General features: G+C 40.3%; 1 protein-coding gene across 3 annotated transcripts; it reads left to right on the top strand.

Annotated features, from left to right (window-relative positions):
• Positions 1-27,647: 27,647 nt before the first annotated feature.
• Positions 27,648-93,167, top strand: LOC148024648 (Nucleotide-sugar transporter family protein). Of its 3 annotated transcripts, none has more exons than XM_087694283.1 (8): positions 27,648-27,865; positions 56,838-56,921; positions 57,019-57,233; positions 89,926-90,004; positions 90,124-90,293; positions 91,432-91,600; positions 91,689-91,766; positions 92,568-93,167. In XM_087694283.1, exons 1-8 carry the CDS (start codon positions 27,731-27,733, stop codon positions 92,751-92,753), a joined length of 1,116 nt encoding a protein of 371 aa, XP_087550409.1. In that variant the 5' UTR covers positions 27,648-27,730; the 3' UTR covers positions 92,754-93,167. The 3 variants fall into 3 exon arrangements, with proteins under 3 accessions (XP_087550409.1, XP_087550410.1, XP_087550411.1); XM_087694284.1 differs by lacking the exon at positions 92,568-93,167 and adding an exon at positions 91,846-92,299; XM_087694285.1 differs by lacking the exons at positions 91,432-91,600; positions 91,689-91,766; positions 92,568-93,167 and adding an exon at positions 90,583-91,425.
• The last annotated feature ends 51,012 nt before the right edge of the window (positions 93,168-144,179 follow it).

The raw sequence follows: 144,179 nt of genomic DNA, 5'->3' as shown, positions 1-144,179 counted from the left end.
GCCCACACAGGGTGGTGCTATATCAATTGAGAGAATCAACAGTTCATTGATTGGGAAGATTTTAAAATGTATATGGTCCAAGTTTTTGTCCCTTGTGGAAAAACAGTGGTTGGCAAGACGATGGTACACTCTTGACCAACATAACCTCATTGTACGTGAATACACAAATCAGTTCATGAACTTGACCATGTATGTGGAGAGCATTAGCGATGATGCTAAATTGCACAAGTATATCTATGGGTTGGAATCGAGCCTATCGGCAAATGTCATGGCCCAAAAACCTATCACACTATTTGATGCAATTGAACTAGCTGAGAGATATGCAAGAAAGTACTGCAAGAACGAATATTTTCAGTAAGGTGTTGGACAGCCCCACATTCCTTCACGATCAACCCCATACATAGGTGGTTTTTGAGACACTTCTATGCCCAATAACAACCCCAAAGTACCCACTTACCCCTTCTTCCAAGTGTGATGGTCCAACCCTCAGAGACCCTTCCGGGACCCTTTCGGGACCCCGTCTAGGCCCCGGGGCGGCACTAGACCCTTTCTGGAACTTTTGCATTTTGACCCCTCAACACGTCACGGGGCACCTCAACACGTCACGGAACGCGACACGGAGCGTGACACGGAACATAACACGATGCGAGTTTTGCGAAAGGGCCCATCTTGGGCGCTACAAGTCATATTCATAGATAGAAAGCATTTACAAGCTTGCACGGGCTCAGTAAGGGACCATGTCACGGAGGGTGGGTGGAGCTATCAATGCGCTTCAACACGACACCACAACCGTCGGTGAGGGAGATATGCTGAAAGAAAAATGGACACTTTTGGGACAACATTAGGCTCTAATACTGAGAATAAGTATGCTGAAAATAAACAGTCCACTACATCACCTTCCCATGGATCTAGTAGCCAATGGTTCATCTCCCCAGATGTTGTGAAGGAACGGAAGGAAAAGGGCCTATGCTTTAAGTGTGGAGATAAGTACATTGCGGATCATGCTTTCAAATGCCCGTACAAGACAGTCAAGGTTAAAGTTCATAGCATGTATGCCATGGGAGATCGGCACAATGAGGAGGATGACCTACCCATTGACCAGGTTGAGCCTACGGAGGATGTTGATCACGAGCAGTTCTATGACCCAGAGGATGGGTTTTCCTTCGACCCAGGTGGTGATCCATCACGGATACTTGATTTGACATCCCACCCACCTACCACTTCCCTTTGCTCGATCTCTTTGGATACTTAAACAGGTTCCCGAAGACCCAACACCCTTCGTATTCAAGCCAGTATCAATGGGAAGCGTGTCTTCATCCTTGTGGATAGTGGTAGCACTCATTGTCAATAAATCAGCCAAATCAACTGAAATGCACCCCTATGGCACTACACCACCCCTTGAAGGTCCAAGTAGCAAATGGAGAAGAAGAAATCAACACACATGTATGTCATGCAATTCCCTTATGCTTGGCTGAAAATTATGTGGGATTGGTTGATCTAATTGTCCTAGATATGGGCCCCATTGATGTTGTCTTGGGCTGTGACTAACTAAAGCAATTGGGGAAAATTGCTATGGACTTCTCTCAGCTCTACATGGAGCTTATGATGCATGGACAGCCTATCCACTTAGAGGGAGTTCAAAATCATGCTGATTTTCAGCTCATTACAGCAAAGCAACTCAAAAGGGAGTTTAATAAATGCTCACAAATCTTTGTCTTGCAATTGAATAAGGACAACTCCGATCAGCCCTCTGCAGTATCTAATGATTCGGCCTTACATGCCTTACTTGAGGAATACAATGATCTATTTCAGATGCCTATAACCCTCTCTCCTAAGAGACAAGTGGACCACCCACTTGACTTAGAGCCCCATTCCAAGCCAGTAAGCAAGCCCCCTTACAGACTCTCCAAGTGTGGATGTGAGGAGGTTGCAAAGCAAGTTAAGGAGTTATTAGAGATGGGCTTCATTGAACCGAGTTCTTCCCCCTATGCATCCATTGTCCTATTAGTCAAAAAGAAGTTGGCTCCTTTTGCATGTGCATTGACTACAGAGACTTGAACAAAATCACAGTGAAGAACTGCCACATTATCCCATGGATTGACGACTTGTTGGATGAGTTGAAAGGGGTGTACTTTTTCACTAAGATTGACTTGCGCTCTAGCTACCATCAGATTCATATGAGGGAAGGAGATGAGATCAAAATAGCCTTCAGGGCCGATCGTGGACTTTATCATTTTCTTGTGATGTCTTTTGGGTTGACTACCGCCCCCACCACATTTCAGAGCCTCATGAACAAAGTCCTACAACCCTTTCTATTCAAGTTTATGCTTGTTTTCTTTGATGACATCCTCATTTATAGCAAGCCATCCAAGGAGCACTTGACACATGTTAGAAGGGTGTTTGACATATTGAGAGAGCATCGACTCTTTGCTAAGGAAAGCAAATGCACCTTCATGCAGACATCCGTGGAGTACTTGGAACACATTGTGAGCAAAAATGGCATATAGGCTGACCTGAAGAAGGTGCAATGTGTTAGAGTTTCGCCCACTCCTTCCACCACCACTTCTTTGTGTGGCTTCCTTGGTCTCTCTTCATTCTATAGACACTTCATTAAGCACTATGCCACCTTTACAGCACCTTTGACTGATTGCTTAAACAATGAGTCATTCTTTTGGGATGCCACTATTGATCATAGCTTCAAACAGTTAAAGAACACGCTCACTTCAGCCCCCATCCTTGTTTGCCCTAACTTCTCTAAGCTATTTACCATTCATTGTGATGTCAGTGGACAGGGTATTGGTGCATTACTATTGCAAGAGCATGGTGTGATTGCATTTGAGAGCTACAAACTTGATGAGAAGGAGATGCAAATGAATGTACATGACCAAGAAATGTTGGCCATCCTCCATGCCATCAAGAAATGGCACTACTATTTGTATGGCAGTCGTTTCCAAGTGAAAAGCGACCACCGAGTCCTCCAATACTTCTTGACTCAATCCACTTTTACTCCCAAGCAAAGGCAATGGGTGGCAACCTTATAGAACTATGACTTTGACATCTCACACACTCAAGGCAAGGATAATATTGTGGCCGATTCACTCTCTCAAATGTGGGCATGCAAAGTATCCTCTATCTCTGAATTGCGCAATGATTGGGTTGAAGAGCTTCAAGAGGCGTACTTGTTTAGATGATCACTTCAGCCACATATTTTAGAAATTATAGCATGGGGTCATGGCTGAAAACTCCCAATATCAGCTCAAGGATGGCCTTATTTGGTCAAATGGCAAGATTGTCATCCCCCACACTTCCCCCTTCACACAGAAGATCATGGAAGAGATGCATTCTTGCCCCACTGTTAGTCACTTGGGTGTTTTCAAAACATATGACAGGATTGCGAAGAGCTTTCATTGGAAAGGCTTATGGAGGGATGTCAAGGACTTTGTAACCAAATGTGTTCCATGCCAAAACAGAACAAGGACAGTACACTTAGGCCCACTGGCCTCTTGCAGCCTCTCCCTATCCTTGAAGGGAAATGGACTCACATCACAATGGACTTTATCACTGGCCTTCCTGCAACCAAGAAAGGGTGGAATAGTATCCATGTGGTAGTTGATCGCCTCACCAAAGTTGCCCACTTTATCCCCACTAAGACCCAATACACTACCTCTCAAGTGGCCACTCAATTTATGGAAAATGTCTTCAAGTTGCATGGCTTGCCACAAGTCATAGTACATAATCAGGATGTAAAGTTTATGAGCAACTTCTGGCAGACAGTTTTCACCTCCACGGGGACCAAGCTTGCTCCATCCACTGCATACCACCCTTAGACTAATGGTCAGAATGAAAGAGTGAACAAATGGCTTGAGACATATTTGAGGCACTTTTGCCGTGATGTACAACACAATTGGGATACATGTCTCCACTTGACTGAGTTTGCATATAATAACTCCACACACTCTAGCATTGGAGTTTTCCCTTTTGAGGCCTTATATGGGTATAAGGTTCCCTCCCCACAGTCTTATGTAATGATAAGATCAATCCTCAGAGTCAAAGGCTGAGTTGGATCTCATGCAAGCCTTACTTCAACAATGTAAAATGAACCTTCAAAAGGCCCAAACACACATGAAACTCTATGCTAATGAGAAACAAAGGCATTTGGAATTCCAAGAAGGGGAATTGATTCTTTTGAAGGTGCCTAAGTCCTGCTACTCGACTCTCAAAGAGGGTAGCAGTAACAAGCTGGCCCACCACTTCTATGGTGGTCCATATCGGATCCTGAAGAGAGTTGGTGACTTGGCCTACCACTTAGAACTCCCCCTACCACCAAATCCCACAATGTGTTTCATGTGAGCTAGTTGAAACCCTTTGTGGGCTCCTCAGTGGACTATGTGGAAGAACTTCCCCCCATAGATGAAGAAGGCATCACTCAGTATATTCGTGAAGCAATCATCGGGTAGCAAGATAAGCACTTACGGTCTCGATCCATTAAAGAATACCTCATCAAATGGCAAGGCCTACATGGAAGAAGCCTCTTGGCACCCAACAACCATTGTCAGTGAATTCCCTTACCTCCATGAGGCCCCACGACTGGAAGACTAGCCGGTCATGCCCCATTTGAGCACCCTTTGCCTGTAGACTGCAAACTGTTTTAGAACAGTTTTGCACTTACTCAAATCTCAGGCATGTGCATCCTACATAGATTGAAAGTACTCGTCATAAGCTCTATTTTGACATATGGTACGCCCTATTTGGAGCAACCTATCAAAAGTTATGACCTATTTACTTTAGCAGCCTGGTCTTGGACATCATGCTGTCCCTACTCTCTACCCACCCAATTTTCATTGTCAAAGGGTTTTGAGTAGTACTCTGCAACCCTCCCTTAGCCCACTGATCACTCCCCTCTACTTCTCCTTATTTTTTAGGGCAAAAACCTTTAGGGTGGGGATGGATTGTAACAAGCGAGACACGCACCGACTAGGGTTTAAACACCCAGTCACATTGACCAGGGTATATAAGGTGTAAGAGCCCTAGATTAGGGCAACTGGTTATTATCAAGATCATACTCTTCACCTTCATCTCCTGCTTCCATGGCTTCCTCCTTCCTTTTCTCCTCTTTTCTCTCTTACTCTCTCTTCTTCTAGTCTTCTTCCTTCTTCTTCTTCTTGGTCTCTTTCTGTCTCTTCAGCTCTTCTCCTCTCTCCTCTTAGCTTCTTTCACTTCACAATGACCGGTCTAGATCCCACAAAGGGCATAAGATGTGCAAAAGAGGATGCAAACCTTGATTCACAGTGGTGGAAACCCTAGAGAACGCAAAAGGGCTTTCAATCATTTTGCATGTCTATGGAAAATCAACACGTGTATGCCTGCATATGAAACTTCGTCATTGTTTACATGGCATTATATTGTGACATTGTATTAAGCATGAAATCCTTTTTCATGCTAATAAAAATGACCAATGCCATGTTTGCATGTGATGTTGCATCATCATGTGCACATAGTTATGCTATGACAGTAGTACCAAAAAATAGCACATTACTAGGACATGAGTGGTTCCCTTAGTTCTTACTTCAAGCAGTCATTGATTTAAAAATGCTCTCTTCCCTCGTGGTTGTGCATTTCTACTAATTTTGACATGCTCTTTATTGACATATTGCAACAAAGTTTGTGAGTGCATCATAACCAACCAAAGCCTTGTTGTTTATCTTGCAAATTTGAGGGCCTACTAACTTGCTAAGTATGCATATTCTATTCTTCCTATTCAATTGTTTAATTCCTTTTGAAATTATGGAGGCTCCAATTGCGGTGTTTGTTCCAACAATGAATCTACAATATGGTTTTATTTGGGCCATTTGAGTAACAAAGTCCATTGAGTACTTTGGGACCAAAAGTAGGAACAATTACTGATGTTTGCTAGTGTCATCAACACATAAATAGATTGAATACCTATGCATGGTCCTCTTCATGAGCAATCTTAATTGTTAGTTTTGCATGTACATTATATGCTTGTGAGTATGTATATCTATCTTTATTCAAGCTATGGAATCAAAGTAAAATTGTTACATTATCTTTTTGCATAATAGTTTTACTCTTATGCATTGAAGACATACATGCAATGTCAATTTACACGATTCGTTACACATAGAAACAACCCAATTTGGTAGGATTGCTCACGTAGACATAGGGGATATGTAGCTTCATGGTTTTTAGTCCAACAAATGCTCTATGGTTTATGGTTTTTAGGAAGCTTAAAGAGACTATGTAAAGTTTGAACTTTGAGTGATGTTTGGTGTTGCTTTTCCATATATGTTATACAATCTTAGTTTCATTTTAGATTATGTATAACTTTGTCATTCTTTGTGCTCTATTAATGTAAAATGTTGCTCATGACTTCTACAATGTTTTTTTGGTTGAGGTTTCGAGTCCATTTGATTGTTTATGATTTGCCATTTTAGGTAGGGTTATAGAGACTATGTAAAGTCCCATGCATGTGCAATCTTACATGTTGCCTTTGCATGTTCCTAGTTTGATTTAAGATTTTCTCTACATGATGTAGGACTCTATCCATTTGGCTCTTTTAATCTAAAATGTTGTTCCCTATAGGACTATGTATGTGCTCATGACTTCTATAATGTTGATTTATTTGAATCATTTAGTCCATTGGATGGTTTATCATTTATTATTTTTGACAGGGTCAAAGTGACTATGTAAACTCTTGTGCATGCACAAACTTGAATGTTGTTTTTATATATATGTCGTTTGATTTGGATTTTTTTTTGCATGATGTAGGACTCTATCCACTCACCTCTTTTTATCTAAAATGTTTCTCCTTGTACAACTATATCAAATGTGCTCATGAATTCTACAATGTTGCTTCGTTTAAGGTCTTTAGTCCCTTTGATAGTTTGTCATGTGTCATTTTAGGCAGGGTTAAAGAGAATATGTAAACGCTTATGCCTGTGTAGTTTTCAATGTTGTTTGATTTGTGATTCATTTTAGATGATACAGGACTCTATCCATTCTACCCTTTTCATCTAAAATGTTGCTTCCATGTAACCATGTGAAATGTGCTCATGAGTTCTATAATATTTCTTTACTTTAGGTTTTTAGTCCGTTCAATGGTTTGTGGTTTGTGAATTTAGGTAGGGTTTAAGAAAGTATACAAAGTCTCAAGCATAAGCAATTTGAAATGATGACTCTACATGCATGTTCTACAAATTTGGCTTTGTTAAAGATGATGAAGAACTTTGTTATTTGTAGTCTTTCCATGTATAACATCACATTGTCTAGATTACCAATGTGCTAATTCAATCCAACATCGTTTTCATTTGAAGTTATTATCTCTATCTTATTCCATTATGCTCCTCTTTACTTATAAGTAGAAAACCATTTTAAAATAACTTCAAGAGGTTCCACCTTGAATCCTTTGTTTAGGTTTTGAAAGAGGAATTAGGAACTCGATGATTCCACTCATTTACATAAGTGACTTCTCATGTTGGAGGATTGTAGTCATTAGAATCTTTATTGTGGCTTCATGATATTGGTCCTTTTTCTGTGATATGAAATTTGTTGATGTTTGTGTGCCATATGTTATGTTGTTCACCTTTTGTGATTTATTTTTATGTGATCTATGCTTTATTTAATACTTCTAAGATATTTGCGTTTTGTCATCACTCTTGCTAAAGGGGTCTCACATTCAATAGTAAGGCTTTAGTTATGCTCATGATATGTACATCTTTAATATTGTTAAAGGGGTCTTGCTTTCAACACCAAGTCTTGAACATATAAATATTTAATAAATAGAGTTCCAATACCAGTACCTTGTATTGCTTTTCACATGTTGACAGCAATAGGGGGGTGAGCAAACTGGAAGGAAGCCAATGGGAGTATTCGCTATTTGAAAAGTATGTGCTTTCCTCCCAAGTTCATATGGGTGTTGGTTCATCCTTCAAATAAGTGTTAGGGGAAGCAATAAATTATATCCATGAAAACACATATAAACACAAGCAACCTTTTCCTAAAACTAATACACCTAGTAGAAAAAGAGGTATAGTGGAGAATCACAATATTTGTAATATGTCCCACGCTGAGAAACGTGCAAATAAATTGTCACAAGGATATAAAAGATTGGGAGAATCTAACATTTACATTAAATAAAAAGATCCAAGGGTCTAAGAATGTAGATGAAGTCCAAAACAAAATAGACACTCTAAAAAAACAATATAAGAAGGAGAAGAAATTGGTAGACAAACATGCTTAGTGCCATCCAACTAGCCCTTCTATGAGTCCATGGATACTATTATAGGTTCCACACCAAAGATGGTTGGAGTTCCAAATGCCATTGATATTGATATAGGGCAAACACATCCATGTGAGGATGAAGATGATGATCTAGTTATAGAGAATACCTTACAGAACCAAAGGGAAGGAGTACACACATGAAGACTCTAGGTTGAAGGGCCAAAAGGTTAAGGAAATAACAAAATTACAAAAAGAAAATCCAAAGTTGGCTTTTTTGCATGTGGTGGCTGGCTAAAGGATGATGTGAAATGTGTAAAATGACACCATTAATCAGAATGAAGAACTTTTGAGAGACAAATTTTCAAGATAAAGCAAGACACGAAAACATAAAGATTATACATTCTTGTTGATGTGTATCTTAAGGTTCTAACTTGAACATGTGCATGCAAATGCTTCTGATGATGATGACAAGGGGGCATATAACAAGGGTGAGTCTATACTTCAGATTGTTTTTTGTGTACACCATTACAATCATCTTAGCAATCTTACTACTATATTATTTTCACTATGGGTTCTTAAAGGCCCAAACCTCCAGAGGGTTTCCCGAACTTACCCCCTCTTCCAAACCTCTATTTTTCAATCAAAACCCCCTCCCTTCCCCTCTTTCTCACATGTAATCTCTCACTTTCTCTTCCCCCTCCCTTTTTTCAAACCCCCTCCCCTCTCTCACACTTATAATCTCTCACTTTTTTTCCCCCTCCCCTTTTTAATTAAATTCCTCCCTCCTCCCACCTCTTTCTCTCATGTGTAGGGCCTAGATTCTCTCTCTCTCTCTCTCTCTCTCTCTCTCTCTCTCTCTCTCTCTCTCTCTCTCTTAGTTAGATAGATCCTCCCACCTCCCTCTTAGTTAGATAGATTTTTTAAATTAAATATTTTAAAAGTTTTACTAATTTAAAGTTTTTCAAACATAGTTTTTCACACACTTGAGAGGGAGATAGAAGAGAGAGAGAGAAGAAAATAAAAAGAAGAAGAAAGATAAAAAGAAATATGGAGAGAGGAGGAGGGAAAGAGAAAAGAGAATAGTCTTTTTTAAATTAAACATTTTTATTCTCCCCCTACCCCCCTCTCTCTCATGTGTAAGGCCTATGTTTTCTCTCTCTCTCTCTCAATTAGATTAAACTATTTAATTTAAACTTTCTTTTTAATTAAAATAAGGAGAGAGAGAGAGAGAGAGAGAGAGCAAAAAAGAAAAAAGAGGAGAGAGATAGGGGGAACATATAGAGAATTGTAGACAGAAAATATAAATTTTGAGAGAGAGAGAGAGAGAGGAAAAGAAAAAACAAAAAGAGAGGAGAGAGGGGGGAGAAGAAAAGGGGGGGGAGAGAAAATAAGAAGAAAAAGAGAGAATTATAAAGAGAGAAAATTTAAAATTTAAAAGAAAGAAAAAGGAAAAAAATTTAAAGAGAGAAGAAAAAAAAGTAAAAAAGAGGAGAGAGAAGTAAAAGAGAGGGGAGGGGGGAGAGAGAGAAAGAGAGAGAAAATAAGAAGAGAGGAGAGGGGAAGAGGAAAGAGAATAGTCTTTTTTAAATTAAACATTTTTCTTCTCCCCCTCCCCTCCCATCTCCCTTTTTAAAATTAAAACCCCCTCCTCTCTCTCTCACTTATAATCTCTCTCTTTCTTTTCCCCCTCCCCTTTTTAATTAAATTCCTCCCCCTCTCTCTCTCATGTGTAGGGCCTAGATTCTCTCTCTCTCTCTCTCTCTCAATTAAATCAAGCTTCTTCTTAAAGCAAAAGTTTTTTCTCTCTCTCTCAATTAGATTAAAACTTTTAATTTAAACTTTTCTTTTAATTAAAATTTTTTAAAAGCTTTTTTAAAATTAAACTTTTTTAAACATAGTTTTTTACACACTTTGAGAGGGAGATAGAAAGAGAGAGAGAGAGAGAGAGAGAATAATAATAATAATAATAAAGAGGAAAAGAGATGGGAAAAAAGAGAGGGAGGAGAAGAAAAGGGGACGGAGAGAGAGAGTAAATTAAAAAATTAGAAATAGAGAGGAAAAAGAGGAGAAAGAAATATGAGAAATGGATTGTTGAGCTTTGCTTGCCACTTCGAGGCAAGTTGTCGAGAGGCGGCCTAGCGTTCCGTGCTCCCAAAGTGTGTGTGGAACGCTAGTTGATATAATTGACCCACCTGAAAATAAGGCTCGCTGTGGTGGGGTTTTCGCATCTAAATGACAAGGAGGCAATGTGAGGAGGTCATAGAGGGAAACACACTCATGGACATGTTTATGAGGAGCTTCATTTAGAGATTTCACCATTAGATCCTTTGGGGGTTGTAGTGAGTGAAAATATTGTGAAAGAAAGCAAAGAAGGAGAGGACAATGGAGAAAGTAGTGACAACGAAGGAGAAAAAGAGGAAGAAATGGATGAAGAATGAATCTGATTACTTTGCTTAAGAACTATTTTGTCATTTATGTAAAGCTATGTGGGATTGACGATGTGTGTGAGTTCATTGCAGATACTTTAAAAAAGAAGAGTTGTTTACTTGTGTGGTTTGTTGCATTGCATAGCTTGTGATGTGTGTTTGTTTTCATTTTTTGCTCCTTGGTCATGTGTACGGTCCTATGTTGTGGGTGTGGGTTACTTAGGTTGTGTATTTGCAAGTTTGTGTGTTTGAGCATTTGTGTGACAATTAGGCAACATGTAGCTTAGGTAGGCAAGGTCTATTTGGTGGACTTACGGCGACTTCGAAATCCCAAAAGGTTGTAAGAAATGCATTTTGGTTTGTCTAATGGAAATAATAATGAATGTGTGCTCGTAATTCCATTAAGGTCTCCAACATTCGCGTGCCCGTATTTTTGTTACGAGCTTGATAGGTAGTCACGACTCTCTCTCTCTCTCTCTCTCTCTCTCTCTCTCTCTCTCTCTCTCTCTCTCTCTCTCTCTCTCTCTCTCTCTCTCTCTCTCTCTCTCTCTCTCTCTCTCTCTCTCTCTCTCTCTCTCTCTCTCGTCCATTATTTAAACTAGCGTTCCTGGCGCACTTCGCACGCAAGGAACGCTATGCAAAGCAGGGTGCGAGTGAAGTGAAGTTGCCGTGCTATCGCACGGCAGCTTCACATCCCTATCGCACAGTGGATAATGCTATCACAAAAACATCGCATGCTTTACTCTCCTCTATATTGCACGGCAGCTTCACTTCCCTATTGCACAGTGGATAATGCTATCACAAAAACATCGCATGCTTTACTCTCCTCTACTCACAACCCCTCTATCTCTCATCCCATTTACACCTCTGCCCTCTATCCACACTCACTCAATCACTCCCAAATCAATTGCATTCAATGGAGTCGAATGCACTATGTTTGGAACATCTCTCTCTCTCTCTCTCTCTCTCTCTCTCTCTCTCTCTCTCTCTCTCTCTCTCTCTCTCTCTCTCTCTCTCTCTCTCTCTCTCTCTCTCTCTCATGTATAAAAGGCCAAATATGCATTTGCATCAAGGAGTACATAGACTCATATATACATGCAATGACCATGCACCAAACTTATAGACTTGTATCTATACTTGCTCTGCAAAACAATTAGAAACAACTTGTATCCTTGGATGTTACAATGAGAAATAACATTCCTACAGTGAAACAAACCACAAATAAAAGATATATGAGCCACACCACAAATTTAAGTTTGTCCAAGCACTGCATGCAAACTCCTAGTATTAATAACCCACATAAGTGAAGCAAAGCCCGAAACCAAAGTTTCTTCTAGAGACTGCACCAATAACCTTGCACCACAATTTCAAGTATCAACAAACCACAAAGTGTCACTCCTTGATTGTGCCTATGCATCTACATCCAAATGTTACAAAAAAATTTACAATTCCCATAGGGTCTAACCAAAACGAAGCTTTTCTTTCTTTGAGAAATAATTGGAAAATTTTCCACTCTCCAACATAGCATGGCCAAGCAAAGCAAGTTCGATTGCCACTCTTCGTCTTGTTGATGGTACAGGGAACATAATAGTATTTCCGCTCTCCAATATAGTATGGCCAAGCAAAGCAAGTCCAATCGCCACTTAACATTAAAACAACAACACCTGCTATGTGCAATAGCTAGAAGTAGCTCTTCATGATCATTCAACGTTACAATCAGAAATAACATTGCTACGCTGAAATGAACCACAAAGTGTAAGCATATCCAAGCATCAAATACAGATAGGTGAAGTAAAGCCCAAAACCAAACCTTGCTTCAGAGTCGAAAACTTTATACCATAAATCCAAGTATCAACAAACCACGAAGTACCACTTCTTGATTACACTTATGATAAGTAGATATAGATACATATCTACATCCAAACACTACAAAGATGTTGAAACTTTTCATCGGGCCTAGCCAAAATGAAGCTTTCTTTTCTTTGAGGAATCACTGGGGAAAATTCCATTCTCCAACACAACATGCTTAGAAGAAGCAAGTCCCATTGCCACTCTTCGTCCCAGTGATGGTACAGGGGACATGATAGTCTTTCCTCTCTTTCTTGCACCTAAAATTTTAAAAGCTCACAACGTAAATATGAACATATCCAACAATTGACAAAGATCACTTAACATTGGAATAACAATACATGGCTTAACACTTGCAAACCCCTTGGTAGGCATCGTCACAGCTTGATGTAGAGTCACAAAACAATTAAGGTCCTTAAATTCATACACCGACCACCCCCTTGGTATTCTATCAGTGTGAGATCGCCAAAACCTCTTGTCCTGCTCAGCTTCACCCATATGCACTCGAAAGCATTGAGTATACCCACAATGCACCACCTCAATAAAGACTGGAAGTAAAATCTCTATGTTGACATCATCATACAAACGCTCAATGACCCTTGCAAGCGTTCTTCTTATAATATCATCCGTTGTCACTGCGGGCAAGTTACACTGCAGTTCCTTCTGATACTCAGAAACTGGATAATAACCCCAGCTTAGAGTAGGCATCTACAAAAGTCAAGCAAACACTTATATACAGTGCAGGGAATATATACTCAATTACCATCGAGTATATGCCAACGGAATACAGCTTTGAGGCTATCTCACCTACACACCAAGCAAGGACTACGAAGCTATCAAAATTCAATAGATACATCTCTAAAAAAATGCAAGCATATCTTCCACTCTCCAAAAAACTCATCTCCGTATGCATCTTTGCAAAAAAGCAATGCACCTCATTGCATCTTTTGAAGTATCTCCTTGTACACAATGTTCATCATGACATTCACAGTGCTTCCATCCTCATCTAATAACACCCTCACACCACATAAGGATTTCACCCTTGAAAATGCAACATAAAACTGTCCATGTGTAAATACTGGTGTCTTTAAGTAAAGACCAACAACAGACAATGTCTGGCCTTGCAACTTATTGATTGTCATAGCTAAGGCCAATCGAATAGGAAATTGCCTCCGCCTCATAGCAAACGGAAACTGCAAGGTGCTAGGAATAAAAGTGATCTTAGGAATAAAAACTCGCTCCCCTACATTTGTCCCTGTTATTATTTCAGCATCTATCACTTTTTTATTGAATGCCTTACATATCAACCGTGTACCATTACACAAACCTTTTGCTGGATTTAAGTTCCTAAGCAGAATAATAGGTGCATTCATCTTTAGCAACAATAGATGGGGAGGAAATCCACCTCCAAGATCCAGTGTATTTAAATACTCTACAGAGTATAAAAATGAGCTATCACCTGTCTCTACAATTGAATCCGCACTATAGTACTGTATAACTTCTCTTGGCATCGATTGCAATGCACAATGATTCAAAGAAGCTACCTCTGTATTCCGTGCTGCAAGTATAGCACGCTCACTAAAATATGCCCCAAAGTCTCTCACCACGGATACTTCACCGTACACACTATTAACCAAGGTTTCAATAGAGCACCCTTTCAATACCATGCTAGATGGAATATGTAACTTATCACAATTCTCCGTAATACCCACTCCATCCCCTATCCCTTGAATCCAACCAACAAATCCATTATCCATTACACCACCAACAGTTGACATCCTCATATTCCCAGACAACCTTAGCACCTTAACATACTACCATAAATGAGAACAACATAGTGCCGCATTAGCAATATCTTCACGGGAGCCCTTCATCACGACGGGCAAGATTTGCCTAAAATTACCCCCAAGCAAAGTAACCTTTCCACCGAATGGTTTATTACAGCTCATAATATCTCTTAAAGTTCTATCAACAGCTTCAAATGCAAACCTGTGCATCATGGGAGCCTCATCCCATAAAATAAGGCTCGATTGTCTGAAAAGTTGAGCAAGATCGCTCTGAACAGGAATATTATAGGTGGATCGATTACATAGATCCAATGGAATTTTAAATCTCGAGTGAGTAGTATGACCGCCCTACAGAAGCAAAGCAGCAATGCCAGATGATGTCATTGCCAATGCTATATGACCATCACTGCGCAACCTAGCAAGCAAACACTTGTAAAGAAACGTCTTTCCAGACCCACCGGGACCATCCAAAAAAAAACATCCCCAAAGTTTCCACCAATAGCACCTATAACTGCATTATATGCAACCCTCTGTCCATCACTCAACATTGCCTCCATACAAACACAAACTCTACGTTGCTCCAGTATATCATATGCATATTCATCTTCTGAAAGAGGGTTAGCACACAACTGAGAATCTGTTCGATGAGGTTCTGGCAATCCATCAAAGTCAGACAATCTTCGCCCATGCTATCGCAAAAGATCCTGAAGATGCAATAAAGCCCTCTTTGATGCCTCTTGTTGTAGAACTGCAGAAGATATATGCACATGCTCTAGCTGTAACTTATACAAAATATCCTCCACCATCGGTGATATAAACCTATCCCAGAGCTGACCAGGCTGTGTAGGCTCACAGAATACCAAAATTGCAGCAAACAAAGCACGCAACTGGGCACCAACTTGTACAGATGCAGTCTCTTCCAAGCACACAACACACTCATCATCACCCTCTAACATGCCCTTTGCAATGCAGGCTTCCTTAAAGGTGTTGTACACCACGTTGCCAACAGTACGTAAATCATCAAAAGACATACATCCTCGAGACACTGTCAAGAGCATTCGCAAGTAATAACGCTCACCAGATGTGGGCGGCACAAAGTATATTTGACCACACGTATTTCCACGCTTTCTCTTCGTCCATACCTTTCGTTGTGCATTCCACACCCAATACATCGGGAAGTCTTGATACCGTATAGCTCTAGCCTCTGGATGAACACTATTGCACACAAACCATTCTGTAAGAGTAGTTTTCCTGATATCTTCATTCTACATAACATGTGATATATTGTCTGTATCTTGAAACACCACATAATTCTCACCAGGCAAGTGCACCTGCAACCACTGTATATCAAGCTTCTCATTGTGCAATGCATAGTCATATATTTGCTAACACGCTTCCGAAGCAGAAACATACCGTGCATCTAAATAACTCTCGATCTCATCTACTTCACAAAAGGTCGTACCATTTAACCCTGAGTTTCCAACAGAAAATTTAATTGTTGCACGATCATGTCCCTTGTATATATACTTATACAAATACTTGACAGCTGCCACCGTTGAGCATACCTCAACATTTATATGTGCATTGTATTTTTTACTCAAGTACGGATTGTATGGAACAATCCATCAATTATCAATAGTATTACCCTTTATTGTGATTGTCTTTCCATCATCTCGTCTTCTATAAACAAGATAGCCAGAGCTATCAATAGTTGTTACATTCACAAACCTCCGAGGGAATTTTTTAGTGCATCGACCATTGCGCATGCAAGGGCTCTTGGGATTCATTACACCGCAGGGACCATGGACATTACATTTTGAGATAGTTTCAAACAAAGCTAAAAACTTTTCTCTATCAGGAAACTTAGCACAAACAAATCTATCATAATGGCATGCTTCAGAGGGTTTAAAAGGATGCTCCAAAATTAGCAAAGTATGAGAATGTGGTAGCCCCTGCTTTTGAAACTCAATCACACTAACATAGCCTGCAACATTTCCAAACAGATTCCTTTTCAACAATGTATGCATCATATCAGCATGTTTTTTATGAAATACTCGAGCAGTCAAATCCGGACGATCATAAGCAGTCTATCCAGGCAACAAAGCATTAGTTATCTCTAACCACTTTGGATTACATGTCATCGTTATAAACAGATCAGGTTTTCCCTTACTTTGCACTATAGCCATGGCATCTTGATACAACTGATACATGTGTCTTGGCCCACCAGTAAAAGAAGACGGCAAAACCACCCTTTTACCAATAGAGGCACCAATAATCCCCATCGGCCCATCATCCATCACTCCCACCATATCTGCTAAGCCATTATAAACTTTCGAGCGTAAAACTGATTGATTTTGACGACACCAAGCTAACCTACATTGCTTTATACTACAATAAGCATCAACAATAAATTGTTGCAACAATCGACCACCCCGCAACATGCACACCTCAGTGTCCTCACGCACTTGTAGTCGAAATGTATAAAATTGCATCTGAGTAACAGTCCTTATTAGATAATCCATGTATATTGGAACATTAACACCACTATAAGGTACCTTTACATGCCAACCATCATCACCCATAGGAAAAAGAAGGACGTATAGCATTGGCATATATGCCCTATGCAAGTTTGAAATAGCAATACATCGTCCATCCTGACTATAAACATGTATGTCTCGACGATCAAGAGTATTCTCATCACCTTGTCCTGGCATGATAGCCACAACCTCAGTTGCCACTGGAACTGAGTATTGTCTATTAGCATGTTGAACCCCAAAAATAGTCATTCTCAAATCATGCAAGGGATTATTTTGCAATTGCATACCCACGATCTAAAAACTTGTGCATATGCATTGTGTTGATGCATCATAGGCTGAAGCTCCCTAAGCAAGTTTGGCAATAAATTAGGCATAACATCCAACCGATTAGATAACTCATGCTCAGTATCATAAACATAAAATTGTGCAAATCTTGGCATTTCCTGTCGTTGCACATTAGGAATCAAAGAGCCTATACGATGATAAATGGAGCCATGCACTCTAAAGGTATAAGAATTTCCCACAACAGGCAAAAGCTCATCAACATTGGCACCAAGTGACACAAATGCAAGAGCACTATTATATGCTCGTATATTATTTTTAAATACTCTGCTTTGAGGATGCATACCATGCAACAAATCATGCAATAGTTGTGGTGGATATTGCAACTGTAGCAACATTACTTTTCCATTTCAACAACAATGTTTACCGAACAAAACTGACCCCTGCACTTGAGCCTCACATCTCCACAATTTAGCCGAACATCGCTCACACATCTCAGAAAGACTCCCCATGGAATGCACAATCGAGTCTTGAAATAGCAATATTGTAGTTGCAAGATGAATATCCATTGTAGGCAAAGAATGTAAAATGGAGCAAAAACCTCCATTTCGAGCACTAAAGATTGATACATTATTGACACGTGACTCATTAATCACAGCATTTCCTAAGTTTTGGTGATTTTCAACATCACAATTATAATCATTAGCAAATTGCTGCTCAATCAAGCTGTGAAGTCTCTCACGAATCAAGCTATCATGATTTAGAGCCCCTCCTTGCAAAACTTTCTAGCACTCAACTATAGTAGAACACATCTCTTTATACCCCCTCCGGTCATGTCTTGCCATTTGAGCCCTAAGCCTAGCAATTTGTCGTCGTCTATATCGTGTAGAGTTGAGTCTATGCCTATGAATACACAACACATAATCCCTGCTAGTTCGCTGATTATTTAATCCCATATTATTTGGATTCTCACAGAGCCTGCACATCAAGAGAAAACATGCATTATTTCAAGGAGAGACTTGATTGGGAATAGTATATTTTCAAAAAGACTTAAAAGCAAAATCAATCTAGAATCACATAATCCAAAAAATACCACGACAATTTAAATCATCACAATCCTCCTACGTGCAAGGAACAACAATAGTCAAAATTAGAATCATCATATATTTTTATATATTCTATACAATTAGATATATCTAACCCAAAGAAAAAAAAAAGCTATATACAACAGACGCATGATCCCCCAACCTATAACTCAAACCCAAACTTTACTCTTCAACATGAATGCGCAATAAACTATAAAGTGTTAGGATTTTTAAATCAATGAACTATTCTCTATAGATTGCAAGACATAATAAGTATTTCTATAGATCAAACCTCAAGAAATAGATAATATACTTTTAAAAAAAATGTACTTAATATTTACAAACTCTTGAAAAGAGAAAAAATACACAATCTTATTCAAATACATAGCAAGTTCCTAGACATTAAAACATATTTTTCAGAAAATATTACTCTTTGATATGTACTACATTGCAAAAATATTACTCTTTGATACGTACTACATAGCAAAAACCAATGAAGTTTTCTCTCTAGATTGCAAGACATAATAATTATATCTATAAATAAACTACTATAGATATAGATCAATAAATTGAACCAATAAATTAAACCAAATACTAAAGACAGAGAGAGAGAGAGAGAGAGAGAGAGAGAGAGAGAGAATATTACAATTAGACCATAGAATTCTTACATTAAAACCATAGAGAGAGAGAGAGAGAGAGAGAGAATATCACATCGTTACATTAAAACCAATATGAGCTTCACAAAAAGGAAGCACACATCATTACAAAAAAAATATTGGTCCAAGCACTTCCAAGCAAGATATAAGCGAGACGATAATAGATCATAAGCCTCAGCCAAGCAAATCCTCCTCAATTGGGACCGTTCATTTGACGACTCAATTGTTGTAGCAAGGCATTGAACCTATTAACATTCATTTGGAACTGCAAAAACGGTAGTCAACAACCCCTCTGGCAAATCATAGGCTCGGATAATCTCCATGCCCCCAAAACGATGCCCACATATCATTCAACAACAAATTCATCAACCTACTTGTCTTAGAGACAATTGCTGAAAGTTCTCTTACTTCACCGCCCAAACCACTCGAGACTTGTTGAAGAACACTCTGGGTGTGCTTTGTCTCGCACACAACACCATATAAACCCTTAGCTTGTTCATGCAACTCTGCAGAGTAAATAGCAAGTGCATGATCGACACGTGTGGATAAACTCGTCTGCAATTCCATCAACTCATTCATCTTGGTCTCGAGGCGTTTAAACTCCAAAGAACTTGAAGCAGCCTTTGTGTTTCTTTGGATCATTGATCTCCTTGTGGATTTACTAACATGCCCTCCCTATTGCCTCGCCACTTCTTTCATCTTTCGCACATTAACTTTATTCACTCTATTAAACTCCACATTTTGGGTGCAACAAAATACACAAATGACTATCTTCAAAAAAAGAACAAAATAGCTTGGTGAAAATACAATTATTAGAATAACTATCTCCCATACCCATGCGAACGGCTCCAAGCAGGCAAGCGTTGAAGAGATGATGTTGTCGTTGTTTTCTTTGATTCAACCAAATCAATTGCATTCAATGGAGTCAAATGCACTATGTCTGGAACATCATCCATAGCTTTGCTTTGTTCCATGACGACTGCACGAAACTTTCAATAGAGTATAAGAGTCCCAACAGAGAAATCTCAAATCTCAAATCTCAAAGCCATTGAAGACAAACACATTTCCAACTGAAAACCCTAAATCGAAAGTGTGTTGGACTCCAAGACAAAAGAACAGTCATACACGAATACGTGTAAATAATCATGCATGGGCACACACATACACAGTGCTCACCAAAATCCAATTAATGATTCCCCTCTTCAATGGATGTCCATTCATCCACATGTACACATGACACTCACCAAATATATAGCCATGCCTTACCTCCTCTCCTCTCTCTCTCTCTCTCTCTCTCTCTCTCTCTGTGCAAGGCCTACTAATGGATGTTCATTCGTTTAGATCCATACATAGATCTTGGCAAAGGCTCGAACGTGTTAAAGATCCAAAGATGAATACCAAGGTGAAAATATGAAAATCTAAACTATCAAAATGAGATCAAAAATAAAAAAATCTTAATAATTTAGAAGAGATAGACAATGTTTATTAAAATGGAGATTTTCATCAATTTAAAAAGTATTACAAAGATTATATATATCAAGTATGTAGCGATTTTCAATTTGGAAGAGATAGACAATGTTTTTCAAAATGGAGATTTTCAAGGATGTGCTTATGCAGCGGCGACTCATCCAAGTTAACATTGCCAAAAACCTATCCAGATAAACTTTGAAAGAAGCAAATTGCATATCAAGGGCAATGCTCTCGAGTGAAAGGGAATGAACCCACACAGTGATTCATCTGGGTTAACATTGCCGAAAACCTATTAAGGGAAACTTTAAAAGAAGTAAGTTGCACATCAAGGGAAACATTTTCATTCTTGTGAGCAATTAACTCACATACGCCATCCTCTATACGACCAGCACTGTCAATAAGATCTTTCATCTTCTCATCATGATCATCCAAGGATCCAATACGTGGCCAATACTTTCGGACATGCTCATATATCTCGCCCATGTAACCCTTGATTTCTTCCAACTCATCATGTATCCTCACCCCATCACAAAGGTTCCCTTCGTATTTCTCCTCCAAAATTCTCTCAATCCTCTATAGACGGCTATCAATGCTTTCACCAAGAGAAATCGAAGCCCTTTGACGTCGAAACAGTGCCTTTACTTGCTTCTCAAGCCCATCCAAGCGATGAATGAATCTCAAAAAACTAACAGAACTTTCATATCCTCCAACATGCCTAAGTGCACGACGAATTGCCTTCCTCCTTACAACCTCTTTTCCTTTGCACACATTCATTTGTACACTGGGAGCACACTGCACAACATTTGCTACAGACGCATTTTTTTCCTCCATGCTGCACAAAACACATACGTTAACATCCAAGTGCATATCAACTATTCTTATCTTATCTTAAAAATTAGAAACAGTGGAAGATCCTAGATGACATTAGATTAACTTCCAATGCATTAAATTTAAACATACGTGCATTAACTTCCAATGCTCAAACTGTGGAAGATCCTAGATGACATTAGATTGACTATAAAATAGAATTTGCTATAGTAAGTAGCATCTAAAGTGAGGTTTCAATTTGTTTATCCCACACAGGACTCAAGTGGGTCTTCAAGATGCACTTGGATTAGATTTCAAGCAAATTTTTCTCATGGCTTCCTAATTGAGAGATTAAGCTTTTTGTCACAATGGATGTATCCATTTTATAATGAGACGCATTTTTTTCCTCCATGCTGCGCAAAACACATACGTCAACATCCAAGTGCATATCAACTATTCTTATCTTATCTTAAAAATTAAAAACAATGGAAGATCCTAGATGACATTAGATTAACTTCCAATGCATTCAATTTAAACATACGTGCATTAACTTCCAATGCTCAAATAGTGGAAGATCTTAGATGGCATTAGATTGACTATAAAATAGAATTTGCTATAGTAAGTAACATCTAAAGTGAAGTTTGAATTTGTTTATCCCAAATAGGACTCAAGGGGGTCTTCAAGATGCATTTGGATTAGATTTCAAGCAAATTCTCATGGCTTTCTAATTGAGAGATTAGGCTTTTTGTCACAATGGATGTATCCATTTTATAATGAGAAAAGTCAAGGATCAAAGCCAATGCCACAATGACCAGTGAGTTGGTATTTTAGGTGGTGCACCTAACATTGCATGGTGCACACCAACTAATATCCTTTCTTAGAAAATCATACCCCACCCCTGCCAATGAAACTATAATTCACACACTAAACAATCTCCTAAGTTTAAAAATGTCAATAACGAATTTTTAATGCCATGAAGGGCTACCACATCCATGCCAACCCCACAGATCGCAATGAGTTGATCTGAAGGATAGTTGTATCTCTCAACAATGAAAGTCACGACCACGAATAAGTTAATAGTAATATAATTAACAATAGCATCTAAAGTGAGGTTTCAATTTGTTTATCCCACACAGGACTCAAGTGGGTCTTCAAGATGCACTTGGATTAGATTTCAAGCAAATTTTTCTCATGGCTTCCTAATTGAGAGATTAAGCTTTTTGTCACAATGGATGTATCCATTTTATAATGAGACGCATTTTTTTCCTCCATGCTGTGCAAAACACATACGTCAACATCCAAGTGCATATCAACTATTCTTATCTTATCTTAAAAATTAAAAACAATGGAAGATCCTAGATGACATTAGATTAACTTCCAATGCATTAAATTTAAACATACGTGCATTAACTTCCAATGCTCAAACAGTGGAAGATCCTAGATGACATTAGATTGACTATAAAATAGAATTTGCTATAGTAAGTAGCATCTAAAGTGAGGTTTGAATTTGTTTATCCCACATAGGACTCAAGTGGGTCTTCAAGATGCATTTGGATTAGATTTCAAGCAAATTCTCATGGCTTCCTAATTGAGAGATTAGGCTTTTTGTCACAATGGATGTATCCATTTTATAATGAGAAAAGTCAAGGATCAAAGCCAATGCCACAATGACCAGTGAGTTGGTATTTTAGGTGGTGCATCTAACATTGCATGGTGCACACCAACTAATATCCTTTCTTAGAAAATCATACCCCACCCCTGCCAATGAAACTATAATTCACACACTAAACAATCTCTTAAGTTTAAAAACGTCAATAATGAATTTTTAATGCCATGAAGGGCTACCACATCCATGCCAACCCCACAAATCGCAATGAGTTGATCTGAAGGATAGTTGTATCTCTCAACAATGAAAGTCACGACCACGAATAAGTAAATAGTAATATAATTAACAATAGCTTTCTAAGTTGAATAATGCCCTACAAATTGCAATCAATGAGGCAAAGGATAGTTTTACCCACATATCCTGAAACGTTTATCTTATCTAATCTAAATAAAATAAGACCACAATAAATTACAAATTATAAACTAACAATAAATAAACTAATAAACAATACAACAGTAATCATCATCATCATCATTATCGTTATTATTATTATTAGATATAGGTATTATTTTATTATTTATATTATTATTTAGATTAGTTTTATTAGTTTATCTATCTAATCTAATATCTAATTCTTTCTAATAGTAGTTTATTAGTTTATCTAATCTAATATCTATCTAATATTTAGTAATCTATCTATCTATCTAATAAACAAACAAACAAACTAATTAGATTAGATAGATAACAATAAAATAATAAAACTAATTAGTTAGATAACAATAATCTAATTAGATAACAATAAACTGATAAAACTAATTAGTTAGATTAGATAAAGATAACAATAAACTAATTAGATAACAATAAATAAACCAATAAACTAATTATCAAACTAATAAACTAATTAGTAAACTAATAAATAAGGTAAGATATTATTTTATTATTTAGATTAGTTTTATTAGTTTATCTATCTAATCTAATATCTAATAGTAGTTTATTATTTTATCTAATCTAATATCTATCTATCTATCTAATATTTAGTAATCTATCTATCTATCTAATAAACAAATAAACAAACTAATTAGATTAGATAGATAACAATAAACTAATCTATCTATCTATCTAATAAACAAACAAACTAACTAATTAAATTAGATAGATAGATAGATAACAATAAACTTATAAAACTAATTAGTTAGATAACAATAAACTGATAAAACTAATTAGTTAGTTAGATAGTTAGATTAGATAAAGATAACAATAAACTAATTAGATAACAATAAATAAACCAATAAACTAATTATCAAACTAATAAACTAATTAGCAAACTAATAAATCAACTAAGATATTATTTTATTATTTAGATTAATTTTATTAGTTTATCTATCTAATCTAATATCTAATAGTAGTTTATTAGTTTATCTAATCTAATATCTATCTATCTATCTAATATTTAGTAATCTATTTATCTATCTAATAAACAAATAAACAAACTAATTAGATTAGATAGATAACACTAAACTAATAAAACTAATTAGTTAGATAACAATAAACTAATTAGATAACAATAAACTGATAAAACTAATTAGTTAGTTAGATAGTTAGATAGATAAAGATAACAATAAACTAATTAGATAACAATAAATAAACCAATAAACTAATTAGTAAACTAATAAACTAATTATGTTAATGTTATGTTATGTTATTGTTGTTATGTTGTTATTAATTAACACATTAAAATTATTATTATTAATTATTAATTAACACATAAACATTAACATTAAACTAATATCTAAAAATCTAAAAAAAAAACTAATCAGATAAACTAATAAAACTATAATTAGTTAGTTAGATAACAATAAACATAATAAAATAGTCATAATCATAATCATCATATTCATAAACTTAAACTTATAAACATTATTAAACATTAACTAATAACATCAACTCAATATCAACATTAACATAACATAACATACACATAAACATAACATAACATTAACAATAATAACTAACATAAACATAACATAATAATTAGATAGATATTAACATAACTATTAACATTAACATAACATTAATAAACTAATAAACTAATCTAAAAAATAACAATAAACATAATAAAATAGTCAAAATCATAATCATCATATTCATAAACTTAAACTTATAAACATTAAACATTAACTAATAACATCAATCAACATCAACATTAACATAACATAACATAAACATAAACATAACATAATAATTAGATAGATATTAACATAACTCTTAACATTAACATAACATTAATAAACTAATTAGATAACAATAAATAAACTATAAACTAATAAACTGCTTAGTAAATAAACTAATAAACTAATTAGATAGATAACAATAAACTAATAAAACTAACTAATTAGTTAGTCAAACAACAATAAACAAATCTAAAAAATAAATTACTTACATAAACCAATAATAAAACTAATTAGCTAGTTAGATAATAATAAACATAATAAAATAAAATAGTCATAATCACAATCATATCATATCATAATAATCATCATTCATCATTCATAATTTCATTTCATTTCATAAATTTTTAGATAATTATTTAGATTTAGATTAGATAAACTAATATAATAAAATACTCATGTTATCTATCTATCTATCTAATATTCTAATCTAATAATAATCTAATCTTCTAACTTCTAATCTAACTAATCTATCCAATAATTAAAATAACTAATTAGTTAGTCAAACAACAATAAACAAATCTAAAAAATAAATTACTTAGATAAACCAATAATAAAACTAATTAGCTAGTTAGATAACAATAAACATAATAAAATAAAATAGTCATAATCACAATCATATCATATCATAATAATCATCATTCATCATTCATCATTCATAATTTCATTTCATTTCATAATTTTTCAGATAATTATTTAGATTTAGATTAGATAAACTAATATAATAAAATACTCATGTTATCTATCTATCTATCTAATCTTCTAATCTAATAATAATCTAATCTTCTAACTTCTAATCTAACTAATCTATCTAATAATAACTAATAATAATAATAATCATCATCATAATCATAATTTTAATTTCATTTCATTTAATAAATTTTCATAATTTTATTAATTATTTATTTAGATATAATCATAATCATAATCATAATTTTAAATTCATTTCATTTAATAAATTTTCATAATTTTATTAATTATTTATTTAGATTAGATTAGATAATTATAATAAAATACTCATGTTATCTATCTATCTATCTAATCTTCTAACTTCTAATCTAACTAACTAATCTATCTAATAACAACTAATAACTAACAATAAATAATAATAATAATAATAATAAGCATAATCTATCTAATAATAATAACTAATAAATAAATAACTAATAATCCAATAAATAGATAACATAACATTAAATCATCAAATAAACAAACATTAAACATATTAACATAACATCAACTAATAAAATTAACATTAACATAACATAACATTAATTAACATTAACAACAATAACATAACATAAACATAAACATAACATAACATTAACAATAATAACATAACATAAACATAAACATAACATAACACAACATAATAATTAGATAGAAGACATTAACATTAACATAACTATAAACATAACATTAACATATTCACAACTATCAATCAACATAACATTAACAACAATAACATTAACAATAACAACATAACAACAATAACATAAACAACATTATTAACATAACATTAACATTAACATAACAATTAATTAACAATAACAACAATAACATAACATAAAAAACATTAACATAACACAACTATTAACATAACATTCACAACTATCAATCAACATAACATAACATTAATAACATTAACAATAACAATATAACAACAATAACATAAACAACATTATTATTAACATTAACATAACATAAAACAACATAATAATAATAAAATTAACATTAACATCTACATATTAACATAACATAACATTAATAACAAAACTAATAATAACTAAATAAACTAATAATAACTAATATATAATAACTAAATAAACTACCGCGGGGGGGGGGGGGGGGGTGGAAACTAATAATAACTAAATAAACTAATAATAACAAATATATAATAACTAAATAAATTGCCGTCCAGGGGGGGGGCGGGGGAACTGGGCGGGCGGGCAAATCCGTCAGCGGCCGGGGGGGGGGGGGGGGCGCGGGGCGGGCGGGCAGATTTCGCCAGGGGGGGATGGGGCGGCGAATTTGGGGGGGGAGGGGGGCACAGATTTCGCTAAGGGTGGGGGGGGGGGGGGGGCCAGATTTCGCCAAGGCGGGGGGGGGGGTTCAAAGGCGAAGGCAAAGGGGTGGGGGTTCGAAGACGAAGGGGGCGAAGGCGAAGGCGAATGGCGAAGGGAGCGAAGGCGAAGGCAAACGACAGCGACTTGGTGGGGGGCAGCCAACAACTTGGGGAGAGAGAGAGAGAGAGAGAGAGAGAGAGAGAGAGAGAGAGAGAGAGTACTTTCTCCTTGTGCGCGATCTCCCAAAGCTTCAACGCCTCAATACACGATCTAACCAAGCTTACCTGCATAAACAATTGAACAATGAACAATCGAAGGAAGCTTGTAAACCCTGGATATATGTATCATCTATCATCCTCATCATGAGAGAGGGAGGACGTGGGGACGTGGGGGGCATTAAAGCCACCATTGCATGCAATTCAAAATTTTCATGTAATTCAAATTTCAAGTTTGGAAGCTCGAGAGAAAAGTAGAGGCTTGGAAAAAAAGTGAAGGTTCGGGAGAAAAATGGAGGTTCGGGAAATACTCTAACCAAAATAATAATGTACCGAACCTCCAACCAAAATAATAATGTAGTATAGAAGTATAGATACTCAAAATCGAGAAAATCGAGGAAAACGTTTCGCTAGAGTTGGAGTACCGAAAAGTGGCAAACAATTTGTTCGCTACCTGCTGCAGATGACCAGCTCCAACAATGGCGAGGCCATCAGATATCACAGACAGCGGTAGCAGCGCTACAGAGCAGGAGTCTGCGAAACCTACATTTCATCCTCTCAGATGGCGGGCCTTTATAGTGGCTGCTGTGCTTACCGTCTTCACAAGCTCACAGGTACATCCATTTTGGTCCTTGCTTAAGTACCTTTGAATCGGCGACCTGAGCTTCCACAGGTCCAGTCTTCAGACCTCAAATGCCGAGTCTCAGAAACGGGAACCGGTTTAATGCTTTACTGTGGACACCGTCCGTTGCAGTGTGCACCACTAGGTGTGCGTGAATAATGGAGTTATTTCTGCGTGAAAAATGCTTAGAAATTTCGAATCATAAGACTTGGACTCTTAGAGATGATGGTGTGGTTTAAGCACCGCTTTTGTCAGCTGCGAATATTTCAAAATTGATCATTCCATCCCCTTGGATATAGCAGACAATGCAAATGCCATTTGAAACTTGCACAGGCCAATAAGATGTGGAAAGCGAACATGAACGATCAGTGAAATATGGTTAAGCATCCATTGTTGATGTTCCTGTAGGAAAGGCAGTGCTTGGTTGTGTAGAAGATGTGCTAGGAGTACTTATTCATGGTTTAGGTGGGGCAGCCTTTAAGTTATCTATGGCTAATAAAAATGCGAAGTTATAATTGTATACAAACATAAGGTAAAGAAATACTTGTCTATAGATAACAAACACAAACATATGACAAAGCATAGACTGATAAAAGAACTCAATAAACACAGTATGCAAGGAGAATACAAAATCTCGAACTCCTATGGCTCTAGGACCATGGTAGAGAGTGTGAGTTGGAGATTGTGTCGTTGTCATAGCAGCTAGAAACATCATAAACTTTTAGAAATGAAATGTTAGAAATGTGTTTCGTAAGTTTCTTTAAAGAGGGGGTAAAATAAGAAACGCGGGTTTTTTTATATATAGATTTTTAATAGTTTTGACTAGGGAAAGAGGTTCTAAACCTCTGTGGAACTCTCTCTTAAACAAAGAATGGCCAATTGAGCTTGAGTGATAATAGCAATTAAGAATAATACGTTATATATCCATGATCCATTATTGACTTGTCACTTATGTCAAAGTTAGTCTTTGGACAAGCTATACTATGGTTTAGAACTCAAATATTATGATTCATATATATTATAGAAAGAAAATTAAAATAAACATGTAAATAGTCTATCTATAATATGGACTGAGTCGAGTTGCAACATCATGATTTTCATTTCAAAACAAAGTGACAAATTGTCAAAATTGAGAATGAATCATAATATATCATAAATAACTCATAAATGAGACTAAAGTCGTATAATAATTAACTCTCTAGACAAGAATAGATACTAGATTGACAAAGTCCAACAACTAAACAAAATCACAAAAAAATTAGTCTCTCATAAAAAATCTTAAGCCCTCACGAGTCATTATACATCATCATGATCATTATGCTTAACATTCCCTAATAGTTTTTGTAAAAAAAACCATGTTTTGGAGTCCAACTTAGAAAAAGAAAAGAAAAGAAAAAAAACCCCATGTTTTTTACTCTAAAAACCGTTTTATACTTTAAGAAACGTTTCGTAAGTTTTAAACTGAAAGAAATGCGTTTCTTGGCTGCTATGGTTGTCGTCAATATGGATCTGGAAACCTAGTAGGTAGCTGCCAAAAGTATATGGCAAGCAACAAATGCAAATATGGAGGGTTCGGATGAGTGTTGGATAGGTCTAGGACAACTTTAATAGTAGGCAGAAGCACGAAAAGTGTCAAAATGATATGGGCGACTGCAATAGATTGAAAGTGCAGGAGTACATGATGATGTGGCAAGCTGGATACAGTAAATGCAAGTAGGAACTAGTTGTACAGCAGCAAATGCAGCTTGTGGTGTTAGAGTGAAGTTGTGCGGAAGTATATGACCAAGACAAGGAGAGAGAGAGAGAGAGAGAGAGAGAGAGAGAGAGAGAGAGAGAGAGAGTGGAACCTAGAAAATTTGCAGTGAAGAATGCTATATAAGAATGTAGATATGTACACGAGTAAAAAATGCCATAAATAATGCAAGTCGGCTGCATTAAATGCAAATTATTGTACAACAGTTGTTGACCTATAGAAAAACATGTTCGACCCGTCCTCTTGTGCCACCCATCGCCTATTGATGTTACTTGTATAGATTGTTTGCTATGTGGCCTGGTGCAACTGTAGAAAACTACTCAAAATTGGAACTGCTTGTCCAGGAAATGCCAGTCTCTAATACCCCCTCTTAGATCTTGGACAGGGGAGAAGGCTAAGGGATCTGAGTGCTGTCAAAGTAAAGCTTGAGGAAGTGCCTTTGTAAACAAGTCTGCAAGATTGTTCTTTGTCTTGCAGTAGACTAGGGCAATAGTCTCATCTAGAATCTTCTCCTGAATGAAATGATATTGGATCTCAATGTGCTTCGTCCAAGTATGGAACACAGGGTTCCAGGCCAAGGCAATGCAACTCTTATTGTCGCACTGAAGAATAGGAGGACCTGTCTATGGCCGAGCAGCCAAGATCCTCCAAGAGCTTGCAAAGCCACATTGTCTCACATGTGGTAGAAGATGCTGCCCGATTTTTCTCCTTAGTCGAAGATAAGTCAACTGTGGGTTGCTTCTTGCTGCTCCATGAAACAACACCAACACCCAAGGTAAAGCAATAACTGTGAAGAAAATCGCTAGGGTTTGCACTAAGGAAACACAAAGTGTACGACCATGACAGACACAAAGAGACAGACAAAGACACAAAAAGCAAAACCCAAAACTCAAATCCTTAATACAAAACTCAAAACTCAAACACAAACAGAAGAAGGGAAAGAAAAACACAACTCTGAAGTTGTTAGAGTGCAACGATGCGGAAGCGTGGGACCAAGACTGAGAGAGAGAGAACGCAGAGAGAAGAGAGAAAGAGACAGTGGAAGATGAAGATCTGCTGTATAAAGTGTGCTGTATACAAAGATATGCAGATATGTACACGGGCGCAGTGCATGGGACTGCGTGTCTCCACCTCGACGATGCAACGTGTTGTTCACCTCGAAGTCCGCTGCAATTTGCACAATCTCCAACCTGAAATCTGCAAACAGAGATGTAATCTGCACGAGCCTCCAGCCTAAAACCCGCGATCAGAGATGGGAGAGATTGGAGAAGATCGGCTATAAATAGCTAGAAAATGGGCGCCAAAAATAGGCAGGTCGGCTGCAGCCAACTGACTAGGTACAGGTCGGACTGCCACGTGGCAGTCCGACTGGTCAGTCCGACTGTACGGACAGGATCTGATCGCTATCACCTCCTCTCAGAGCCTAGACGGGGCAGAAGCCCGAGGGATCTGGCATGTCTCCGAAGTAGAGCCTGGGGAAGCGCCTTCGTAAACAAATCAGCAAGATTGTTCTCCGTCTTGCAGTACTCCATAGCGATGGTCTCATCCAAAAGCTTCTCTCTGATGAAGTGGTATTGGATTTCTATGTGCTTCGTCCGGGCATGGAAAATAGGATTCCGTGCCAAGGCAATGCAACTCTCATTGTCCCATTGCAGCAAAGTAGGACGAGTTTGGGGGTAGCCAAGCTCCTCCAACAATCTCCGAAGCCACATAGCCTCACATGTGGTGGAAGACGCGGCTCGATACTCCGCCTCAGTAGACGAAAGGGCTACCGTGGGCTGCTTCTTGCTACTCCATGAGATAACACTTGCACCCAAGGTAAAACAGTAACCTGTTGTAGACCGCTTGTGGTCCACATCACCAGCCCAATCCGAGTCGCTCCAATCGGCAAGTACAAGATCTGAACCACCTGTGCCTGCTGGATAATGAATCCCTAAATCAGATGTCCCCCTCAAATACTGAAGTCTAGATGAAGAAATGCAGTTGATGAGGGTGCAGCCACCGCTCCAGAATCCTTGGTGTCCTTCTTGTTGGTGTCGTTCTTGTCTTTGTCAGGGCACTCCTTCCAATGGCCAGTCTTTCCACAAATATGGCATGTGGAGTCTTTGTCCTTGTCCTTGTCCTTCTCCTTCTTGGACTTGTTATCCCCCTTCTTCTTCTTTTGGTCCTTCCCCTTCTTCTGAGAGGCTTGACCTGTCAGCTCCTCTGACTTGGAAGCATTCTGTCCCTTTAACTGTTCCTCTTGGTCCAAGACCATAGGAACCAACTCTTCCCACCGAAGAGTAGACTCTCGCCCCGAAGCAATAAGGGCAGAGTAAAATGTACCGAATCGTGGCGGCAACTGGGACAAAAGTGTGATCACCATGTCTTCGGAGGAAATCGGGTTCCTCGCATTCTGAACCTGCATCTAAAGCTGCCTTAGCTTGTTAATGTGCTCCCGCAGCGAAGAAGACTTGTTTACGGACAAGGTCCGTATCTGTACCTCCAAAGAAACCTGCTTCATAAGGGTCATCCGATTGTACATTTGATCAAGCTCAAGCCATATCTCTTGAGCCACCGTCAAGTGCTCGATGTGAGCGATCACGGTTGTAGTACATGATAGAAAAAGAAAGGAACGAATCCTGGCATTCAGTTTGTCCCAATGAGACCGAGCCTTGACCAACTCCGCACGAGCATCGGAAGAGAGTTTGGACTCATCTCTTACCGAGGGCTGGTCGATCTCCTGTACCAGCTCCGCCAAATCTTAGGACTCAAGGATGGCCAACATCATGACGCGCCAAATGCGGTAGTTGTCGCCGTCGAGCTTCTGATCTGCAGGAAGAGCCGGTAAGACAGGCACCTTCCGGTCCATAATTGACTGGAACTCCAAGTCAATCTCTGTAGACATCTTCACCTGTAATGCCTTCACAAACGCAAAAGCAGCCCCCTCTGACTGTGAAAACTCAGCTTGCTAAGGCTCTTCCGCATCCTGAAACTTCTTCACCCGCCGGAGGCAATGAAAAAGCAAAACCTGCACTTGTAGGCTGAAAACTCAAACTTCCTCCGCGTCAAACAGCAGCAAATCCACCACCTGGACTCCTTTCCTGCGCACCCATACTCGCTTCAGCCTTGTTCCAAGGCGTAGCCCTCCTGTCTGCCCTCAAATGCAAAAAACGCAAATTTGTGTCGCGATAGAAACACCTCTTCAGGTTGATTCTGCACTCAGTCAGCCCTCTAACACTGCTTTGATACCATGTCAGAGTGCAGCGGTGCGGAAGCGTAGGACAGAGAGAGAGAGAACGCAGAGAGGAGAGAGAAAGAGACAGTGGAAGATGAAGATCTGCTGTATAAAGTGTGCTGAATACAAAGATATGCAGATATATACACGGGTGCAGTGCGCTGGACTGCGTGTCTCCACCTCGACGATGCAACCTGCTGTTCACCTCGAAGTCCGCTGCAGTCTGCATTGTCTCCTGTCTGAAATCTGCGAACTGAGACGGAATCTGCGCGTCACCAGTCTGTAATCTGCGAGTAGAGAAGTGCAGGAGATTGCTGGAGATGTCGGCTATTAATAGCCAGAATCTGGACAAAATAGGGCGCAGAAAAATATCCTGTCGGCTGCATTAAATGCAGCTGACTGCCTGCACAGTCGGACTGCCACGTGAGGGCGCAGAAAAATATCCTGTCGGCTGCATTAAATGCAGCTGACTGCCTGCACAGGTCGGACTGCCACGTGGCAGTCCGACCGTGCAGTCCGACTGCCTGTCCGACTGCACTGGCCTAACCAGCCTGGCTATGGCAGTCCGATTGTGCAGTCCGACTGCACTGGCCTAACCAGCCTGGCTATGATCTCTAACACGACCAACCTCGGAAGTGTGCACATAAAGCTGCAGATCGGCCTTGGAGTGTTGATATTCCAACTTTAACTGAAGAAACGAGTCAATCTTCTCGTTCCATGCATGCGGAGCCTACTTGAGGCCATACAAGGCCTTCTTTAACCTGTAAACGTTTCCATCGGAGGATCCAAAGCCAGGAGGCTACTCAACATAGATCTCCTTCTGCAAGTTAGAAAGGCCGACTTCACATCCAACTGATAAACAGGCCATCTCCTATGGCCAACCAAGGCAAGAATAACTCGAATAGTTGCCATACGAGCAGTGGGGACAAAAGTATCATGGAAATCAATACTTGGGCGTTGAGTAAAACCTTTAGCAACAAGGCAAGCCTTGTGCTTGTCCAAAGAACCATCGCTAAGATACTTGGTCTTGAAGACCCACGTGACACCAATCACCTTCTTGTGAGAGGGATGAGGCACAAGAGACCAAGTGCCATTCCTCTCAATAGCCTCCAACTCGGCTTTTGTGGCTTTCCGCTAATGATCAGACTGCAAAGCCTCCTTCATTGAAGTGGGCTCTCGATCCTGCAAAACACGGATTAGCAAACAATAGTTGGAGCAAACAAGCTCCGAAGAATGTGCCTGGTGCCTCCATAACCTCTGCGGTCCATCGTGCGGTTCCCACTCCTCAGGGACCCCCTCGATCCCTGAATCTCAGAGGGTGTCACGGGCCCAACGAGGAAGAGGACAAACCTCTCCCGGTCACTCTCTATCTGCTGAAGACTCAGGAACATCCACCGGCGGAAGCTTCTCGAGGATGGCCGGTGGAAGAGAAGACTCTGAATCCGAAGAAGAATCTCCATCAAGAGGCTCTGGCTCCAAAGAAACTATCTCGGGAGTCCAACTCTCCCTAGATCTCCAAGGACGGGGTGCTCCTCATCCCCCACTGTGGCCGGTACTTCCACGAACCGCACATCTTGGCTCGTGTAGACATCCCGCTTAACGGGATCAAACAAACAATATCCTTGGGATTGGGAGCTATAGCCAGCAAAAACCTGTCGTCGAGAAGCTGCCTTGAACTTATCACGCTGCGTCTTTGGAATGTGCACATAAGTGTCACACCCAAAGATCCTGAAATAAGAGACATCAAGCTTTGTCCCGAAGTAAGCCTCAAAAGGTGTCATCCTGTTAACGGCCGAAGTGATAGATCGATTAAGGATGTGAACTGCGGTAGCCACTACCTTGGCCCACAGAAATTGATGTGTTTGTCTGTGCTCCATCATGGTGCGTGCCATCTCAATCACACTTCGGTTCTTCTGCTCCAAAATGCCATTCTCTTGGGGAGTGTTGGTGTTAGCAAACTCCTGGTGAATGCCCCTATTTGCACAAAAACGAGCAAACTCATTAGACATAAATTCACCTCCCTTGTTTGAATGCAAGGTCTTCAGTTGCCGGCCGTTCTCCTCAAAGAGAAGCCAATCCTTGAAATGAGAGAAAGTGTCCGACTTCAAAGTTAAGAAATAGGCCCAAGTCATCCTGTTGTAGTCATCTACGATCAACATGAAGTACAAGCTCCCCTTCAGGGACTCGGTCCTCATCGGGCCACAAAGATCCGTAGATACAAGCTCCATGGGTGAAGTAGATTGCCTAGAAGCTGTGTTGGGAATCGCATCCCGATGCAGTTTCCCAAGAATGTAGGAGACACATGGCTGATGGCTCACCACTATGTCCGGCAAGCCTCGGACAAAGGACCCTTGCGACGCCTTCCGAAGGTACTCGTAGTTCAGGTGGCCAAACTGAGCATGCCATAGCTCGGATTGTGTTTGGGAAGTAAGAAGAAGAGAAGTAAGAGTTGAAGAAGACTTCAATTTGTAGACTCCATTCTCCTCATACCCTGTAGAGAGAACCTTCCTCGATCCACGATCAAGGACTCGAATAGTATCACTGTCAAACTCCACCAAGAGGCCAAGAGCACAAATCTTATGAACCGAAAGTAAATGATATCCCAATCCTGGGACATGCAACACCTTAGAGGTGTGGGTACCACCATGTTCATCTGGATTAAGCTGTATCTCACCCCGTGCAGCAATTGACATAGAAGAGCTGCCTCCAATGAGAATTTGCTCATGCGAAGGTCGCAAATGGGAAACACCAACAGAAGGAGTCATGTGCCGTGAGGCACCGCTGTCCACAATCCACTCTCGAGCCTGGGGAGCTGTCATCGCAGCATCATCAGTTGTCGGTGTAGAGTCCTCAATGATTGCTAAGTGTAGAAAAGCAGCTGATGAGGGTGCAACCACCGCTCCAGAGTCCTTCGTGTCCTTCTTGTTGGTATCCTTCTTGTCTTTGTCAGGGCAATCCTTCTTCTAGTGACCGGTCTTGCCACAAATATGGCAAGTTGATTCCTTCTCCTTGTCCTTCTTGGATTTGTTGTCCTCCTTCTTCTTCTTTTGGTCCTTCCCCTTCTTCTGAGAGGCTTGACCAACCAATGCCTCCGATTTTGAAGCATTCTGTCCCTTCAATTGTTTCTCCTGGTCCAAGACCATAGGAACCAACTCTTCCTACCAATGAGTCGACTCCCGCCTTGAAGTAATTAGAGCGGAATAAAAAGTACCGAATCGTAGCGGCAACTGGGATAGTAAAGTGATCGCCATGTCTTCGGAAGAAATAGGCTTCCCCGCATTTTGAATCTGCATCTGAAGCTGCCGAAGCTTGTTGATGTGTTCTCGAAGCGAAGAAGACTTATTTACGGACAAAGTCCGCATTTGCACCTCCAAAGAAACCCTCTTCATTAGGGTCATCCGGTTGTACATCTGGTCGAGCTCCAGCTATATTTCACGAGCCACCGTCAAGTGCTCGATGTGAGCTATCACGGCCGTGGTGCAAGATAGAAACAGAAAAGATCGAATCTTGACATTCAGTTTGTTCCAATGAGATTGGGCCTTGGTCAACTCCGCACAAGCATTGGAAGAGAGTTTGGACTCATCCCTCACCGAGGGCGTGTTAATCTCCTCCATCACTAGTTTCGCCAAATCATAAGACTCTAAAATGGCCAACATCATCACCCGCCAGATGCGGTAATTGTCACCATCAAGCTTTTGATCTGTTGGAAGAGCCGGTAGGACAGGCACCTTCTTGTCCATGATCTCCTGGAACTCCAAATTAGTCTCTGAAGACATGTTAACCTGTAATACCTGCACAAATGCACAAGCAGCTCCCTATGACTGTGAAAACATAGCCTTCTAGGACTGTTTCCTCCGCTGCCTAAACCTTCTTCACCCGCCGGAGGCGATGAAAAAGTAAAATCTGCAATGGAAGGCCTCAAACGCAGCCTTCCTCACTTACGAACAGCAATAACCTGCAGCAAATTCACCAATTAGACTCCTTTCCTGCACGCCCACGCTTGCTTCAGCCCTGATCCGATGCGCAGCCCTCCCACTCGCCCTCGAAACCTGGAAACGCAGCCTTGTGTCGCGCTGAAATCTCCTCTTCAGATAGGTTCAGCCCTCAGTCAGTCCATCTTCACCTCTTTGATACCATGTCAGAGTGCAGTCATGCGGAAGCGTAGAACAAAGGCTGAGAGAGAGAGAGAACACTGAGAGAAGAGAGAGAGAGAAAAGGAGACAGTGTAAACGCAGAAAATCTGTGGTATAGTATGCTGTATAAGAGTGCAGAAATACACAAGGGGGCAGAGGAAATATCTGTGTATGTCTCCTCCGACTTGATGACCTTGATCTCTGTCAGCCCGAGCACAGTCTGTCTCAGCCAACAAATCTTCAAGATCAGAATCTGAAATCACTGAAAAGTGAATGATAAAGTGTGCCACAAGAACCGGCTATTAAATAGCCAGGAAATAATAGAAAAACAGCATCAGGTCGGCTGCATTAAATGCAGCCGACAGCAGAAATCTGGCCAACTGTGCAGTCTGACTGCACTGCTGATGTGGCACTGATGACGTGGCACCTCCTCTGCCATACTGCATTGACTGTCCAGGAAATGACTGGCTAACACATGGTTCTTTGATTCCAAAGTCTACACTATTAGCTTGTGTAGTCTCCTTAATAGACAATACAGAGTTGTCTTGAGAGAAACATTGAGGGCTTTCTTCTCCATCAACAAAGCTAGTTGATTTTCCCTTCCAATTAGCTTGCTTCTTCCTGCAATCTTTCTCAAAATTACCATATTTTGAACAATAATGACATTGAATTGAGTTATGATAACCTTTGCCTCGGCCCTCTACCTCTGGAGGAGTAGTCTCTTCTAGGCTCTTCCATAAGAAAACCAATTACCTTCTTGATGTACCTGATTATTGTTGTGGTTGGACTTCCTCTTTGAGTGTTAAATCTTCCTCTTCCTCTTGCTAAAAAGAGGACTTTATCAGTTGTACTTGCTCAAGTACTTATAGAGCTACCATTATGAATGTTCTTCATAGGTGTTTGCCTTTAATTTTCATCTCTAAGAATCTACTCCATCTCATCAAGTGAGGATTTTTGCCTCAAAATGATGAGGCCTTGAACAAATCCTTCATATCATTTTATCTCCCACAACAATCAATTGCTGATATAGAACCTTGACTCTTTTGATGAACTCTATGGCAATCTCTTCTTTATTTCTCTTTGTGTTAGTCAGCTCGGCTCTCAAGGCTATTTGTCTTGATGTACTTTTTGATTCATGTATGTTCTTTAAGGTCTCCCAAGCTTTCTTAGGAGTTGTTACATCCATTAGATGTGTGAGAATGTCATCCTTGACACTTAGCTTCTTCATATGGACAGCAAACATGGCCTTTTAGTCCCATTTGGCCAATTCTTCTCAAGTAACCTCATTTGATTTTGGTCTATCCATAGAGACTAACTCTCAGCAATCTTGGAAAAAGAGGAGTGACTCCATCTTCACTTTCCAAGTGGCATAGTTGCTGCCACTGATCTTTTCAACTCCCTCCAAATGTAGACTAGGTTCCATTTCCAACTTCAAGAAAACACTACATTGAATCAAGATGTTCACATAGATACAACTCACACGAGGTATGATTCTAAAGAATCTACATTGACACCATTTTGTGCCATACATACAAATGGCATGTAACCAATTCACAATATCTCAGACTCCTTGGGATCCCATGGTGTCTTTTTAGGCTTCTATGGACTCAACAAGGAAGACGATGCTTCGCCTTCACCTTCACTTTATTCTCCTTTTCAAAGTTTCATGACTGATGAGAAGTTTAAAGGATTCATACGCATCAAGTATACTCCCAACTACATCCCTCCTACCAACTTTCCAGCTACTTCTGGATTGATTGGTAAGGCTAGCCACCTCTCTGATCAAGGACATAAGACATTTGGAATGACTAGCAAACCATCTTCTTCATCTCAGCCGGCCCAATGTCAAGTTTCTATAACCCCTTTCAGTCATATGAATCAAAACCCTCCCATGTTTCTCATTTTGGTGTGCAGGATCCAGATAATTTTTAGTATGTCAATTTTAATCAACAAGGTTCTAGATGCAGATATACATCTACAAGTATACCTAGAATTATATCTTTTGTTTCTTTTAAGCATGGAGTTGACACTTCTCTTTCACTCTTCCCTCTAGTCCCACCCTCCTCTCCCGAATCCCTCTCTTGCATTCAATAATTTAGGATTGCATTCCACTTCTACATCCAACACACTAGGAGTTGGATCTTCCATCTCTGCTCTTAGTTTCTTTTCTTTCTCTACACCCCATGCCACATATCCTTCACACATCCTTTTACCTTGGGACAACGGTGATGGGTATCCCTCTCGCTTCCCCTGGACACTCATCTCCTCATCTATTAGCCTCTCAGGCGCAAGAATTTCCATCCTCTACTTATGGTGCGCCATCATACACTCCATGAGTCACTCCCATGAAGGGATTTCCATTCTTTGACCCACATGTCCCTATCCCTCCTATCAAGCTAAAAATGCATTCCAAATTGATTAGCTCTTTACAACAACACCAAAATATGTAAATTACAAAAACTTTCAATAAACAGTGCGTGGTCCTAGAGAGTTTCTATGTCCCATTAAAAAACCCTAATTTGGGAGGATCCTTCTACATGTGTAAATGTATTGGCTGCCCACCATTCAATCTATCCTCGTCTTGCAAGTTTTGGCCATTAGCCCTCTTCCACTAGTTGTCCAATCCCTAGTGACTACTGCTACATGGTATACAGTTGTCACCTAGCCTCCCACTACTACTAATCAGTTGTCATCATCTTCACACAGTTACATTGCTGCGTTTACCAATTTCAGCCCTAGAGACTGCGGTATTTCAATTTCCAAACTCTTTAAAATCAAGCCCAATGGCAAGTTTGTACAATCCATTTTTATGTGTGTCTAATTTTGTCTATATTACTCCTTTGGTCATGTAGGAACCAACTGTAAGTCATCATGGAGCCCAAATTGGTACCAATATGGTTTTGAAGAAAACTCTTTGTTCAGAGATGTTCCACAATGTAATCCTTCAATCTCTATTTCATTTGAGTATGAGTTTGGTGCTTCCCACTCACTTTACAGTTTCCGCCCTTTCACATTTACTTCACATTTACATTCCCCTTCTTTCAATTTAGATCCTTACTTTAGACCGACAATAGGTTATCCAATCTTAGTACACATTGTCTTTGACCCATATCAAGGTTTTAGCCTCACTAGACACTAAGAAGTATATCACTCGGCATCTTTGTACATTTTTAGCAAAAATGCCACCCTTTAACACTGTGCCTTAGACAAACCCACACATGCATTGCTCTGACTTTTGGTCTTGCTCTATGGGGAATCCCACTCCAGCACACTGCATCATCATCCTCGGTTGCTCAAACATCTGAATCCCCATCTTGTGTTGATAAGTCACCTCCTTCTTTGGAGGAAACAAATAGTGGAAAGGAATCATCTCCATATTTTGACCCAATTCTACCTTCCCCAATCGACCCTAGACATCCACCACGTTTTGATGTTAATGACCAGTCTCCTTCTTTGAATGAAAAAGGATTGGTACACTCATGCCCTCACAAAAACTCTCCTGGCAACCAAGACATGAGGATGATAATTGTCACACTCAAAGGCCAAGGGTCTTAGACCCACACTCAAAATCACCTCATCCTGAGCTAAGGATCTTCTACCTACACCAAAGCCGAATCCAATTCCCATTCCTCAACCAGTCTCAGCCCCTTCCATCTCCTAATACTCCAAGGAGATTGAGAGGAGGTCTTTCCCCGAGAGGTAGCACAATTTCTCTACCCCAGGTATCTGTAGTCATGAGTGGCTGGCCACCGATGTGGTGGATCCTAGATCTCCCCCTCAGTCAATGCCTCATAGCATCTCTGACTTGTTTGGTCAATACCTTCCAAGTTCCCCTAGGCTAGTCTCTTAGGAGTCCTAGGTCATCCTTAGGACCCTTAGGCTAGTTTCCTTTAGGCTTACTTCTTAGCCACACTTTTTCAAGTCTTCTATTGCACACTTCCTTTTTTCATTCACTTCTGCTTCATCTCACGCTCACAGCATTCAAAGCGTCTCAATATGAAACATTCAATATGTAGGTTTCTTTCTTCATCTTTTCATGTCAAATTCTGTATTCCAATTAGGACTAACATTGCAAGTATATTACCAATTCTACTTGGGCTGAAGGTTTGTCTTTCGATTTTTGGCTTTGTGAGTATTGCCTCCATCAGCATGGAGAGAAAGACAACATCTTCTTTCTCGAGATCGGGTCATGGGCATCCTTCTTCTCTTGGCATCTTTCTTTCTTTCCTTTTAATTGAGGTGTTTTTATCATTTAACCATCGTTCTCTACACTTCTAGTTTATTATTACATGATAGGTGGATTACTACTTTAGTGGTTACGCCTTCATATTCTTTGCTAGCATTGGAGTCCTCTCCCAAGATCAAGTATAGGTACATCCCAACCGCCTTGGTGGCTGATTTTTCCCGCTCTTTCTATTGGGGTCAAGTCTTCTTCCTCCATCCATTAGATCCATTTGCATTGTGGTTTGCTCTCCTAGCACTTCTCAACTAGTATGGAGCCCTCTCCTGATGTTGAGATTTGGGCTTGTCTACATCAATTGGTCAGCAACAAGCCCTCTCCAAGGATTGAGTATGTGCATGTTCTACATACGAGATCATTGATTGTCCTTCAGCTATTTCTCCTAAAGGATGTCAGGTCTACCTTTGTCTTCATTATCAAATTCATCATGGTTCTCGACACCAGCATCAAGTTCCTCTCCTCCAACATCAATATCTAGGGTTGAGTGGGGGTTCCTACTTTTCATTGGTATTCTACAAGTGGATGATCATCATTATCTTTGTAAAAGGACACTTGGGCAAGTCAACAATTTTTCTACAAGGGACATTGTCCAAGTAACAGTCGCTGCATGCACATTCCCCTCACGTAGCATAGTCTATGCATCTCACTGTGCAGAGCACACCTAGGCCAATGCCTGGGCTATCTCCACTAGTGGTTCTTTACCACCACACCTTCCATACTTCATCACCCTTTCCCTCATCATTGACATCCACAAATGGTTGGGATAACTTGTCTGTTTTGTGATATGGTGGATCTGACCATTCCTTTTCACTCTCTCCATGGGACACAATTACTTAATAGGCCACAAATCATATCTTCACTCCAAAAAAAAAAAAGAGTTCATTGTGGTTTCATTTGCCTTTGCAAGTCCTTCTAGGCCACCAGGTAGTCAACAAGCTCCCTTTGCCTAATGCCTCTACCTCTCTAGGGTGATCACTTCGGCTCCCTCGGTAAGATTACCATCACCTCTAAAACCAACCTTTCTCCTTGGAAAGTGTAACCAGCCTTGTTTCTCGGATAGGGTGGTACTAACTTGATTTAATAGTAATTACAACAAGCATACAATTCACATAAATTGAAAATGCAAATGTTACCACTTTAATCTTGGACAATGGATAGCTTATTGACCCCAAAATTGGCTCCCCTTGCGGTATTTCTTTAACTTTTATTGCAATTGGATGGAGTACAATTTAGATTTTCTTATCTCCTCTGCTAATCCAAGTGCCTCTTGTTGTCAAAACTGACAACAACAAGCCTCCAAACCAATTCGCCCCTTGGTTTTCTCGGGGATTTAGCCTTTACTTTGCTCCTTGAAAGACAAATTTAGTCCTAAATCTAATACTGGTTGGCTAGCCTTTTGAATCTCCCTGAATTTTCTCAATTTTAGCTATTGGAATCCAAGTTCTAGGCCCTCAATTTTGAGCATGCATCTTGAGGTGGCTATTAAACCCTAATTTTTGCTACATATTAGGGTTTACAATAGAGATTTTCCAATATCTTCACCTCTGATGACTCAAATGACTAGATTCTACTAAGATAACTTGAGAGACGGCTAGGAGATGAGAGAGAATACTATAGAAAGAGAAATTTCAAAGTTTTATTCCAAAAATGGCTAAAAAATTGTTGTCTTACTTAAACAACCATGGGAATTGTCACCTATAGCTTAGGACTATCAAAAAGATTGCTATTCCCTCCCATATACTATCACTTGCACCAAAAGGACCTTGGGCTGCTATCACCTGCTCCTAGAGGGCTCCAAATTGCTATCACCCTATTGTAGGAATGATCCCTAGTGGCTACAAATCACATCAACAACATCTCTTTGCTCTCTAATAGCCCGCTTCTCTCTCACAATGGTTGGAATAGACTTCTACTAGCCCCAAAAACGTTTTTCCCCACTTATATGGGCAAGTTTTGCCAAGTGGGACCTTCTAATCCCATTTTCCAACATTATCTAGCTTATTAAATTGGTTTTAAGAATATTAATTTTAAAAATTAACTTAATAATTATTCTAGTACCCACAAAAATAACCCCACCAACCATTAATTAGATTGGCTAGATCAATTTGTCTCCCAAGTATTTTTAAGTAGTTATTGACCCCTAGACTTACATTAGTTAATTAATTAATGTCTAGTCTCTAATGTTACTCCCATTGATATTAGTAGCTAATAAATTGGTCTAGACCCAAATCTGACACCAATACCACCTAGTACCTGTCAGACATAACTTATTAGAACTTCTCTCTTTGGCACCAATTGGTATTTTGGTGTCCTGGGTTCCACACCGTGAAATAATTAACTTGTATCTCATATGTGCAAGTCACATTTGTACATTTGATTAACTTTTAATCAATGCTAAGCAAAGCAATGAAATTTGACATCCTCATAACAAACCACCCCTTTGAAATCCTTGCAATCGTCTTAGAGTGCATAGCAATGTGGCAAACCATCCATTGCCACTACTAGAAATACATGCTGGCATCGTAGTCAAACAGCATGTGCACCTATTACTTAACCATGCTCATGCCCTCTACATGTCTGAAATTATAGTCACTTAAACCAGTTACGTTCCACATACATGAATCGTAACCTCTATCTAAACCATAAGGGATACATCCACATACCAAAATCCAACATTGTTCTGACCACCAAGGCATTGTAATGCATAAAGTAAGCATAATCAATGCCTCATTGCAATGATGTACTACATTATACCATGTAAGGCATACATCAACTGCAAATCACACGTAACTTATGCACTTGTACTTCTCTTGTATCACCTGCAAATGTATATTGTATGTCATCCATGTATCCCATACATGCCTTGTAAATGCACGTCACATCCAAAAGTATATTCCATGTATTCTCTACATACTAGCAACATTGCAAATGTATAGTTTGAGAGCCTAGGTGTAAACCATAAACATTTGTATACCAACTCACCGTGACTAGTACACTCAATAGTGATCCCAATGGTAGAAAAATTGTCAACGTACGGTACATTGGATGCAAGCCAAGTACATTCGAGATCCACTACATAACCAAGTTGTCCATCACTAGAGAAGTGGAGATGTAATCTCCCCATTGAGCATTGGGTAATACTCTAAACCTTCCATGCTTTGTTGAGCCTGAAACAATCCGATTAAAAATCGGCTCTAATTCATGTTGGATGTAAAGTCCCTTCGTCTCCGTGTAAATAGACTTACGAGTGTGAACACACCCTTAATGTACCCTAACATATAAATACATTCTTTTATTCTTTGTGTACCTTCACAGACGGTACACCTATCTCTACGTTTACTAACACTCTCTCAGCTTTGCTCTTCAGCATGCCTTGACCTTGCACTCCATTGCGCACTCTCCCCTTCAAACTGGTATCAGAGCACGACGGTCCAAGCTCGTAGACAAGATAGGTGCAAGCAAACAACTACAGGAGAGAGGAAGCAGTCGTAAGTGAGGGGAAACAGTCGTAGGTGAGGGGAACAGTTGTAGGCGACAGCGACAGTCGGGCAGGACTACGGCAGGTCTAGCATGGACCAACGACAGTCAGGTAGCAGTGGGTGTGCCGGTGGGTGTGACAGTAGGAAGGGAATGGACTTCGCGTCCAGTCACGACTTGCCAGCGACTAGGCACAATGCGACAGCACAGTCGATGGTTTGATAGGCGCCACGTTGCTTGATAGGTCACGGACCTAAACGGCGGGTCAACAGACCCATATTCTGTTTTTTTCCCGGAAATATTTGAGCTATTTTTACCTCTTGTCTTACAAGTGTTCGCACGCACAAGCACAGTGCGCAGATTTGTGTAAATTTAGACCCAAAAAATTGGGCCTTTTCGAGGTTGAGTGTTGCTTATTCTAAATTGAGGCATCCGTGTTAGAAATTGCAGACATTGTGCTCGTTTGAATTGGGGATTTCGCTAAATTTACTGAAATTTTGCTCATTCGAGTGAAATTTCTCAACATTGGACCCATAAAATTTGGGGCTTTTGCTGTAATGGTGAAATTTTGTTCAGCTGAGTCAAATTGGCTGACATTGGTGCACAATTGGACCCGAGAAATTTGGGGCTTTTGCAAAATTTTGTGAAATTTTTACTAATTTTGCCCGTTTTATGCTTTTGGGAACATGTATTAATGCAATCAAGGCAGATCGGTCAGTGAAATTTTGGGGCTTTTGCCGAAATCTATGGATTTTGGCAAAGTTAATGCATGAAATGCACCTTGGGAATATTGTTGAAGCAATCTTGTGGTTATAAGCAAAGTGATTTGAAATTTTTTTATCTCTCACTTGTGTGACTTTGGAGAAATTGCAGATTTTTCTTGGTATTTTGGGTATTAGAAGATGATACGAGCACATACGTATTCAGTACACTTGTTGGACAGCTCCCAGTGAGTTGATGCATGATTATTCATGTTGCAGCAGTCTTAGTGATCATTTGCAGACTTGGGATTGGTGCAAATGTATTTTTGGTGATATTGCTGAAGTGGGGGTTACCTGGCAGATTTAATGTATGCTGAAATTGCAGTCATACTACTGAAAGTCATTCGTTCTACTGCTGTATATGTACTTGAACTGAATCTTGCTATTATTTGTTGAAAAATTGGGCTGAAATCAGCTGAATATTCAGCTCATTTTTGCTGTCATAAATTGCAGCATTGAATTTCTGATTTATTGCTGAAAAATGGCTGCAAATGCTTCTAGCAGCAATGACACTAAATCCCTCTTTGAAATCAAGAGGTTTGATGGCATTGGCTTTGACTTGTGGAAGGATAGGATGCAAGGCATTTTGTTCCTCAAGGACTGTGAAGATGCTCTCTTGGAGATTAAGCCTGTAGCTATGATAGATGTGGATTGGGCTAGGCCATTGCTTACATTAAGATGGCAATGTCTAATGATGTACTTACAGACATCAAGCGTCTTGATATAGGTTATGCTATATGGAAAAAGCTTAAGGACACCTATGAAAATACAACTCTTGTGAATCAAGTGCATCTTATGCGTAAACTTGTGAACATGGAGTTGGATGAGTCTAAGCCAGCATCTGAGCATTTGAATGCTTTCACAAGGGTTTTGAGTCAGTTGCAAGACTTTGGTTTGGCAGCTTTCGATGATAAATTGAAAGCTATTTTCTTATTGATGACTTTGCCTGATAGCTGGGAATCTTTGGTCGTGTCACTTAGCAACAACCCTGCTTTGACTTTTGATAGTGTAAGAGGTTCCATTCATAATGAAGAAATTAGAAGAAAGTCTAGTGGTGAAAGCAGTGGCTTAGCTTACCATGTGAGAGGTAGGTTTGAAAAGAGGGATAATACAGCTAGTAAAGGGAAAAGCAGAAGCAAAAGCAAGGGCAAACAACAAGATGTCACATGCTATCAGTGTGGGCGTAAAGGGCATAAAAGGCCCGATTGACGGTACTTCAAGAAAGAGCAAGCAAGAAAGAAATAGCAGGGTAAGAAAAAGAAAGATGATGTCAGCTCTTCCTCAAAAGAAGTCGCAAATGCAAATGTTGCATCTGGTGTGGTCATTGAAGAGTTTCCTGACATTGAAGAGATACTTGTTGTAGCCTCATGTAATGATGCAGATATTATGGCAGCAACAGGTGATATGCATATCACCAAAAAGGAGGTAATTGATGCCTTACTTTCAGCTCATGATGGGCTGTCACAATCATGGATAGTGGACAACGGTGCTTCTTTTCATGTTACCTCTTCTTTGGAGTCATTTTCTGAATACACTGCAGGTTGCCTAGGCAAGCTTTACTTGGGGTAGTAACTATGCATGTGAGATAGAGGGTGTTGGCATCATTCACTTGGCTCTTGAAAATGGCCAAGAGCTGATTTTGCAGGATGTCAAATTTGTACCTGGCATAAAGAAGAGTCTACTATCAGTTGGGCAGCTTGATGCTAAAGGGTATTTTACTACATTTAGTGGTGGATCTTGGAAGGTCCATAAGGGCTCTATGCTGATTGTTAAAGGCAACAAAAGGGGGACTTTATATTACTTGCATTGTAAAGCATTACCTGGCAAGTTCTTGGCTGTGGTTGAAGTCCATTCACAAATGGAGCTTTGGCACAAAAGACTTGGTCATGTGAGCTAGAAAGGCCTTCAGGTTCTCTCCTCTTTAGGGAGATTTAATGTAAAAGGCTCTGGTCTCGAATTTTGTAATGATTGCTTATATGGAAAAGAAGCGAAGTCTCCTTATTACTTTGGTGTCGTTAAGAAGTCTAATGTTCTTGACTTAGTACAATCTGATGTGTGCACTATGCCTGTTAATTCGTATGGGGGTGCACGGTACTTTGTTACTTTCATTGATGATTTCAATAGAAAGTCATGGGTGTATGTACTCAAGAGCAAAAGGAAGTGTTGGATTCTTTTAAAAAGTTTCATGCTTTTGTTACTACACAAAAAGGGTTTAAGTTGAAAGCCATAAGAACAGATAACGGGGGTGAGTATGTCTTAAAAGAATTTAACAAGTTTTGTGAGATGCATGGCATTAAGAGGGAGTTGACAGCCCCTCATAATCCTGCATCAAGTGGTGTGGCTGAAAGATTTAACTGCACACTTTGTGAGAGAGTCAGATGCATGTTGTCCATAGCTAATCTCCCGCAACAGTTTTGGAGAGAGGCTCTTAAAACTGCAGTTCATGTATACAATCGCTCTCCCAATCGTGCATTGGAAAATGACATTCCTAAAGAGGTTTGGTCTGGCAAACCTGCTTCATATGACCATTTGCGTGTCTTTGGTTGTGATGCCTTTGTGCATGTGCCTGTAGAACAAAGGACCAAACTAGACATGAAATCCATCAAGGGCATCTTCATGGGATATGGAGATGAGGGAGAGATGGGTTATAGAGTTTGGCTTCTTGAGGGCAGGAAGATAATACGTAGCCGAGATGCAGTATTTAATGAGGCAAAGTTGCTGAAAAATGTTACACATGGTGATCTTGACAAAAAGAAGGTCAAACTTCAGCATGAACAGCCAGCCATTCAGCAGCCATTAGCTGAAAATTCTGTCCCTTTTAATGCTGAAAATGAGCAGCAACCTATTGTGCTACAGCCAGAAAATCATGGACAGCAAATAGATGCATAGGATGGAACAGGACAACAAGAACATGTTGAAAACAAATTACAGAAGCAAGAAAATGCTGAAAATCAGCCACGTGGCGATGGTGTGCACATTCCTTAGGATGTAGGCCCACTGTGTGATAACACAGATCATTGGGTAAGAAGGTCTATACGTGTCAGAAGGCAGCCACAGAGGTTTCAGCCACTTTGGATTGCATTTTGTTTACTAATGAGGGTGAGCCTTTGACATTTAAAGAGGCACAGTCATGTGAAAACAAGAGAAAGTGGGAGCTTGCTATGCAGGAAGAGATGAAGTCTCCATATGCAAATAACACATGGGAGCATGTACCTTTGCCCAAGGATAGGAAAGCTATTCCTAATAAATGGGTTTACAAAGTGAAATGTATTGATGGGAAGTCCAAGTATAAGGAACGGTTGGTTGCTAATGGCTATACACAGAAGGAAGGCATAGACTTTTAGGAGGCCTTTTCACTAGTGGTGAAGATGACTACGCTCCGTGTTTTGTTTGCTCTCACTGCATCCTTGGATTTAGAGTTGGGTCAGATGGATGTGAAGGCTGCTTTTCTTCATGGTGACTTGGATGAAGAGTTGTACATGAAGCAGCTAGAAGGATTTGCTATTCCAAGAAAAGAGCATTTGGTTTGTAAGCTGAAATGTAGTTTATATGGGCTGAAACAAGCCCCTAGACAATGGTACCAAAAATTATTTACCTTTATGCTCAGCCATGGATTTAAACGCAGCCATGTAGATCACTGCTTATACACTAAAGAGGCTGATGATGGAAGCCTTATTGTGCTGGTTTTATATGTAGATGACATGTTGATTGTAGGATAGCATAAGAGTATTTTGAATGCTCTTAAAAGGCAGCTGAGTTCAGCCTTCTCCATGAAAGATTTGGGGGCAAGTGAACACATTTTGGGCATGCGCATTAAAAGAGACTGACGGCAACATTTGTTGTTTTTCTCATAGGACAAGTACATCAGCAAAGTACTTGACAGGTTTAATATGGCTGATGCTAAGCCTCTTGGTGTGCCTTTACTGCCACATACAAAGCTTAGCAAATTTGATTGCCCTAAGGATGATACAGGTGCTAGTACCATGAAGGGTATACCTTATGCATCAGCTTGTGGATCTTTGATGTATGCCATGGTTGCAACTCACCCTGACATTGCTCATGCACTGGGAGTTGTTAGCAGATTTATGTCTAACCTTGGCAATCCACATTGTGAAGGAATGAAATGTATCTTCAGATACTTGAAAGGTACATAAGAAAAGTGTATATGCTATGAAAAGGGTATACTAGAGTTGCAGGGATTTTGTGATTCAGACATAGCAGGAGATCTTGATACTAGGAAATCTACTAGTGGGTATGTTTTTACTTTGGCTGGTGGGGTTATCTCTTGGTGTTCAAGATTGTAGAAAATTGTGGCACTGAGTACTACAGAAGCTGAATATATTTCAGCCACTGAAGCTTCTAAGGAAGCTATTTGGCTTGGCCGTTTGGTTAAGGATTTTGGTCTTTCTTCACGTACTCCAGTGCTTGGTTGTGATAGCCAGAGTGCAGTATGTCTAGCTAAGAATGCCATGCTCCATGCATATACCAAACACATAGATGTTCGGTATCACTTTATTCGATAGGTCTTGGATGATGGCCTTGTCACACTGACTAAGGTTAAAACCCAAGATAACCCTGCAGATGTTCTCACTAAGTCTCTTGCAAAGGCTCAGCATGAGCATTGTATTCGTTTAGTGGGAGTTGGTTAGCTTAAAGGTACCACTTTGGGAACGGTACACCTATCTCTGCGTTTACTAACACTCTCTCAACTCTGCACTTGCAGCATGCCTTGACCTTGCACTCCATTGCGCTCTCTCCCCTTTAATTGAAACACATCGAGATAAAGTGCATCACTGAGAATGATCTACTGGGTCACCCTCCTCCATCCATTGTATTGTTTCATTGGTGAAAGAATGTTGAAGCTTCATGATGCAGCACATGGAAACTTGACCTCTAACTTGGTTTTAGGCTTTTTTTCATCTTGAGCATTGCGATGCTTTATACTTTCACATTGCTGCAATTCCAACTTAATTAATATATAGCATTGCATCCGATTGACTAGCCCTTGGTGTGCATCCGACATGCTGGGAGTACTAAATACATTAGGAAATATTTTTATTTGCATAATTTGGATTGTTCCAATATGACTGTGCATGGAAATTTGCAAACTATCAACTATACTAATATACATTTTCCCATACATTGCATGTATTAAAAGCCGTATTTTCCTCATGACCAAACTATATGGAGCATTTACATGACCAACATTAATACCATAAGTCCCAAACACAGTGGGCTACATACATGCAATGCCAAACTTGCCACTTTGTGCCCCAACTTCATGCCAACATTGCTATATATGGAGTTATGCATATTACGAGCTATACCCAGATACATTGGGTCTTGCACACTACACATTGATTGCTGCATACCATAAGGAGTTGTGCCATACATCTCCGTATGTGGTCCTTGACCCACCATAGCATGGAAACTAGTGCCACCATCAAAGTACCCTAGCTATCTCCTTATTGTATACATGCTCTGATGTCCAAAACCCATTGGATTGGCACTACCAAGTTGGCCTTGTATATGCATCAATTGCCCCATTGACATCATTTGCTTATGTTCACTACCCACATTTGGAACATCATGCCGATGTTGTTGCAGCTTGTCCTATTGAGACTGAGTGGGTTGAGGGTGAGAGTATCAGATATTGAAGAGAGAGCAAAGAGCAGTAGAGCAGTAGAGAGAAGTGTTAGCAGAGTATTTGTCAGCTCATGTGTGAGTCTGAGCTTGATCTGGGCTGGGCATTTTTATTAGGTATTTTAGGTATTTTTTTGGTGTGGCATTTTATACCATTGGAGCATTTTTTTGCACCAGCCGGCCAGCATTAATGCTGTCCGACCAGCATTATTGCTCCCCACTTTTTCAGCCTATTTATACTCAGTGGCTCCTCCTCAGTCAGTCACTTCATCTTCACCATCTGCAGACTCTGTGGAGAGAGGAGCCAGTGCCAGTGCCCACGCAGCCAGTGACTCACTGTTGTATGCGACTGTCTCGTGTTTAGATATATGGATTCCATTTCCCGTGCATACATCTGAGTTCTCACCTGTATCGTGTTCTTTTCTTCTCTTTTTGTCTTGTGTTTCAGCAGTTTATTTCAGCACATGTTTATGCTTCCACCGCTGCTCCACTTCTGACATGGTATCAGTTTTCAGGATTTGTGTTTTTGCTGTGTTTTCTTGCTGATTTCAGGACTGTTTTGTACCCCTGCTGATCAGACGACTGCTGTCGCAGCCAGGCGACCTGTTTTGGGGTTGTTTTCAGCCTGCGTTTTTTGCAGTTTTGCCATCGCCTGCTGCCTCCGCACCCTCTGCTGCCCACACACCTTTGCTGCCTGCGTTTTTCATCTGCAGCTACTGGCGACAGTTTTCTACCTGTTTTCTCCCGTTTACAGCCTGCGTTTTGCTGATTCAGCGTCTCTCGTGGCTGGGTGACTATTAATTCAGGCCGTTTTTGCTGTTTTTGGCAGTTTTTGACTGATTTTTAAACTTTCTGCAGCAGATTTTGTCTTCTATTGATCAGATTTTGGGTTATATTGCATGTGAAATCTCATTTTCTGCAGTCTGTGCTTGTGTTTTGGCTGTGTTTCCTCTCTAAATTCCATCTCTTCTCTACTTCTCTTCTTATCCTCTCCATATGGCTCCTCCGTGCACTTCCACTGATGATAAGTTACATATGATCTCGATGCTTCTTGAGCATGAGGCATCCTTGAGATTACAGGGGCGGCTTCTGGCACATTATGGAGGTGAGGCTTATGTAGCTTTAGAGAGGGGTGACGGGAAGAAGAAGTCGAAGGCCCAGTGTTACCACTGTGGCAAGAAGGGACATTTGCGGAAGGACTGCAAGAAGTTAGCGGCTTCCAGGAAGAAGGAGCAGAAGACGAAGCGGGATGTTGACTCTACCGATGAGTCCTCTCCTTCATCAGACTCCGACTCTGATCCTCCGACCAAGGTGAAGTCCAAGGTGCGGAAGGGATCCTCTTCTTCGGATCGCGGGAAGGGCTTGGTGGCCCCTTCCTCGGCTGCTTTCTAGTGGTGGTGATGAGGTCATCCCTCACGACTCTCTTGTGCCAGAGAGGGAGTGTGAGCGGGTGTTCAGATGGGGCAGCCGCGCCTCATCTATATTTTTATACAGGTGCACAGGTTCCAGAGAGGACGTCCCTGACGCATCGACTTCAGTCTGACGGAATCAAATCCTGGAGCTGGGATTGACATCCAGGTTCATGTTGAGCTGGTTATCTGACAGAGAGCGGGAGGCTTTCGTCTGGAGCTCACATGAGGGGACACTTTGGCGGTCTGGCCAAAGGCGGGGAATCCATGGTCACCTATGTTCAGGGGCATTTTTGACAGGATGGTCTTGTATGCTACTGCGAGACATTGGTGATGGACACAGAGACATGCTATGATCTTCTCTATTTTCAGGTGTTTGGTACGATCGACATCGACATCAGGTTCTCTCCGAGGCACCTTGGTGGTGGCTTGATCACCCACTGCTTGGGTATCCATGGTTCTACTTGCTGGTTCTATGTTGTATAGTTTCTGATCCCTTTTCATTGTACTATTGTATTGTATCGGATCACTCATGATCTGAGAGAGGGTGTTAGCAGAGTATTTGTCAGCTCATGTGTGAGTCTGAGCTTGATCTGGGCTGGGCATTTTTATTAGGTATTTTAGGTATTTTTCTGGTGTGGCATTTTATACCATTGGAGCATTTTTATGTACCAGTCGGCCAGCATTAATGCTGTCCGACCAGCATTATTGCTCCCCACTTTTTCAGCCTATTTATACTCAGTGGCTCCTCCTCAGTCAGTCACTTCATCTTCACCATCTGCAGACTCTGTGGAGAGAGGAGCCAGTGCCAGTGCCCACGCAGCCAGTGACTCACTGTTGTATGCGACTGTCTCGTGTTCAGATATATGGATTCCATTTCCCGTGCATACATCTGAGTTCTCACCTGTATCGCGTTCTTTTCTTTTCTCTTTTTGTCTTGTGTTTCAGCAGTTTATTTTAGCACATGTTTATGCTTCCACCGCTGCTCCACTTCTGACAAGAAGCAGTGTAAGCATGACTGAATGAGTGTATGGTACAATAACGAAGGTACCACTTTTTAGGTTTAGATAGTATATATAAAGTACAAGAGTGTAAGGGTGTGCTTACACCCAAACATAGAAGAAAGGCACAGTAAGCCTTTATTCCCAACAACCTCCCACCTAAAGGCAATGTGCTTGAGGAAAGAGAAAAGAATCAGCTAAGTTTATGTATGTACAAAGCTGAAATACACATATACTAGCCAACTTCCATTATTTGGCGGCAATTAGCAAACCGCTCTGCTAGAAGACCCTTTGTGAGAAGGTTTGCAGGGTTATCATCTGTATGTACCTTGACAAGCTCAATGCTCTTGCTGTCAAGTACATCCCTGATAAAGTGATGCTTCACCTGTATGTGCTTTGTCTTTGCGTGAAAGACTGGATTCCATGCTATCATGATAGCACTCTGACTGTCATAGTGGAGGATAGGAGCCTATGTAATACCAAGCTCCCTCACAAGACGTGAGAGCCATAAAGCCTCTTTGCATGCCTCAGTGGCAGCCACATACTTTGCCTCTGTAGTAGACAATGCAATACACTTTTGCAGCTTGGATATCCAAGAGACTGCTCCACCTGTGAATGTGAACACATATCTTGAAGTATACTTCCTGTTGTCAAGACGGCCAGTATAGTTTGCATTTGTGAATCCAACAATAGATGACTTCTACTTACCAAAGCAAATACACAAATCCTTTGTGTCCTTAAGGTATCTCATGATACCCTTCACTGCTTTCCAATGCTTTTTGCCAGGATATGCCATGTATCTTCTACCCACTTGCACCGCAAATGCAATGTCAGGATGTGTAGTAACCATACCATACATCAAGCTACCAACAATTGAAGGATAAGGTATCTTGGCCATTTTAGCCTTTCCATCATTAGATGTAGGGCTATCATTTGCACTAAGTTTCACATATGGAGGTAATGGTACGCTAATGGCTTCCCCCCCTCCATATTTTAATGCTGCAAAACCTTAATAACATACTCTTGCTGTAACAGATAAAGAAGGCCCTTTGATCTGTCCTTGAGTATACGCATGCCAAGAATGTGATTGGCCTCGCTAAGATCCTTCATATCAAAGCTATTGTGTAAACTTTACTTCGAGGAGTCCAAGGTATGAACATCCTTGCCTGCAATTAGTGTCATCCACATACAAGACCAAGAGAATTAGATCTGCAGCCTTCTTGGTGTATATAGTGATCAACTTGAGGATGATGAAATCTCTGAGATTGCATAAATGTATCAAATTTGTGACACCATTCTCGTGGTGCTTGCTTCAACCCATACAAACTCTTCTTGAGTTTACATACCATGTGCTCTTTCCCCTTTGTAACAAAACCTTCAAGCTATTGCATATAGATCTCCTCATGCAGATCACCATGTAAGAAAGCGGTTTTTACATACAGTCGTATGAGTTTCAATGTCTTTAGATGCAACCAAGCCCAAGACGGTCCGCAAAGTAGTCATTTTGACTACAAGAGAAAAGATTTCATCAAAATGAATTCCAGGTTTTTGCTTGTACCCTTAAGCAACCAGGCGTGCCTTGTACTTTGGCAAAGAACTAGAACAAGGCACGCCTCTAGATCTGCAATGCCATAGAGGTTTGGAAGAGATTGGCATCTCTCTATCGAATCCAAACATTAGGGCGATGGTCTATCTCTCGAGTTGAAGCGACCATGGCTCTCTATCACTAATTCCCCTACTATGAGGGATTGCATCGACAAGATGGAGGAGATTCAAAATGAGCTTGTATCGTAAGACCATTCCTTCTAAGGACCTAGCTGTGACACTCCTTTTGCATCTTCTGTAGACTATCACCAACATATGATGTATTCGACACCAATGTCCTCACGTCTTGTACGAGGGACACTATCACTTGGAAGAAGCTAGTCCCATTGATGCTGAGTAGGATACGCATCATATGGAGAGAGATTCTAATTGAGAAAGTGCACATAGTCATGCCTTTGCAACATCATCTAAAGGAAAAGGACAAGCCAAGCAAAAGAAAGGGAAGAAGAAGAAATAGGAGTCATCTTCAAACTTTGATACAGATTTCAAGGGGAAGTGCAAAGGATATTCCAAGTGTCCTCACTTTGAGAAGATCTCGCAGCTCAAAGGAGAGCACTAGAAGAAATACCCTCACCTTCATCTGGGAGCAAAGCATGGAGCTGCATTACCAGAGCCTCCCTCTACCTCTACTTCGAGAATCGACATTAGTTGTTACCACCAAGTCTGTTTCTTCACATCTGTCACAAGGAGGAGCCTTCTTTGGTTGTCTCATCTTCTAAGTGGCCTTGGCTCATATGACAATGGTGTATGGAGTCATATGACTCCTCAAGGAGAGTGGCTCCAAGATCTCCATTCATCAGAGGATATAGTCACAGTTTGGTGATATTTCTTTGGTACCTATTTACGGTGTTGGTACCTTGCCTCTATTGGCTGACTGTCCAGTGAACTCTATTTTAGAAGTCCCACATGTTCCAAACTTGGGCCTTCCTTTTCTCTTAGTTCATGGCATTACTAGAATCAGTATCCGGGTCGTCTTCACCAAATAGGTTGTCTTTATTGAGGACTCTCCATCAAGAGCCATTCTTGTGACATGTTGGCAGGAGAGGGGGCTATATAATGTTAGCCTATATTTTGTCAGTCTGTCATCTCCTAGTTGTAAGCTCCATCAAAGTCTAACAAGGACAATGCAAGCTTGCTGTTGCGGGCCTTCTATAAAGTGTACAAGACATCTACAACTTCTTCTAAAGAGTGATGAGGAGTGAAAGGAATGAATATTGTCACTGTGCAAGGAACAACTAGCTCCATATTGTGGAGACTACAGTGTGACTGCACCAGAGTTTGGGCGTGATGCGACATCCATCATTTAGGTCGACAATTTTGTCCATTTCAGGTCGCTATGTTGCATCTGGTATCACAGCCTGGGATCCTTGTTCATTTTAATTTTTTCCTGCATTCTTGTATTCATTTTTTCTTAGCCGTTCACTCAGCTCTTTACTCTATTTGCATAAGAAGCACCCAAGAAAATGGCATGGAGGACATGTCCTTTTTTAATACCTTTGACCAAGTGTTATGGCTCCCAAGCCAGAGATGATCATAGTGCTTAAATAATACTCTAAATCAAAGAAGTTGGTGGGGGATGACTGGATTTGGCACATAACAGAAGTGCTAACATATCTGTGCTCATGCCAACAAGACTGTCATTGTAGAATTTTTGAATTTACCATAATAATTCATATAGCAATTGAACTTTCTTGACTTGCTGTATATTACTGTCACTCTTTTCAGGGTATTTTGACAACTCTCTCACAGACAGGAGGAGGCTATAAGTATGATTATGCCACTATCCCCTTTTTGGCTGAATTTCTGAAGGTAGTCTTACATAAGTGCTGGCATTCTCTTTGTTTGGACACTGTTGTTTTCTGCTCTTGATACTGTGTTAGTTTTGTGATTTTTTTGTTCTTCACAGCTTGCAGTTAGTTCTTTTCTGCTTTGGAAAGAGAGGGCCAATGTTCCTGGCCTTCAAACCACAATAGATTGGAAAACCCTTCGACTATACCCCATCCCCTCTCTCATCTATCTAATTCACAACAATGTCCAGTTTGCAACACTGACTTATGTTGACACTTCAACCTATCAGATAATGGGAAATTTGAAGATTGTGACAACTGGTATACTTTTCAGGTGCTCTTTTACAAAAACATTGTTTTTTTAGCCATATACAATGAATAAGAAATTTAAAGGAAAAACATGCAAACACACAAAATATGACAACAAATCGGAAATGTGAAACTTTAGAATCCAGTGTCTGAGAGTGTTTCAACTGAAATAATTATTATCACAAAGGCTACTTATAAGCTGATGATACAGATGGCAAAAAGAGTTGTGTATCCATGGAGCTTGATAATTTAATAAACAAGTCATTTCTGTATTTGGAACGATCTCCATGGAGTTATAAAAGTCAAGGAAGGCCGGATGGACCAGAATACTTGACGAGTTCAACTATGAATTAAGATAAAAAAGAGAAATGCAATATAGTAGCTGATTCCTTAGCACAATGCTATGATTACTGAATTAAATTTACTCAATTCATCAGTGATCTATTTGAATCGATCAAGGTAAAATATTAAGTTGATGCTGCATATTCCATGGTTAATGAATTGTGTTTTTTTCAATTGATCAGTAAACCATTTGGATTAATTAAGTGATCTTGATATCCCAAAACAAGGGAGACCATTGAACACATGGATCCAAATGTATGGGCTTGCATTGGCGAACGAGCTTGAATGAACGTTCAAGCTTTGAGTCTTCATGTCATATGATCGAAATATGATTCATTACACGTATCACGACTCATGAGTGAAGAGTCAAGACTCTATAGTTAAAACTTAAGACAACTTAACATAATTAAGACTTAGTTTTCAAAACTTAAGATAACAAAATGAATTATAATTTATGACTCATGAATCATTTATGATCTGAAGAGCAATGAAGGTTAACATCAAGAATAGTGAAACAAGATACATAATAAGTAAAATCAAGATGTAATGATATATGTAACTGTGTTATGTGAATAATTTGTTCAAATTCCAAAGTCCAGTGAGCATTGAGCACTAGGTACTAGTCTCTAGACTCTAGTAACTACCGAGTAATAAGTAACAACATCAATGAGCAACTAGCACGTGCAGTCTGTAATGCTAAACTGACTCATAAGTATCTACTATCATGAGTCATAACTCATCCGGACTCTGAGGATCCATGCATCATCTCCTTGTTAGACTTTGAGAACCCTGATTAAGAAGATGATGAAGCAACCTCAAGCGCCTTAGACTTTGGCTTTAACTTTGTCTATGATGCATGACCACGTGTGGCTCTTGCTCTAGTGGCTCTAGCCCTCCTTTGTGCACGAGTCTTAAGCATTGGTGCCAATAGCTCCTCATAGAGCATAGAGTAGATATCCTGCTCCTCATATGATATTTTCAGGATGTCACGCATCTTCTCTATATCAATCTTGTTAATACTTACCTGTAAAGGTGAATGAGATAAAGATATGAGAGAAGATTCAACATGTTCAATATTCATATATATCACAATTTTATAGTCCAACTTTCAAGCGGTGTCAAGTGTTAAGGTTACAAAGTTAATTATAGACAATACTCTTCATTATTAATTTACATGTGAAGGCTTAGGGGACAGAGCGGTTCTCTCAAGAAGCTGGAGATTACAATGGCAAAATACTAAACGCTCTAGCTGGGCAGTTGTGAGCTTGTTCCTCTTTTTGGTGTGAAAGAGGGTCCATGTGCTCGAGTTCCTCTCTGTAATGTGCCCGCTTCTCAAATTGCAGGACACGTCTTAGCAGTCCATCGAGAGATATATCTAGAAGACGCCGCTCGGCACTTCCAAGGAATGACACAGGGTTTGCCAACTAGGGTCTCTCGAGTCTGCCCCGCAACAGAACTTATCCGGCCATTCCCACTAGGATCGTCGAGTTCCTTGTAATCGGGTCTTCCTAACAGTCTTTTAGCGTCGGCCTATAACTACTCCACTTTGCGTAGACACAACTGGGCCAAGGCAGGCTCATACCGTGCTTGGTTCAAAGAGAATGGAAAACGAGAGAGAGGCATCGCTCGATCTCTTTGCCCGTAGGGCATAGTCCCATTCCGGTCCCCTAAAACGGTATGAATCAGGGTTTCAACTTACAAGTTCTAAGGTCCTTGTCTAACTAACGTTTGCATCAAATAAATTCCATTGAGGAAAGCTCTCGGCTAACCGAGAACACCTAGCCGTAGGATGGACCCGACGGTCACATCCACCACACTTCCCTTGGGGGTTGTTTTAGTTATCTAATTACCTACCACATTATGTTTGACACATAAAAGCAGCTTCCTTAATTAACCCGTTAATCATAGGTTCCTTTACGTAATTTAGGGCACTGACACAAAGACAAGATAAAACAAGATCAGACACTTCCTTAACTTATCTTCAGATTAATATTTGTCTCCCGTCCATACATGAGAATTAAGTGTTCCTTTCTACCTCTGCAGAAAAATCCTTCGGTCTCCCGGCAATAAAACTCGAAGGTTTATCCTACCAAGATTTCGCCTTGCAACTAGTATCAAGGCCTCGAGATCCCATCTCGAGTTACGTAGAACACTTGTGTAGGGCCCGGAGGCATTGGGATTTACGGCCAGAGCCCCCACTAGCACCCAAGCGTCCTCCTACGCTAAGTAATTTCCACGGAGAGACCTCTCGCGGCGGGTTCAGTCCACATTCTTGGCGCGGATTCATAACCCCCTTGGTTAGGGTTTGGCGGTTTGCGGGGGGTAGCTAGCGCCATCCTTCTTTAATTATCCCTTTAGGAAATCAGCCACAGCTGAAGCAACCAGCTTAATAACATTTACTAGGGAAAACATCCCTTTTGTTTCCATGGCAATCAGTCATCTCAGACCCGGCCATGAAATCACATTAACAAACAGTTGAATGCACAACCTCTTGCTTCAAGGCATCGCAATCCCATTGCATGCACAACCAGAATTTAACTTGGATGTATCAAAACACTTTTGCAACCTTTTCAAACAACCAAGCATAACTTGGGTCAACAATCCATCTTTAACAAAATCAACCTTTGTTAAAACCATTTCAATAGTTCCAAGCAACATGCTTAGCATGAATCATCTATCCTAAAGTTCGCTCTCCCCCTTGGGTTAGGGCTTCGCAAGGTCGATTTAACAAGTTCCTTCTAGATCCTTTAAATGAACTAAGTGATTTCATCTTGACCTTTATTAATCCTGGCTACCTATTTAGGGTAGAAGATCAATCCAATTTCTAGAGTAGCTATCTAATATCACAGGTCACCAAATGCTAACCCACCAAGAGTACATTAACGAGATTCCAACTTGATTAGCCATAGGTTATGCAATCTTCATCTATCGGCTAGAGTTCGGACAAGGATCTCTAAACGGAATTTCTTTTAGAACTACTGTTCTAACAATGTTTATCGTCAATCCCATTGAGTGTGCAAGTTAACATATATCGACACATGCATAATCTAACTGTTACCTTAATGTACTCTATCATCCTTGTGCATGAAAAACTGGTTTGCAATCTTAGGATGCTATTGTATTTTTTTGATAAGGGAGTATTTTTATCTCTTTCGATGCGAGGCTCCAATCCTTTTAATGAATATAATGTAAGATTCTAGCTCTTTCTAAATGCAAGCTAAGGTAATCCATTCAATGTATAATACAAAAATATATTCTATTATTAATCAGTAGAATGTTCTTCATGCAAGTGTTTGTGTCAGGCATTTCAGCATCTTATAATGCGTTTTCCTTAATCAAATTTACCTATCATTTCATTGACCATAAACATGAAATATCTTATGATTATTACAACTGTTGTAACTAGATTCATGCCTAGGTTCTTTACCTATCAAACCATGCAATATGAATTTTATTATAATCCCGTATCCTCATGAGATAAGCAAGACATCAAAGCAGTACCTGATTGTGGGGAGAAACTTTAGTGTTTGCCCTTGGCAGTGTGTTTGCATGGGTGGTGGCATCTTGACACGAATCTCCGTCCATGGTTGTGGGATTCCCATTCAGTTGGGAAGATCTCTGCTTCGGGGCCATCCTCAATTATGAGACTCTCTGAGTCGTGGGTAGAAAGTCCGTAAGAACCTTGGCCAAGAGACAATGTACGAATAGGAAGCGCCTATTGGGAGCCGTGTATCCTATACACGAACTTCGGTAGAGAGCTTTAATGGGATGCGTCTTCTTGTGCAGGGATTGCAGAACTCTAGCACTCCAATGCCACCTGAGCATATCCTGATGATGAAGATATACTCCCAAAGGCACAAAAAGGGAGCCTGTGCATGAATCAGGCTTAGGGGGAGGGGAAGGTTAGAAAAGTTCTAGAACCCTCTCTCTCTCTCTCTACTCTTACTCTTCTACCTCTCCTTCCTCTTCTCTCTTCTCTCTTCTCTCTCTCCTTTTTTTCTTCTCCCTCTCCTCTTCTTCTCTCCCTCTCCTCTTTCTCTTCTCTCTTCTCTCCTTTTCCTTCTCTCTTCTCTTTTTCCTTCTCTTTTTCTCTCCCTCTCCTCTTATTTTTTGCTCACGGGGGCCTACAGCGACTGGCGATCAAGGGGGGGGGGGGGGTTTTCGTTGCAGTCGAGGAAAAAGGAGGGGGGATGCTGACGGCACGGAGAGGCAGGGGGTGGCGCCTGCTCACGACGAAGGGAAGGGGAGCTTGCCCTCTCTGCAGACCACCAGGGGAGCGCAGCTGCTGCTGCCGCAAGCGGAGGGGGGGAACGCTGTGTTAGACGCGGGGGGGGGGGGCTGTCGAGCTGGAGGGGGGCGCTGTAATTGTCAGCAGGGGGGGCGCACTATCTGTAAACAAGGGAGAGGGAGGAGCCTCCTCCTTTATAGAAGGGGGAAGGAGGTGGGTGGCATGGCCGCTACCCCTCCCACCTGGCGGGGCTGCATGCCCCCCATTACTCACACATCACTCCCTCTCTCTCTCTCTCTCCCCGACGTGCTGTCGGCGGGGAGAGAGAGGGGGAGTTAAAAAAATTTGAACTATTATATATATATATATATATATATATATATATATAAAATTAAGGGGGGTTCTCATGGAGGGAGGCACGGGGGTCACGGGGGGAGGACATTACACTCTTAACAGACTTTGAATTACAGTCTTGTGAGAGGACAAAAATGACAATGTGTTCTATTCAAATTTAAGAGATTGAGGTTAGGTAATTAGTAATTGCTAATAGACAAGCTGCAAAATCAACATTTAAGTGGGCAATAGATTATAAAACCTATAATCTGTTACCTAGGTTGCATAATGCATTAGATTATCAAGATTCAAATCATAAAAGTCACTAATCACATACTAAAGTACGAGCACAATTGCCGTATTTTTCCTACCAAGAGACAGATTGAAGCTCTATTTCTCGAAGCCTAGCTACCAAAATGAAAAGAATGATTGCAGAATGCCAGTAAATCATCCTCTACTCTCCTCATTATATCTATATTATACCTTATGAGGTGCCTCATGTACTCCATGAAGCCCTCTTTCAACTCCTCGCTACTATACTACTCCTCACTGTGCCAAAGAGGATGCGAGATATGTGCGATTGTATGGATTGATTTATGGAACCAATCCCATTGTGCATTTCATAGTGTACGAATCTCATCAATCCTTGAGAGTGAAGGATGACGGATCATAGATAAAATAAGTTAGAAACTTAAAAGTTAAAACAACTATTAATGTGTCGTTAACACTAAATAATTACATTTATCATATAGAAGGCCCAAAGTACTTCACTCTATATCAATGATGCGTAATACAGTATAAATAGGAGTGAGACTTTTCACCAATGCCTTTGTCTCAACCCACCAACTCTCATTTAAAATATTGTGCCTAAAAGCAAGAGCCTTTGGAGACTCTCTCTAATTCCATGTGAACCACTCTTGACATGCAATGGTCCGTATCAAATTTGGATGGATCTGTATCAATTTCTCCAATACAATAAATAAATAAGCAAATCTAGTGGGAGAGGGCTTTAATAGTTCAAGTATGCTATTGGCTCGAAATATACTTGTAATGGATGGTCTCTTCTTCATAGCTTACTATGGTTGTTACTATCTTGAAAATGTCATTCACGCAAGATATTTGCCTAATATCTTCAATCAATAAGTTGAGGCAATGGGATATACATGGAGTTTCTTCTATGCGAGAAAACTCCTCCTCAAGCATACGTCCCATAGACACACAATTGCTTTCATTATCTATTACCACCTGTACCACATTTTGGACTTCTATGTCCATGATGACCTATTGCATGTGCTTCCAAAACAAAAGCTCTGATGATGATATGAGGCAAAGGCATTGATGGCCTTGATGAAGATGGTGCCTTTGCATAAAGACACCAAAACATTGTAAACATTCCTTTGGGTTATATCTGACCATCCATCGCATAATATTGTGTATCCATATTTTGCCCATGTCTCCTTAAAGGGCTCCAATTGAGCCTCTATGGATGCTTTTTTCTTTTGAAGCTCCTATGTGCGTAATGCATCCATGGATGGGCCTTCCCACTCACACATCCTATGCAGCTCACTGCCTTGATTATCTTATTTCATTGATGTGTAGTGGCCACATTGAAAGGGCTAGCACATCAAGTAAATAAGCATGTGAGCTCCCTAGTTGCATCCACAATTGCTTGTCTTTGAAGTCCTGCATGGACACTTGCACTATGCAAGGAGTCCCTTTGCCCACCACCACTAGAAGATGGCAATGAGGTCCTTTTTGCACTTGGACCTGATACGGATATGGATGCACTTCTTTTTGATGTGTCATTGGCACCTCCAATTTGGCTAGTGCCACTAGGCCCATTAGCCTCTCCTTACCCCACTTGTCCTTCATTAGCCTGATGTGGTGTTGGATGAGAGGATCCATCCTCTTCTAGCTCAATACCCATACACTTTTGGTGCCAAAGATGGAGACTTACCGTTACCTCCGCAGTTACATTTGTGCAAGGCTTGATGTCTTTCGGAATGCACGCCAAGTAGTGTTTCACGTGCGTTATGCTCCCTAGTTTATCCAATCCACAATAGTTGCACCGCCACTTCTTTGATCCACCTGAGCCCTTGTATCCCTTGATTGGAGTGATGTGCCTCCAAAATGGATATGGCACTATGATTAGGTAATGGGAAATTGGAATTTGGAAAGAGGATAAGTACTAAGAACTTGGAAGAAGATTTGAGGAGGAGGAGGAGGAGGAGGAGGAGGGAACTTGGGCGAAGAATAAAGAAGAAGGATGGAAGAAGAAGAAGAAGGAAAGAAGAAACTTGGTCGGGGAAGAACTGAGAAAGAGGGAAGAAGAAGATGAAGAAGAAGAAAATAAGTAAGGAGGAGGAGGAGGGAGGGAGGGAGCTTGGAGAGCGAGCTCTAGGAGGTAGAGAGCTGGAGCGCAGGAGTTTGGAGTTGAAAATGTGAAACGAGGCATGTTACCCGTTTTCACTCTGCGTAACCTGCTGCCCGTTTCCTCGTAGGATCCCGAATGGCGTTTCCCGATTGTCGTTTTAGGCCGAAACAGCTGCCCCATTTCAGCAACCTTGAAATGCTGTTTCGGACTGCTATGGTTTGAGAGATGATCGATAATAGCACTCCCTTTCAGGCATTGTGATAGGTTGAGGCTGTGGACTCTCAAAAGGTGAAAATGTTGGGGAGGATGTTATGCTCCCAAATAAAACTGATAAAGAAATACTCGAGCATAGAAGATAAACACAATGTACAAGAAAACACAATGATAGAACAACAGAACTCAAAGCTGAAGAGTAATTCAGAGTAAGAGAAGAATGAATGCAATAAACACACTAAGCAAGAGTGAATACAAAACCTTGAACCTTCTCTCTCAGAATGTGCCTAGGTAGAGATGAATTGGAGAGTGTGTTGTACCTTGAACGGATCCTGAAACACAGCAGGTAACCTTCGGCAAAGTGACCAGCTGCTGTAGATGGCTATAAACAGCAGTGCAGGCTGCTTTGTCCCAAAAACACAGGGCTGAAACTGATGTAGACTGATCTAGTGAAGTACAGAGCAGCAACAACATAGAAGATAGCCCCGGAGGCAGTGTATGATCAGGGCGGCAGCTGTGGGCAGCAAACACAGCCTGCTGGAGACTAGGCAACAACTAATAGGATGATGTCAGCAGTGTACAGGCAAGCCTGCGCAGTAAATTCATGCTGTACAGTAGTTACCACCTGCGGAGAACAGCTTGGAGTAGGCATAGATAGTCCAAGCTGATAAACATAGCAGCAAACAAAGGCTGAATAGGGCGCCTAGCTGATAAACAGAACTACAAGCTGAAATATCCTCCATGAGGGGTGTGGACAGCAGTGGAACAAGGTGGAAATAGTAGAAGAACTTGCAAAACTGATGGGAACAAGTGGTTGGTTTTGAAGGGAGAAGCCAAGTGGAAGCATGAGCAAGCAAAAGCAAGAGAGGTGCAAGCTACGGAGGATGGAGCAAGAGAGCAAGTGAACAAGAGAGAGATTTAAGATATGGAAACTCCTAGAGTCACAATATGTGACTAGCCTTCCCTTTTTCATTAGTGACACTAAAAGAATAAAGAATGAGGTGATAATGACAGTCGCTCGCCACCTGCAGTGTACAAGTGTGCGGGTCCCACTACCTGCAGTGTATATGTGTTTGGGTATTGTAAGTGTGGCGAATATACGGGTGGCATAGACACATGCACCTTTATCCCCAACAATCTTCCACTTAAAAGTGACTATGCCTCTAGTGAGGAGAGAATAAGAAAAAGGTGAAAAATTACAAATGTACATAAAGTACAACAAGAGGAAAGATGTCATCTCATCCCATGCCCATCATCTTCTTAAGGAAGGCAAAGTGTTCCACTGAGAGACTTTTAGTGAGCAAATCTATAAGATGTTGATTAATCGAGATCTTGACAAGCTCAATGGACTTGTCCTCAACGAGCTCTCTGATAAAGTGGTAACGCACCTCAATGTGTTTTATCTTTGCATGGAAGACTAGTGAATAGCACTCATACGATCCGAATGCAATGTAGGAACCACATTAGTAATATCAAGGTTTGGATGGCCTAACCAGAGAACCTCCTTGCAAGTCTTAGTGGTTGCAACATACTTTGCCTTTGTAGTAGATAGAGCCGTGCATTTTTGCATTGTGGATATCCAAGAAATAGCACATTCAACAAAGGTGAAGACATAGCCTCTGTAGTAGATAGAGTGGTGCATTTTTACACCCTAGACATCCAAGAAATAGCACCTTCAGCAAAGGCGAAGACAGCTAAAGGTGGGCTTTCTACTGTCTGCATGTCATGTATAATGAGAGTCAGTGTATCCCATGACTTCAATATCCTAACCACCATAACATATGTACATACGTGCAGTGCTCTTAAGGTACCTCATGATACCCTTCACGGCATCCTAATGTTGCCTGCGAGGTGTAGCCATATAGCATGCCACAACTCCTACTACAAATGCTATGTCAGGACGAGTGGGTATCATGGCATACATCAAATTGTCCATTATGGATGCATAAGGGGTCTTTGTCATCTTGGCCTTTTGCTCATTAGCAATCGGCTTGATTAACCTTCATATGAGAATGTAAAGGACAACTAATAGGCTCAACATTCTATATATGAAACTGCTCAAGGCTTTTTTGAATGTGCTCCTGTGACAAGTAAAGGGGCCCTAGAGAGTGAACACGCCTGATGCACATTCCAAGAATATATGAGGTGTGTTCCATGTCCTTCATCTCAAAGCTCTTCTTGAGTTGACCTTTGAAGGCCTCCATCTCATCATGAGCGCTAATAGCAATTAACGTATTATCCACGTAGAGTATCAAAATCATAAGATTGCTATTACGGGCCTTCTTCGAGTATAAATACGGATCCATATTACGACGGGTATATCCCTGTGAACGCATAAAAGTATCAAACTTGTGGTACCATTCCCTAGGTGCTTGCTTAAGGCCATAAAGGCTCTTTCTAAACTTGCACACTAGGTGCTCCTTGTCTTTTTCCTCAAAGCCCTTGGGTTGCTATATATAAGTCTCATCATGAAAGTTTCCATGTAAGAAAGCCGTTAGAACATCCATTTGATAAAGATCGAGATCTAAATGTGTAACCGCTACCTAGTACTAAGCGTAGGGGAGTCATCTTGATTATAGAAGAGAAGACTTCATCAAAGTCAACACTATACTCTTGCTTAAAACACTTAGCAATCACTTTGGTCTTATACGTTGGCTTGGGGTGTCTAGGGTACTTTTCAACTTATACATCCATTTGCATGGCAAAGTACACTTTCCACTAGGCAAAGGAACCAAATTCCACGTATGATTTTTTTGCAACGAGTTATACTCTAACTACATAGCCCTCTCCCAAGAGCAACTCACCTTTGTGCATGGTCTCATTTCGAGCATTTGTCACCATGATATAGTCCATGGAGGGTGCAAACCACTTAGAAAGATGTCTATCTTTAGTAGAACATCTCACAGTAGGCTGTGGAGCTTGTACATCTTGTCTAATATCATGGTCATGGGCCATTGGAGCATTAACTGCAGGCTGTTTAGTTGTCTGTGTACGAGAGTAAGAGGCTCCTCTTGAAATATTACCATGCATACCTCAACAACCTACTTAGGTTGCTTATGCATTTTCTCTTCATGGAAAACAACATCATGGTTGCGGATGACCTTTCGAGCATGTGAATCGTATAGGTGATAGCCCATCTCACGTGCATTCCCATAACCAAAAAAGATGCATTTCACTGACTTAGGATCTAGCTTATTGCGCTTGTCCTTGGGAACATGGCAGGAGCATATGATGGAGGTTTTTTAGACCATACTTCCTTTGCAACCTGATAGTCAATAGCAATGCATGGGGATCTATTAATTAGATGTATTTATTGAACTCGATAGTAAGATTAAAGGCACAAATATTTCTCACAGAAAGAAGATGATATCCTAAACGTGCCATATAGAAGACTTATGATGTATGAATACCACCATGTCCATTTGGAATCAGTGGCACATCACCTTTGCCTTTGATGGGCACTGAAGAGCTGCCACCAATGAGAATTTTCCCATGCATCAGCTACATGGGCAATGCTATTTGTAGGAGTTGTATGGTGGGAAGCGCCAATGTTCACAATCCACTCACGAGGTTGTCGGACCATCATCGTTGCATCAAAAGTTGTTGGTATAGAATCCTCAATCACATCCAAATGGAGAAAGGTGGATGATGAAGGAGCAACCACTACACCTAAGTCCTTCGTAGATTTCTTCTTCTTGGTGTCCTTGTCCTTGTTGCGGCAATACTTCTCCCAATAACCCGTCTTGCAATAAATGTGACAAGTAGACTCCTTGGCTGTGTCTTGTTTGGCCTTCTCGTCGTTCTTCTTCTTGTTGTTCTTTCCTTTCTATTGAGAAGATTGATTTGTCAATGCCCCTGTCTTGGGAGCATTTTGGCCTTTGAGTGGTTTCTCTTGATCCAAGACCATCGGAACCAACTCCTCCTACTTAAGGGTGTCCATCTGTCCTGAAGCAATCAAGGTGGAGTAGAATGCACTAAATCAAGGCAGTAATCGCTAGCTTGCCTATGTAAGTTATGCCAATGCATCGTCTTCTATTTGTGAGCCCTTGTTAGAATCTGACGGAGACATAGGAGCTATGGTAGTTTAGGTGCATTTTCTTCAGTTGCCAACTTCTTGTGTGCATTCCTAGGCTAGTTTTTGCTTTCCACAATCTACCTACACTTGCCGGACATTGTTGTTGTCATCTAGGATTTTTTCAAGGCCTCCCTATTTTTTTTCTAGTATTTTTTGGAGAGTGACCAACATTTATTGTTGGTTGACCAACAATTATGGTAGTCAGCCAGATTTTTGGTCTTTTGGCTATTTATACCCCCTCGGGCAGACACACACACTCTTTAGTCTTCAGTCTTCCATTTGTAGGTGCATACTCTGACACTTTGGGTATTTGGTGGTGCCATCGTCGTCAACCTGATTTGCTGCTCTCATTGACGCTTTGGGCTGCATGCAGGGACTGATTAGTCCATCCCCATTGTATCAACATTCTTCTTTAGTTAGTGCAATATTCTTTCTTCATCTTCTGCTTCCTCTCTTTCTCCCTCTCTTTGCTTATCTCCGTGTTTATGTTTCTCTTCTGTAGCGCACTCACATGGTATCATCCCCTAAGTGTGGGCACAGGCTGGAGATTTCTTGCAGAAGAGCAAGTTTTCATTGTGAGGCAGCCCAAATTTATTAAACATAGATTTTCAGCCTATGTTTGTTGCATTCATAGCCCGTATAGGTGGTCCATTGCCCGTTGGACTTGCTTGGCAGCCATGCGACTTCTCTAGATGGCTAGGTGACAACATCTAGGATTCAATGATAGCATCTAGGCATCAGGTGACCCGTGTTTCCTGCATTTTGCTGAAAACACAAATTCCATGCTGTAGGCGAGTGCTCCTTGGCTCAAGTGATAGTGTCTTAGTGTAGATGACTTCCTTTTGGTAGCATGCGACAGCTTTTCCCAGACAGGTGACACATCTATAGTTCGTGTAGCTGATTGCCTTTTATTTCGTGTGTTGTTTCCATCAAAATGTAGCTTTTTAGGTGATTGTAGAATCGAAGATGTCTTACTAGTTTACAAGCTTTGATGACTCAAAGGAGGAGCTTCTTTCTAGACACTCTTCTGAGCAAAGACATGATTATGGTGATTATAGTCGGCAAGAGGAGTCTCCGTCCGGACCCATCCCCCTTCCATTGATCTATCATAGAAGGCTTTGTTTGAAGTGAAGATGCCATCCTTGATACCCTTGGTGCAAGTCCTCGTCTTACCTTCATTACCCAAAGAAGTCAAACCTGATGGTTCGAACTATTCATTGTGGTAGTGTAGGTGGAGTGCATACTCAACACCTTCAATCTTTGGGCTCTTGTTTTTTATTCCCTTGTCCTAAGGAGGATCCAACAAATGGGACTTCTATGGACGGAGCAACCTTGTGGGATTGGCTCAACTCTCGAGCTCGATCCTTTTCTCTTTATGAGTTTTTAGAATTCTGTCATTGTGCATGTTGGCAGGTTGAAGATTGTGGTAGAAGTTTGGAAAAAGCTTGCATCTTTGTATTGGCACAAGATGTTTGCCCACAAGATTTTCCTTGAGAAGAAGCTGCAGATGCTCAGTCTTGATGAATCCTCCTCTACGAAGGAGCACATCATAAAGATGGAGGACATGAGGAGTGAGCTTGCCTGTCTTGTTCAGATGATATCCTCTAAAGACATGGCTATGGTCCTTTTGACTTAGCTGTCATCTCCTCGGTTTGATGTCTTCTATAGCAACCTTATTACATCGAGGACCTGGGAGACACTCTTATGGGAGGAGCTTTCACCGCTTGTCTTGGAGCACAATGAGCGACTTAGAGATATTGAGGCCAATGGTTTTGGCTTCAACAAGGCATTTGCTGCAAGTATAGGTGGAGGGAAGAAGAACAAGGTGCAAGCCAAGGACAAGTAGGAGGACAAGAAGGATGAGAGGAAGAAGAAGAATCCCAAGTGCCCACATTGTGGAAATGGCACTTATCCCAAGGAGAAGTGTCAGCAAAAGTACCACCATTTGAAGCCAAAGAAGAAGGATTCGAAGGATATGAAGGCTATCCTTGCGATGATAGAGTCTTTCTATATGTATGTATTTGCCAAGGAGGATATAGCTCTTGCCTCTTCCAGTTAGGAGAAGCCTTGGCTCGTTGACAATAGGACCTCTTCTCACATGATTTACAGGCAAGATTGGCTTCAAGACTTGAGTGCCAGAGGGGGTAGAGTCACCATTGGTGATAACTCTACCGTTCTTGTTGGATGAGTGGAGACTATCCCTTTATTGCTAGATAGGGAGTCTTCTTCAGCCAAAGTTCTCTATGTTTCGTATTTAGGTTTTAGTCTCTTGGTTGTTCATGGTTTCACACGGCTTGGTACCCACGTGGTCTTTACACAGATGCGGTGACAGTAGAGGATGAGTCTACAGGTGTCGTTCGTTGGACAGGATCCCAGGAGGGTAGGCTTTACATGCTCATAGCCTTAGCTGCGAGGTCTTCCCATGAGCTTGGGTTGCTTTGGCATACTCGTTATGGTAATCTCAACTTTGATGCTATCCGATGGGCTGCTCGGAAGAAGATGGTGGAGGGAATTTTTGATTTTCCTCCTATTTACACTTTGTGCCCTAGCTGTTTGAGATGCAAGCAACATAAGGAGCCACATCCACATGTTGCTACTAGGAGTGCTTCTACCCACCCCACTTCAGTTGGTTCTCACTGGCCTTTGCGGACTTATGGGCACGGTGTCCCTTGGGAAGGCCAAGTATTTTGATGCTGATTATAGAAGACTTCAATAATTATGTGTGGCCTTATTTTTTGGAGTATAAGTGCAAGGTATACTCCTGTTTCTGCGAGTGAAAAGTGTTTGTGGAGATATAGACTACTTTCAAAGTTTGTGGCGTATAAGCAGATCATGGTGGAGAGTTTACTTCTAATCTCTTTTCTTAGTTTTGCAAGGATCATGGCATTCGGGTGGAGTATATCCATTCGAACACACCTTCAGAGAATGGTGTGGTGGAATGTGCAAATCAGACCATGCTAGAGATGGCCCGATCGATGTTGAAGCATCGAGGTCTTCCTTGTACCTTTTGGGGTGAAGTGGTGGCTTCTTGAATGGTGTCCTTGAGGAGGAGATTTATGTTTCATAGCCTCCAGGTTTTCTTGTGCAGGGGAAGAAGGACCATGCCTATAGGTTGCAGAAGGCCCTCTATGGCTTGAAGCAAGCTCGTAGAGCTTGGCATTAGAGGATTGATCGATTCTTTCTACAGAGTGGCTTCCATCAATCAGGGCATGATCCCAACTTATACTTCAAGGTTGAGGGTGACAGGTGTGTTTTGCTCATCTTGTATGCGGATGATCTTATCATTACAGGGAGCTATACTGAGGAGGTCGATCGTACTCGGGAGATTTTGGGACAGGAGTTTGGCATGATGGATCTTGGGATCCTCCACTTCTTCCTTGGATTGGAGATCCTCTTTCTACAAAGTGACTTCCATGAATTGACTCTTGACCCCAACTTATACTTCAAGGTTGAGGGTGATAGGTGCGTTTTGTCCATCTTGTAGGTGGATGATCTTATCATCACAGGGAGCTATACTCGGGAGATTGATCATACTTGGGAGATTTTGCGACAAGAGTTTGGATGGATTTCGGGCTCCTCTGCTTCTTCCTTGGATTGGAGATTCTCTGTGTTCGTATTTCTCTTCCGTTGTGCACTCTCACAGTAATTGCAAGATAAGAGTTATCATGATGTCCTCTGAGGTAATCACCTTTCCTATGTTATGTGTCTGTATGTGCAATTCTTGAAGCTTATTGACATGCTCCTGTATGAAAGCAGACTTGGATGGGCTCAATGCTTGTATATACACCTCTAGAGACACATGTTTTATCACGGTCATCCAATTGTACAACTCATTCAATTCCAGCCATATCTTGTGAGCAATGGTCAAATGCTTGATGTGGGCTATCACGGTCGGACTATAGGAGAGAAATATTAACGATGGGATGCGGGGATTTAGATTGTCCCATGTGCTTGTACCTTCGCCAACTCATTTTTTCTCATAGAAGAAAGCTTGGACAAATCATTGGTTGTAGGGTGGTCTATAGCCTCGGTAATGAGTTCCACCAAATCATAGGACTCCAAGATGGCAAACACCATTATGTGCCGGTTGTGGTCATTCTCCCTATTGAGCTTTTGATCTTGAGGAAGAGTTGGTAACATGGGGATCTTACGGTCCATAATAGCTTGAAACTCCATGTCTAGCTTAGAAGACATTGCCACTTGAATGACTTGCACAAAAACAAGGGAAGTCCCCTTTGACTCTAAGAATGCAGCTTGCTAGGGCTTCCTTCACTCGTTCCACACTTGTTTCAACTGTTATGAAAACTCAAAATATGTGACAAAAGGCTGAGAACACAGCCTTTTCTCCTTCATGAACGGCAAAAATCTGCAAAAAATCAGCAACTTTGCTCCTTTCCCATGCTTCTCTACTCGTCTCAGCCTTGTGTCGGCGCATAGCCCTCTTGCTCGCATTGAAATCTCCTCTTCAAGTCTGCCTATGATCAATCAGCCCTTCTACACTGCTATGATACCATGCCAGAGTGCAACAAATGTAGAAGCATATGACTGGGCTAAAAGAAAATGAACACAGAGAGAAGAGGGAGACAGAAAGAGATAGTAGAATGCAGAAATCAGCAGTGAACGAATGCTGAATGAATGAAGTAAATATGTACAGCAGGCTGTCAAGTGTATCTTTGTTGAAGTTGTTCTCCACCTGCAAATCACAAGTGAGAATGACTGGGGGCAGGCCAGCCATAAATAGGCTGAAATAAATAGTAAAATAATGTAGGTTGGTCAGCTGAAAATTGGTCAACTGCAGCAAAAACAGACTGGCACAATAAAATAATCATAAAAATTGCTGCGAAAAACTGCAGCATGCCACATAGCACTTTATCCTGGCCTATTGAGCCTGTCCAACTTGATCCGCCTGACCAAAACATGCTCAACTGCTGGTGACTGCTTGAACTGCTACAAAACTATCCGACTTGATCAGGAAATGCGTAAATCTGCCCTAGAATAACTGTAGACTGCTTGTACTTGTTTAGGAAATGACTAAATCTCTAATAGAAACTTATCAGTGTATGATGATGTTTTATGAAGGCAGTAGCATATGGAATCCAACAATCAATAACAAAGATATGACTGACGACGTAATCACTACGATTGAGGCAGCCATCAACCTGACTGCTGGGCGGCCTCTCTGGAGTTGAAATGCAGCTAGAAAGTGTTGCCTGTTGGTATATGACTCCAAAATCTGCAAAACACAGGTGCTTGCAGATTGCTCCAGCTGCTGCATTCGACCAATTTTCAGGCCACCCTGCCATTTCTGATCAGCTGTAGCCTGTCTCCCACCTATGAACACATGTTTTGCAGATTTCAGAGTCATACACATACATCTGACACCTTTCTAGCTGGAATTATACTTCAGATAGGTCGCCCAGCAGTCAGTTCAATTGCTTCTCTCAGCTGAAGTGATTATATCATCACCCATATCTACTTTTTGACTGCTGAACATCCATACACTGTTGCCTTCAATTGTCATAATCCGTTGATAGATCAAGATATGGAAGGATTCAATGGGTTTTCAGCCTAAAGGTGCAGGGTATTCTTCCTCAAATCAGTCCTCCAAGTTTGGAGCGTATTTCAGCCAGCCAAAGGACACTTTTAGGCAAGAAAATAGGGGGCATAACAGTCGTAACAGTTGTAACAGTAAAGTACCAATCTTTCCTACTATTTATACCTCAAAATAGGGTGGAAATTATGCACAAAAACAGGGGCAAAATTTCAGAAATATGGCTGAAGCAAAACAGAATTTTACAAGGGCTAAAAATACACAAAAAGGATCTCCAAATAGCACTTACAGCAAGGTCCTTTCTAATGATCAAATTCGGGACATGCGGGCCAAAGGTTTATACTTTAAGTGTGGAGAGAAGTGGACATAAGATCATAGGCTGAAATGTAAATCTAAAAATAGCAAGCTCAATTTTATCATCATTGATGAACTGGATGAAGATGAAGGACAAGAGAATCAAGAGGCAAATGTGTTTCAAGTAGATGCAAACCCTATGGTTGAAGACATGCATGATGAGGATGATGGAACCAATGATGAGTTTTATGACATTGTGGACAGCTTTCCTTTTGATCCGGGTGGTTCTTTTGTGTGCCATTTCTCATGATGCATGTACCGGTTGTAAGGGAGAAAATACTCTTCGACTTGAAGGGCTGATCAATGGCAAAGCGGTTCATCTCTTGATAGACACGGGCAGCACCCATAGCTTCGTAAATACCAAATCTTTACATGGGCTGAAATTGTTATCTTAACAAATACAAGTGCCATTGAAGATCCAAGTTACGAATGGAGCTTATGAGTCAAGCAATGAAGTGTGCCTACAAACTCCTATTACTCTTATCTCCTTCATGTACCATACAAGTGGACTTGATTACTTTGAAAATGGGTCCTATTGATATTGTTATTGGCTGTGATTGGTTAAAGTCCATTGGAAAATTTCATTGGACTTAGAGAGCATGCAAATGGAGTTTAAATGGAATGGACAGCATATAGAATTGAAGGGCATTGATAAAAAACATTTGGAACTCATATCCATGAAGAAATTAAGAAAAGAAATCAATGCATGATCATGTATCTTTACTCTTTTGCTTGCAAAAGTAGATGAAGAGTAGCCACCAAATCAGCCATTCTCTTCTTCAAAGAAAAAGGATCCAAGGTTGGAAGAGCTATTGGAGGAGTATAGAGATTTATTTCAGCCACCATCATCTTTGCCTCCAAAGCGAGACATTGAACATCCTATCGATTTGTTACCTAATACCAAGCCCATCAACAAACCTCCCTATCGCTTATCAAAGTTTGAAAGGGAAGAGGTGGAGCGACAAGTAAAAGAGTTGCTGCAAATGGGTCTAATTCGGCTAAGTCAATCTCTGTTTGTCTCTCTTGTGCTCTTGGTAAAGAAGAATGATGGATCTTTCCGCACGTGCATTGATTATAGAGAGTTGAACAAATCCACGGTGAAGAATAGATATTCGATTTCACGTATTGACGATCTCTTGGATGAACTTAAGGATGCAAAGGTCTTCACCAAGATTGATCTTTGTTTAGGCTATCACCAAATTCGAATGAAGAAAGGAGATGAGTATAAAACAGCCTTTAGGACCGAAAGAGGGCTATACTACTTCTTGATCATGTCATTTGGGCTCTCAAGTGCCCCCGCCACTTTTCAAGCTCTCATGAACAAAATATTGCAACCTCTCTTATACAAAATAGTCCTAGTATTTTTTGATGACATTCTCATTTATAGCAAGTCCAAGGAGGAGCATTTGATGCATGTACGAGAGGTCTTTGACATATTAAGAAGACACACTCTTTGTCAAAATGTCAAAGTGTTCTTTCATGAAAGAAGAAGTGGAATATCTAGGTCACATTGTAGGAGAAAAATGGATAAGAGTGGATCCTAACAAAGTGAAGTGTATCAAAGAATGGCCTACACCGACTTCCTCTACCTCTTTGCGGAGATTCCTTGGATTATCATCATTTTATAGAAGATTCATAAAAAATTATGCTTATGTGGCAGCTCCTCTAACCGATAGGCTGAAGAAAGAGTCTTTATTTTGGGACTCCATAGTCAACAAGAGTTTTAACGAGCTGAAATCTCTCTTAATTTCAGTACCTATTCTTGTTTGCCCGGATTTCTCTAAGGAATTCACTATATGTACAGATGCTAGTAAAAGGGGAGTTGGGGTTATTCTCTATTAAGACCATGGAGTTATAGCATATGAGAGTCACAAGCTTGATGATAAGGAGTGTCAACTACATGTCTATGAACAAGAGATGTTGCAATTTTACATGCTATTAAAAAGTGATATCATTATATATATGGCAGCCATTTCAAGGTTAAAAGTGACCACCGTGTGTTGAAATATTTCCTTTCCCAACAAAATTTGTCTCCTAAACAACATAGGTGGCTAGCTACTCTTCAAAGCTATGATTTTGAAATATCCTATATGGCTGAAAAAGATAACATTGTAGCGGATGCTTTATCAAGAATGTGGGCATGCTCCATCTCTACAATTTCAATTGTGTATAAGGATTGTATCAATGATATTCAAGAAGAGTATTTGCTTGATGAGCGAGCATCAAAGATGATGAAGGAATTTCAGCAAGGCAGCGGGGAAGAGCATTCCAATTTCAAATGGCATAACGGTCTTCTATGGTATCATGGTAGAGTCTACTTGACACTACAATCTTCTTTCAAAGACCGTATTTTGCATGAGATGCACTCTTCGCTTTTAGCGGGACACCATGGGCTGTTCAATACCTTTGATAATATCCATAAGAGCTTCTATTGGAAGGGTATTTGGAGGGATGCCAAGGATTTTGTTATGCAATGTCTTCCATGCCAACAAAACAAAGACTCTTCTCTTCTACTCGGCGGCTTACTTCAGCCACTTCCTATTCCTCATGGTAAGTGGACTGATATTACTATGGATTTTATTGTGGGATTACCTACAACAAAACATGGGTGAAATAGCATTTATGTGGTGGTAGACCGGTTGACTATATCAGCCCATTTCATCCCTACCAAAGCTCAATTTACAGCAAAGCAAGTGGCTGAACAATTTATAGAATCTATCTTCAAGCTTCATGGAATGCCAATGAAGATTGTGTCCGATTGAGATGCTAAGTTTATGGGCAGCTTTTGGAGGAGTTTATTATCTTCAATGAGGACTCTATTAACTCCTAGTATAGCATACCATCCGCAAACCGATGGGCAAATAAAAAGAGTTAACAAATGGCTAGAGGTATACTTGCGGCACTTTTGCTATGAAAATGCTTGGGACCATTGGCTTCACCTTGGAGAGTTTTGCTATAACAATACTTATCATGTGAGTATTGGAATGTCTTCTTTTGAAGCTCTATATGTTTAAAAAGTGCAAGTATCCTCCATCTTATTCCATGAAGATGTGAATCCACAAGCTTGTGAGGAGTTAGAAAAGATGAAGGCTCTTATGAAGCAATGCAAGGACAACATTCGGAAAGCTCAAGAGACCATGAAAGCCTATGCGTATGAGAAAAGAAGACATGTGGATTTTGAGGAAGATGATTGAGTATTCTTGAAAGTTTTCAAGTTACGAAATGCTTCTCTCAAAGGAGAGCACAATAAACTTGCTCATAGATTTTATGGTTCTTATCGCATTGTCAAACGAGTTGGGGATCTTGCTTGTCAGCTTGATTTACCTTCAAGCACAAGAATTCATAATGTTTTTCATGTGTCTTAGCTTAAAAAGTATGTTGGTCCCAAATTGAATTTCTTGAAAAACTCCCTTCCTTGGATGATGATGGTTTGATCATCTATGAGCCCGAAAAGATTATTGGTAAGAGGGAGAAGGTTCTAAGGAATCGAATTCTTGTGGAATACCTTATCAAATGGAAAGGCTTGCCTATTGAAGAATCTTCTTGGCAACAAGCATCATACTTGGAGCAATTTCCATGGCTTTTACAAGAGGACAGTTCATGAACAGAACAATAAATAACTTGGTGTAATAATTTCATGTTGGAAAGTTAATTTCCTTATCTTCATCAAAATTTGATTTTTAAAGGCATGGCTGGATACTAGATGTTGTCTTCTACATTTCTATATATAGCACATGGAAATCGGACATTTCTAGCTCAAGATATGGCAAATTTTGTATACAGCTTGTTTTGGACAACTTACAGCAGTATGTTCCATTTACATGGTCATTTCTTCATCAACTTCTTAATTCTTCATCAACATAAGAGCTCTACTTCAGCATGATTCCATATGCTTCAAGCTATCCTTGTAATCATCCTTATAATTTGTTCCCAATTCAGCTTTGAGAACAAAGCTCTTCTAGGCCGGGATGGCTTGTAATAAAGGATAAAATACCTTAGTCTAGGATATGTGAGGGTTTGGTATAAAAGGGTGGAGATGTAACATGTGAGGCATCTTTTTGCCATTTTGAAGAATACAAGATTGAGGGATCCTTCCTCCCACCTATCATAGGGGTGTGTACCTATGTCCATCATAGCAAGAGATGAGTATCTTGTTGCAGCATTTATCTTTGATTCTCAGCCATTCATGGCAATACATTTTCATGCCTAGCTACCTTGGCTATGGTTTCTTTGGTATATTTGGTGTATTATTGTATTTTTCAGTTATTTTGTTTGCTGTGAGAATTGCCTCTTCTACACACTGCAATCATATCATTCTCAGACATTGAAGATCCAATGGTGGCAAACTGATCCATTAAGTTCTTGATCTTTGTAGTGTAGGCCTAAATGCTTTTGTCATTCCTAAACATGTTATTGAACTGTTGCTTTAGCTGAATCTTTTTTGCATGTGTTACATTTTCATAATTCTTCATGAGTATGTCCCATGCATCCTTTGAGAAATTGCATCCAGTAATGTGTATAACCATAGCATCTGATATATATAAGGAAAACCAATGTAACACCTTGCATGCTCTCTCAGTCCATAACTTATGAGCCCTTTTCTGATAATTTGTCGGATTCCTTTCATGTATTTCAGGTTCAGTCCCATCACCTGTACATAAGTCCTAATAACCTCTGCCAACCAAAAAATTATTCATATGGAACTTCCATAAAGCAAAATTTTTGTTGTCCATCTTTTCTTCCACAATTCGAGTGATATTGTCAGTGCCTTGAGCATTTGCCATAGTTGCAGCTTAGGTATTCAGTGATGTATACAACCTGTAAGTATCTGACTTCTTTTCCTATAGTTTAGGACCAGTTTTCTGCTATTCAGGATAGTTTTCCTGACAACCTGCTTGCTATAAACTGTATTCCGACAATGAAAAAATATAGTTAACTGAGCATAAACCAAGCTCAAATCAGTTCAAAACATTCTATGGTAGTGGCAAAACATCTCTGCAACAAACTATGTCCATACAAGTATCAATGTTTGTACTGTATGCAAGCAGCAGTACCAAATACAGCCAGTCCACTGCTATAATCAGCAGTATTTTCTTTGTTAAAACAAGAGTATTCAGACTTCAAAACAGTCCCAAAACATCTCATTCACTTGTCACTCTATACAGGAGTTGATACATGTCCAACCGGTCAGAATATATTGCATGTATGTCAAGTGAAGATGATAGGTATCATTCTTGCAAACAATAACCAATCAATACCTTGGTATAACTAGTAATAAATCAGTCCAAATTTTAGACTTTCAGCACTCACAATATCCCAAAAAGCATCTACCACTCAAGTGGTATGATCCAAGCATTTGTCACTAGCAAATAAGCATCACAGATACTTCAACCTTGTAGGTATATTGTTTTCAAATTCAGGACAGCAACCAGTTCACTGTTTTCAGCTTGCAAATAAGCTCCAAAACTGAGCATTTAACACTCCAATATCATGCTCAAATGCATGATAATAAGGGCATATACATTGTTAGGATGAAAGCCACCAGTGCCTTGGAATCACCTGCTGTTTACTGCAGTAAATAGCGAGTCTGCAGACGTCTGTGCTGTATATCTCAAAATCTGTGAGGAATTTGAAAAAATTTTATTCTGCAAAATTGTAGATTATGTTGAAATGGTTAAGAATGCGGGCCGTTTCTCCAAAAACCATTTCTGTAGCAAGATATAGCTTCTGCAAAAAAAACGGGCTGTAGACACAATCTCCTTTGATGACGTTTTCTTTAGATCTGATGTCTTGATGTCAAATGGCCACTGCCAAGCCTTCAGGCTTCAGGCATTCAAGCTCTGATACCATGTTGGAAGAGAGGGGGAGAGACAGAGTGGAACGGAAGATGAGTCTCAGCTCATTGTTGTTATTCTTTCATTATTCTTCCATCATACTAACTGAAAGAGACTTACACACATATGTATGACTAACCAAGACTAACTATGGTTAAGTCATTGACTACACCGACTTATTAAATGTCACATACGTGTACATATGTATCCAACGGTCACACACATAAAGATATATTGACTGAAGAGTAACCGGAGCTTGATATTCTAACACCACAGACACTTGTCTTTTGGAAGCTACTTCAAATTTGTCACGTTGTGTCGTCGGGATGTGAGCATAGGCATCATACCCAAAAACCCTAAAATAAGAAACATCTAGCTTAGACCTTAAGTACGCCTCATATGGAGTCATGCCAACAATAACGGAGGTAGGGGAATGATTAAGGATGTGAACTGCAGTAGTTGCAGCCTTAGTTGAGAGACATTGAGTTGTCTGACAATGCTTCATCATGGTACGGGCTATCTCGATTACACTACAATTCTTCCGCTCCAAGATGGCATTCTCTTGAGGGGTGTTTGTATTGGTAAACTCTTGGTGAGTACCATGATTTGCACAAAAACGAGCAAACTCATTAGAAACAAATTCTCTGCCCTTTTCCGATCATAAGGTCTTCATCTTCCAGCCCAATCGGTTCTCCTCAAAGAGCAACCAATCCTTAAAGTTGGAGAAAGTCTCCAACTTTAGCTTCAAGAAATAAGCCCATTTCATCTTGTTGTAATTATCCACAATTAGCATGAAATAAAAGCTCCCTCGAAGGGACTCCATTCTCATCAGTCCACAAAAATCGGTAGAAACAAGCTCCAAAGGTGCTGAAGATCGCCTCGAAGCCTTGGTGGGAACAACACCATGAGTCTGCTTCTCATGGATGCAGGATACACAAGGCTGTTGGCTCACCACAATATCTGACAAACCTTGAACAAGCTGTCTCTTTGATGCTTTTCGAAGATAATCATAATTGAGGTGGCCAAACTGAGTATGACAAAGCTTGGGAGGTAAGAAGAAGAGAAGTCAAGGCAGAAGAAGACCGCAACTTGTAGACTCCATTCTCCTCGTAACCTAAAGATAGAACTTGTCTCGATCCACGATTAAGAATCAGAAAAGAATTGTCATGAAATTCAACCAAAAGGCCGAGGGCACAAATCTTGTGCACCAAAAGTAGATGGTAACCCAAGACCAGCACATAAAGTACCTCGGATGTATGGGCATCACTACGACCATCTGGGATAAGATGCATGCTTTCCCGCCCCTATATAGGAATAGATAAACTGTCACCAATTAGAATTTCGTCATGCGAAGGCCGGAAACAAGCAACACTTGCTGAAGGAGTCATGTGCCGTGAGGCACTACTGTCAACAATCCACTCCCGAGTGTATGGGGCCATCAACGCGGCATAAAAAGCTGTTAGGGTCGAATCCTCAACCACCTCCAAGTGGAGAAAAGCAGCTGATGAGGGAGCAACCACCGCCTCAAAATCCTTTGAAAATTTCTCCTTCTTCTCCTTCTTTTCCTTGTTGGGGTAATCACTCTTCTAGTGACTTGTTTTTCTACAAATGTGACACGCAGACTCCTTTTCTTTGTTCTTCTTAGATTTGTCCTCCTTCTTTTTGTCCTTCCTCTTCTTCTAAGAAGACCGACCAACCAAGGCCTCAGATTTCGAAGCATTGGTACCTTTCAATTGCTCCTCTTGATCAAAGACCATAGGAACCAACTCTTGTCACCGAAGTGTCTTAGATCACCTTGAAGCAATCAAGGTGGAATAAAAACCACTGAAGTAGGGCGGTAACTATGAAAGAAGAGTTATCGCCATGTCTTTAGAATTGATAACCTTCCGTGTGTTTTGAACCTGCATCTGAAGTTGCCTCAGCTTGTTGATATGCTCCTGCATAGAAGATGACTTGTTGACACTCATGGTCCATATCTGCACTTCCAAAGAAACTCGCTTCATGTCGGTCATCTAATTGTACATCTGATCAAGCTTCAGTCATATCCATAGTTGCCTCCGTGTGACATACGACACCGTTCGTACAATATGATCCGTACGGTACTGTATGGTACGGTTTCGTACATTAAAATGGGCCTATTTGGGCCACCTAGCTTGCGCGTTCTTAATCCTGTGTTTCTTGCGTTTCTTGCACGTTTTGGGGGGGGGGGAAAGCCTTGGATACCTCATCCCATCACCTTTTCTAGCCATGCCCCCCCACCCACCCACCCCCCCCCCCCCCCCCCCCCCCCCCCCCTTTGAATTTCTTCCAGCTGGCTGCCCTCTCTTTGACCGTTGACCCCTCTCTCTTTGACTATGTGAACTTTGACCCTTCTCTCATCTACAAAAGGTGCTCCTCTCCTCTATGCTTCCACACCAATTTAGCAAGCACTTACCATTCTCATCTTCCTCTCTTGGATCTTGATTCTTGAATGGACTTGTGATTTATCATTCTCGAATCTCACCTCCCATCCCCTCTCCCCCGCACCCTATCGAAGCATTTGCCATTCTCAAATCTCGTCTCCCATCCCCTCTATCCCGCACCCTATCAAAGCATTTGCCATTTTCATCTCCCATTTCCTCTCTCTCACTCTTGCCCTTTCAACTTTACCCCAACCCTCGGGCCTCTTGAATCTCCCTCCCTTTCAACTTTCAAGACTCAAGTTCCATTCCAGTAGTTCCTTTGGCCGAGCATCCACCCCCAATGGGTATCCAAGATGCCTTACAATGGAGCCACGGGAAACAACTTGGCCCTGCCAACCTAATGATTGTAAATCAGGCTCCGTGCAACTGAGTATGGCTGATTTAAAGGCATTGATGCGAAGACCAGAAGCATGACCAAAGAGCGTCCAAACATCTAATGCCTTTCGAATGTTGTCCCTGTCCGCGTGCAAAATCATAAAGCTATCATCAGCCAGAGATTGGCTAATGAAGTGCTGTCCCAAAGGAAGAGACAATCCGGCCAGTTGAGCAGAAGCCGCCATTGAGGATAACATTGAAAGGACCGGGTGGGTCGCCAGGGCAAAGAAGAGAGGACTCAAAGGGCAACCCTGTCTGACCGAGCGTGTAAGGACAAATGGCTCTGTAACCCCACCATTGAGCATAACTCTTGAAGAAGCCGCAGCACTAATGGTGTAGATCAATTGGGACATCCGAGTACCAAAACCCATAGCAGACATGAGTTGTGCAATGAAAGACTAGTCTAAATAGTCAAAAGTCTTTTCCAAATCCAATTGAATCAATACCACTTCCTGACTGGAGTGCCTCGAATCCTCAATAGCCATTTGCACATTTAAGATATAATGCAGAATGTTGCGGCCCTTAATGAAACCATATTGGAGAGGATGCACAATAGTTGGAAGGTGCTTGTGAAGCCGATTCGCCAGCACTTTGGAGAAGATTTTATACATCGAACCCATCAAAGAAATTGGTCTCCATTGTTGTAGCATTGACGGCGAAGGGACCTTTGGAAGCAGTTTGATAAGGCCTTCTTTCCATGAGGAAGGCATGACCCCTGTTTCCCAAACCTGTTGAAACCTAGCCGCCAATGGCTTCACTAGCTGGGTGGCCGAGTTCTCAAAGAATTCATTGATGAGACCATCCCAACCAGGACTGTTATCCTTAGGCAGGTGTAACAAAACATCCATAACCTCCTCCTCGCAAATATCTGCCTCCAAAGTAGCTTGCATATCAAGTGGAACCTGCTGGCGGACCAGATCATAGAAGACCGAGCGTGCAATCGTAACCTGGCTAGAAGGCGACGAAGAAGAACCAAGAAGATCCATAAAATAATTTTTGCACATATTGACAATGGTCTGCGGATCAGTGACCATGCGACCTTTCGAATCCTGGAGTCTAGTCATATTTTCTCGAGTAGGAGAAGCATGCAAGACGTGAAAGAACTTATGAGACTGACAGGCACTATCTTGCAATGTGTCAGTCAAGTTGTGCAGCTTGGCCTGCTGATAAGATTTCAACTGAAATACTTGAATAAGATGAGCCAAACGCATCGCTAGTGACAACAGAAATTCATCATCTGGGGTGTCCACCAGCAGCGAATGGACCAAAGCCAGTAAGTCCTCCGCTGCATGTCGACGTCGCCGACAAAGAGAGGCGTGATGGATCCCATACTACTGAGCAACCCGCTGCACATTAGAGAGCAGCTGTGCAAAGTAAGCCAAGCCCTCAGAGGCGAAGTCCAATAAGAACCTCTTAATCAATTGCTGCATATAGCCCTGAAAGATTGGATGCTTCAAATAAGACGAGTTGAAATGTAAAGGGAGTCTATCCAGCAACTGCACAAAAGGTGCAATAGGTTGTGCAAGCATCTCAAGCTGGAGGGGGAAATGGTCTGACAATGCATATTGCTGCAAGACTTTCATTTTCAGCATCTCGGGAAGAAAATCATTTCTCTCTCTCTCTCTCTCTCTCTCTCTCTCTCTCTGTGTGGCCTCTTTATCCGTTATCGGCGCCATGACTCGCGAGAAGCATGAGGCCTTCAATTTGCATGTGATCCGTGTGGAGAGGGACACAAAGAAGTCCAACTCCCACCATCGGACATGCAAAACGGGGGCAAGTTGCTCCATGTAAGAAGATCCCTCAAAACATCGTGGAGGAGATTCTTGCCAAGATGAGAGGGGGATCCACAAGAGGAGGAGGAAGTGGCTTATCGGCACGAACTCCTATGCCTACTAACGAGGAAGCATCAAATGTGGACATATCTCCAATCGATGCGGGAGAGGCCTCTACCATTGGTGGTAGGGGCTTCACATCCGCATCCGGCTTTGGTAAAAGACAAAGAGTGGAGGCTCATGCAGTGTCGGAGAGACAATCCTCTCTTTCTCAAGCTCCTATTCATGTGTGTGGATCAGTTGCCTTTCTCAGAGAAAGGCAATGACTTGCAAACATTAAAATTGCATGTACGGTGATGGAGTGCAATCTTGCATTCAATGTTCTAAAGCAAGAGCAATGGAAGATGGTAAAAGCCATTGCCAATGTGGGTCCGTGTGAAGGATGGACCAGTGTTATATACAATGATATGAGGACGAAAAAGATTGATGAAGCGAAGGAGAGGATTGATAGAGCCCTTGATCCTATTTGGGCCATATGGATAAAATATGGTTGCTCTATTTTCACCGACGGATTCAGTGATCATAAGAAATGGGGCATCATCAACATACTCATGTCATGTCCCCTCGGCGCTTACTTTTTGCAGGCCTTGGCACTTACTTTTTGCGGGCCATAGATACCAGCAAGAGGGGGAGGAAAACGACGAGCGCATTCATCTACTGCCACATTCAACAAGCTATCATTGAGGTATATATTGCAATTTGCCTTTTAAATTTGTTTCACTTTCTTTCATTATGATAATATCATGATTCATAATTGAAATTTGATTTATGCATAACTATCTATCTCCCTATTCTAATAATTAATTTCTCTCTAGTATCTATGATCTATCTCCATTCTCTCTTTCCCCTCGGGCCGCAAGGTCCCCAACCCTCGGGCCCCATCTCTCTTCTTTCTTGAATCTTGAAAGTTAAAAGTTGAAAGTCGAAACTTGAAAGGCTCAAGTTTCAACTCTCTCTAGACTCTCTCTCTCTAACCTTCAATTTTCAATATTGTTAGTAATAAGTATACTTGTAATTTGTAAATTGTGGTTGTAGGTGGGCCCCTCAAATGTAGTGCAATTTGTTACCGACAATGCATTGAATTGTCCGCGCATGGGCCGTTTGCTAAAGGCCGAGTTCCCTACGATTGTGTGGACTCCATGTGCAAGTCATTGCTTGGACTTGCTCATGGAGGACATTAGGAAGCTCAAGTGGGTGAAGAGGGTGGTCCGCAAAAGCTACATCCATTGTCACATTCTTCACGGTAAAGGTAAAGGTGCTCGCGATGTATCGTGAGCATAGCACATTGGAGTTGAAGAAGCTTTCTTTAGCTCACTTTGCTTACATGTGGTTATTGCTGGAGCGCCTTTATGAGGTGCGGTTTGCCTTGTGTCAAACAGTGGTGTCCACTCTATGGAATGAGTGGGATGAGCATAAGACAGAGGAGGCCAAAGCCATGCAGCGTTTGTGCCTTGATGAGTAGTTTTGGCAAAAGGTCCGTGCCGTTGTCATTGTTGTGACTCCCTTTTATAGGGTGTTATGTATGAGTGATTGCGAGGGGTCCATCATGGGTCTTCTCGTTCACTTCTTTAGAGCGGCATTAGTGGAGCCATGTGCTTGTACAGTGATCATAAGACACAGCATGCACATGTTTTAGAGATAGCAGAGAGGAGATGGGCATGGATGCATAAGTCCATCCATGGTTTTGTCGCATTGGTACATCCGGCCTACATGTCACCGGCAGTCATGGATGATAGAGAGTTCCGTTCGGACCAGCTTGCCTATTTGACTTGTGTGGTCCCTGTGGATGACCACAATGCAGTGCTGGAGGAGCTAGGATGCTATGCAGACTAGAGAGGGTATATGGCTTTTGCTTCTCCCACTTGTTGGAGGAGAGAGTCACTTGTGAAGCCTTTATTTTGGTGGCAAAACTTTGGATACGCACTGGAGACCCTTCAGCCCTTAACCATGAGGGTCCTTGCCTAGGATTGCTCTTTAAGTGCATGGGAGAGAAACTGGAGCGTCTATTCTCTCATTCACACAAAGATTCGCAATCAGCTTAGCACACGACAGTTAGAGCGGCTAGTCTATTGCCGCACTAACTTATGCATGATGAGGGCTATGATGAGTATGGGCAGTCTGAAGTAGGTAAAGTTTAAACACTTAACATTTAAAATTTGTTGTCTTAACTTTTAAACTTTGAACTTTAAAGTTTATACTTAACAATTTAGACTTTAGTATTTACAATGATCAATCTTACATGCATCATTGCATTGTGTAGGTGAATGTTGATACATTCAAGTTGACGGGCGACACTCTTCCGAGTATACATAAGGAGGTGGAGGAGATGATTTTTGCAGAGCTCTTTAGAGAGCTTATAGCAACAAATACTCGTGACACTCGTAGTTAGCATGCTCATGGGTGAGGAGTTCGAGTAGGTGGTAGCAAGGGCATGGTCATTCGATGCCCTCCATCATCGAGGAGGGGTGGTTCGAGTGGCTTGTAGACATATGTAAGGCGGGGCTCTAGTAGCTTACATCCTGTGCCTCATGATGACATCCCCTCCTTGCCTACATTGCTGCTACCTAGGGAGCCATTATTTGATGATGATGGTAACCTCATTAGTGAGGATGAGTATGAGTGTGTCTCATCATCAGATGCTGAGGAGTCATCTTCAAACTCTTTTGATGAGCACTCAGATGGTTTTGATGATGATGATGAATCATGATGATAGTAATGTCTCATCATAGATTCATAGGTCTCTCTTGTTTTTATATTAGATATACTAGATTGTAGTTATATCACATGTTTTGCGCAGCCCATGTGACCGCGATGGTCACTCTCATGTATTCATCTTATTCTGTAATGAAATGGCTATTTTCACTTTAAACATGTATTCTATGATCTATCATTTAATGATTTATGATTTTTGTTATTCAAAAAATTATCTTAATTTTTTTCGTACTAATATTTTACCGTACCTTATAAAATCATAAGGTACCATTTAGTACCGTATTTTATCGTATCGTACCGTATCATACCTTTCGTACCTAACAACTATGGCCATATCTCCCAAGCTACGTCAAATGCTCAATATGAGAGATAATAGCCATAGTACATGCAAGAAATAAAAACAAGCAAATGCGAGTATTGAGTGTATCCCAATGTGCCTAAGCCTTTGCCAACTCTACCTTATCACTGGAAGAGAGTTTGGACTCGTCTCGAGAAGGACGATGAATAGTCTTCATAACAAGCTCTGCTAAATCATAGGACTCTAGAATGGCAAGTATCATGACCCGCCAGATGCGGTAATTCTGGCCATCAAGCTTTTGATCTGATGGAAGAGTTGGTAAGATGGGCACCTTCCAGTCCATGATCGTATGAAACTGTGTCTCGGCTTCAGAAGACATCTTCACCTACAATGCCTACAAAAAACACAAAGAGCTGTCCCCTTTGGTTGTGAGAATATAGCTTGCTAGGGCTTTGGTTTGCTCGTCCTGCTCCAACTACCGGAGGCGATGAAAAGGTAAAACTTGAAAGCCCAAAACGCAGCCTTCTTCCTTCTCTAACAGCAAAAAGACAGTAGTAGCTTCAGCAAATCTTCTCCTTTCTCGCATGCCCACGCTTGCCTTAGCCTTGTTCTGATGCGCAGCCCTCCTACTCACACTTGAATGCTGAAAACGCAGCCTTGTGTCGCGCTAAAATCTCCTCTTTAGATGGGTCCGCCCTAGTCCTTCAGTTCTCTGATACCATGTCAGAGTGAAGCAATGTAGAAGCGAATGGCCAAAGCAAAGAGTGAACACAGAGAGAAGAGAGAGAGAGAAAGAGACAGTGAAACACAAAACATCTGCAGTGAAGAGTGTTGTGTAAGGATGCAGAAATATACACGGGTGTAGGGAGAATATCTGCATATGTCTCCACCTCGAAGATCTGAGTCTCCATCAGCCTTGAGAGTAGTCTCCATAGTCTGCAGCCTGAAATCTATGAAAACCAACTGAGGAAGATTGTTCAAATCAAGGCCTATAAATAGGCCAGAAAAAAAACACGAAAAATAATGCAGGTCGGCTGCACTGCTGTTTGACTGCTGCAAACTGGCCGACTGTGCCACGTCAGCTGCCACGTGGCACTCCTGCAACTGTCGCCTGCTAACCAGCTTCTCCTACTGCTCCTGCCTGTCCAAGGAATGTCTAGCTCTAACAGGTCTTCCCCTCGCCTCAACCCTTTCCAGGTACCGTATTTCTAATGGCAACTGTTTTTCTGGTACTACCAGTGTGGAATCCTCCCACCACGGATTTATTTCTTTGTGCCCATAACCTAGGAAGATATGGTCCCTGTCCCTCTTGTTTGACATTTGGAGAGGTGTGGTGGGACCTTTACTGCAGCCCTTTGATTGGGTCTTTGGCAAGGGAAAATATCCCACTCCTATGCAGCCATATACGAAAACATTGTTTAATTTTCTTAGATTTTGGTGGCAGTTGGTATAATTGGGTCACCCGGAATGCCTTCATCTTCGTTTCCAAATTTGGGGCTCAAAGTCATGTCACTAGATTGAAGGGTCTTCTCCATTGGCAGCTGGATCTTGTTCACCAGGCTGGCCTTCTCCCTCAGCAGGATTTAGTTTCTTGGCATGTGGCAGTTTCTTTTGCTACTTTGCTGCGACTTTTGTACATCTATGATTAATATAATTACCCATTGAGAGAGAGAGAGAGAGAGAGAGAGAGAGAGAGAGAGAGAGAGAGGCTTACTTTCTATGTTAGTTTTGAAGAATGTTTTTGAAGAGGAGGCTGTCAAATTTGCAGTGGATGGCCATTGTCCTTCTGACATTAGGAACAACAGTGAGCCAGGTATTGTTTTCTTATTATAAATATGATTATTGGCTTATCTTTAGAATTCAGAATGTCTGGATGGAGGAGGAATGGAACCCCCAATGAAACTGTGGTTTGATTTGTTCTCTTGGATGCAGATTAAGTCTTGTGGTGAAGAAAGCTGTGAGAAAATGTTCTCAGCTCCCCTTCAGGGCTATCTGCTTGGAGTTTTGTCAGCATTTCTCTCAGCCTTAGCTGGTGTATACACAGAGTTCCTGATGAAAAAGACCAATGAATCTCTGTATTGGCAAAATGTGCAGCTTTATGCGTGAGTACTTTTATAGCCTTTTTCTTTGTCATGGACAATGAATTGTATGTGTTAAGGTTGAGTTGAACATGAAGGGGTTTTGGGGGGAGGGGTGGATGGGGAGAGAAAGATCATTCTAATAATTGCATGGTTGAGTTGAATGTGAAGCATTAGTATGCAACTTTGGGAGAGTGTGCTATTGTTTACATGCGTTTACATGCAGAATCTAACTTGAATGCAAAGTCCTCCTTTGCAGTAACTGTTCAAATATCTGACCTTTCAAGAGGTAATGACTTCAATGTCTTTTTAGAGTGTCGGGATGGCCTTCTGGAGTATTTTCCAAGCTTTCTGGGTCTGTTGATGGACATATTATTTATGAATTTTCACGCTTGGTGGGTAAAGATAATGCCTGCACCTTGGAAAAGAGATTGATGAAACTGTTTCTGGAAAGACAGATGCATGAAAGGTTCCCTGATTGGAGACCTACAATTTGAATGCCCATGACATTCAAGCATTACAAACCTCTGGCTTGGTTATTGATTCAGGCCTTGTAATAGACTTCTTTCTTTGATTGATATTTGTTATATTTATTGGAAGTCCCTTACAGAGCTAACTTTGTCCTTTGCCTGGGGTCATTTTTTCCTGAGGGGATTTATTACAGAATCATTTTCTCTGAACAAAAAATGCCAATGACATCTAAGTTAGTGACCCAAATTGTTGATGTTGAAAGCTTTGTTTACAGAGGCCTACATACAGCTCAGTATGGTTTGTGCCAAGGAGATAAATGACTATAAAACACATGCTAATATGGACATTAAATATGCCAATTATAAAACTCTGGATGTGGTGATTATTGAGATGGGATATGGAGAAAAAGCTTACTTCTATACATTGGCATTGTCGGTGCTTTATTTAGTTTTGCATCAGTAAGGGTATTGGGATTGAGTTTAATTCTGTACATGGGTACCGTGCCGAAACCTTGTTTAGTGTTTTATTTGTTTCTGCATTAGTAGACAAAACCTTGCTGCCAGTTGGGATAAAGTTTTTAGTAGGAATTGCCTTGGTGGTACAGGTACTTGCTTTCCCATGCGTTTGATGCACAGGATTGTTGGACTAACAAGTTAAGATTCAATCTTTTGCAACACAAATTGGATTGCAGGTTTGGTGCTCTCTTTAATTTCTTACGGCTATGGCTGGAAGGTGGCTGGCAGAAGGTGTGGACATTATTTGATGGCTATGACATGATAACGTGGTTTGTTGTTCTCAATTTGGGATGCACTGGTCTCCTTGTTTCCTGGATTATGAAGTATTCAGACAATATTGTCAAGGTCAGTTTATGTATAGCCAGTTGAATTATTGCTTTATGGATACTTGTTCCAGTGTTTGACACACTTTTTTCATTGCTGTTCTAATTAGGTTTATGCAACTTCTATGGCAATGCTTCTGACTATGTTTTTGTCAATTTATCTCTTTGATTTCAAGCCTTCCCTACAGGTGAGTAATTCTTCAACTTATTGATGGTTGTGTACTGTTTTGGTGTAGATTTCTACTGACATACACGTTTTCCTGGCAGCTATTTTTAGGTATAATGATTTGTACAATGTCATTACAAATGTATTTTACACCACCACACATGCTGCTGGATATACAACCCTCACCCAAAGAAGGTAGTAGGAAATTGACATCTGTTCTTGTAGAAAGGCCTACAGGGAACTGACAGCTGTAGAATAATGGTGATGCTAGAAGGTTGAAAAGTTAAAGCTAGTTTTTTAGCTCTTAGATGTTTCTGGCCCTCATGTACTCAACCACATTCTGAATTGTGGGTAGTGGAGTCAAACAAGAAAAAAAAGAAGGGAAAAATGGAGGGTGAGCCCTTGCTTCAAATCTTAACCTCAAGATGATTTGAAGTTTTAGAGTAGGCTTGCCAAATATTATGCAAATTCTTTCACTTATCTCCAAGTTGAAGCACATCAAGTTTGTGTTAATTTCTGCTATGTCAATGGAAATTTATTTATCTGAGTTAGAAAGTTACCTTATTCAGATCTCCCCTCCAGAAATTTTCACACTTCCTCCAAGCTTAGTATCTTGGTATATGTAGTCCTTATCATGCTCTTTTTTTTCTATTGGGTAAATAGGTGTGGCTAATTATATTCATCATAAGAAAGCATAATGAAGTACAGGTGCTCAACAGTTCAGCTGGAGCTCAATGCAAATACAGGTCTCTTAGGGCAGTCTGGGGGGTATGGGAGTGAGAAGCTATGGAGTGTAACATCATGAGAGTTTGTTGTTCTGCAGGGTAAAGGACAGGCTATGGCAACCCCAAGCGTCCAAGCACTGCCGCTGAAGCTCCTGTCAGTTCTGAGAGCTTCCCTTAAAGCTGCTTTCAATATCCAGGGACAATCCATATCATCTTGCATCAACATATGCCTGCTAATTTGTATGGTGAGTCAAGCTGCCATGAATTTCCTTCATGTCCCATGACATCTATCCTCCTCCAAGGGTTACATATGTAAAGGGTAGACTCAGATGAGCTGTTTATGAAACCTTGGCTAAGCAAGAAAGCATCTATCTTTGCATACCAAGCTCTAGGAGCTTGCTTCAACCCATATAAAACTTTTTTAGCTTGCAAACCAAGTGTTCCAAGCTCTCAACTGCAAAACCAATGGGCTGCTGTACATATACTTCCTTATGAAGTTCCCCATGTAAAAATGCAGTTTTAATATCCAACTGATGCACAATCCATCCATAATGAGTAGCCAAAGCAACCATAGACCTGATGGTCGTCATGCGGGAAGTAGGAGCAAATGTCTCCTCATAGTCAATGCCTTTCTTTTGTGCATAGCCTTTAGCTACAAGCCTTGCCTTGTATTTGTCAATGGATCCATCTTCATTCTGTTTCAGCTTGTAGACCCATTTTGTTCCAATGGCTTTGTTTCCAAATGGCAAAGACACTAAATCCCATGTTTAATTCTTAGTGATGGAATCCAATTTAACTTGCATTACTGCCATCCAATGCACGCTCTGTTGTGCATCTTCAAAACATTCAGGCTCCTCATCATCAAGGGTGCTTGCTGCCATAACAAACTCCATGGTATGTGCAGTATCATGCATATGAGCTTGCCTTCTAGTACTGTAGAAATCGATTAGGCACGAAGATCGAGACAGACAGTCATATGCACAGTGAGAGACAGAGAGTGCGAAAGAGCAGAGTGGAAAGTGAACACGTTTTTCAATACAATGACGAGTGTACCGCTTTAGGTTTTTAGATAGATATATATACGAAAGTACAATGTGCTAAGGGTGTGTTTACACCCATGCACATATAAAAGGCACGATGGCCCTTTATTCCCAACAACGTCCCACCTAAAGTCAATGTGCTTTAAGAGGAGAAAAGAATCAGCTAAGTCTAGGTATGTACAAAGCTGAAATAAATATATCTATCCAACTTCCATAATCTGTCGGCAATGAGCAAACTGCTCTGCTGAAAGACCCTTCGTGAGAAGGTCTGCAGGGTTATCATCTGTATGCACTTTGACAAGCTCAATGCTCTTGTTGTCAATTACATCTCAAATGAAGTGGTACTTCATCTGTATGTGCTTTGTCTTTGCATGAAAGACAGGATTCCGTGCTAGCATGATAGCACTCTGACTATCACAATGGAGAATAGGTAACTCTAAGATGCCAAGCTCTCCCACGAGACATAAAAGCCATAAAGCCTCCTTGCATGTCTTAGTGGCAGCCATATACTTTGCCTATGTAGTAGAAAATGCAACACACTTTTGTAGCCTGGAGATCCAAGAGACGGCTCCTCTTGTGAAAGTAAACACATACCCAGAAGTGGACTTCCTGTAGTTTGCATGACCAGCATAGTCTGCATCTGTAAAGGCAACAACATATGCCTTCTGCTTTCCAAAGCAGATGCACAACTCCTTTGTGCCTTTGAGGTATCTCATAATACCTTTCACTGTATCCCAATGCTTCTTGCCAGGGGTTACCATGTATCTGCTAACCATTCTCACTGCAAAGGCAATGTCAGGACATGTAGCAACCCATAGCATACATCAAATTACCAACAGCTGAAGCATATGGTATCTTGGCCATTTCAGCCTTCTCATTATCAGATGTAGGGCTGTCCTCTGCACTGAGTTTCACATATGGAGGCAATGGAACCCCAATTGTTTTCCCATTGAAACGTTACAAAACTTTGGAGATATACTCCTGATAAGATAGATAGAGTAAGCCTTTAGATCTATCTTTGAGTATTCGCATGCCAAGAATGTGATTTGCATCACCCAGATCCTTCATGTCAAAGCTGCCATGAAGACTTTGCTTCAATGAATCCAAGGCATAAGTATCTCTGCCAATAATCAGCATGTTATCAACATACAAAACCAAGATAATCAGACTGCCATCTGTTGCTTTCTTGGTGTACAAGCAGTGATCCACTTGACTTCTATGAAAGCCTTGGGATTGCATGAATGTATCAAACTTATGATACCATTCTCTTGGTGCTTGTTTCAGTCCATACAAACTCCTTTTGAGTTTATATATCATTTTTTCTTTCCCTTGTTCAACAAACCCTTCAGGCTGATGCATATATATATCTTCATACAGATCACCATGTAAAAACGCAGTCTTTATATCCATCTGTATGAGTTCCATATCTTCAACTGCAACCAAGCCTAAAATTTTTCTCAATGTAGTCATCTTGACTACAAGAGAGAAAATCTCATCAAAGTCAATTCCATGCTCCTACTTGTATCCCTTTACAACCAATCTTACTTTGTACTTGGGTGAGGAACCAAAAGTGACATTCATCTTGTAAACCCATTTGCATGGAAGGGTTTTCTGCCCTTTAGGTAACTGCACCAAGTTCTAAGTGCCATTTTTTTCAAGAGATTCCATTTTTGACAACATGACTTTATACAATTTCTTGTTGTCCTGTCTATCCATTGCTTCCTTGAAGCAAGGTGGTTCACCACAGGTTGTCAACATGACATAATCAGCTACATTAATTGCACCAGGAACAAATTTGTCAGGTTGTTTAGTAGCCCTAGACGATCTCCTAACCCAATGGTCATTGTTTGCTGGCTGTTCTTGCAAATTTCCATTTTTAGCATGCTGTCCTGGCATTTCAACCTGCAAATCAGCATTAACAGCTTGTTGTCCTGGCTGTTCCTGCACATGTAATGGCTCATTTTCATGGGTAATAGCTGGTTGATCATTTCTTGCAACGACAGGTTCATTTACAACTGGTATTTGCTGCTGTACAGCGGACACATTTTGCTGTCCAAAAGGTATTTCTTACCGGAATACAACCCTACGGATCTCCTCAGTCTTTTCGGGCTGTTTGTGCATGCGATCTTCCTGGAAGATAACGTCATTGCTGCGTACTACTCTCCTTTTCTCGGGATCCCATAATTTATACCCCATTTTACCCTCGTCACCATATCCTAGGAAAATGCATTTACAAGACTTTGGCTCAAGTTTGCTGCGTTTTTCTTTACGAATGTGCACAAAAGCCTCGCAACCAAACACTTTCAGATGAGAATATGAAGGTGGCTTGTCGGACTACGCTTCTTGGGAAACTCCCCTCCCCAAAGATTTGTTTAGTGACCGATTAATCAAGTGAATGGTTGTCATAATAGCCTCTGCCAAAAAACCATGGGGTAATGCAGCATGAGACAGCGTCGTACGGACCTTATCTTGTATGGTCCGATTCATATGCTCTACAACTCCATTTTGGAGTGGATTATGAGGGACAATGAGCTCCCTCTTTATTACTTTGTTGTCACAAAATGCTTGAAAGGCCTTGGACACATATTTCCCGCCATTGTCAGAGCGAAGACACTTAAGTGTCTTATCTATTTGATTTTCAGCCAATGCCAAGAATTTTTTAAATTTGTGAAGCACTTCATCCTTGCTACGAACAGGGTAAACCCATACCTTCTGTGTAGCATTATCGACAAAGGTGACAAAATATTTCGTTCACCCTAAAGATAATCCTGGCATTTGACATACATCTAAATGTACTAACTCTAGAGGAGAAGATTTCTAAGAAAGAGACTTTTTGTGAGACATATGTGCATGTGTGCCATAAATGCAATTATCACAATGCTCAAAATCAACATAACGAAGACAAGGCAAGTAACCCAAACGAGAAAGCACTTTCATTCTTGTTTGACTCATGTGTCCCAATTGACCATGCCACAAAGAAATGCTTGGATGCTCGGTCACGGCAACATGGTCACGCATACTAGATACATGACGTGGATACAAAGTATCACTCTTACAACCTCTGGCTATAATCTTAGATCCCTTACAAATCTTTCTTTTTCCATTACCAAAGGTAGTATGAAAACCATCATCATCTAGCTGCCCTGTGCTAATCAAGCTTTGAGGTACATGCCGTACATGCTCAAGTGTAAAGATAGAGCCATGCTGAAACTGTAACTGCACATTGCTAATACATGCAATCTCACATGCATAGTTGTCCCCAAGATGGACAACACTATATCGACTCCCTGTATAGGTGAAAAATCACTCATGATGAAGGGTGACATGAAAGGAAGCACCTGAATCAAGAATCCAGGTATGCATGTCATCATCTGTATCTGCAAGTAAATCATGTGCACCAAAGTGTGAAGAGACAAAGAGTACGTCACTCACAGTCACTATCATGAGTGACTACATTCACCTCTTCAATTTTTACACTGCTCTTCTTAGGCTGATTGTCCTTCTCTTCCTTGCTATCATCTGTCTTCTTGCCTTTTCCTTTCTCTTTCTTCCATTTGTAGTAGTCACGTTTAAAGTGACCCTTCTTTTCACAATGATGGCATTCAACATCTTTGCCACGTGATTTACTACATCCCTTGCCATCATATTTGTTCTTTTGCTGTGATCTGCCCTTAGTATGCAAAGCACTGGAAAACTTAGTGGATGCATTGTTTTGCCAATTCATCTCTTCCATAAGAAGAGCACTCTCTACATCAGCATACAAAAGGATTACATTAGAATTACTCATAGTAGTCATGAATGTATCCAAACTCTCTGGTAGAGTGCAAAGCAAGAAAGTAGCCTTAAATTCCTCATCAATCATAAACTTCAAGGCAACTGGTCGGCTGAAAATGGAGTTAAACTCACTCAAGTGAGTAGACATTGCTGTATCTTTTTTCATACGCAAATCCATAAGCTTTTTCAGCCAATACACTTTGCTTACAGTACTCTCTTGTGTATATAGTTCTTCTAGTCTAGTCCATATAGCATATGTAGAATCCAAACCTTCAATGTTGAACAGCAAGGCATCAGAAATCGATAGCTCTATGGTTGAGCGTGCAAGCTCATTCAACTCATCCCAACCATCCAGATACATGTTTGCAGGCTTTGCCCCTTTGATTTTACTCGGCTTTGCTTGCTTCTTTTGTAACAGGATATTGTAGCACTGTTTTTGTCAAACTACAAAATTGTGTGCGCCTTCAAGCTTCTTTATGCGCATCAGATTATAGCTGTCATTGCTGCCAACCATGATTTTCAGCCCAAATGTGAAAAAAACCAGTAAATGCAGGTCCAAAAACGAGTCATGCTTAGGACTGTCCAATGGTGTCAAAATAAAGCAATTTTAGCAAAACCCCTAAATTTTACCAAGTATTGATGTCCAAATTGCGTGAAATTCAACATGTATGTACATAAAATGATCAAATGCTGCACAAAATTTACCCAAACTGCAAAAGCCCCAAATTGTACGAGGTCCAATGTGCATCAATGTCGAGAAATCGAGTAAATTTCAACCCAATTTGTGCATGTACACGAAAAACCCGAAATGTCGGGGATAAAATGTCACAAATTCGTGCAATTTTTGAGACAAATTTGCTTGTTCTACATCAAAATTTCCAAATTTAGGAAAAGGCCCAAATTTTTGGGCTAAATGTTAAAAAATTTCACCCAGATGAGTAAAATTTCAATAATTTTGGTAAAATCACCAATTCAAATGCGCATAATGTCTGTAATTTTGACGCAAATGCCTCAATTTTTCACCAGCAGTGCTAAGTTTAGTGAAGCACCAACTTTCTGGGCCAAAATTGCACAAATTTGATATTTTGTGCTTGCATGCGCGAACCCCGGTTGGAGGAAGGAGTTTGAGAAAATGTTTTTTTTTTTTGAAAAAAAAGGTTTCGAATGACAAAGGTCTGTTGACCTGTCAGGCCTGTCTCCCGTCCTCCCTGTCGCGCGCTCGCCAACTGGTCTAGTCGCCTATTACAGGTCAATCGCAGCCTGCCATGCGACAGTTGTTGCCCACTACCTTGTTTGACCGTGGTGTGTGTCGCCTATTGCCTGCCAGTCACCACGAGCCTTGTTGCACAGCTAAAGCCTGGCCCTTGCACACTCTCCATAGTGTGTCCGCTTTTTGTAGCTTATGATTGTGATTCTTCTACTCGCCTTTTAGTTGTCTCTTGCTAGCTCTGGTCTTCTACCTCAGCTTGAGGATCGTCTGCAGCACTTGCAGCATCTTACGCTCTGATACCAATTTGTAGGAATCGATTATACACGAAGATCAAGGCAGACGGTCGTATGCATAGTGAGAGACAAAGAGTGCAAAAGAGCAGAGTAGAGAGTGAACACATTTTTTGGTACAATGATAAGTGTACCACTTTAGGTTTTATATATATATATATATATATATATATATATATATATATATATATATATATATATATATATATATATATATATATATATATATATATATATGAAAGTACAATGTGCTAAGGGTGTGTTCACATGCATGCATATATAAAAGGCACGATGGTTCTTTATTCCCAATAAGTAAGACTAGCCATGGGTGCATAGAGATGACTATCTTTCATAGTCTATAAATACCATCTAGGCATTTGTCTTCCCTCTTGATTGTGCATAAGCTCTTACAGAATTTTAGTTTTAGCACATTGCTGAATATTCAAATTAGCCAATGGCTGATTTTCTGCATTTTCCAAAGGAGCAGTTGATTGAACATTCAGTTCACTTGCTGAAACTCCAACTGAATCACCGAATGTAATGGGAAGCAGCCCTTCAAATACATCATGGGAAACTTGATACGTGTCTAAACCAACCGAGGACAATTCTGATTTTTCATCAAATAGTAAACTCCTATTGACATACACATTTTTAGAAACAGGATCATAGAGTCTGTAGCCTTTGCTCTCATTGCTATATTCCACAAAAATGCATTTAACAGCCTTGTTATCTAACTTTTCTTTGAGTACCTTCGGAATGTGTGCATATGCAAGGCACCTAAAGGTACGAAAGTGTCCAACAAAAGGTTTTCGGCTGTTCCAAGCCTCAAAAGGTGTAATTTTCTTCAAAGCTTTGGTGGCGCATCTGTTCAAAATGGCAAGCACACATGATTGCTTCCATCCAAAAACTGTGAGACAAGCTCTTTGTCTTCAGCATACATTTGGCCATCTCCATGACTGACCGATTTTGCCTCTGCAACCCCATTCTAGTGTGGAGTATAAGCAATAGTGTACTAATAGACAATGCCCTTCTACTTCAGAAAAGAATTCAATATAGAGGACATGTATTCCCCTCCTCAGTCCGAATGGAGAGTCTTAATTTTACAACCAGACTGGTTTTCAGCAAGTGCAATAAAAGCCATAGTAGCTAAGAAACACGTTTCTTTGAATTTGAAACTTATGAAACATTTCTTAAAGTACGAAACGTTTCTGAGAGTAAAAAACTTGGGCATTTTAATTTCTTTTTATTTTTTTGGTGAGTTGAAACTCAAAACATGGTTTTTTTGATAAAAACTAGTAGGCAATGTTAAACATGATGATGATGATGTGCAATGACTTGTGAGGGCTTAAGATTTTGGATGAGAGACTATTTTTTTGTGATTTTGTTTAGTTGTTGGACTTTGTTAATCTGAATATTATACAACTTTAGTCTCATTTATGAGTTATTTATGATATATTACGATTCATTCTTGATTTTGATATTTTATCAGTTTGTTTTAAAATGAGAATCATGATGTTGCAACTTGACTCAATCCATATTATAGATAGACTATTTACATGTTAATTTGAATTTTCTTTCTATGATATGTATGAATCATAATTTTTGAGTTATAAACCATAGTATAGCTTGTCCAAAGACTAACTTTGACATAAGTGACAAGTCAATAATGGATCATGGAGATATAATGTGTAATGTATTATTCTCAATTGACTGTGTTATCACTTAAGATTAATTAGCCATTCTTTGTTTAAGAGAGAGTTTCATAGAGGTTTAGAACATCTTTTCCTAGTCAAAACTATTAAAAATCCTTATATAAAAAATTGTTTTTTTTAAATTTTACCCCCTTTTGAAAAAAACTTTGAAACATGTTTCCGACGTTCTGTTTCTAAACGTTTTTGACGTTTCTGGTTGCGATGATAAAAGCCAAGAATGCATCTACACTTCAGACCTTTTGACAAAAAAGTAGACCCAGTGAAATAGAGTAAAGTCATCAATAAAAGTCACAAAATAGTAACATCCTCCCAATGACTTTGTCTGCTTAGGTCCACATACATTTGAATGCACTAATTGCAACCTGGCTGTTGCTCTAAAAGCAATATCACGTGGAAACAAAAAATGATATATTTTTTAAAAAATACATTTTTCACATAAGTGCTCAGGAGGTCTCTCTAGTAGAGGTAATCCATCTAGTATCTGAGTACGTTGCAAGAGTATCAAGCTGTCAAAGTTGACATGCCTTATCTTAGTATGCTATAACTATGCCTGTATCATAGCATGAGTAAAAGTGGATGTCAAATACGCTGTTGATCAATTGAAAGAGCGTCCAACTCGTATAACCTATGATATAAAGTGTCTGTCACGATCAAAGTCATGTGTTCTTTGTCTCTCACCATGCATCTGTCATCATCAAATGGGACTTGCAATCCACAACGTGCCAAAGAAGAAATAGAGAGCAGATTCATCTTTATGCCTGGCACAAATAAAGCATTTTGTAAGCAGAGAATAGAGCCATCAATGGTTGTGAGCACAATCTGTCCAATATCTCGAATAGGGTATGATGCATTGTTGGCACATTGTACAAACTTGCCAACTGAAGCTGCACTAACAGAAGCAAATAAATCTTTGCTAGATGTAATATGCATAGAAGTACTACTGTCAAAAAACCAAGTGCATGCATCCTCAGTAGAGCTAAGTGCTCGATTTGACTAAGAGGTGTCATAACTATATGTGTAAAAATAATAGTCCCTATCTACAACAAAGGACGCGGACTCAATAGCAATGGAAGGAGTATTAAAAAAACAAACATTCTTGACTCCTCTTTGGCAATGCACTTTTTGCACTTAGTGATGTAGTGGCATGGCTTCTTGCAATAATGGTATTTGCTCTTTTTGACTTGCATGTCTCCCTTGTTTTTTACTTACCTGTGATGTGCTAGAAGTTTTAAAACTCTATAGAGCATTTTTTACTTGGCTATCTTTGCCCTTTTGTCTAGCCATAAAAGCATGCTGAGAGGCTATAGCATCCAAACTACTATTTCTCCTTGTTTGCTCCACCTCTAGAAGCAAACTGACTAATTGAAGAAAAGTGATTGGTTGCGCAGCAATCCTCATGGTGAGGTTTAAGGCTGTATGAAAAGCCAAGTACGAAGGGGGTAATGAGTTTAAAGTGGTAGATATCATCTGTGCATCCGAATAGTATTCATAAACATTCATAAGTTGCTCTCACTAGTCCTGAATTTTGTTCAAGTGATCCTGAATAGAATCACCTTCATCCATTTTCAATGTCTTTAGCTCTTTCTTTAAGTAAGAGATGCGAGTCTCATTCTTGCCTGTAAACATTTACTCCAAAGTTAGCCAAGCTTATTGTGAAGAAGTTGTTGAACGAATATGGGGGATGATTGACCGCTGAACTGCTAAAATCAGCAACAAAGCTAGTGCATCTTGTATATCCCATGCTTTTTGAGCTGCCATTCTTTGTGAAAGTGACTAAAGTTGAGCAGACTGAGGTGCCCGTTGTGCATGTCCTTCTCGAGGAGTAGCTAGAGTCATAAGTCGAGGTCGAGCTTCTTCTCCACATACATAATCCCAAAGATTTTTTGGCCACAAGTATATTCTTCATTATGAAGAACTAAAGTGAATAGTTATTTCCATCAAGTCTGTCCTCTTTGGATATATAGGTGAAGAAATCTCATCCCTGATTTGCCATGATAATCAATTACCAAGAAAAAGCAAAAGAGCAATGTCGAAGTAGGACCACATTGGAAAATTAAAAATTTCTAGAAATTGAAGGAAATAACTTTTTGCAATTAGTATATAGAGGTGTACCTTGTCAAAATTATCTTTAATGCATGCAATTCAAGGTGCAATCAGTATTCAGCAACACTGTAGCAGCAAAATCCCCAAAATTTCTTACTTCAGATTTGTTCAAAAGAGTCTATCAATGACTGTAACTGTAGTGCGTATGCCAATGTTCTCAGAAAACATAAAAGTCCCAAAATTTTTAATGAATGTGTCCACAAATTTACATCCAATGTGTCTTAGATACGTTTCTGAATGCTATGCATGTTGCGTAGGAATCCCCTCTTCCAAAAACTAATTTTGGTACGAAAAATGGAAAAACAATTAAAAAAATAGATTTGAAATGACGAGCTGTCGTTGACCACTCCTCTGACTTGACGCATGGTGCTGACGGGCGACGCTGGGGCTAGACGGTGGCCGTGGAGAGGGCAGACACTGTGTCGTAGGCGATTTCAGACAAACAGGCAACAGGGTGCGCTTAGCAGGCACATGTCGCTTGTGAGGGGTGGTGGGAGTATACACGAGCTGCAGGGGCAAGGGTACAGATGACGGGACGTCTGGTGGCGCTTCAAATTGGACTGGCGGGGTAGCTGATGTGGCGTGCAACATAGGGGTAGACAAGACGATAGAGCCCAGGCGAAAGGGTGGAGATAGGAGCTGTGTAGACAAGGCTGGGTTGTTGCAGGTGGAGTTGGCGCTGGTGGACTTGCTGAACGAAATGTTGAAGGATGCGCTGAAGAGTTGAGCTGAGGAGAACTGCAGAGCTGCAGGGGGGCAGAGTTGGACTATTGAGCCAGAAGCTCCCAAAGACTAAGCTGAGCTGAGCCGGTTAGAGCCAATGATGTGAGAGGATAGGATCGAAGCTCAACATAGAAACTCAGTACACCCAATGCAATAGACTGAAAGAGTGTAAGCTAAAAGTACATGGTACAACCCTTAAACCTTAGGGTTGTAGAGAGTGTTCACACTCGAACATGGTAAGTGTCCATAAGTGTCTGTCATAAGCACATACGAAATAATACCATAAGTCTAGGGGAAAAAACCTCTCCTATCAAGAGTAAAAAGTCCCCTAGTGTCCTATTGATCACCAACACTCCTATGTGAGCGTAGGTGTGAGTGAGGCGTGAGTGAAATACCCAACAACCAAGCCATGAACCCTATAGAAACTCGTGATCAATCCTCTCAATAGACCCTCTCAAAATCTGGAAGAAGCACTACAATTCTTTGCTGTTGTGTTGAGCCCATTCTATAGACTTAAAGAAGGTGAATATGCTATTAAGGATGCTAGAAAGTTGGATGAAACCTGCATGCGTGTTAACAATGATGTTTGCAAGAGAGTTTGCTATTGATCTTCTTTAGTAGTGCCTTATAGGCCATTGACACAACACGACGATTGGATGCTATTGAGCAATCTCTTGGTCTCTCACATAAAGACAATAGATGCGAGCAAATCGAGATGCAAACTTCTCCACTTTGTCCATAGTAGTGATGGTGTACTCGTAGTGGGTGAATGAGCATCTTGGGAGCACCTTCCCAATGTTGTTGGCTTAAGATGAGAAGAGCTTGTGCTTGTGAATTAAGAGAATGTCAATGCGTGGAACAAGGAATGGTTGCACCTCTTACCAAATAATTAGCTTTTTGGGACCTTGCGCTCCATTGAAGTGAAGGCTATTCATGTTACAAAATGCTAAACGTAAGCTCATGGGGTAACTCTAGGGTTTGCTAAACATATTCTTGTTTTCAAAATGGTTGAAGATGAGAAAGATGCTTGGTGGTTGGTTTAGAAGGCGAACTCTACTTCTCCATACTAGCCTATGGGCATGGTAGGGGTGTGATGTGTAATGTGCCTATCTAACCAATCCCGATGGCATATATATTTGGTAGTCCATCAATAGATAACCAAGGTAATTGCCATTTGGAACTCCCTTAGAATAATTGAACATATATGACCTTCAGTTGCTTGAGCCTACCTTGCAGGGGAAGTTGCACCTCAATGCCACAAGGATCATGACCTAAAATGGGGCCTAAATTAATAGTATGGTCTCCTATTAGAATGATCTAGTGTCAACTTTGAGGTGATTGCTTTGCTATTATCCCTCAAACTGAAGCAAACTATTGTCGCACTTGATTTAAAGAGAGTGAGAAATGAGGGGAAGCAATATGCTCTCATCTCTCTAGACATAAGGTATATTCTGGACTTTGGCCCCTAAAATGGTATTCATTGGGATCTAGAATGACACACTAGAATAATTAGCATTCAACTCTTTCTAGCTCGTCCTAATTCAACATTTTTAATGGATTTCTTTATTTGGCTAATTGAGACCAAAGATCCGTCATCCAGTTTCCTTGAGGAGTAGCATTAGTTTTTTAATTATCTTAACATATTTTAGTTTGATATATAAAGCTAACGTCATTAATTAGCCCATTAAACAATGTTCCTTTACATAAGTTTTAAACATGAACATGAATACAAGGGAAAATAGTCTTTTTGGAAAACACAATGTTTTTTTAAACTTATTATCTTTATCCTTATTGCAATAATTGTTCTAACATATCAAGTTTCTGTCAAAAGGTTAAAAAAACCCACCAAGTTTGTCCTCAACAAGGAGTTATAGTCGAGTCCCTTGGCTCCTTGGCATCTCCTAACCGAACAACAAGTCCTTATGGAGAGACCTCTCATGTTCGGTGCCAGTCCTAGCATCCAAAGTGGTAATCTAGTTCCCTCGCGAAAGAGCTAATACAACCAACCTTAGGGAAGGTCTAGTGTACACATCCAATCGTTAATCCGTACTTAACAAATTATTTCTTAGAATCAACAAATAGCAAACATTTTTTTCAATGCAATAAGTAGTATGATAAATATACTTGTGTATAGGTGTTTGTTTAAGCCTTGATCTTACAATTGAGATCTATACAATGTAAGTCTATTTCTTTAGCAAGTTGGTGAGAGATGCGGCAATCAAGGCATAATCCTTGATAAAGACTTCGTACTTTCTAGTCAATCCTAAGAAATCATGTACTTGATTGACTGTCATTGGGGATGACTATTATTGTACATCCTCGACCTTGGCAATGGTAAAGTTGCTCTGTTGATACTAAAAATCCAAGGCACTAAAATCTCTCTTTTGATGAATGCACACTTCTTCTTTTTAGTATAAAGCTTATGTATCCTCATTGTTTTAAGACCAATGTAGAGTTTTGGCTCATGTTCCTTGCCTTTCTTGGAATAGGTCAAAATATCATCAAAGAAATCGGGAACAAAATCATTGAGATAAGATGAGAAGATATTGTGCATTAATGTGTTGAAGGTTATAAGAGTATTGGTTAATCCAAAAGACTTAACAATGAACTCATAGTGGCCGTACCTTGTATCAAATGCAGTTTTAGAAATATATTTGTTTTTATACTTATTTGATAGTATCTAGACTTGAAGTTCATCTTTGAAAAGATCTTTGCTCATTGAAGTCCATCAAGTAATTCATTAATCCTAGGGATTTGGATATTTGTTCTTAACTATGACTTGTATGGCGATTGTATTGTTGATTCAATAATTGGTTGAATTGTTCTTTCTGCTCAATGGCCTTAGGGACGGACTTTCGGAATAGTCTTTTTCCCTCTTGGTACTAGCTTGATCTTATGGTCAACTTCTCTTTGAGGTGGAAATTGATTTAACTCTTTTGGAATAATGTATATATACTCCATCCATGAAGGTTCCTCTTTTGATTCATTGTATTGACTAAGTTTTTTGAGTTTTTATGAGGTATATGGGCAATCCTTTTCTTAGCCCTTGTACTATTTGTGAAACTTTGGCCAACTGGGTTTTTGGCTTATTATCTTTACCTTGAGTTGTTACTTGATTTCCTTCTAGGTTTTGGAATGAGACTTAGTCTCTTCTAGAATGTATGTAAGCATAATTTGGGATTAGCCAGTCCATTCATAGTAAGCATTCATAAGTGCCCAAGTTCTTGATATGAACCTTATGTTAGTGGGCTCATTGCCTAGATGAAACTCTACATTCCTAGTTTACTGTGATGATTTAACTTTCTTTCCACTTGTTAACTCTACTAAAAGTTTGGATGCTAGTGCAACCTCTATGCCTAGTTTTTGTGTACACTTTGGAGAAATAAAGGAATGAGTATTTTTGTAATGTATCAAAATATGAAAGGCTTTACCTTGATGGTTTGCCAATGTTTTAATAATTGAGAACTAGCGATTCACTTTTTGTCGAGAGTGGCATGGATAATTTCTCTTTCTATTTTGGCTTCCATTATGGGCTTTTCTTTATCTTCTCTTATGAGGGTTGTTGTAGCAATCTTTTGTCTTCCTCTTCCAATGCTATTTTGGCCACGAACTTGCCCTTGTTAAGGTCGGTTTAGCTTTAGACACTGTCTTTACAGTGGTTTGGTTCATTACAATGAAAAGACATTTGTGTACCATTGATTTAGTTTGATTAAACAAAGGTGCCACTTGTATTAACCTCGATTTTTTTTCTTGCATCAAATTGTCATTACCCTTGCGCTCTTTTTATGAAGGCACAAGATTCTTTATTGGGTGATCCGTAACCCCAATTCTTCTGTTCCATGATTTTTCTTGGAGACTAAGTGGTTTAGCTCTTATCAAAGCATCTTGAAGATTTTCTGGGGCATATAGCTTCCAATTGAGTTCCGAAGGCTAGATTGAAGCCTTTGACAAAAATTTGGCCACTTGAGTGATATCCGTGGGTGTAGCATACTTGTTGAGGGTCAAAAAATTGGGAGTAGTATGCTTTCAAGTTCAACCCTAATTGATGAAGTTCAAAAAAGACATTTATCTTCAACATACAATAGGAAGGTGGAAGATACATTCTACACATAGCTTTTTATATGAGTTTTCAAGAGCGACAATCTTCGAGACTCAGTGTCTACACTTTTGCTTTCACTAGAGACACACTTTTCTTATTAATTTCAACTTAAGCTAACATGGATTGATTAAGGGTGGTTGTGCCGGTGGCTTAAAAAAATAATCATCCATGGATTTGATCCAGATTTCAATCTCTATATTCTTACCATTCCCATCAAACTTAGGAGATTTTATTTGCTTGAGAAGAGATTTCTTCTCTTGCAACTCAATAGGATTAACACTAAGTGGAATGTCTTGGTTTACAATGCTCAAAGAACTAGTTTGATATATAACATTAAGATTCCATATAAACCTTCTTATATTTAAATGTAAGATTTTTTAGAGTTATTAACCTTGCATAAGTAGAAGAGAAAGAAACATGTTTTCTTCAAAATTTTCAATAGCGAGGGGTATTACATCATGATAAGGATTATATTATAAAGATAAACCTCAATTCACCGGAAAATCCCTTTTGTTTGCGTAGAAGAAAAAAAATACTTCAAGATTTTGGTCCCTTCACTAAAAGCGGGGACTCCAAGATCCCATTCTGATTCGTGTGAGGGTCATGCAGTTCCTTAGGAGCAATCGAGAGATTTACAGCCAGAGCCCCCTTGGTATTTCGGTCTCCTCTTACCTAAGGGATTCCTTAGGTTCCATCTATTGTATCGCCTTAAGGTTGGTTCCAATATAGTGAAGACAATCGACATTAATGAAGCTATATATAACATTTTGTATCCAACACCTTTTGCAATACAATGGAGAAGGATCATTTAGTCCATCTAAGGTATGCATAAATTAGTCCCTCCATCCAAAATCTAGAGGGTGAATGGTTGATATAAACATAGCTCGGAATACAAGGAAATGCTTTCAAGCTTTATCATTGTGATACAAATTCGTTAAATATTAGTGACAAAATGAATCATATCGATCTAAGTGTCAATAACTATATAGGGATACTTGAAAGGTAAATTAACTTAGCTTATTTAATTATTGATTAGTGAAATGAATTTTGGGTACTATAATAATTATTAAATTAATATTTAAAATGTAAAATGAAAAATTAATTTAATAAGCTAAAAAATATTAAAAATGGAATTAGAAGGTTGCCACTTGATAAAACTTACCCATGTAATGGGAAAAGTATTTTTAGGAATTGGTGAAAGTCTATTTCAGCCATTGTGAGAGACAAGAAGCCTGTTAGAGAGTAAGAAGGGGTTGCTGATGAGATTTGCAGCCACCAAGGACCATTCTTATAGCAAGTGATAGAAATTTGGAGTCCTCTAAGAGTAGGTGATAGCAAACCAAGATCCTTTCGGTACAAGTATTAGTATACAAGAGAGGGCAACAATCTTTCTGGTGGTCCTAAGGTGTAGGTGAGAGCTTCCATGGTTGTTTGAGCAATGCATCAATAAATTTTTAGAATTTTACGTGGGTCTTCCTTCTTGGAAAGGAAAGTATTTCATTGATTAAGAACTTAACTACATCAATTAATAAATGAATATAACTTAATAAGCACAAATTATCTCTATAATCTTGGACATTGGACATAGCGTTGGCTCCAAAACTGGTGTCCCTTTCGGCATTTATTGAACTTAATTGTTGATGGAATGAATATATACAAGTGAAGATTCACAATCTTTTTTGTTGTTTTCAAAAGTCTCTTTGCTGAATCAATTATCAGCAATCAATTTGGGCCAATTGTCCCTTGATTTTTTATCTAAAACTTGCACAAATAGAACTACTAATTGACCAAATGTTGCTCCGAATTATAATGAATGGGCTAGCATTTGAATTCCTTGACAATTACATAAATTTCAGGTGCTCAATTTAGTGTACAATACCTTTACCAATTGGCATGTATCTCAAGATAAATATTAAATCCTTGTTTTTGCAAAAATCTAGGATTTATCGCAATGAAATTATCATTTTCTCTCATCCGCTAGCCATATCTCAAGTTATCTTAAAATTTTATAGTAGTTTGAGTCATCAAAGAAAGAGACTTCAGTCAATCTTTATTGTAAATTTTAATTTATAGTGAAAATTAGGATTTTGACAGCTGCCTTGGGATACATGCTTAGAATTGAGAGCGTAGGACTTGAATTCCAGCGGGTGAAATTGAGAAATTTCAAGGAGATACAAAAGAGGCTAACTAGCCAATATCAGATTTGTGGTTGAATTTTCCTTTTAGTGAGCGGGGTGAAGGCCAATCCCCAAGCAAACCAAGGGGTAATTTGGAGGCTTGCTGGTCAGTTTTAATAGCAACATGTACTTGGATTAGCAAAGGAAATAAGAGGATATCACTTATAATTCTTCCATTTGTAAATAAGATAAAGAAATATCACAAGGGACACTAATTTTAGGGTGTAATTAAGTGCTTAATCAAGTTATTTATCATCCTATCCGTGAAGGAAGGTTTGTTTCATGGTTCAATTGTCAAGATACCACTTAATTCCTTGATTTGGTTGGTCGGAGGCACCTAATTGCAAGCCAAATTTTTGCGCTTAATTAAGAAATTATAGCAAGATGTCTTCATACAGTGAAATGCAATGATGTAGTAAGATGATGCCTCTCAGTATGAATATTTACATGGGAATGAAAAAAAATGCAATGCTTGATTTTGGACAAGGCTTAAGCTATGGATAGTAAGTTGAAAATGTTGCTATTGGGCAAGATGCAGGGCCTTTAAGGCATAATGAGATTGATGGCCAGTAAAGTGAATAGCAATATGATGAGTAGTTTAGAAATCGAATGAGGACAACAATGGTATTAATGTTGGTCATGCAAATGCTATGTATATTGTTTGTAATGAGAAAAAATGTTGCTAGTAATGCATGCAATATATAGGAAAATGTATGTTGGTATGGTTGATAGTACACAAATTTCCATGCACAGTCACATTGCAATGGTGCAAAGTATGCAAAAAAAAAGTTTTCTTATACATTTGGTGCTCGTAGCATGTTCGATACACATGAGAGGCTAGTCAACTAGATGTAATGCTCCATATTAGTTAAGTTGGAATTGCAACAATGTGAAAGTATAAAGTATTGCAATGCTTAAGGGAAAGAAAGGTCTACAACCTAGTGGAGGTTTCGAGGCAAGTACGTTAAGAGGTAAAGTTTTCATATGCTTCTTAGTGAAGCTTCAACATTGTTTCACCAATAGATGCAAGCTGGATGGAAGAGGATGTCTTGGTAGACCATTCTCAATTTATTGCAACTTCACCGAGATGCCTTTTAGTTCGGGCTCAGTTAGGTTTAACAGAGCGGGGGTCTAGAGCATTGCTTGATGCTCAAGGGAAAGGTAGCACTTTCACTTTACCAATTGTGGACAACTCTTGCATGTAGTGGATCTTAGACGTAACTAGTATGCATCCAAGATACTGTGATAGTATGTTTGCCATGAGGTCACTACTTAGTGTACTATAGTCACTGCGAGATGTATGCAAATGAGTATGAGTTTCACCCTGGATTGGAACTATACTTTTGCATTAGCTTATAATAAGTTTGACATGAATTTTGCTTCAATTTTGGGACAAAAATTCTAAATAGTTTCAGCTCAGCTTATGATCAATTTGAGAACCATTTATAGTCACTTTGAGATCAGTTTTGCATCAGTTTTTGCAATGAGTTTGGGATCATATTTGCAATAATTTGTGATCAGTTATTAGACCAGTAAGTTATCAATTTATGATGAAATTATGCTAAGTTTCAAATGGATTACAATTGGTACCATGGATAACAGCATGTGGCTAAATGCCATTGAGAGTTTCAACCATGGTTTATGCTAAAAATATGCTTTACTATGGTTCTGAAGTCAGAACAGTTGAGAAACATGAGCTATGGATGTATCTAATGGGTTTCTAGCAATAGTCTTGGATTGTCTTTTCAGATTTATGTCATGTTTATGCTAGCTTGAATTTTTTAGCAAGGTTTGGGCTATGTGACATGGTTAGACAACATTGGCTAATATTTTGACTGTGATGGCTTATGGAAATTCCAATGTAGTATGCTTTTTCTTCGGCACAATGCAGTGCAATTGAGGATGACTGTAGGGATTTCAGAGGGGGGGGTTGTCACGGGGACCTGAAATTTTGAGATGCTTTAATCTTATCAATAACATTTGATTAATATATTAATTAAATCTACAAGGTTAATTAGTACATGTGATGTACATGGCAGCTATTTTATGCTAACAAGGCAAGCATATGGAGATGGAGTGGGTGCCAAAGGAATGAGTTGTAATAAGTTATGCTTGACATGTACTAGGTGGTACCCGATGTGTGATTTGGACATGGACCAATTTATGGACCACTAATGTCACTGTGGTGACATTAGAGACTAGGTATTAATTAATTAATTAATATCGATTTAAGAGTCAATAACTATTGAGGGATACTTAAAAGGTAAATTGGTCTAGCCAATTTAATTATTGACCGTCGTGGGTCAAATTAATTTTATGAGAACTAGAATAATTATTAAAGTAATACAAAATTAAAATTTTAAAAATTAATTTAATAAGCTAATAATACTGAAAAACAGGATTAGAAGGTTGCCACTTGGCAAAACTTGCCCATGCAAGTGGGAAAAGGTTTTTAGGGGCTGGTGGAAATCTATTTAAGCCATTGTGAGAGAGAATAAGGTTGTTAGAGAGCAAAGAGAGACTGCTGATTAGATTTATAGCCACCAAGGATAAGTCCTACAATAAGTGATAGGAATTTGGAGCCCTTTAGGAGTAGGTAAGAGCAGCTCAAGCTCCTTTTGGTGCAATTGATAGCATACATGAGGGGACAACAACCTTTCTAGTGGTCCTAAGTTGTATGTGACAACTTTCATGGTTTGAGTAGGGAAACATTAGTTTTTCAATATTTCTTGTGATGAAACACTGAAATTTTTCTCTACAACATTCTCCCTCGTCCCCTTGTCATCTCTCAGGTTATCTAGGCATTTTCTAGTAGTTTGAGCCATCAAAGGAATATTCTTAAGTCAATCTTTGTAGTAAATCCTAATTTACAGCAGAAATTAGGGTTTTGATAGCCGCCTCGAGATGTGCACTCAAAATTGAGGGTCTAAGACTTGAATTTCAACAATTGAAATTGAGGAATTTTAGGGAGATTCAAGAGAGTAGCCAGCCCAATATCAGATTTGGGGTTGAATTTGCCTTTCAAGGAGCAGGGTGGAGGTCAATTCCCAAGAAAACCAAGGGAAAAATTGATTCACCAGTTAATTTTGATAGCAAGAGGTACTTGGATTAGCAAAGGAAATTAGAGGATCTTAGTTGTACTCCTAGTTGTAATATAAGATAAAGAAATACTGCAAGGGGTGCCAATTTTGGGACCAAAAGGGTGTCCAATGTCCAATATTTGTATGGTAACATGTGTATTTTAGTTTTGTGAATTTATGAATTGTTGTAATTAAATGCTTAATTGGGTTATTTACCATCCTATTCAAGGAGAAAGGCTAGTTTCAGGGCCTAAATTAATTCTATGTCTCCTATTAGCATTATCTAGCATTAGCTTTGAGGTGATTGCTTGCTATCATCCCTCAAATTAAAGCGAACCATTGCCATACTTAGATCAATCAGAGAGTGAGAAGAGAGGGGAGTGATACATGTTGATAATGGGGAATCATCAAACAGAACAAGATAATAAGATAGTAGAAAAATATGATAATTCATTAAAACAAGTTAGTGGAATAAAATTAGGCAATGAAGATGACAAAAATGATGAGTATTCAACTTAAGCAATTGTCTTTGGTCCCCTCTACTGATAAGGGTTATTCTAAACTTTGACTCCCTAAAATACCATTGGTCAAGATCTAGAATGACACACTATGACAATTAGCATTCGCCCCTTCCTAGCTTGTCCTAATCTAGTATTTTTTTAAAGAAGTTCTCAACTAAGTGAGACTATCTTGTCATAAGAAAGATTTATCAAGGATCTAACCACTTGCTTCTCTCGAGGAGTAAATTAGTTTTCTAATTATCCTAATACATTTTAGTTTGATATATAAAGCTAGCTTCATTAATTAGCCCATTAAACAATATTCCTTCACATAAGTTTGAAACATGAACATAAATACAAGGAAAAATAGTCATTTTGAAAAACAAAATATTTATTCAAATTTATCATCTTTATTCTTATTACAATAATTGCTCCCAATACATATCAAGACTCCACTTGAAGGGAAAAAAAACTCACCTAGTCTATTCTCAGCTAGCATTGGGTCTTCCGAGATATCCATTTGGGCTCACATGGGTAAGCTAGTCCTAGAACGCCCAAGGAATTATAGTCAAAGCCCTGCTAGCTTCTTGGTGCCTCCTAGCTAAATAACAAGTGTTTATGGAGAGACCTCTTGTATCCTAGCATTTGGAGTGGTGATCCAACTCCCTTGGTAAAGAGCTAGCACAAGGAATGTTGGGGGAGGTCTAGTGCACACATCCAATAGTTAATCTATTTTGGATAAATTATCTCTTAGAATTCGTAGGGAAAACATTCATTTCAATGCAACAAGTAGCATGATATGTATACTTGTGCATAAATGTTCTGAGCTTACACGCATAGGTTTCACTTGATTCAAGTCATGATTTTGAATCTTTGGTCTTAGGCTTTGCCAATGAGATGCCTTTCATCGGTCTGTCTCATCCCAATCTAAATAATAAGATGGTGCTTCTATTTCAAGCATCGAAGAGTTTTCTTTTAAAGCTTTAAGTAAAACTAACTCATCTTTTTGTTTCAATTCTTGTGAGGTAGAGGCCTAAGCAATTTGAGGTTATGGATGTTTGATTATTCCAAGGGATCTCCAAATGAAAGTTACATTAAATACCTATTGATGGACTACCAAAAATTTGAGCCATCAGGATTTGTTAGATAGGCATATTATATGATGCTTGTCTCTTAAATTGTGAAGTGTGTCTCCATTAGCCAAGCTGTTAATCAAGCCTCCTTCAATGTGTACTATCGAGTTGCGTGGTGAGTGATCACTCAATCAAGTAAAAGGGGAGTTGCTGCTACTACGTGTTGAACAGAAGAATGCTTAGGTGAGGGGACTTTGCACTAGACCTCTAGTTGATGTCTATCATGTAGTTGGATCGCTACTTGGAGTGTAGCTTCATACTAGTAACAACCAACCATGGGACAATATGCTTTGTTACTTGGTCATGGATGACCATCATCTTTATCTTAGACCACTCACTTGAGTGTGTAGCCTATAGTAAGAAGAAGTTTGATCCATCTAGAGGAGGCAATAGATGGGCCTTGTCCATCATGTAGTTGTGGTTCACTACTTCAAGAGTAGCTCCATACTAGCAACTACTAGCCATGGGACAATATGCTTTGTTACTTGGTCATGGATGGCCATCACCTTTGCCTTAGACCACTCACTTGAGGCTGTAGTCCATAGTAAGAAGAAGTTTGACCCATCTAGAGGAGGCAATAGATGAACCTTGTCCATCATGTAGTTGTGGTTCACTACTTCAAGAGTAGCTCCATACTAGCAACTACTAGCCATGTGACAATATGCTTTGTTACTTGGTCATGGATGGCCATCACCTTTTCCTTAGACCACTCACTTGAGGCTGTAGTCCATAGTAAGAAGAAGTTCGACCCATCTAGAGGAGGCAGTAGATGGGCCTTGTTCCGAGATTCGCCAATCACGAAGTCTCTCACCTCTAGTGGAAGCAAGATCTTGTAATGACCCACAAACTCTCATGCATGGCTAAGGCCTACAACTATAGAACTCTTGTGGAAGGAGTTGGGCATGATGGGGGAATCCTCACATTGTTGAAGATACAAAGCCCTCCACTAGATGAAAGTGGATGCTCTACTGCTATTGAGAAGTCTTCATAGTATAAAACTCCTCACTAGGGGTAGGAATGCTTTGTTTTGGGAGGGATACCGTTAAGGGGAGGGGGGAGTGTGGGGAAGATCTATGATGTGAGAAAGTGGTAGTGTTTGATGTGATGGTGGTTGTGAGCAACGGGGAGAGGGAGGGATCACCTGAAGGGTAGGCGGAAGTAGAGGAAGGGGAAGTGGGAAGTGGAGGGAGGATGATGGAACTCATTACATCTTAGAAGGGGAGGGACCTAGGAGTGGGAATGATTTTTTATAGGGGTGAAGTGTTGGGGCGGGGTGCGATATGAGGGGGAGGAGTATTGGGGGATAGGAAGGTTTGTGTGTGGGGAGGATTTGTGATGTGAGAAAGCAAGTATTGTTTGCTATGCTGCTGGTTCAAGGAGTGAAGGGGGCAAAGCTAGAGGACTAAGTGAAAGTTTTTTTTGTGTGTTTTTGGCAAGGTGTGACGATGCTTGCAATTAGATTTAATGGAAAATAAATTGCAAACATTACTTAAAAATATTTTTAAATTCAAAGAAGACTTGAAAACATGAAATTTATAACAATTTTAGTTTTAAAAATGACAAATATGTGCAATTTCATTTAAAGATCCCTAAATTTTTTTGAAGTTAAAGGTTTTGGTATTTGCTACCAAAAGATATTTTTTGTGGAAAGTGAACACTAGGAGCATAATTGATACCATATCATTTGACACCGTTCTATACATGCATTAACCAAAGTTTTTTGGAAAAATAAAGCATTATATTTCTAGTTATATGTACACGTCCTCCTCATCATTGAATTGATGGTCTGATTAGAAGATGAACAAAAATGTATTAGTATCTTTAAGACGTTGGTGAGTGAAAATGAGTGATTGGGGACATGATGTTGATTGAAGTCAAGTGGGATAACACATGCAATTATCATTTTTTTGTCTTTCTAACACTTACCTGTAGTGGGAGTCAGGTTGATAAAGGGAAATCCCAAGTGGTACCATGCATGCTCGACACGTGGTTGTGATATTTCAGTTTTGAGACATGCACTTCATGCAAGAAGAGAAGAAAATGTGTTCTCATTTTTTATTTTGAGTTCCCGAGTAGAATTTTATGTGGCAAGAGGCATGTTTGCCATCTAGCAATTAAGGGAAAGCAAGGGGCAACTTGAAAAATTAAGGAAAAAAGCAAAAACGTGAGTAGTTTTTTTGAAAAAAGAGAAGAGAAGAGGGTTTGACACAAGAGGAAAAACGTGAGAGAGAGAGAGAGGGAGGGAGGGAGGGAGGGAGGGAGGAGAATAAGAATCTTGCAGGCTGAAGAAGGGAGAAATCTGAAGCTCAGAAGAAGAACAATTTGTCAGAAGAAAGAGACCGTGAAGCTAAAGTTATTGAAGCTATGGAGTAGGATAGTAGGGCTACTAAAGTCAATGGGCTGATGCGAATTCTCAGTTTTCAAATGATGGTAATAGGAGCATTCTTTTATCTTGTTTTCTTCTATTGCTTTGTGGGACACAGAGTTTGCAGATAAGTTTTGATGTATGGATATGAGTGAAAGATAGCAAAGGATGTTCTTCATCTTGTTGAGAGTGATACATGTTAGTTGTTGAGAGGATTCTCGTCAACAGAGAAAAATGGAAGTGAAGGGTCTCTACATTTGAAGCTGGGTATGAGGCACGGAATATGTATTATGAACAAGTGTTGAATGCACGAGCTCGAGTTAGTGGAAATCTAAAAGGATTTGCAGCCAAGAAAATAATGGATAAGAGTTTGTAAAGTTCTAAGCTTCCTCGACTCTTCATCAATGCAAGATTGTGCTTTTGAAACAAAGTAGTTGTGTTTGCTGTATAGAACACGTATGAATTTATGACTGTAGACTGTGCAGAGCTATTTCAGGGCAGCAGATCAAGGAATTTGACTCTAAGTCGTTTTGAAGAGTTATAGATTGGAAAGAGAGCTACAACTTTCCTTTTTAAAGCTTGGCGATCTGAGGTCTGTTAGAAAGTTATGAACAGTTCTCCATAATGTTCTGAGGTAATTTGTGTGCTCTATGAAGCAATTTTTGCGCTTTATGAGAAAACACGTGAATTTAGCAGCATCTATGTCACCAACTCGGTTTCTCATGAAATTCATCATGTTTATCCATTGCTATATCAGTGCAAGCTTTGTTTTGATGCATTAATGGAATGTCTTCAATGCTGAAATGCTTGTAGAAATTGAATGAGCGTGAAAATTTTTCGTATAAAGCTTTTATTACCTATGTGTTTGGTTTGTATTTATGTGTGCTCTGAGGAAAGAAGAATAGAGAGGGTCTACCAACTGATTTTCTACTGCTTGAAGCGATTACTCTTTGTGGAGCAATTTGTTGCGTGGGCTTGCCATCCCTAAAAAATAGGAGTTGTGTGAATCTAAAAGCTCGTGTTGTCAGAGTCTCTATCATGGTTGTTTCAGTGTCAGATTCTCTCTAAAAGTGGTAAAATCTAAGCTTGAAGGTTTGAACTGTTTAAGTATTGAGTTGAAGTCTCAGTGAGAAGTAAATGATCAGGAATTTTTGATCATGTGTTCCGTGGTGCCGTCCCGTGTGTTTTGTTGAGGTGAGATCCTCAGTCTTTATCTTGTGGTGTTGTCTTGGGGGTTGTTAGAGGCCGACTGCCCAATTCACATACCAATGTCACCACATTGATCCATCCACTATTGAAATGAAGATGAGCCAGCCTATTCTCTTCAACTAGGTACTTGAGACAAAGAGAGGGCACACCAATAGAGAGAAAACATACTTATCTTTGGGGATATTCTCTTTGCAATAGCTTCTACAATGGAGGAGTGGTTCACTTTTGTTGAACTAGTAGTTAATCAAAGAAATAATGGATTTGTCTAATGAAAGGAGCTAGATACACAATAGAGAGCATGATGGAGATGGTGCTCTAAGCATGGATGCCTAATATAAAACTTATTGGACATGGATTGGGCTCTTTATCAAAGGATATATTCTTCTCTCTATGCTAGCTATGAGCATAGAGAGAATTTACATTCTCATTACATGAGGACGAAAAACTCAAGGGAGAGAATATGGATTAGTCAAATTTGATAAGGTGTTCTCAGTTGAGATAGACTTATGGATAATTGTGACAAGACTCTATATTTAGGTCCTAACCTTGAGAGCCATACATGATGAGCAACTAGAGATATTGGGCATACAAGTGCATGACCTAGGGATTTGGTTTGAAGAGATACTGATGGTGACTAAGTATGCACTATAGAAGATATCTCACCACCTTGTTAATTGTTACCATATTTTGGTAGTGATGTGTGAACATAGTCAGGATTATCAAGGCAAAATTTTCCCTCTCTAGGGATTTTTTCTTTGCCTTGTATACATGTGTATTCAATTAATGGTATACTTAGTCTTGTAAGTCTTCTCTATTGATATTGCACAATATACTTTGTGTACACTCTCTCAAGCTTCTTCTCCAAGTTGCATGTGTGCTTTTGTGCAACCCTAAATCCAACAATTGGCATAGGAGTGGACTTTGATCTCTTGGGTAGAGTCATCAATACCCTTTGTTTGATTTAGTCTACCTTGAACAAGATTTCGTGAGTATTCATAGGTTGATATAGGTATCCTTAGATTTTTGGTTCAGGTTTATTTTGGCCTTGATTTGTACTACTGTCAGTATGCATAGGCTATTTCATCTCTTTGTGTAGGATTTCCAGCACTAGTGAAATCTACAAACAAGAGCCCTTACAGTCTTCTTTTCATTTACAATGCTACACAACACATGTTGGCTTTGTACATATTTTCCTCTATACATTTAACTTTTGCATCAAGTATTGTGAATGGCCATGGCTAGCAACAATGTAGTATTTTGTATGTTAGGTGTGGAGGACAAGTTGGGTAGAACCAAGTATCCATTGTGGGCTTGCATGATGTGTTATATACTAGTTGCCAAGGGACTTAGGAATATTATGGACGAAATTGACAAACCTCAAGGTGGTGTTTTGGAAGCTTGCAAGTGCAACACAAACACTATAAACTAGTGTTGTTGAGGATGCTATACATTCTAGTTTTGCTCTACTTAATATATATTAGAGTAGTATCATCTCTCTTAAGTAAATTTGTTGGGATGGAATAGATGTAGAAGCTTGTGCCTTGATTATATGGTTTGTTAAATGTACCATGATCTCACATATTTGCTAATGCAAAGATAGCTAAGGATGCTTGGAATATACTTGCATATTTGTTTCAAGGAAGGAATGAGGCATGTGTTGCTTAGTTGCATAAGCAGTTAGAGAGTGAAAATTTGGATGAAGGTGAATCTATGGATAGTTTTTAGACAAAGATCTAAGATCTTAAGGAGTAGTTGATTGATTTAGATAAGATTTTTCAGACATTTACTTGTGCAGTAATGGTTTTCAATGGTCTTCTTGATTCTTATCAGATTTTTGCATCTACTCTTTGTATGATCATGAAAGGAAATCAAAATTCTTTATTATATGAGTTCTAGCTTAACCCACACATGTACAATGGTGTCTTCTCCAAGAGAATGGTGTCTGTGGTATCCTCCTCTTTATATACTAGTTTGGAGAGGGGGTTGGGGGGTTATGTTTAACATTTGTAGCTTATATAATCAATGAACAAACACAAAAGTTATCTAATTTGAGTGTTTTTTGAGAGATTTTACTTAAATTTTAGTGAATCCACATTTTAATGAAGTCCAAAAAAACAAAAATATGGCCCTTTCACGCTTGCATACAACTTGCAACTAAAAAACTGTTGCACACTCACAAAACTCAAAATTTGGATCCAAAACTTAGAAATCGAATTTTTTTAAACCATTGTGATCGTGGCAATGACCTCTACAATTGTAAAAGAACAATCTCACCAAAATATGAACATTATAAGTGTTGGAGGTTAAGCTTTTGTGGCCAGTTAGAAAAGTAAAGGAAAAGCATAATTTTCAGCTAGTTAGTAAAAATATGTGAATATTGTTTAGATAAATATTTAGATAAACAATGATGATAAAAAATATAAGAAAAATGAGAGTAATATCAATTCCAAGTATTGTGAGGCAAAAGATCATGTCATTAGGACTATCCTAAATCGACAGAAGAGACCAGGAAGAAAGAGGTTGTTACATATACCTCTCCTTTTAAATCAAATCTACAAAAGTTTGTGTAGAATACATAGTGGAAATTTAGTATGCAATGTAGTCCTAATCCTACTTTACATGACTTTTACATATTTTCCATAGAGTTATGGTATTACTTCTCAACATAGTCTATTCACTTCTCTTGAGTTTGATCCTCATGGTAGTACTACCAACCACATGTGCCAATAACTTCTCTTGTCTTGTTAAAGGAGTTTGCAAAAGTATATTCAATGCTATCAATCATTGGATTGGGGACCCCAACGTCCCAAAGTAATTGATAATACTAATATTATTTTGTAAATTTAAGTATATTCTAACTTATCTATGTAATAGACTTATCATATGGGGTTTTCTAACATTACTAACTTATCCCTCATTTTATTGTAAGACGCAAAAAAGCAATAAAAAATTAGAAAGTTGTAGATAGCTTAAAAGTAATCATTTTCTTATGTACTAAACTTGATTATCTCTGTTTGACCATCCATCATGATTATGGGTTATGACTGCAACCTCGGTTTGTTGTGGAATAATCGATCCTTCGTGTTGAATAGATTCAAGAGTAACTTTCACTTGCACTTCAATAGTGACTACTTCCTCGCGTTGGGGGGCTCTCCAAGCATGACCTCACTCAGCATCTTGAATCTCTTGGGAGCCATGGAAGAAGGTTGATGGATTTGAGCAGGGCTTTCAGGTAGGTGTGGAGAGAGAGAGGCTTGGCTGATTGCAAGAGAGCTTCATCACGTCAACAACAAAGAGGCTTCTGCATGGGTTGCTTTTCTGATGTGACGCTCTATTCCCATTTATATAGTAATCACGGGGACTAAAGAGAGAATACTTTCTTTTAGAATTTTTTGATGATATCATCGATGATGTCAAAGAGGGTCTTTGTTTTTGGAATGTAGCATGGAGATAAAGATACATCGAGCACCGCACATCGTGTCATCAGGCGGGCATCACTCCAAGGAAGCGATCAATGTTGGAAGAGAGGGAGAGAGACAGAGTGGAGCGGAAGATGAGCCTTGGCTCATTGTTGTTGTTCTTCCTTTATTCTTCCATCATACTAACTGAAAGAGACTTACACACATAGGTATGATGAACCAAGACTAAGTCACTGACTACACTGACTTATTGAATGTCACACATGTGTACAGCTGTATCCAGTTAATGTCGGTCACACATATAAAGATAGTTTGACTAAAGAGTAACATGAGCTTGATATTCTAACACTCCCCCTCAAGCTCAAACCATCTGATAAACTCCAAGTAGCTGTCTGAAGTATATGATTTTTTTTTATACCAAGAGACTTGGTAAATATGTCGGCTACACCTGGTCTTCAATCTTCACATGAATCAAGTCAATCTGCCACCCTATAAGAACCATTTCTTTGATGAAATGGTAGTGAACCTCAATATGTTTGGATCTAGCATGGTAGACAAGATTTCTAACCAACATAACACTACTACAGTTATCACAATGCAATGGTACTCTGCTTTCTAGCTGTATTCCCAAGTCTTTCAACAGTTTCATTAACCAAACTGCTTCGCAAGCCACTAAGGTAGCTCCTCTATACTCAGCTTTTATACTAGACAATGCAATAGTAGGATGTTTCTTACTCTGCCAATTGATCATAGTACTACCCAATCCAAATGCATTACCACTGGTTGACCTCCTGTGATAGGCACAACTAGCCCAATTAGCATCAGTAAACCCTTTCAAGTCAAGGGATTTTCTATATGCATAAAACATCCCATAATTTGTAGTACCCTTTACATATCTCATGATCCTCATGACTGCATCTAAATGTGGTTTGCGAGGCTTCTGCATGAACTAACTAATCAGCCCCATTGCATAACATAAGTCAGGACGACGGGTAATAGTCAAGTATATCAAGCTGCCCACCATCTATCGATACATAGTCACATGCTCTATGTCATTCCCAACATTAATCTACAGCTTGACATTCTAATCAAGAGGTGTCTCCATAGGCTTGCATTTAGCCATACCATACTTCTTTAACACGTCATGAGCACACTGCTTCTATAGCAGCCATATACCTTGAGGCATAGAGACTACCTCAATCCCAAGAAAATACTTTAGTTCACCAAGGTCTTTGACTCTGAATTCAGCCTATAAACAAGATTTAATTTCAACAATGCCCTGTTCATCATCTCCACTGATGATAAGATTATCTACATAAACCACTAGAAACACATATTCATGATCTGTCTTCTTCGTAAACAGACTGTGATTTGCATCACCCAATATAAATCCATGTTGCTGTAAATAATTGTTGATCCGAGTATTCCATGGTCTAGGTGCGTGTTTCAGTCCATATAAAGCCTTTTTCAGCTTACACACATGTGTAGGAAAGTTCGGGTGAACATAGCCTCCAGGCTGCTCCATATATACTTCTTCAACCAAATCACCATTCAAGAAAGCATTCTTGATATCCATTTGCCATAATTTCTAGCCTTTGCATTCTGCCAAAGCAATGTCAGTTCTGACTGTTGCCATTTTAGCCGCTAGGCTGAAAGTCTTCTCATAGTCAAGGCCATATTGCTGTGCATAGCCTTTTGTAACCAGCATGGCCTTATAGCATTCTAACGAACCATGTGACTTGGACTTAACCTTGTACACCCATTTGTAGCCAATGAGGACTTTGCCTTCAGGTAAATCAATCAATTTCCATGTCTCATTTTCAACTAGGGTTGCATACTCCTCATCCATGGCAGCACACCAGTTATCATTTGTAACTACATCATCAAACTTTGTAGGTTCTTTGTAACCTCTAAGACTAGCCATATATGCATAATGGCAGGCTGAATAACCAGTGTATGTGAACATGTCAACTAGTTTTCCAAATCTCCCAGATCTCCGTAAGTGTGGCTCACTCTGAGCTTGCCTCTCATGAGGTACATAACAACTCTGCCTTGCTCCAGGCGTCATAATAGACAGAATGCCCAACTCACTACCAAACTCTTGCTATTAGATGACTCATAACCTACTGTAAGTGGACCTATTGCATCCTCAAGCATATTTTCTTTTCCCTTATCCAATCTCTCCCTCACTGACATATCCATGTTAGTGGACGTAGGAGTACGACTCTGCAAGCATCCTAACCAAGGACTTACTGTAGGTGACTCGTCACCTGTAGGACCATTCATAGATGTACTCACTATAGGTGTATTTTCAGCATTACTAGTGCTAAGGACTGATCTATCAGTAGCCACTGCAATAGGATTACCATACCATGATACCAACTCATAAAAAACAATATCTCTGCTAATCAATGTCTCATGTGTAGATGGTACATAACACTTGTAAGCTTTCTAGTCTTGTGCATAACCAAGGAATACACTCTTGACAACTTTAGGATTCAATTTCTTCCTCTTTTCATCAGGAACATGCACATATGCAATGGTACCAAATACCTTCAAGTGTGAAATGTCAGGCTTATGACCATACAACCTCTCATATAGAGTTACATCATGAATCCTTGCTGTGGGGGTTCTATTTAGCGCATAGATAACAGTTGATACTGCTTTAGCCCAATAACCATTTGGCAAACTCTTCTCATTCAGCATAGCTCTTGCTGATTCTATCAATACCCTGTTTTTCCTTTCTGCTACACCATTTTGCTGTCGTGTATAGCTGCAAGTTAACTGTCTTTTGATTCATGTTTAGCAAGGTAGCTGTCAAAGTTGTAATGAAAGAAGCTGAGAGGAGAGAGAAAGAGAACAAGAAGAAGAAGGAAGAAGACTAGAAGAGGAGAGAGAAATAGAGAAAAGAGGAGAGAAGGGAGAAGGAAGCCATGGAAGGTGGAGATGAAGCTGGAGAGTTTGATCTTTATATAACTGGTTGCCCTAATCTAGGGCTCTTACACCTTAAATACCCCGGTCAGTGTGATGGGGTGTCTAAACCCTAGTTGGTGTGTATCCCACTTATTACAATCCATCCCTACTTGAAAGGTTTTTCCCTAAAAAACAAGGAGAAACAGAGGGGAGTGATGGGTGGGCTAAGGGAGGGTTGCAGAGTACTACTCAAAGCCCTTTGACAATGAAGAATAGGTGTGGAGAGACTAGGGACAGCATGTAGTCCTGAACTGGTCTATTGAAGTAAACTCATCATAACTTTTGATAGGCGGCTCCAAATGGGGCGTACTATATGTCAAAATGGAGCTTATGATGAGTGATTTTAGCCTATGTAGAATGCACATGCATGTGATTTGAGTAAGTACAAAACTATTCTAAAATAGTGTGCAGTCTGTGGGCGAGGAGTGGGCAATTTGGGGCATGACTAGCTAGTCTTCCAGCTGTTGGGGTTCACGGAGGTAGGGAAATTCATCGAGGATGGTTGCTGGGCACCAAGAGGCTTCTTCCAAGGGTAGGCCTTGCCATTTGATGAGGTATTCTTTGATGGATCAGGATCGTAAGTGCTTATCTTGTTGCCCAATGATGGCTTCAGGAATATATTGAGTGATGCCCTCTTCATCGATGGGGGAAGTTCTTCCACATAGTCCACTGAGGAGCCGACAGAGGCTTTCAGCTGACTAACATGAAACACATTGTGGATTTTGGTGGTAGGGGGGAGTTCTAAGCAGTAGGACAAGTCACCAACTCTCTTCAGGATGTGGTATGGGCCATAGAAGCGATGGGCTAGCTTGTTTATGCTATCCTCTTTGAGAGTGGAGTAGCAAGACTTAGGTACTTTCAAAAAGACCAATTCCCCCTCTTGGAATTCCAAATGCCTGCGTCTTTCATCAGCATAGAGTTTCATGTGTGTTTGGGCCTTCTGAAGATTCATTTTGCATTGCTAAAGTAAAGCTTGCATGCGATCCAATTCAGCTTGATTCTGAGGATTGATCTTATCAGTAAACAAGACTGTAGGAAGGGGAACCTTATACCCATATAAGGCCTCAAAAGGGGAAACTCCAATGCTAGAGTGTGTGGAGTTATTATATGCAAACTCAGCCAAGTGAAGCCACGTATCCCAACAGTGCTGTACATCATGGCAAAAGTGCCTCAAATATGTCTCAAGCCATTTGTTCACTCTCTAAGTTTGGCAATTAGTCTGAGGGTAGTATGCAGTGGATGGAGCAAGCTTGGTCCCCATGGAGGTGAAAACTGTCTGCTAGAAACTACTCATAAACTTTGCATCCCACTCATGTACTATGACTTGTGGTAAGCCATGCAACTTGAAGACATTTTCCATAAATGAGTGGCCACCAAGAGGTAGTATATTGGACCTTAGTGGGGATAAAGTGGGCAGCTTTGGTGAGGCGATCAACTACCACATAGATATTGTTCCACCCTTTCTTAGTCACGGGAAGGCCGGTGATAAAGTCCATTGTGATGTGAGTTCATTTCCCTTCAGGGATAGGGAGAGGCTGCAAGAGGCCAGCGGGCCTGAGTATACTATCCTTGTTCTGTTGGCATGGAACACATTTGGTCACAAAGTCCTTGACGTCCTCCATAAGCCTTTCCAATGAAAACTCTTGGAAATCTTGTCATACATTTTGAAAACACCCAAGTGACCGGCAATGGGGAAAGAATGCATTTCTTCCATGATCTTCTGTGTGAAGGGGGAAGTGTGTGGGATGACAATCTTGTTGTGGGAGCCTTCACTCAACTGCCAAGACCCACGGACCGCTTATTGTTTCAAGCATTCCAAGCAGCTCTAATGGCTATCTCTCACCTAGCCGACGCGTCGTCAATCCTACGAGTGTAGTGAGCTTACCTTGATGCTTGTTTGAGTACCCTCCTCTCTCTTGCACTGTGGTAGCTCCACGATTCTTGATGCTAGCTCAAGCATCCTCAAGCCTCCTCCATCTCCAAGCTCCATCCTCCATAGCCACGTGCGCAAGAGAAGAGAAGGGAAGAGAAGAGAAGAAGAGAAGAGGAGATGGTGAAGAGCTTCACCCTCTTGATCCCTCACTCCCACACACACTCACTCCCTCACACTCTCACACTCCCTCTCTCAAGAGCACACACAAGCAAGAAGGAGAGAAGAATAGAGGAGAAGAAGACTCTTTTTGCTACACACCAAAGAATGAGCTTCTCATTCACTTTTCAACTGTATATACAAAGCCCTAAATCCTCTTTGGGCGGTCATCCCCTTTTCCCTTTTTTACATGGCCGGCCGTAGCCTAGGCCCTTTTCCCCATTTCCCACCATTCTAATTTATCCTATTCCCAACTAATGCGTACAATTTGCACAGGAGTGAGCCTGGTGCTCTTTTACAAGGATTCGGGGGTGCTTCTATATTTTAATGGTGCGCCTTTTACTCTTTTGTTGTCTCGGGGCGACACTGAGACTTTCTGAGGGTCGTGCCCGAACATTTAAATTTGCAGGGTCTGGTTACCGGTCAAGGTGCCTTTTTTTGCTTTTATTCTGTGCCTTTTTTTCTATTTCTATTTTTTCCATTTTCCGCTCCTCTGTGCTGCGAGAAACATGGTAACATTACCCCCTCCTAGCCAAGTGTTAGTCCCATGGCACTACGGTGGGAAGTAGGGGCTAGTTAGGTCGGCTGCTAGGCAGAACAGGTAGGTGGATGACACTGCTTCCAAGGTGGTTGTGTGAATGAGAGGTGATGGAGTTTAATGATGATTGAGAGATTCTGGCATGCTTTAGGCTTCATGAAGATGCTCGGCCTCCCTCCCATAGTTGTGGCATCCATTTTGTGATGGCTGAGGGGGGTTTCAGTTGGCTGGTGGAAATCATGTAGCCGGCCATCCTTTGAGCATCAGAAACGCTTGAAGCAATAAGAAATCCCTTAGGAGGATGGTATTGGAGGGGTTTATCCTGGAGAAGCCCCCCCGAACTCTGTCTTGACAAAGATATGGTTTGTCTTCACCTTGGAAATCTGCGTCTTTGATTTGAAGATCTTTGTCTTTGAGTTGAAGGTCTTCAGTACTACATTGAAGATCGTCAACCGTGCATTGAGATTCTTCAGGGTTGTGGAATCAATAAACGATCCATAGATCTCAAGGCGTTGGGCATGCATCTTTGGAAGATGAGGTCCCAAGATCTATGCCAATGGCAGAGCTATCATGGTTTGGTTCAATCATGGTAGCCATCATCAGGCAGATGGTTCGACACCGGCACATGGAAAAAGTTTTGGTCATTAAAGGATGCCGTGGGTGGTCCTCTTCAGCGAAGTAGCCAGTTCTTGAAACTTGAACATAACCTACAAGAAAAGTTGTGCACTCCCTAAGGGGTGTGTTTGACTCTCCGTGTAGTGCATGGTGCCCGTGGCAGTGGAACTGGGAGATGGGTCTAACCTTGGGCAAGGCCTTGGTAATGTCCCACACTTGAGGACCTAGTTCGCGTGTCGTTGGACGTGCGGTGCAAGTCTTAGGGTGGCAGGTCTGAAAGTCCTACCCTTGATGTGCCCTAAGCATGAAGTGGGGAAGGGGCTAGGGAGAACCCTAGGTGCAATGACGGCGGTGCATGACGAGGCGAATGGGAGTTGCAAGCGGATCTTGCGAAGGTCTCACCGCTTATCTTTGCTTAATGGTAGATGCATCCCTTGGCTTTGCTATGCTTTGCTGTTGTCTCTTCTTTCCAGTTCACCCTTTTCTTTTGTTCCCTTGTGGCTTGCTTCTTCTTCTTCTCTTTTTAAAAAAATAAAAAATAAAATAAAAAGGCTTATACATGGATACATGTGATACAAGGGCATGACGGGAGTTTACTCGTCATCCGAATGGTGGGTAGGGGATGGTGGATGGCGGGGGGCCTTGTTAAGGAATCTGTGACTCAACAAGTAGCCCTTGAGATTGAAGCGGGTTTTGAGAGTGGTGGTGGAAAGGAAGGGGTGGTTGCATTGGGTGAATTTGCTATCACTCATATCTTCGAGCAGTGCAACACAGAAGGATGGCAAAAGAGTAGCATGCATCATGAGGCGAGTCATGGTGCTGCTATCTATGGCGTTGGGGTCGAAGTAAAGGGGTGGGTGGTGGCATTCTTGAGGTGCGGGCTCTTGGTGGACTAGGACCCTAATTAGTCTAAGATAATTACAAGTGGTTATGAAGGCGGGGTCAGGACAGGAGGTGAACTCACTAAGAAATCTATCTATAGAGCTGTATAAATCAGGGAGGGTAAAGAGAAGGGCGTCCTTATGGGAGGTGCTATTGGCGTTATAAATAATGGGAAAGTCGAACCTGCCATGGATGGACGGATTCAAGTCAACACCTACCCTTTGAGGATACATCATGAAAGTGGGGTCGTTTCTCTCAGAAGGGAGGGTGTTACAAAACACCATCCAAGCGCAAGGTTGACAGCAAAAATGTGTCTTCTCCAAGTGGGTTGGCAATTATATCCTTTCACCTATCTAGGCACCTAGAGGACTTTATCCTGCCAAAATTTGCTGTCCTCGGCTCCCCAAGAAGTTGGGTTGGCCTCTCGCTCCGCTAGCCACTTGGCCTTGAGCCTTGCACCCATAGTGATTACGTCATTTACAAGTTGAATGGGCATTTCTCTGTTTAATGTAGTGGGAAACTCAAAGCTCAAGTCGAAGGGATTGCGGATACATTCATGCTGTTCCTAGATAATCAACTCTGCATGGAATTTAGCGGGGAGATTCTCAAGGTGCGGTAGGAGAGGGGCAGGTTGTCTTGGAATAGGTCTAATGTTCAGCTTTTTCCTTGCCTTCTCTACCATTTTTCTCTTGCAGTTAGCCTGGGTTGCTTCCCTCTCAGCAGATGTGTCAGGGGGCTGCACTTCCTCTTGTTGTGGAGGAGGGGGTGGTGGGATGTAGTCCTCCTCGTGAGGTCCCAGATCGAACGCTGGTTCACCCCCTCCTTCTGCTTGCACGTCTTCTTGCACCTTCGACTCTGTGAAGCCGAGCTCGTCTATTTCCTGCACCGTCAGGCCTACTCGTGCAAGATATCTTCTTTGCTCCTCTGGGCTCTGCAGCGGACCTCCTAGCTGCAATGGTACATGCAGGCATGTTGTTAGGGCTATGCGTGCAATGCCTAGCTTCTTCTGCAGAGCTGATCATTGGCTTTGTTTCCTTCTGGTTTGGTGGAGTGGAGCAGTGTGTTGAGGAAGGTGTGCTGCTGGGCTATCATGGAGACCTGGGCCGTCTCTGCTTGATTCTCAGCCATCACCTATCTCCTTCCGCTTTGGCCAGCCGGCGTGCCAAGTCTCGTATTCTCCCCTCATTGTGGTCAGCCCATTCTTTTGCTCTTTTTTCCATATCTTCCAGGCTCTCCCCTTGATGGAGGGTCATAGCCATGACTTGTTGTTGCTGGTCCTTGAGCTCATGGTGCAGGCAGGAATGCTCTTATCATTCATCGGTGATCTGTGAGTTGAGTTGGTCCAGTTTCACCTGCATGCTTCGCACCTGCTCTCCTCTTAACTGGTCTAACTCTGTAGCCTCTTGTCTAATCTTGTCAAGCTGGTTTTGTGCTTCCAGGTTGACTGCAGAGAGCTGGTCGTTCTTACGCCACACGTGAGCATTGGTCTCCCTCTCTCCGTTGAGGCGTTCCATCAAGATTTTTCTTCTTCCTTCCCAAGCAGCGTCACGTTCCTTTAGGGCTTTTGATTCTTCTGCATCCTTATTGCTGGCTTCCTCCCTTAGCACATCAATCTCCCTTTGGTATTCTGTTATCTACTTTGTTTTCTCCAGCTGGAGAGCAGCTCATGATTCTTGTTCTGTTGCCAACTCCTCCATGGCTACTCTCTTTTCTTTATTGGCCCTTTCTAGCTGCGATAGTAGCTCCTTAACGTATTCATCATATTGGCCTGCTGGAGGTGGGGGATGGGACATGGTGGTGGTGCTGACAACGGCCTCTATTTTCTGCCTTTTTGGCTCTGGCCTTGGTTCCGTATCAGCCCCATGGCTGCCCTCTTGACTATTGAAACTGGGGTGGCCACACCCACTTCTCTTGCCAATTCCCTTTCCACCAGGAATTGCAGCCAAGTGACCATGTTGCTCTCATCGACTTTTGGGGTGGAGCCTTGGGTGGCGGTGGCAATGGGTGTTATCATGATGAGAGTGGCTGGTGTGGAAGGTACGAAGAGGGGAGGGGTTGGCATCATTGGTTCATTGCCTTTCCCTTCTGCTGGGGGCGGGGGTGTGATTTTTGACACACTAGTATTGGAACCAGGTGCTTTTGTTTGGTGTGGGCTCTCTGCGCCTTCCTCATCTCTTTTATGCTGCTCCTCAATGGAGCGACGGGTGGCCAGGGCTAGTTCTTCATCTTCCTTCTTTCTCAGCTCCTCTTCAGTCTTCTTTTTTCTCTCCTCCTCATCCCTGACCGACTTCCTTCAAGCCCTCTCCAGATCTTCCTTTTCTTTCTTCTTGCGCTCCTCTTCTCTCTTTCCATGCAGGGCTTTCGTTCTTTGTTCTGCATGCCTTTGTGGGCTACTCTGGGACTCTCCCTCTTCGTCTTCGTCAGTCTCCGTTTAATCTGAAGACCTACGCTACTCTTCTGTGTGAGGTGGGGATTGTGACGGTGACTCGTCACTTCTTCGCCTCCCTTCTTGTCTTCTTCTTTCCATCCTTGCCCTAGTGCTTCTTGGATTATGGACGTAAGGACACCTCCAAACCCTATGGTTGCGGCTTTGGAGGATGAGGCCTTGCATGTTGATCGGGACGATGGGGATTCTCCTCTAGCAGCTCTTCCTCCTGTTGCTAGGGCCTTAACCGAAGCCTTTATAGTTCTCCTTACAAACCCATTTAGGTTTACCTCGTCCAATGATTGTGCCACAATGCTGTCGAGCAAAGGCACGTTGATTCGGCTCATTATGCTATTGTACCTCTGGCTCGAGAACAAAGCTTTCACCATTTTTGCTTGCAGCTGGATTTCTGGGTTTGGGATGTCTGCCAAGCTAATCTCATCGTTGGTATGGACCTTCACTTTGTCCACTCCCAACATGGCATAGACGTCTCTCTTCCGCTTTCTTTCCATCTTATTCGACAGCCCTAGTGCCCTTTCCACCAACTCCGGGGTCAGCTTGATCTGTACTTACCTGGTGGCTTCATTCTCACGCAGTGTGATGGTGCCTCTGTTTCTGTTAAAGGTGCGCAAACAGTCGGCGCACTGGGTGTAGTGCACCCTCTGGCCCACTGCGTCTAGGTATTTCTGTAGATGGCACTAGTCTATGATCTGTGCATTGCCGGCTCCTCGATGGCCACATCTTCAAGGTTGAAGATGTGACGGAACTTCAACTGGTTGAAGGCTCTCGTCTCCACCGTGAGGCCATACTTTGCTTGCTCCTCCTCTGAGAAGGGGAGCTTTCCCGCTTTGTCCTGGCTTGCCATGATCGATGCCTGCAAGTTTTAGCCATTTCCACTATTAGTGCTTTTTGACAAATAACTTGCTGAAAGAAGAAAAGTGTAGCAGATTTTATCGAGTATGGCCTTAACTTTTCTTTTCAGACTTTTACCATTACATCTTACCATTGCATTTCAAATTTTATTGACATTTCATACTTGGTTTACTTTTTAAATTCCACCTTACCCCCTCCCCCTTTGGAATGAGAAGAATCCGTCCCAGGATTGGAGGTTGAGAGGAAAGGGTGTTCAGCATAAGAGACGTCGATCTATTTGCACAGGAGCCAAGCATAGAAGTTGGGGTTATACTCTAGCTGAGCTTCCCGGTCTAATTTGAATGGGAGGATACCCACATGCATGATGTAGGTCAGAACATCGGTTAGGAGATCGCTAGAATTGACCCGACTTGCAATGTGGAGCTCTTCCTCTATTAAGAGGTGGTCAAGGTAGGGATGCCCCTTGATGTGCTCTTCCATGGGTTGGCCACAAAGAGTGGTTAATACTCGATACGAGGTTGGCACGACGTAGGTGGGGTCGTACTCTGCTGTTTTGATTGCGTAGTGCTACTCATCATTGGTCATTATGGGGCACCCCTCAACTTCCCATTGCAGCCTAAGAGTGTACCAACGCTTCAAAAACGTAGAGTCCATATCAGCGACCTTGGATAACTCGGTGATTTCCTAATCAGTGATAGCAAAAGTGGTTCACTAATCGTAGGATATGATGAGACGTTGTTTAATGGCTTGCTCTTTGGAGATCTAGCTGCTGCTGAGCAACTTAGCAGTACAGTGAGAAGCTTTTGCAAATGCAAATTCAAAAGTCTCCCAAGAGCAAGGCATATTGCGCACTTCCGTTGCAAAGGGTTCTTCTAATAGATCCAAGTCCAAGCGGTCATAGCTGAGGGCTAGCGACACGAAGGTGGCATTGAGTTGTTTAATGCACTCCACCACGTCATCCTTGGTGTCCTCAGTAAGGTCACGGCTAGCGCTAGAAAGGATTTTCGTTCGTAGGAGGGCGTAAGGCCGACGGACGGTCGAGGTTTGCTAGAACTAGAGGCCTTGACAATACATAGTTGCGGTTGGGAGTTTCCTCGAGCCTGTAGTTGGGCTGTTTGGAACATGGGTGGATTAGGGTCAGACCCAACGGATGGCCTGCTACAGTCAACTTTGCTGTGGGGAGTCAGATTGACTTGGTCGGGTGATGCCGCCTGTGACGGTCCTCTCGGTCCGCGTCTGCTCTTGACATTTCTACAACCTCGCTCCACCAGGTTGTTGATCAGTCCAATCAGCTCGAGTAGCGACTTGCCCTCAATCCTGTCATCTTAGAACTCTTTGGATCTTCAAGGCCCTATTAACGAGGCTCTATGGCACCCAGCTATGTCTCAGGGTCTGCTCCTACTAGTGGGTTCTTTGTATTATTATGATTCTATGTGAGTTCCTTGTTATTGAAAGTAGCTATCAATTTTATTCACACTTGTGCTTAGTACTTCCCAGTGCACAGTGCCAAATCAAGCTTTCTCCCTTTTAATGCACTTTAAATGATGAAATCAGTGTGGGGTGTGAATGCAAAATAAACAATGCAATTCCTGCTTTTTCCCCTTTTGTTTGTAGCCTAATATGGCTCTAAGCGCATTTCTTGGCTGTCCTCTCGTATTGTCTAGGGTCTATGCCGCACATTCTACACCACGTCAAGGCTGGATTGGAATCTGAGGGTCAATTTCAGCTCTAAGTCTCGTTTGTTCTTTGGCCTGCTACCAGAGGTTGGCTCTAGACTGCCCATGTGTGGTTTCACCAATTTCTGGCTTTTGAGAGCCAGGTCAAGTACTCATGGATGTTTGGGGATGTGTTCTGAGTGGCCTTGGTCTAAGGAGGTGGCTCACTTACTAGTTTAAAATGTTCTACCCTGGTAGTTCAATTCCCAGAATCGGACCATTTGATTCTAGGTGGTCTGACTGTCCAAGTTAGATCGTTCGATTGGACCGGGTGGTCCAATCCTAGTATTGGTCGTGGTCCAACTGTTTGATCGAACGGGTGGCCCGATCCTAAAAATGGGTCATATTGCCATGTTGCAGGGTCTGACTGGTAGAGTCGGATGGCCCGATCGGACCGAGTGGTCCAAGTCTAAGGTGGTGCATCCGATCGGATGAGTGGTCCGACTGGTAGAGTCGTCCGACTAGACGAGTGGTCTGACTGGTAGAGTCGAGACGGTCCAAGTGTCCGATTCTGAGAATCAGACACCTATAGCCTGGTCCGACTATGTTTGCCTTGGCGCAATTGCGAGGACACGAGTGACCAATGCTACATGTGAGGATCCTGTTACAAGCTCCAAATTTCCAAATCAAACAAGCACAACTCAGAGAAGGTGAAGGAATACCTGGAATGGCTGGGCGACAGCAAAATGACCGGATTGAATCCCTTCTGTACTTGAACTCACACACTCTCTCAAACTCTCTCTCTCTTGATGTTTAACTGCAAAATTAGGCCTCCCCTGACCTTTTGAGCCTCTTATTCCCTTGCTTAAGTCTCCTTCAACCTTATGGTTGCCCCTCTTACACCCATCTACTCAAGATTTAGATTTTATGCCTCTTTCTCCCAATTTTCAGTCTATTTTTAGCAGCAAAAAAACCCTTCTGTTTTCCCTATTTCCTTGGTCCTAATCCTATCCAAGTGCAAAAAAAATAAAAAACAGTGAGGTTGATTTACCTACTTGCCTACTCAACAACAAACCAAAATACTTACTTGTTCTGAAGATCAAACCACCTAAATCTCCTATCTATCTCAAGCACCGGTTCAGGCTAAAAACCCTACCTCTATGCTCAATTCGAAGCGCGCGGCGTTCAAGGCTCAATTACATTGGTCCCAGCAACGGAACCAAAATGAAAAGAGCTATAAGCTCAACCCCTGAGACCTACGTACTGCTTATTGGTCAAGCGTTTCAAGCCAAACGGCCATGGCCATGGATACCTCTCGCATAGCCGACGTGCCATCCCTACCTATGGGGTGTAGTGAGCTTACCTTGATGCCCGATCGAGTACCCTCCTCTCCCGTACATGCCGATAGCTCCACGATCCTTGAGGCAAGCTCAAGCAACCTCAATCCCTCTCCAACAAGCTCCATCCTCCATAGTCGCACGAGACAAGAGAAGAGTAGAGAAGAGAAGAAGATGAAGAGAGGAGATGGGCAGCTTCTTCTCCTCGATCCCTCACTCTCACACACTCACTCCCTCACACTCACTCACTCCCTCTCTCAAGCACAAGCAAGAAGGCAAGAAGAAGAGAAGAAGAAGAAGAAGCTTTTTGCCACACACAAGAATGAGCTTTTCATTCACTTTTCAAGTTTATATACATGTCCTACTTCCCACGGGCGGTCATCCTCAATTTTTACATGGCCAGCCATGGCCTAGGCCCTTTTTTTCTTTCTTTCACTTCCTAGCTAGTCCTACCACCCTTCTAAGTTTACACTTTGCACTGGAGGGAGCATGGCGCTCTTTTACAAGGATTCGACAGCGCCTTTGCATTTAAAGGTATACTTTCTTGCTTTTAACTCCTCCAGACTTTGGCAACTGCACCTTGGACTTTTGGCGGTTGTTCCCATGCTTTTGGATTTTTTCCAGACTTATTATTCTTTTGGGCGCCTTCTCCATGCTTGCCCTACTCCTGTTCCTACTTCTCAGATTTTTCTATTTTTCCACTTTTTTCTTGTTGTTGGTGTTGTAGTAAACACACAGTCGCCACACATTTCCCCTAATATTTACTAATCAAGGTTTTAGGACTTGATCCTATGTAAGTCAACGCTCGACTCTACCTAATTTTTCCTAATTAATGTTTCGTTCAATCTCTTGAGAGAAGCTCCCAGCTTACTCGGATCACCCATTTGTAGGACGGATCCGTCAGGGATCTCGCCCACCCGCTTCCCACAAATGGTTTTCTTTAGTTTTCTAATTACCTATCACATTAAGTTATGACATATGAAAGCAGCTTCCTTATTTAACCCATTATCACAGGTTCCTTCGCATAATTTTACGACACAACACAAAGACAGAGAAAATGGTATTTTGGCAAAACATATTTATTTATTAGTTCACAAAGTTATTTACAATGATTTTTTCCTTCTGCCTAAGAAAAAGACAAACCCCCATTCACCGTAAAATCCCTTATGTCTGCGTAGAAGAAAACAAACCCTCCAAGTTTTCTGTCTATTCATTAGTACCAGGGACTCCAGGATCCCATCCTAATTCATGTGAGGGTTAGGCAGTTCCTAGGAGCGATTGAGAGATTTACGACCAAAGCCCCCCTGGCACTCCCACCTCCTCCTACCTAATGGATTCCTCACCGAGCAACCTCTCGCCGGGGCCGGTCCAAAGCTCCTCACGACGGTATAAAACAATCCCCCTTGGAGCAGGGTTTCGCATCTAGTCATGGGGGAGGAATAACATGATCTTTCCTCTTATTATCCTAATTATATATTTACAATTAGATCTAACTGCTGTAAGCACAATCAATGTTTCTTATGCAACCATCAATGCATGCATAAATTAAAAAAGAAACAACAACAAGTGTTTTTAGCATAGGAAGCAACCCCACCCAATTCTAGGGTTTCTCTTTTAAGGTCCCACCTTATTCTTAGGGTTTCACTTCCTACTTGTTTGCAACTCTTTTTTCCGAATCCGCAAGTTACTTTGTGAATCTGAAGTCTATTTTATCCTTATGAAAACTTGGTATTTCCCCCCTTAAAGATAATATGGGAATTTATACGTATGGCAGGAAATTCATGCGCTGCCCTACCCTAACCCGCACTTAGCAGGATTTCATATACTTTTCCAAGTCTATTTAAACTTTAAAATTTGTATCGACAAATTATTATCAATGTCCAATAAGTCCTACAAACTTCCAATATTTATTTAATTTTCTGATACTGATAGATTTAGGGTTGTCGAGTATTTCATAGTTGTTTTTGCCTCAACATTCTCGATATTTTAGGTAAGGATTTCTCGTTGATTCATATGTGGGTCAACTCATGACATTGACACTCTCGCCAATATAACCATTAATATTGACATTGTGTGTGTTTTCAATAAGAAAATCATTTTTATTTTTTCTACTCGTATTCTATGGTTTAATCAATGATGTTCGATCATTTGTTGAATTTTCAATGTTATCTAGAAAGATCAATTTTCATTTAGCTATGTCCTACGTGCAATGCTCATTGTTTTTCTAAAAAACTTTATTCTAAGCAATGCAAAAATCATAAGTGTAATTTTTCTTTCATCTTTCATACATCGAATTATATTTTCACACACCTAATTTATGTGCATCTAGTATATATTTTCCTATGCAATTTTTTGTTGATTTAATGTATTTATTATTTCATTATATTATCTAAATGATTTTCTATAAATTATTATAAATCTCATATACATCTATTTATCATTAGCAAAATGAAATAGAGATAGTCATTTTCAGGAAAAATTTGTAAAATATTCCATTCCCTAACACCGTCTACCTTTTTTCTGTTATTCCGATCACATACGTCATTAATGGAATATCATTAAATATCACAAAATAAACCATAATTAATATATTTTCTTAATGATAGGCATATAATCATTTTTCAACTGAAAGATTAATTTTACTTAATAGTTAATTATCATATTACTTAGGCTATTTTCTTAAGCAGCAGTTCATATGCATTTTCTTTAGAATGCGTTTATATTCATTTAAAGCCAAATATAGCGATAAGCTTATAAAACATTTTTTTTTTCCAAACTGACAAGACATTACCTCTATTATGATTTTTGGTCTATTTTTTAAAAAAACTCTTTTTTTCTTTAAAATGACTTCATCTTGTGGTTTTTGGTCAAGTTACCTCATGACTTATCTAGTTTATAAAGTCATGCCATACTCTTTGATACTTAACTTACTTATTAATATCGTGCTCGTTCTTGCACGTTCTTTGTCTACTGATTAAGGATTTTATGATTTGTCTTGCTCCTTAGGATAGTCTTTCTACCGTATAAGATACTCTCTAATGTTTCTATTTCTCAGAGGTTTCTATTTTACATCTAGGATCTTATCAGGCCAGTGTTCAAGGGCTCCTTGACTAGGCATTACAATTTTCTGGTCATTAAGAATATGATCTTGATTTGCCACATAAGCTTTCAAAAGACTAACGTGAAATACATTGTGGACTTTCACATGATCAGGAAGTTGCAGTTTATAGGCATTAGCTCCTAGGCATTTGAGAACCTTGTATGGCCCACAATACCTTGGACTCAACTTTTTGAACTTTCCCAATGACAAAGAACTCTTCTTTGGGCGTACATAGATCAAAACCATGTCTCCCTCTTGGAAGATACGCTCTTGCCATCCTAGATTAGCATAAGCTTTCTGGCAATCTTTGGCAGCTTGGATATCGTGCCTGATAATTTTGTCTTGATCATCCATGTCTTCTATCATTTTCTTAGAAGCCTCAACCTTTAGGGTTGGATGAGAGAAATTCAATGGTGTTAAACAATCTTGCCCATACAATGCTTGAAATGGAGTCATTTGAATAATCTTGTGATATGATGCATTGTAGGAAAATTCTACTAAGGGAAAATATTGTATCCACCTTGTCAGTTCTCTGAAACAGTAAGCTCTTAGTATATTTTCAATGACCTGATTAACCCACTCTGTTTGACCATTAGTTTGGGGATGGTAAGCTAGCAAAGTTCGATTCCAATTGCTTCAAATAGGCTTCTCTAGAAATGTGACGTAAACAGAGTCACGATCACTGACAATCTGTTTAGGCAATCCATAAAGCCTAAAGATTTCTTTCACAAACAATCGTTCAATATCTAAAGCTTTGCAATTGGTCTTGATTAGGATAAGATGAGTGACCTTTGTTAACATATCCACAATCACCATGATTGAATTATACCCTCCTTGAACAAAAGGTAAGGTAACTACAAAATCCATACTCATGAACTCCCATTTCATCTGTGGAATTTCAAGTTGTTGGAGCTTGCCTCGCATTTTGACATGCTCAGCTTTCACCCATGTAATATTCTTAGGCAATAAAAGTTAGTTGGTTAGTTCAAAAGTTAGTTAGTCAATTAATAAGTTAGTAAGGTTACTAACTAAAGAAAAGAATTAACTAACATTAATAACTAACTAAAAATAAATAAATAAATAAATAAAACTGAGAGTCATAACTTGATATTTCTTATGAATTAACAAGGACCGTAGCTTCCCTTCATGGAAGTTATAAAGTAAACAAGAGATATAAGCTATATTAATCACTAATGTTAATGTGCGTAATAAGGATGGTGTAAGAATATTAGACTTTTGAACAAGACTAGAATATTTTAGATATTTTAGAGATTATCTTTAATTTGAAAAAAAAAAGAGATATGGAGATTTCTAGAACTAGATGTCATTTAAAAGAAAAAAACAAGTGATGTGTTAGATAGTTTGAATATTTTATAAAAAGAAAAATAAAGAAAAGTGACTGGCGAAATCGTGCACACCGCAATCGCAGTCTATAGGCAGTAGACAACACTTCGAACAAAGAAAAGAAGGAGTGAACTGAGAGCTTTCTAATCAAGTGTCTTGGAGTTTTACCTCCCTTTCGAAGCCAATGGAACCATCAAATTTTTGATCTGAGCATTAGATCACTGATCTTTCCAAGATCCCCTTGCATAAAGAGCTCCTCCTCTTAGCCACAACCCTTCTTCTCCAATTCACTATAAATAAGAGGCATAGGGGGCACTTAGGGAGACATAAGGAGACCCCGAGAGATTGTAAGAGAGAAGAAGAGAGAAAGAAGGATACTTCTTCAAAAAGGCTGTGAGAAAAAGCTAGAGAGAGAGAGAGAGAGAGAGAGAGAGAGAGAGAGGAAGAGAGTTAGCTCAAATCCCTTGTCTCAATCTTTAACTAAGCCATATTCTCTTACGCTCTCTCATCTCAAATCTATTCCACATTTCCTATCTCTCAAACCACTCGTGGACAATGGCTCCAAAGCTACGAAGTGGAAAAACCATGGGGATCAATGCAACCGGTCAAGCAATGGGTATTGCCAATGATACGAGAGTGCCCGAGGTTGCAGGAGTTGCCACTACCAATGGAACATCGGGTGTGGCTAATGCGAGTGCGAGTAAAGACAAAGTTCCTAATGTCGTCATGTTGCCAAACCAGGTTATTCATTACTAGATTATTATTTTGCTATATAAGATAATTACATAAGATATTAGCTTCCATATTCTTCACTTACACAAATTGATAACTCATCTAGAAAACATATTAGTACAAGCATAAATCAATTAATCACTATGATTTGTAGCTAGAATAATTGAGATTCTAAGTCATAGAATCATGATAGAATTAATTGCCAAAGGCTATTGTACATATGTCTTTATACTCATTCGATATAGTTATAGTCAAATGTGACAAGGTTAAGAGTTGATTAGTGATGGTTATAGAAACTAATTGTCTATTTAGAAATCCTATAGGTCATCTCGTTGAGTTATTGACATAATATATTTCCTTAAGGGATTTTGCTTATGTTGGATAAGTGAACCCAAATGGAAAATTCATGCCTTGCTTAACATGTTATAAGAAGTGTACTCAACAATGGGGAGGAGATTCCTCATTAGAATGTAAGGTTACCTTAAGATAAGATCTACCTTGGCTATGTGAAGCTGTGAATTACATGTTGGGATGATTGTCATTGCATCATTTGATACACATTTGAAAGGACTATTTGTGTTTGCTAGAATCTAGATTTTTTGATTGAAATTATTGTCAAACAGAATAAAAGGAAGGATCGCGCTAGGCTACCCCCAAGCTAGCAGTGAGACCCTACTCCAAGGAGGTCATGATTATCGCTATGAGAGGCTTGGACCGGCTCCATAGGCGAAAGGTCTGTCAATAGGGATAGTCTCGGATAGGTGGAATTGTAGGTGCCAGAGGGGGCTCTGGCTATAAATCCTCATTGTTCCAAGAATCTGACGAGCCCCTTCGTGACCCAGGATGGGATCCTGGAACCTTAAATACTAGTTATGAGGGTGGAATCTTGGTGGACAGAATATCCTTATGGAATTCTGTGTATCTTCCGCTCGGACGGAATGATGAAAATTGTAATAAACTTCCAATATAATAAAGAAGTTTGCTTTACTATTCGAATTGTATGCGTGTTGGTGAGATAAATTATGTGAAGAAACTTGTGACTTAATGGACTAATTAAAGAAGCTGATTGTATATGTTCCAATAAATGTGTTGTAGGTAATTAAAAAACTAAAGATGACCCATCATCAGAGGAAAGCGGGTGGGCGTAACCCTCGATGGGTCCTTTCAATGGTAGGGTGGTCCCGGTTAGCTGGGAGCTTTTCTAAATCAGAAATAGAAATAGGAAGACGGTAAATTGACCCAACTAGTCATTAGGTAGAACCGACTTGCATTGTTTTAGGGGGTCGGAATGGGATTTTGCCTTATGGACAGGAGGGTTGACGTACCACACTTCCCTCCGTCTCCCATTCTCTTTGAACCAAGTGTAATTGCAAGTCAGCTTCAAATCGAGTAATCCTCTAAAAAAGTGTGACTCAAAATTACTGATGCTAGCTGGTTGCTAGGAGAGCCATCCGATTTTAGGAACCCAAATCTTCAGGTCGATCCTAGTGGGTTTGGCTAGAACTCTCCCGTTCTGAATTAGACTCGGTAGGGCCTAAGTGACAAACCTCGTGATGTTCCAAGGGAGCACCGGGCGACATCATTTACGGGACTATTGATGGACTACTAAAAGGTGTGCCGTGGATTGAGACTAGTGGACACCTCACAACCCACTAGCAACTTAGGCATTCAGTAACATATTTGAGTACATCATGCTTTAACCTTTCCCAATAGTAGTAATTTTTCTTGATTGCATTAAGAGTTTTTGCATAGCCAGGGTGTCTTGAGAATGGGGAGTCATGGACTTTCCATAATATCTTCTTTTTCAGCATTTGACTGAGGGGAATGCAGAGCCTTGTTCTGAAATAGACAAGTCCATAATCTAGAGTGAAATTTTGGTATTTGACTCTGAGCTTAGGATCAGTGTCCTTAACTAGGATTTCTCTAAGCATTAGCTGATACTTAGAATTCTTGTCTACCTCTTCTTTGGCTAGCTCAATGACTGGATTGCTAGGCATTGATATCATGGTAGTTAAAGTCTCTCCTTTAGATGGCTCTTCCATGATAAGTGCATTCAGAAAAGCTTTCCGACTTAATGCATCAGCAATCACATTATCTTTTCCAGGTCTGAACTTGATATCAAAATCAAATTCTTACAAGACTTCAATCCACCAACAATGCCTCATGTTGAGTTGTGGTTGAGTAAAGATCCATTTGAGACTTTTGTGGTTAGTAACCAAAGTAAACTTGCTTCCAAGCAAATAGTGTCACCACAATTTGAAAGCGTGGATCACAGCTAACAGCTTGAGATCATGGGTGGAGTAATTCCTTTAATGGATTTTCAATTCCTTGAGGAATAGGCTATTGGATGACCTTGTTGCATAAGCACACAACCTAGTGCAAGAGAACTTGTGTCCCCTATGACCTCAAACTCTTGACTTAGGTCAGATAGCTTAAAAATGGGTGATATTACCAAACTTTTCTTGAGCTAATCAAAACTAGCTTGCTCAATGGGCATCCACACAATATTAGTTTACTTTTCAGCAAATTAGTGAGAGGTGCAGCTATTAGGGTGTAATTTTTTATGAAAATTCTATACCATCCAGTCAGCCCTAAGAAACTTCTCACTTCCTTAACTGTCATTGGAGGTTGCCACTCTTGAACATCTCTAACTTTGGCTGGATCTACAGAGATTCGTTCAGTAGATACTATGAATATGAGATATTCCATCCGTCTTTTGAAAAATGCACACTTCTTTTTCTTTGCATTGAGCTTGTGCATCCTCATTGTGTCCAGCACAATGAGCAATTGCAGATCATGGTCTTTATCGCTCTTGGAGTATGTTAGGATGCCATCAAAGAAGACTAGGACAAACTCATCAAGATAAGGTAAAAAAATGTCATGCATTAATTTGTTAAATGTAGCAAGGGCATTAGTTAGACCGAAAGACATTACAAGGAATTCAAAATGACCATATCTGGTATTGAAGGAAGTTTTGGGGATATCTTCTTTCTTGATCCTTATTTGGTAATAACCAGATCAGAGATCAATCTTGGAAAAGGTTCTCACCCCTTACAGCCTATCAAGTAGCTCGTCTATTCTTGGGATTGGATATTTATTCTTAATTGTTACCTTGGTTAGACCTCGGTAATCAATGCAAAGGTGGAGAGTTTCGTCCTTTTTCTTTTCAAACAGTACTAGGGCTCCCAATGGAAAATTACTGTGTTTGATATCCTTGATCTTGCTTGAGTTGCTCTTTCATCTCAATTGCTTCAGAGATAGACATTTTATACGGACTCTTAGTGATTGGAGCGGCTCCTGGTTCAAGTCTGATCTCGTGATCGACTTTTCTTCGAGGTGGTAATTCAGTCAGCTCTTCTGGGAAGATGTCATCATATTCCTTCAGCCAATGGCTCTCCCTCGTCTTGTTTATTATGCTCAACCTTATTTAATTTTATGAGATATACAAGTAATCCTTTTCTTAACCCTTTTATTATGCGACATTATTTAGCTAGTTGAACCTTGGGTTTTCCTACCTCACCTGAGGTCATCACTTTTTCCCCCTTTAGGTTTTGTAAAGTAACATGGCCTTTTATGCATTGAATATGTGCGTCATTGGCGATTAGCTAGTCCATACCCAATAGACATTCGTAGGCCCCTAAATTCATAATTCTAAATCCCATTTTAGAGAGATTGCTTCCTAGGCTAAATGTCACTTCGCAAGTTTGTTGAGTAGACAAGATTTCTTTTCCATTAGCAAGTTCCACAAGTAACCTAGATGTAGGTATTGTGTCTATACTGTGCTTCCACAGTCAATCAAAATTGTAAAGGACTTACCCTGATATTCTACTGGTGTTTGAATCACCAAAAATTGGAAATTTGGGCCTGATATTCTACTAGTGTTTGAATCACCAAAAATTGGCAATTTGGGCCTTTCTTATGGAGGGTGGCGTGAACTGATGCCCTCTCCATATCAGATTCCATAGTTGGGTTTTCCTCTTCTTCAAGCTCTTTAAGAATTACAATAGATGCTTTTCCTTTTGCAATTGAATCTTGGTTCTGCCTGTGTATTGTCCTTGGCAAGGAATTTGGCCAAGCTTTGGGTATTGTCTTTTAAAGTGGCATGGCTCATTACAGTGGAAACACCTAGGCACTCTTGACTTACTTCCTATAGGTATAAAGTTCCCGATTGTATTTGTTTTGGCCCTCTTTCCTTGACCACGCAGTCGCTGACCTTGGGCTCACTTAACATAGCCCCATGAAGTCCCTTTGTTTTGATTCCAGAGCCTATTATTCCTTGGCTTTGACTGAATCTTCTGAACAAGAGGTGTTGC

This window comes from Lygodium microphyllum, chromosome 15, assembly GCF_053477565.2.
Source record: "Lygodium microphyllum isolate KBCC chromosome 15, Lygodium_microphyllum_v1.1.10, whole genome shotgun sequence".
Lineage (NCBI taxonomy): Eukaryota > Viridiplantae > Streptophyta > Polypodiopsida > Schizaeales > Lygodiaceae > Lygodium > Lygodium microphyllum.
This window is presented reverse-complemented; position numbering and strand designations above follow the sequence as displayed.

Coding starts and splice junctions, on each gene's coding strand:
- LOC148024648 (XM_087694283.1), top strand. CDS start 27,731: ATGGCGAGGCCATCAGATATCACAGACAGCGGTAGCAGCGCTACAGAG. Junction 57,234..89,925: donor ACAACTGGTATACTTTTCAG/GTGCTCTTTTAC, acceptor TTAGTTTTGAAG/AATGTTTTTGAAGAGGAGGC. Junction 91,767..92,567: donor ATTTCAAGCCTTCCCTACAG/GTGAGTAATTCT, acceptor GTTGTTCTGCAG/GGTAAAGGACAGGCTATGGC.